Genomic DNA, 144179 nt, shown 5'->3' on the forward strand with positions numbered 1-144179 from the left:
AAAACCAGCACGCGGGCCAGTGCCCAAACACAATCCCTGGATGAATTACTGCGACGATGCCGATTGCTCGATCATTAAAAAAGATTTGCTCGGATTTTTTCTGTCAAGTTTTTCATAGCTGCACCTTTAGCTTTGACCCCAACCTCAGATCCTTTCTCATTCTTTTCCTTAAGGGGGTAGAATCCCATCCGGGGGCCTACGGTTTGCCACATTTCCCGACTGATTGAGAAGCAGCATGGTGTTGTTTGTCACACAGCTCTGAGTCACGGCTGAAAATAGATATGACACTTGATGTTTGGTGCCTCACTGCCGGCTGTCATATTGTTATTCCCACTCAAATTTCACCTAATTTGTGCACAAGTCTTGTCACAGTCCAGATTCTGATGAGGGCTTTTAGGTGCTTATTTTTTTCTCCTCCCTTCCCTTCTCTTCCTCGCTTGTGTGTGTGTCTGTGTGTGTGTGTGTGTGGCAAAGACATACACACCTGTGCATGTGTGTGTGTGTCGGTGCTGGCATGTTTGCACACAAGCACATTTGATTGGGCTTGTTTGTGTGTGTGGCCTCGTGCGTGTGTTTTTTTTTGTGTGAGAGTCACCTCGGAGGAAGGTGATTAAGTTTTGCCAATGGCAGGCTCGACAGGTGAGCGCACTGTAGCACGCTGGCAGCTGTGGCATGTGCGGCGGTGACAGCTTCTCCCGCTCAGTGGCGGTGTCAGTGTTGGTGGGTGGCAGCGGCTCTGACAACGTTGTTTTGGTGACAGAACGACTGCGTGTGTGAGGTTCGCGACATCACTCGCCTCCGTTAGATTTGTCAGTTTATACTGCAAAGGATGGGGACTACCATGGACTCGGGCCTATTCTGGCTCGGCACCGTTCCATATGTATTAGCACTGTTTACCAATTTTTGGGATAAGCTAAATTTTTACTTTATTACCCCTTTTTTATTGATTTTATATAAACCCACCACGAATGTTTCTCTCTTTTCCATATGTGTGTGTGTGTTGGGTTTCTTTTTTATGAAGACTGCACAGAGTGAGCACAAAACACAGCCCATTGCTGCCACCTGCTGTTGGAGTTACGCCACAGCAGCAGGCCCTTTAACCTGGCATGAGGTCATTCGTTCAGGGACACCATTTTGCCGTGCAGGCAATAGTTAGATTAAAAAACAAATGTGTTTTACAGAGGTACACAGTTTTTTGCAGATGTGTTGCAAAAAGCCAGAAACGTAAAATCTGTTTTGTATGAAGGAGGATAAGTGAGAGATGCCGGTTGTAGGAATCAAACTTTCCTCCAAACAATGTGTCCTGCACGTCCAAATTTACTACAACATAAAAGTGGTGTTGAGCACCGGCGCCTCGGTCCACGTCGCACTTCACTTCTCGCATTCCTGTTCCTGTGTGTTCTTTTTCCAGAACCGTGGTTTGGGTTGATGAACTGCGATGTTCCAAATAAAAAGTCGTTTGTTCTGATGTCACCGTTGCCTCATCCGACCGCGTTTTTCCCCTTTGAAGCCTGCGCACAACAGCCATTGAACTTTAGCCTTTGATATGGAGGGAAATGAATCAGTCAGGAAATTTAATCGGACCTTTCCATTTTTAGGAGAGAATGCTTTGTCTCAATGGGAGTGGTTGGGGATGCGTTTAGGGTTTTTAAATTGTCTTACTTCACTGACATATATATAAATATTCACATCATATATATAATCTTACCATTCAAGTGTAATAGGTATTCACTTCTATTTTGGATGGATATTTTAAATTTACAGATTAGATATTTTAGATTGATACAAAGATAGATAGATAGATAGATAGATAGATAGATAGATAGATAGATAGATAGATAGATAGATAGATAGATAGATAGATAGATAGATAGATAGATAGATAGATAGATAGATAGATAGATAGACAGAAAAGGTATCAGACACAACACTCTCAACAAGATGTGAAACCTTAAGAACAAAACTATAGAAAAAATAAGGAATAAAACTATAACAATTGTACATATTATAGAGGGAGAGAAAGTGCAATGAACACGTACTGTATATTTGTAGATTGCAAGATGTTAACAGTATTTTTAAATATTAATTAGTCTCCTATTGAATGGTTGTGTCTTTCATTGGTGTTCTTTATTTAGTCTCACATTTTTAGGTCTTGTCTTTTGTCAGATTTTGAACTAGATTTGTATAAATATGCACGGTTTTCAAAAGAAGCATCTCAAATTGTCTTATACTGCTTTTAATTCCATTAAATTTTTTCAAGCGTATTATTTTAAATTATTGTCTTTTTGTGTAAATTTACATCATTGACATATATTTTCTCATTAAGTGCAAGTCCTAATTCTTAAGTTTTAAAGTATTTAGTAAGATTTTAAACTAATTTCTTTGCACTGCTTGCTTTATATTCTGTTCTATTATATTCTATTCTAATTCTAATTTTAGGATCCAGTAACTCATATGTAAATACAACAATACACCAACAAAAAGAATAAAAAAGAATCGGTTAAAAACAGGATTACGAGCAGCCAAAGAATTACAAGAGTGGGGGTCATTTGTAATTACTGAATGAAATAAATAGATAGATAAATAAATAATACACTTATTTTTATATATTGTGTTATATTATAATTGTATTCATTCATATAATCCTACCCCTGACTTTGTTTTTAATTAAATCCTGCATGACACTAATTGGATTTGTATATTTTTCTCAAGTTTAAATAAAAACGAGAAAAAGAGAAAATCTTTGAAAATCAAAATGTAAACGGAGCCTTTGGAAATCTCATTCAATCTGCAGACTCTTTCTTTAGATAGTCTCCATGTATTTTTTTTCTTTATTTTTAGCGTAATGAAAATCTATATTTACCTTCCATAGCTGCTTTGGCCAATTACCCACAAACATCACTCACCACTTTGTAGCTGTGAGTGGTTTTCTACTCGCTCTGTGATTGATCGGCTCGGGCTTATTTGCGGCAGAGGAGAAGATGCGGATGAGGAACTTGTCGATTCCGTTACAGAGAAACACGCTAATAACACTGTGAGGCATTAATTCGGGGAGGCTTTGATGAGGAATCTGTTTTGAAAGGGATTGTGTTTGTTGTATTATTAATATCTGACGTCACTATTAGAAAACTATGTCGACGAATGAGTGATACAACCAGAAAAATAAATTTTTGTTAAACATGTCTAATCAGAAGTTAGTTGCAAACAAACTTTTCCCGTAAACTTTTTCAATGTTCCTTGCCCAGTTTACCTCAAAGGAAACTTTCTCTGCTCTTCGCCAACAGCTCTAGTGGCAACTCTCTATCCCATAACCATGATTCATCCTCAAGAGCTCATCAGCTCACAGTGGGCTCATCAGAATTATTACTCCTCCTCTACTTGTCTTTATTATCCAATTTCCCTCCCCTCTCCTCCTATTCCGGCACTCATTGCCGGTCAGCCACCTTATAAACCGGCTCCTTCACCTTCTTGCTCAGCAGAACTTTTCAGGCTTTGTTCGCGTTTCTCAGTCCTGTTGTCGTTTCAAACTCAGATTAACACTGGTGCGTATATGTACTTCAGTAAATCAGGTATGTTCAGGGGCCCGACATGTATGAGTGTGTGAAATTTAGTGTTGATCCAAATAAAAGTCTAGATATAGTGAATTAGAATGTGTTTTTTGGGGGGATTGTCAGGTCTTGGTGGAGGTATGCGCTTTACTGAGTTATATAGAAGTTATACTTTTGGTTTTTAGGCTAGTGTATGTAGAGTTTAGGGCTCCACTTGAACTTTAAGTCAGGTTTTCTTGTTTGGTGTGCATCAGGGGCAGGTTCAAGGGTGGGTCCAAGGGGGAACTGGCCCCAGTGTAAGGCCCTGGTCTCATGTACTTGAACGTTGCTATGACAAACCTTTTTCTCCCTACCACTTCTATATTCACTTTATATTAACACATGTGACTGGACCCTAAATCTAAATAAATGTGCACCTGACTGGACCTATAACTGTCCCCGTTGTGTAAATTGTGACCCTATTTATGATTCATAAAGATCTTAGATCCGTCACTTGTGTGAATGCAGACTGTGAGATGAGAAACGAGAAGCCAAAAATCAAGTATATAAAAAAGGGGTTTATTATATGTTTCCCTCCCCTGGTAAGAATAAAAAAAGGTAACATGTTAGATAATAATAGTATATACATACATGACGTATTGAAGGAATACATGGTTTAAAAAAGATGCATATAGACACTTACTTATCAAAAACACGTATAAGACACAGACAGGACTGAGGACATGTTAGGCATTGTGGTGAGTACATCAGTTATTCATAGAAAGAACTGGGATTTCAAATAAGGCACATTACACAAATATAATCCCGACAGCCACAGTTTACAGTCGTTTTACGTGAAGTAGTATTTTCCTTACAAATGGACACAGGCTTTTAAGTGATTGTTGTTGCATGTTACCGTGTACAAAACAGGCTTTATTATTTACATTATGTACAAAAATGTCTCCCTTTTTTACTGGGTCTGTTTCTGCTCTATTCGGGAGGCAGAGGAACATACAGTCTGTAGTAACTTTAAAAAAGAGCAGGGTGTACAGCAGAGGGTCCTGGGGATGCTTTGGGTGCTGCTGAGCTTTGGGGAATCCAAGCTTTAGGTCCGATAACACCCCCCCCATTCAACAGGAAGTACAGTAAATACACAGCTGGCACTTTGAGGGGCTCTGCCAGGTGTGTCAGTGCTCAGTTAAATGACTCGCAGCCCTGGGAGAAGTCAGTATTGTTTGCCCAGAGCCGTCACTCAGTCTTTTTCAGGCTCTGCTTCTGCCCTTTAACACTGGAGATTACAACCATGTTGTCGGAAGGAGATAACTTGAGAGTATGTTCTGCAGGGGGGGAGGGGGGGATTATAGGTCGTCCCCTCCGGCAGAGCTGAAGCTGCTCCGGCGACTACTGTCCTTGGACGCAGCTCCGGGCGAGCCGGCCGACAGGAGCGGGTCGGTGCCGAACGGCGACAGCAGGTCGTCCATGACGATCTCGTCCAGCCGGTGCTCCTCCTTGAGCGTGGAGCTGAAGAAGTCTGTGAAGTGGGACAGCGGGTCGGAGAACGTTGAGAGCCCGTCGGCGCCGGTGATGTGGTCCTGTGGGCCGCTGGCGGTGGGGATGGAGGCCACGCCGGCCACTGCCGCTATCCTCTGGAGGTAGTCGCTGTTGGGGTCCTCCTGGTAGAGTGTGGGCTGCTGAGGTTGCTGGGGCTGCTGGGCCTGGGGGGACAGCTGCTGTGGTTGTTGTTTGAGGAGGTGGGAGGAGAGTTCGACTGTCCCCAAGGATGTGGTCATGTTTGGGAGACCGTGTGCTCGAGCCTGGATCTCAAGCTCCTGAAAATGGAACGGAAAGAATTCATTACTTAATGTGTTTCTTGGAAAATGACCTGCTCACTTTGTAGTTACGATATTATCTCTCTCACACACACAAACACACACACACACACATTCTCAGAGTACGCTCTCAGCACTAATCACCTATCAATGTCATCACAAAGCCCAGTTTGACCTTTGTAAACTCTCCCTTTATCGTCAGTGGCCATAAAGGTTTCCTGGACACTTTTGTCATCCTCTGGGATCATTCCAGATTTGTCTTTGTGTCTTTCTCGTTGCTCCAACTCCAATAAACCACAATTTGTGTTTGCGCTTAAGAGTGCGAGCGTCATGCGCCGAGCCTCGTGCACGCATGCACCATTAGACATCCCTTTAATTAGTGCTCCTCATCTATTTCTGACACCCGCTGATTTTATTTCCAATGAAAGAGATGATCTGATTTTCCTTTATTCATCAGGTAATTAGCACAGACGCGGTGGGGGTGGGGTGGGGGATCTTCACCAAACTGATCTCTGGTGTAATGGTCTGTAAAGCCCATGTTCCACTGGTCAGAAAACACACTAACATCTGGCTGTTATCTGCAGTGGGAATTATTACACTCCACATTCACTCTTAGGTCAAGTGACTCTGCAGTGGACATGTGTTTTTATCATCTGTGGCTTTGAGAGACAGTGAAGGAAATGGGTCAACGCAATCATTTTGTCATCATCCTCTTCATTTTGACAGTTTAGATGCTGAGGCTGCAACTTTTCTGGCGCATCTTAAGACGTGCAATGAAAGTTTGTGTACCTATAATCCCCCTCTCCATTTTGTTTTCTTATTTTTGTGTTGTACAAGAGGCAACACTGGCGAGACTGCTTCTTGATTTCAGTTTTTTTTTTGTGGGTTTATCTACATTTAAGAAAACCTGCATATATCTGCTAATTTGAGTGTAAAAGCGTAATAAGTCACTATATTACGTGCTTGGATTTATGTGCGCAGTCCTTAGAAAACTAATTAGTGTACTCATTCTGTTATGGAATAACAAACGCACAAATAAAGGACGTATGTGTTAGGGGGAACAAATAAACCTTCAAACCGTGGTGAGTTTGGACAACTTGCTTAAAAGTGGTAGTTTTTAAGTCGATCAACTTCCTGATCCACTGTCCCTTTGTCAACATGGTGATTTTATTGTTTCAACCATCGCTCTGTTGTGTTGTGTTACCTGGATCCTCAGCAGCAGCCTCCTGTTGGCCTGCTCCAGCTTCTTCTGCCGGGTCTCCAGCTCCCTGGCGTGCTGCTGCTCCTTCTGCATCCACTTGATGTACTCCACCGAGGCTTTGAGGATGGTGCCTTTGTTCCAGCGCATGTCCCTGCAGAAAGGAGAAATGTAAAAAAGATAACCTTTAACACAGAACCCCCTGATGTCGGCAGAATATCCTCCACGTATAAAGAAAATGAGAAAAAAGTTTTAACGTGGAGGTTTTTACCCCTTTTTTATGATATGAATAAGAAATGGTGATTTACATTGTGCAATTATTCATCCTCGGACATTACGTGGGGACACTGAATGGGGAAATTTAATAGAATAGTTAAGTAGCTATGTGGAAAGTCCATTCTCGTGGCTCCTTGTTCGGTAAAATTAATCCTTGAGTAAAAATAGGTGAGGGGAAAATGAGCTAAGTAGGAAGACAAGGGGGGGGGGGGGGTGGAGAAATGGAGTTAAGGTGCTAGAGTGCAAGTCATTCCTTTGCAGATATTATTACTTTTTTTTAAGGGGACCTGTAGTGAAATTGTCCTTTTTCACACAAGTGAGACACCGGTCTGATCAGCAGCTAATAATCTCCTTTATCCTGTGTTAATGGCGCTGCGACAACGGTAACCTTCCATTTAAATTCCAGGCAAAGTTCAATTGCGAGAGATGGCCGGTGGATTTCTCTTCACCTCCGCACTCCCATCTCTGTGTTTCCAATTGTGCTTCAAACTTTGATTCGAACGGCGCGGCCCGCCTCCTCTCTGCGTCTGACCTCTCTCCTCGTCGTTCATTGCTTTTGAGCTGAACTGCCGCGACCCAGCAAGAGGACGTAAGGCTCTCGGAGCGCCGACGACAATGGAGGTTCAAGTGCACCCTCCAAATGGGACTGAAATGTGCTCGAGCGCTCATTTGAATTCAGCGAACGACAGTTTGAGTGTCTTTGTGCTCGGATTTTTAATACACTTCCCCCTGAAAGACAATTTCTCGTCTTGGCAGTTTCAGGGATATGAGACAATGACGAGAAGCAGTTCATATTCTTACAGTCAATACATTTTTCAGATTTTGCAACTTACGGGTCGTTTGATTTGGGTATGAGGGTCCCCAACTCCTTTATCCTGTAGTTGATGTTGTATCTTCGTCTTCTTTCGACTAAGGAAACAAGAAAAGAAAGAGATGAGTAAATCCTCTTCAGTTGCTCTATTAAATTCAATGGGTGTAGATTTGGGGTTTGGACAGTGAGTGAATCAGAAATCAGAGCCGATATTATCATTGTAAGTGCTGCATACAAGGACATTAAAAAAACACTGCTCCTCTTTGGTGCAGAGAACAAAGATAAATATATTACGAAGAACTAATGAAATAAACAATATCATATAAAAAATACTAAACCTACATATACTTTGATATGTAAATGAATAGCATTGATGATGATTGAGGGTTGCATAAGGAAGACAAAAATATGAGGGGATACTCAATTATATCATATATAAATTTCACATAGAAACACTCATTTTGAAACTGAATTATCAGTTGTTGACCAGCTGCAGCTCGGCAGTCGTGGAACCGAAACTGTATTTGTACTTAAATGGTTTCAAGTGTAACAGAATTGAAAATGTCTCCATCGCAATTAATTTCTAATTTCAATAGTTTGTGATAAAAAAAAATCCCTCGTGCCTGGTTTCCCTTTTCTATGAGTGGATCAAGAGCAGAGTCATTACTGCATGTGGGTCATCAGGATATGAAGATAATTTGAAAAGTGAATTAGCCGAAGCTCGCCAAGGTTTTTCGGTAGTAAATGTCAGCCACAATTTTATTCTGAAAATCCTGCCAAACAAAAAATATAAAAAATATATTTTTAATATAGTTTAAAGATGAGTAAGAGCATTGCGTGTGGCTCTCTCATAACACTTGTAGGGAAACATGTTTTTATTCCCCTTTTCCCCTTTTTTTCTTAAGTGCAGAGGTTGTCACACCTTGTTTAGCCCTATGAAGCAAATTGCCAATATAAGAAACAATTTTGAATGATTGATTTAGTGGAATTTGGTAAACAAATAAAAGGAGAAAATTGCAGGATCGCAGGTGAGGTTTTAAAAAAAAACATTTATCAATTTGTAAAAGATGACTATTAATTTAGAAATTTGTAGTTAAAATCACAGAGAAGATTAATGATACAAGTGTAGTCCAGATTCAGGTCAGTTATATCAGCAAACACATGCACAGTCAACTTTGTGCAGAGTGAGGCTCTTTATGTGTGTCTTCAGAAAACAAGTGCGCACTTTGTTTTGGCCATCTGACAAAGGAACTTCTCGACCAAAGATAAAAAGCAAAACGCCCTTGAGGCCGGCGATAACTCATCGCCAGACCATAAACTGTGATGGAGTTGAAAGGCGGCGGGGGGACACTCACTCAAATTGTGGTTGTCTTTCTTCTGTCGCTCTTTGGCCATCCCCCTTGTGTCAAGTTCTGGAAAAAGAGGGGAACGAAGTGATTAGAAACGCACACCAATTTAGCATCTTAAAAAAGACACAAAACACCATGAAACCTCAGTCACGAGAGGCGCGGGCCAGTGTTGTCGAGACAGTCCGGTGCCGGGGTCAAGAGAGTGGAGTTTCTGTGCAGCTAGCCCACGCCACTGTTTGACCTCTTTTCCACACTCACACACGCACTTAAAGAGCCCAATTTATCCCGTCCAGTTTGTCTGAAGCTCTTTGTGGAAAATAAAAAATGGTGGCCACTTTTAAACTACTTACTCCGCAATTAAGACAGTTCCCTAATCTCTGCCGGCGAGGGCCCAAATTGTCAGTGCATCCATATTTGTATTCACATTCTTCCAAATTACATAATTGGGGACCTGAGATTGGATTTCCCAATTTGTCTCTGTTGATTCAATCAGGACAATTTAGACTGTGTAACAGCCCATTGTCCTCTTGGCCCACACTCAGAACCAGTTGGCAATTTACTTATTTGCCGGTTGAGAGCGAAGGGGTTCTTCAGGCATCCTTTTCTATTTCCTAAATCAATTAGACGCCTTTGCTTGATGCATGACATTAATAAGAAATGTCTTAAAGGGCCCTCTGTTTTCGCGCTGTGACGAAAAGTCCACACATTTCTGCAGCCTATTAACGGAAGCAATGACAAGCAGGGCAGTGTTTGTCAAACACTGGACACAAATCAGCTTACATATTTGCCTGACACGCGTAATTGGACTTGATTTTTTGCAGAAACAGACGCACACAATGTGTTGCCTTTTATAGCCGACACAGGTATGCTCTGTTCTGCTACCCAAACCCTCAAGGTTTGGATCTCTTCCAACCATAACTTGTGTGATTTTTGCAGCAGCGTGAGCTTGTGATCAGTCATTAATTGATTAGTGGTTTGATATGTGCTAGGGTGCATACCTGTGTATTCCCTTTTAACTGTGAGCTTTGTGGGGTTAGATGTGGGGCTCATTCCAACATTCGGGGCGTTCATACCTGGTTCACCCCCATAGACGTCCAGCATGCTGCCACTGAGGGACACCTGCAGGGGGAGAGAATGGAGGGTGGGTCAGTCACAGGGGAAACACACATTTACATTTCACATGCTCCACAGGGACGATCCCTTTCACACCTCGACCACAGCCACAACACAAACAGTTGTTTGTAGCTGCTGTGCGGCTTTGTTGGGCATTTACAAGAAAAATGCCACAGGGCAAGTGCAGAGCCTTGCAGACATGACGGTCGGACCCCCCCTCAGGCCTCTGGCTCGGCTGCGGACCTCCTGCCGGGAGCCGTATTCTACCCACATGTCCTCCACAGCAGGACAAGGCAAACCCAACGTTGTAAGTGTGCCAATCACAGTTGTTGCAAAGTGTAACTACATCTCCAGGGAGGTGCACGTGGAGAGGATGGGGTGGAGGCTCTCCAGTGAGGGCCCACTGCCAGTGTGTCCGTAGAAGGTTTCCAGATTCATCCATTAAATAGTCTTAATATTGGTATTCAGTGTTAACAGGGAGAAACATTTTGAAAACACATCTGGATATATTATTAAGACATTTCTCTTTCTCCAAGTGTAAAAAAAAAAATTTGCTTTGCCAAATTATTCGCAGGGGCATATATGGGGTCCATAGAGTATTTTGTAGGGTACTCTATATACCAATGGCATCCCTTATACCCAAAAGTATACACTGGCCTTTACTCCTGACCTCTAATTCAGTAATAGTGCTTTCCTACATTGGTGTAACTAGGCAGTGTCCTGATCTGCGAGTGCCACCATTTCCAAAACTCCTCGGCTTGAAAGCGACATGAAACCCGTCCTCTGTGTTGAAAATAGCCTCATGTTAGAAGAGGAGGCTACGCAGGTCAACTGCCCGAACAGAGGAAAAACTGTTTTCCTACGGGTGTCTGCTCGTCTGGGAAAAGAATGGATCGGTTCTGCTCTAATGAAGCCTTTACACGGACAGAGGGAGGAGAGGGAGGGTGAATGTCAACATGTAGCGTGCCGATTCACATGTGTGTCTAATCCGAATTTGTGTATTTATGGGAGAAAAAAAAAGGCTACAGAGGTCAGCACGGATTCAAGGATCCTCGCAGCCAATGTTGCCCGTGATGTGTGTCTGTGTGTGTGTGTGTCACATCCAACTCCCGGACTGGTGAATGTGATAAGGCTGCGTGCCAAGTCGAGAGATGGGAAGGAGCGGAGAGCGAGAGGAAACAAAACAGGAGGAAACTGCAGACATTTCAACTATCTCCAGTTGGTTTGCTTTTGGTTCTTTTTTTTTTTCTCATTATCTCATCGAAAAGGGAGGGAAGAGGAGGAGGGGACAGAAGTGCTTATCAAAATGAAAGATTGCAACATTCCCCCCCCCACTACTCCCACTGTAATCACTTCAATCCCTCTCCCGCCTGCGCTGCCGGATGTGTTGACACGGCGAAACGGCTTGATGCATCGTACTGTATGACTAATTAGGATGAATTGATCCGTTTAAGCATGGTATCATTTCTGAACCAGCCCGTGGGGAGTGTGTGCATTAACCCAATCCAACGCCTCAGAAACTCCCACTCCTAACTCCTTACTGCTGCCCCCCCCTCCCCACCATTGTCTTATCTCTTCCTCAGCCCCTCTCACTCCGGCTCTGCTGCCGTATCTTGTTTGGCTTCATCTCGGTGTAACATTCATTGTCCGTCCCTCTGTATTTGAGGAATTAGGCCAGATTCCCAGTGTTCCCATCCAACCAACTCTTTATGCTATAGGTGTTGCTGTGTTCACTGACCAAATGGACGCCTTGTCCCAGATTTTTGCAGTTTTAGAATTCCTTCCCTCCGAGTAAGAATCTGTGTAGTGTGCTGTGGTGCCAGTTCTGTTCTAGCCAAGAATTGACGTTAAGTAAGACAGTGACATTAGATTTAGCTCCTTGTCCTTCTTCTAAATGGAATCTTTATTGTTAAACTTCTCGAGCGATGTGAGAAATGTTGCTAAGCCCCAATGAACTTTCACTCATCTCCAGACTTAAGCCGTCCTCAAACTGAGAGAGGTCCCACTTTTCCCAAGCGAGTCAAACGTCAGGTTGGAGGAACCTCAAGTTTCAAATTCAGAAGTCGCTCATGAAGACATTAAAGTTGACATAAGCCCTGCTGCAAGTACACGTGCACAGCAGGTTAACAACCGAGGGCTGTGCAGTAGAAATCAATATAAAAGACCTTCAGAGCATAGATAGTGTGTGGCATTTGAAAAGAGTGCTTGAATAATAGTGTTTCATACTTACATTGTTCTGCATTAACATGTTAGACTCCATGCAATCCAAGCCCCCGTCGTTGAAACCGGACTCAAGACTAATAAGGTCATCGATAACTTCATCCATCGGAAACTGAAAGAAAACAAGTCATTTCAATACTGAATTTTCAATACCGTCCAAGTGTGTGCTTTTGAAATCTCAAAACATTCAAACCAATATAGACACAAGAAGATAAAAAAAAGGAGGGGGGGGGGGCAGCAGTGTCGAGAGACTAATCCAATAACTCGTAAAGTTTTCCGCTGCCGTGTTCTCACAACTAGTTGGAGGCGTTGGCCGGGGGGGAAACATGCATGTGCTATCAAACTAGTTTCCTCCTTTGAATGAGTACTCTCATCACAGACTGCATGTCTGAAGTTATTGATGAGCACATCAGAGAGAGAGAGGGGGGGATCAATAATGGCATCACTTTGTTTGGATGATTAGTCGGAGCTGCTCCAGCATTGTAGAGATTCAAACTTTTTACAGCTACACACAGTCACTGGTGCATGTGAATTTATTTGATGCCTTCCAGCAAAGTGTCAGCCATAACTCATCTCTCTTAATTTCAAAGAATTTAGAGGAACTGTAACAATTCTCCTGAGTAAAAATTAATTAGTTTGACAGGAATATGGACGGTTGACAGGAAAGTGTTTCTTAAAAGTTGCGTAACTTACAAATATTATGAAACATTTAATCCGGTCTGTGGTTACATTTTTTTGTGGTTTCAAATGTCACGCTTTTCCAGTCACCACTAGGCACTTTCAGAGTTTTTCTCAATTTCACTTCCATAAATTCAAGCAGTTAAATTCCGTTTGACTCACCTCGCTGTCGTGACTGGCCATGGTGAGCAAGGTGACGGGGCTGGTGGGGTTGCTGCCGTCGCTGAGTGAGGCCATGTTCCCGGTCCTCATGATGGGCATGGTGGCCAGCTGGCCGGGGCCGTGCGGGTGAGGGATGGCGTGGCCCTGCCCGGCCGCCGAGGCCAGCTTGGAGCCCAGCGTCAGGTACTGCTTGACCTGCTGGTTCTGGCTCTGGTGGAGGTGGAACTTGGAGCTCTCGAGGTGGCTCTGGACCTGCGGCAAAATGAAATCACACATGGTTTTAGTTGGCTTCATTGAAAGGTAGCCCAGTTGGAGGGGATATTGTTTTTCACAGACTAAGAGCAGAAGCACCGGGGTTGTTTGCATTTTCTGTCGACTTATGGAAAATAGATTTAACACACATTGTTGAGCGTCACAATTTTCCATTAGTAGTCACTCCCTGTATTTAACACTCCTTAAACTGAATCATGTTTCTCATATGTAGCAAGGTTTTCATGGGAATGACCCATTCTATGGTAAATTTCTCAAGCGTCTGACTGGAAATGTCAACAGATATAGGTTAAAGGTTAGAACTTACACATTCTCACAAAATGCAGAAGCACATACTCATGCATTCAGCCAGCAGTCAAGACTCAAACCAGTAACGAGAGCGGCGCAAACTTTACATCAGACAACATGACAACACACGACAAGGAAATGTTACAATAAACAAATAAATGCTGCAAGTTAATTCACGAGAATCTGAATTTCGATGGTCTTACATTTGAAGCTCTGGTCGCGTCCCGCATTGTGAAGTAGCTGCAGTCAGTTAAGTGTGGCATTCTCAGAAAAAGCAGATTATCTTCAGTTTGTTTTGATGTGGCAGCAGGTCAACTCTAGGCATCCAGATCTGCTGCTGCTGCCGTCCTGCTAATCTGCCGACTTCTCAGTGAGTGTCTGTCCTCTCCAGTCCCCCTACCAGTGTCTTAAAAGGGGCCTAAGTGAACTAATTAGGCCCAAAGCTGGGGGTAAGCTTTTATGTTGCGTAGCATGATAATCACTTCAAACACTGGACTGTCAGATCACCCAGGGTTTGATCACTGCAGGATATCTGCCTTTAGCGACTATCACTAATTCATCGGGACCGCCCTTTTCTACTTCGCCAGCCAATCAGCAGTCGGCTCCCATAGTCCTCTGCTGGCTTGCTCCAGGGGTTGTGGCAGCACAATTGACCCTTGTTCCCCAGTGGGGGTTTTAAATAACTCCTCTAATGCCATTTTTAACCGTGCCTTTTCATTCATTCATCGGTTTCAATGCAGACAGTTTTGTATTATCAGCTTCCAAAACAATAAGAGCAATAAAGCTATTTTGGGGTTTTTAACACTCTAAGTTTGGGACTATTTTCCAACGGAGCATCTCACCTAAAAATGACCGATTTGACTGGAGCTCACAAAGAAGCTGGTTTATAACTTTCTTTATTGGTTTGTGACCTGTAAAGTATTTTTAGGAGAACGTAATAATAATAATGATGATAATAATAATAATAATGCAACTAATGTATCCATTGATTTTATGATTTTAATCATGTCTGGGTATATTTATCCAGATTCTCTTAACTTATCCTTAAAGTGTTCCGTTCACTGGTTATAATAATTTGCTCTTGGGGCTTGTCAAGACTTTTATTTTTTTGTATTGACTAAATTGAATTTTTTTGTCAATGATTGATTTCAGCTGGTCAATTGGAAGTAACAGAAAATCAAATGAGCAACAATAAAGGGTTTAATAGCTAAATCTGTGGACAATGATATTAAGTAACTGAGGGAAATTAGATATTAAATCCTTATACTGCTAATGTAATCGTGGTGTCACATTTAGGCATGTTACCGAACCTTAAAAACAGATAATTTAGTGAAGCTTTGTAACTTTGGTTGAGCCACGGCCACAGAAGCTACTGGTGAGAGTCATCAGCCTTTTTTCAGATATCAACTTGCGTAAAATTGAGTCTGGGCACTTTCCAGAGAAGAAGAACACAGCAGGAGATTGTCCGAGACAAGAAAATCTCCCAGGACATTCAAGCTGGGAGTGGCTGCAGAAATCGTGCATTTTTGTTTAGAGATCGGCCCTTAAAGATCTGGAATCCTGTCGTCTTTCCAACTTGACGTCTTCGATGTGTCGGGCACCTCCTTTACATCCTGTGATATTTGCATAATTTGCTGAATGCTCATATTGGATCACTGAGACATTTTCTGGAATTTTTTATTGGCAGGAAAAGTTTCAGGAGCAACTGACTCAGACATTTGAGTTCTAATTTCCCAAAAAGGTCCAGAGTTCATTGAATGTCTTACAGCCACTATAAAGTCAGCAGACTTAGAGTAATGTCCATGATGCAGCTAAATTTACCTTAATCTTTATTTACCTAAAATTAGCCAACATAAGCTTCTGGTTGTGCCGGATCAAGTGACTCTGTCCTGAATGAATCCAATGAATCCACCTTGTTTAGTTTTCAGCGGGAGAATTTGTGTAATTTCTTCTCTGAAAAGTTACAAAGTCTCTCAGGAGGAAACGCTGGAATTCATCAAAAAAATTACACCGGAAAAGAGGAAGCAAAATTCACAGTTTGCGGTATATGAGAATGAGAGATTAAGTGAATAAGGTGCAAAGGAAGACGTGATCCAGGTGGCATTGATAACATGCTGATGAAATGATGATGATGTAGCTCATTGTGTTTTCAGACTTTGTGCAGCAATCACAGTTTTTCTCTGTATTTGAGCTCAACACTGTTTAAACCCCCAGGGACCAACTTTAGGCTCCACACTAAACCTCAGCATTTAATTCCTCTCGTCAGCAACGCAGACTGGCCTCATTCACCATTCGTCCACCTAAGCAAGAGGAGGCTTGTCACAATACTCAACTTGTGGGTTGTGACTGGGAGCTCTTATCTGCCTTCCCAAGGCCAAACAAGATGCCAGTTGTTAGCCAATCAACATTTTTTTTCCACTACGGAGAGCAGGAGGGATGCCAGCGCGACTACACACCACATCTGCTTTGTGTGACAGCAGATTGTCCTGGTTTCACTTCAGCTTTCTCACTACTGTAAATGCCGGAGACACGCTTGTTATCCACTTAAGGGGATCTGATTAGATTTGAGAGGTAATGGTGCTTCAGTCACCAAGGCCAACTCTGACAATGGCAGCCCTGTGCATGTGTGAAGGGGACATGCTGAACATTATCAATGCCCGCCATACTCATGGGGACAGGAATGAGATAAGAATCTAATCAATCGGGGCTCAAGTTCCAGATTGTTGTGACTATTCTGAAGTTTCAGACTCTTCACTTTTTTTTTCCTTCTCTCTCGATATGGCTACAAGCACCTGCTACTACAATTGAGGCAGTGTTTGAGGTTTCTGGCAGAGGAGAGGTCACAGGTTCACTTTTAATTTGCACACATTTGCACAGTTATTCCTGACATGCAAACCTTTGGGTATGTCGGCCAAACCTCCCAACCACCGATATCAAAGCTTTCGCTACCAGGCCTTCTAGACAGCTCCTGATATTTCTGCAGATGTACAACATTTTTCAGTATCCCTTCAGTTTATGTAACCACGGTTTCTTCAAATGTTTCATATAACGATTCAGTGTACAAAATTATTATTTGTCGTTTTTTTCTACTCCCTGCATCAAGTTAAAAACTTAAGAGATCAGCTGCATCTCCCTAACTTCATTATGCGCATTACAGATGTTTCAATCAGTAAAATAAAGATGTCAGAGCCACACACACACACACACACACACACACGCACACACACACACACAAACACACACACACACACACACAGACACACACACACACACACACACACAGAGTTGTATACAGCTATCCTTATTAGCACTTTCCAGTCATTGTCGACAGACAGTCTTATAATAAACCTTACCCCTAACCTTTACCAATTGAAGAGGACCCCCCCCCCCCCACACACACACACACACATGCTCCATGATTTCAGAGGACATTACATTGACCTGCCCTTATTTCCGGAGGCATCTCCATACTTACAACTTTCCTAACCCTTAACCTTAACCTTAACGAAATCCCTGACTTACTTAACCAGAAAACATGTCTACTAAATTTACACAATGTGACTTTAAACACACACAAATTCACACACACACATACACACATTTATTTACATTATCTCAGCACTTAAGAATGGCTTTAACCACACAAGAATACTGCGGCTTAAACAAATCAAAACATGTGCTCTCGTTTTTCCAGAATAGAAAACTAGACATATGATTTCACAAGACTGGAACTATCAAGAATATCATAAGTGCTCTTTGCCCCAAAAGAGAAAAAAGCATTCATATCTTACCATTACAAGATAAATACGCACTCAAAAATAAAAACACAACCCTGGATTACAGAAACACATGTCTCCTTCCAGAGTCCAGTGTATCTATGCCTTCAAAGCATGGTCCTCTTTCTCCAGCCTCTGTTTGTGAGATAGATATAATCGTGTTGTCATTTACCTCTGAGCTCAAAGCGCAAAGTGCATTTCTCTAGTTCGGGCCGAAGTGCTGCGCTCGCAAATCCATGAGAACAGACACACTCACAGGTGTTTCTTCTTCTTCACTGACATGCTGTTGCCTAACTCAGTTTCAGTCTTGCCCAAGTTCTCCTTTCACTTCAGAAAAATCCAACAGTTTATGAAACAGTGGGTGATGGTGACATTAAGTATAGCTGTACAAATTGTGGACATAACCGAAGTAGGAGATTTTAAAACCGTTTCTCCAAAGCGCTGTGATTTCTCCCCAACACACTGACACAGTTGCAGGATGCATGGAGCCATGATTGATTATCTTTTCTCCCCATCTTGAATCTGAGGTGATAAGATGAAAATGGAACCCAAAGCCCCCTCAGACATGCTTACTGTAGATTTGCTGAGCCTGCTTACCAGTAAATAGCCGAAAATCCCACACCCTAGATTGTGAAATGTGAGGGGAGATAAGACTGGGATAGCGAACTGAACGCAAAATCTGCATTACACAGTGGATATTCAGTTATTCTGGTTGTACGTGCATGGCCACTATAAAGCGCAGGCTTACCCTCTTGCATGCAAACAAACAAAAGCATTCTTTTCTAAATCTGATCTTGTCCTGATTACCGCGGCCGATAGCGTAGTCCCCCCCCCCACCCCTACCTGTAGCAGTTGGATCTCTGTCATAGTGATGACTTTGACCACACAGCAGCGACTCATGGCTCCTCAGAGCGACAGCGTCTCCCACCGCAGGAGCTGAAGAGTGTTTTTTTTGCAGAGGAACAAGAGCTGTCACGGCTACAGCTGTAGCTCTCAGCCGAGACAGGGGGAGAAGAAGAGGAAGAAGGAGAAGAGCGGTTCTGCAGCCTCCTTCCTGAGCTTTTGCAGAAATATCGGAAAGGAAGGCATGACACATCAGCTTATTTGGGAGCCGCACAGGCCATTTCCTGTGTGTGTGTCTGTGTTAGTACATGTGTGTGCTTTTTGGTCAGAGAAAGGCCTGACAGAGGCAGAAATACAGATGGCAGTTAGGGGGGTTGATGAGTGTGTGTGTGTAGGGGTGCAATAACTTGTCAGAATGTGAGTTCCTGCTTGTGGATCACTGCACTTTCCTGCCTGCAGAACATCCAGCCGCGCTCAGCACATTCTCCCAGGTTATCTACATGACACCCACTTCCCTTGGATGGCTTTTTTAAACCTCCACACCACAGCCACGGCTGCGACAGGGGGAAACATAGAAAACTGCAATTTGTGGATGTGTGCAAATATGCTAAATCGGACAGATCTAGACTCACACAAACGTGTCCCAGCCACTGTCGGGCCACAGCAGAGGCCGGTGCAGGACTTCCCACTTTGAAATCCTGGACACAGCAAAATTGAGCAGGGTCACCACAAGTCCTCCCAGGCTACAGATAATAAAATTAATCAACAGAATCTGAAGCCAAGGACATGAAGTCTTAAAATTCTTCCACTGTCAGCAGACAAATCTCTCTGTATTTTTAATGTCAAATATAAGGGGGTATGGCACAAAGACCGACGGTTAAAGGTAGAGCTGTTAAGTTGTTTCTGAAACATCTCTTGAGATTCTCTTCACATCGCAGTAGTTATAAATAAATGAAAATCAGCTAAAACAAAGGAAAACGTTTAAAAAAAGAAATCTGTTTACGTCACGGCCCACGTCATAAACATGCAGCCGACTGAAGCGCTCTTTCATCTCACTATAACTGCGTTAGCCCGATTGTCTCATTTCCTTTATGTGCTGCATTCGGAGCAAATCAGGGAACATACCTTGACCTACGCTCGTAATTAGAATCTTATTCCAATACACGATTACATAGATAATACCAACATTTTTTAATATTAAGACACGACCACATAAGATGAGCATTGGTTTAATTGCATTTACCTGTCGACTAGTTTAAGAAGTGAACTGGGGCAGTTTCCAGTTAATACTAGCTGATGACTCAGTGATTATTACAAACAGTGACCGATGGTTATATCCTTTGATATACTTTGATAAAGAAAAGAATCAGGGCTTAATTCAGGACATTGAATGTAATAAGACAAATTGAATCTGAATGACTCAGTTAAATAAGACCAGTGCTGAATATGTTTTTGAAAGAATCAAGTTTGATTTGAACACTGTAACGCACAGTAAGCAAACATCTCCGCTCAGCTGTTAAAATCGCAGTTTGTCCCACATGTGTGTGACGGCGGATGATTACATTACATGGAGATTGGCCGTCTTGAAGCTATATTTGAATCAGTGTCTTGTAAAAAATGAAGTTCCCATAATAAGCAAACAAGTTAATATCCTGTAGTGTCCGTCAGCTGTGTGAGAGGAGCAATATTTACGTTCCGGTGACTCACAATCAGCTGTTCTTCGTGTCTGTTGTGTCTTTGTGTGAGTGTGTATGAAGCCGTCTGTCCACACAACACAGGTTTTTTTTGAACCCTCACAACTCTCTCGCCATTACCCACGTGTATATTTGTCTACGTGTTGTTTATTTGATGGCCGCTGTGCGCATCGCATCGAAATTCCTGGCTGGCCATTTTTGGGCTCGCGCTGGCGGTGCAAGCCAAAAGTGCAAAGTGCTCACCTTTGTTAGTCCCCCCGCGCTGCATGTTTTAAACATCAGGGACTTCCTGTAAGAGTTGGCCTGCTTCTGAGACAACACTTCAAAGTGCAGCTCCCACATCTGAGGACTGTTTTATCCTGCTAGAAAAGGAATGCATAATGGACAAGGCACCACTGCACTTTTAATGATTCTCATATGAATTAAATATAGCAGCCATTTTAACTGGATTACATGTGAACCCGTGTGTGAGAGGGTGTGTATGCACGCGTGTGCGCTTGTTACCTTGATGAAATATTGAATTTATGAAAATGGCCTGCCTCGACAGCGGTATGAAAATAATTAAAATTCAGACTTAAAGTAAAGACACCTTGTAAGAAACAACTTTTAACCTTTAACACACACACACACACACAAAAAACACATTTGTGTGTGAGGTCTTATCAAGATTATAAATTATAGTATATTGTAAACGTGATTATGGCCTGAATAGGTGTGTTTCTGTTTGTAGAATACCAACACTATGAAGAAAAAGCAAAGCAGTTTGACGTACAACAATTGCAGAACTTCATTTAAATTCACTAGATCCAGATTTTTATTAGGAAAATTTGTCTCACATTCATCAAAATCTGCCCCCGTAGCATGCCTGCATTTTTTCATCAATATCCATTAATTATTTTACTTCTTAGTCGCAGTTTTGGAGAAAGTGAAAAATAAATTCTTGATCCGGATCTGCACCACAGTTTAGTAACTTGGAGTATAGTTTTGGTAAACCTAAATAAGTAGTGTAGATCATATTTATACATTAAAATTCACCTATTTCGATATTTTGTCTTACTAACAAAATCTACATTAACGGCTTCAGTCCAGTGTAAGAGTCCAGAAAGCTAAGGAGAGATGGAGGAGAAAGAAAAAGAGGAGGATGCAGTGCAGAGGAGATGGGATTAGTCAAAATGAAATAATACGATTTCTGCTGCTAAATCAGTTAAAGGACATTATTCTTTACAAGCAATGAAAAGGAGCCTATTCACAGGGACACCTGGGCGATACATGCAAGTACGCACACTGTGCTTCAGAGGGACACGAGCACTAATAGAGGTTAGCTCTTTGTGTATATTCTTAGTTGTCAGCTGGGGATGCTGAATGTACAGTAGGCTGTCTGAATCAGTGAGTGAGTTTGAGTTCATGCAGAATCACGTAATGATTTATTCCCTTTCACGATGTTTGGGTGATGTTGTAGCTAAGGTAGAAGCCGTAGAAGAACTTCAATACAGTAATACTGCTACTTTTGAATGCTACGTTTCCATTAAACAGCTTTGTTTTTAAACATACACTGGCTGCTCCCTGAAAAGTGAAGCCAAAACATCTCAATCGCCCCCTGGTGGCTGGCTGTAGTATAGGTCTTAAACCCCCGCCTCCGCCTTGTTAGTGGATGCAACATGGACTAACGTATATGGTGCCTCATTTCAATCCAGAGATATTTGTATTGTTTTAACCCCCCAAGAAACCACATCCTTTCCACTTTGCAATTGTGTGTGAGTCTTGGTCAGCTTGGTTTGCGATTGGCCAGTTATCCCAGTGCCAGAACACACACAGAATCTCATGTGCACCCTAAATGAAAGTCATACAGAGACACTGGCAGGGACAATCCATGGGCCTGCCAGTGCAGCAAGACTTTGGGATTCGTCCCAGGAAATTATGAATATGCGCACTTGCCAGTGAGGAGGTGCAACATGGCGGCATCCGGTGACGATGCAGCTCTCAAAACAGGGTTTTCTTTTGAATGGGCCCGATTCATGGAATTAATATTTCATCAAAGTCTGGATGATTATGATAATATGGTGATTCTGGGCAAAAATCACGAGTATTTCCTTATTGCTAAATCTGATTGCAAAGTATAATCTGATTAAGTGGTCCATTACGGGCACAACAGGAGACGCGGCAGGCAGCGGTGATGGCGGGGCTATGAGGTAGATCCAACCAACGTGAAGCGATATGGTTCCTTGCCATAAAAATTGTACCACAATTTTCTCTATGTTTGCCTCATACATTTTTAATTTATTTAATATAAATCTGAGATTATATTGAACCTTTTTCTCATCTCTGTGATCCCAGAATATTCACGTTTCTTCACATTGATGTCTTATTTTAATCTAATTTTTTTATTGAATACAACCCCTGTTTGCTGATTTTATAATTCTCTGTGTTAGCAAAACTAAATAAAAGATCAATACCAGATAATCTAAAACTGCCACAGTGGAACAGAGATTCTCAACCAAAACAAGCGACTGCAGGAAAAAAAACATCAGGGAATTTCTTTTTCCAAGCTCTTTAATGCCGTTCTGCGTAACCCATTACAGACTGATGTAGTTAGACTCTAACATTTTTAGGGCTGCCACTAACGACTATTTTTCTATCGATTAATCGGACGACTATTTTATCGATTAGTCGATTAATCTAAACGACTAATTTTCCTCCAAAAAAATCAAATTGACCATTTCATTTCAGTTAATTTTATTTTGACAACAACAAACTGTATGTCATCGTATAATGCAGCACAAAACAAAATGTAAACAAAGGCTCAAATATTAAAGTGCAAAACTGTAGGTTTAAACTAGCAACTCCAACGTGATAAAAATAAATAAAAAAGAGGGCATATAAGTTAAGTCAGCAGTGCAACTCAAAAAGATATCAAAGTTTCTATTTAACCCCTTATCAAAATAAAAAAGTTATGTCTGCATATTAAACAAAGTGCAACAAGTTTAAAGTATAAGAAACAATGGTGTCCAGCTCAAAATCAAACTCAAACGTTAGTTAGACATGCGTGTTGTAATGTAAGAATGTCAGCATGTCCACATGTTCTGGACTCAGTCTAGCGGCCCCCCCTCCCCCCACGCGGGCGCCGTAGCTGAGGTGACGCGAGTAGGACCCGACCCGCGCCAGGCCGCCGTCCGCACCTGCGACGGACACCGCCCCGCGGTCCAAGAGAAAGGAAGCCCCCGCACCAGCGACGCCGTGAAGCGCCGTGGACGAGGACCCCCCCCCCCCAAAAAAAAAAAACTTGAGGCGGGCCGCACACCGAGCCTCCGGCTGCGTGGAGGGGAGGGGGGCGCCGGGGCGACTGCTGCCCCAGCCGCGGCATGCATAGTCTATCGCGGCTGGTGCCCAGCGGTTTAAAAAAAAAATGCGTCGACGCATTTTATACGCGTCGACGCATTTTCAGCGTCGACGTTATCGATGACGTCGACGAATCGCGGCAGCCCTAAACATTTTAAGTCAATATAAAATATTAGACAACACCATGTAACTAGCGGATTAATAGATGCTCTTGTTACTGATGTCTGGAGATAGCACTCAACCAGGGTTTCATTGGACTGTGTTGGCTGAAGTCCATTTGGGTGACGTCCACGAACTTAACCCACGTGTGTATGTAGAATAAGATGGTTTCCTGTCGGCCAGTTGCCTGTTGCCCACAAACCTCTCTTGGAATTTTATCAGTTGAGGGAATTTACTTTGTTCATAAATCACTATTCTATATAAAGTGAGTCATGTACTGTACGGTTGTGGATATGGTAACTGCAGAAGTTGTTTAAATCGACCTCGTCACTAATGTAGTCAAACTCATTTAGCCATCATCGATTCTAAGGCATTTTGGGTAATTTAGGTTCACTGGGGTATTTGCATTACAGGACATGACATTTGGACAAAGTTGCAGCTATTTATCCATTACTGTTGACACGCTGTTGAGACTAAAGTCTCTAACTGAAGGGGCAGCTGTGGATCAGTAGAGCGGGTTGTTCGCTAAACAGGAGGTTGGTGGTTCAATCCCCATCTCCTCCATTCCGTGTGCCAAAGTGCCCTTGGGCCTGACAGCTGTGCCACATTCATTAATAAGGGCAATTCATTTCCACAGTCTATCCCATTCATGTTCATAGGATAATTAGATTGGATTAATAGATTTTTGTACGCAAAAGTTACAGAACAAGATTTCAACCCTAATGGCGGAAGTGACTGGGCCGGGGAGGAACCCGTTTTCTCTCGGTGTGGATCTGGTTCAAAGTGTCTTTTCCATAGCTTTGCATTACAGTGGTGGTATGTGTCGGGTGTCATCCAAGTTTTGAAGTTACCTGAGCTAAAATGTTTACATGCATTCCCCAGAAACTGCCATAGTACTCCCTGTAATCCCTGGTTGGAAAAAAATGGATTACAATCAGCAGTGAATAATGAGCGATTTCAGTGTTTACATTACATAAAGGTTTGAGATTTAAAGAAAACATTGTTCATTAAGATTCAACAGAACTCAGGCTTGTGGATCTGGACCGTGCAGGTCAGAATATTTCAATGCAGCTCTTCTGATCTTTTCAGCCTAACATGAAACCAAAGAGGAAGGTCCTCCTCTGCCTGACCAACATGAAGTTCATTTGTGGTCTAAATTTGCCAACCACGGTTCAAAAGCCTTTGGTGGACATATACTGATTACGCCTTTAACTTGATTGTGGGAAATTAAATAATGCAATATCTGTTTAATGAGAACTAAGCAGAAAATCAAATCAACTTTGACCTTACCCGAACTAATGATTTGTGCTGCGGACAAAGAGCAGTTTGTTTGCTCTATATTTGTGATCCTGCTGTTTGAATGGGGAGGATTGCCAGCCGTTCCTCTTCCCAGCAGCGCAACAGAGAGGAAGACCAACAATGAACGTCACAGTTTTTGATGATACCTTAAGAATGTGTGTGCTAATTATGACAAAATGCATGAAAATACCTGTAACTGAATTGTTTGGATGTTATTCACAGGTTGAAGATCAAGGTCACCAAATCAACTGTGACTGGCGTTTTGGCCTTAGCTCCAGAAAAAAATAGTCGTTATGACATAATACACTTAATGTCTTATTAAACTCCTTAAAAGTCTGCACGAAATTCCGTCCAACTTGGACTCAGAAATGGACGGATTCGATTTTGGTGGTCAAAGGACAAATGCCACTGTGACCCAGCGTCCGTCCTATTTCTGTTAACCCGATACATCAGGAGCACAAAGGTGAAGGTTGCTGTGTCCTCACCAAACATGATTTTGGTCATGCGTCAAAAAAATGTTGACAAATGAATATAAGTGATGGATGGAGCTGGATGGAGATGCAGACTTCTCCAGTTTTTTTCTTAATTTAATCATAATTAATTTCCCTAAATTTCATTATTTGATGATGCTTTTCCTCTTACTGCCCACTCTCATCACTTTTGTTGCTTTTCTCTGTAAATTGAGGGATGAGCTGTGCCTGAGTTCAATTCATTTTCTCAATCATTTAATCACTGCCATTTCCAAGTGTGTTAAAGTCTGCCATAGACTACCACGGTAAAGACTGTCTGCCAAAGGCTATCATGTGCCACCTCCAGTGAAATTGTCAAGCACTTTTACCAAATATGTTCCATCAAACTTAAGATGCCCAACAACAGCTGATCAGTTACCAACTTAAGATACAGGATTTGATGTAGGACCTAGAATTAAACCTGCATGGAAAAGCAATAGCTACACATCACCTATAACCACCTATAAATTCATGAAGGCAATGCAGTTTGCATGCCTAACTATCTGCCCCGACAGGAATGTTAAAAAATATATGAATGATTATATCTATTTATAGATAGAGAGATATATATATACAGACAGTGTAGTTTGAAATACACAGGGGGATTAGGTCATCAGACAGACGTACCAGCTAAGTTTGAAGTATCAATTGTTTTCACAGCTCGAGACTGACCTTAAACACACCACCACAAGTGAATACTCCAAATGGTCCTGGTCTATCCTCTTATCTGCAGTACAACAGTATGATAATATAAATGCAGTAAAAAAAGTACTATGCAGCTGTATACGTAAACTTGATTTGCAGTTACTGGGCTAAACGTGATAACCCTTTGAGCTGTTGCGAAAAGTGGAGTTAGCCTACATTGTCTTTAGCATTCGGAGGTATGCAGAGGTCATAAGGACATTCTGAGCTTACCAAAGACTTAAAGCCCACCAAAGGAAATGATACTGATTGATTCTTCCGCTTTTTTACCTTTCTCCCCTTCGCTCTCTCCCTCTGTCTCTCTCCGTCCATGCCTTGTACCTGTCCCCCTCTGTCTATCTGTTAATCTGGATCAGTTTCTCCATCTCTGGTTATGGCAATAATCTGATGTGCAGGCAGAGGAGGCACCTGTGCGAGGCTAACGTGAGACGACGCCGATCTTTTTCATCACAATGGGGAGCCCCACACACCAAAAGACTCACTTAAAAGGCGTATTTCAGGGTATTAATTGCTTGACATGGCTCACCCAGTTATGGGAAACCTTTCGTCTGGCAGGACTAGAGGAAAGGGGGGGTGGGGGGGGTGGGGACATGGGCTGTAGACGGCCAAGAGGATGGCTGAAATACTTCAGCGTGTGTAACAAGCGGCGAGGTATTTCTAACAAAATCACGTGTGGTGAGATGACAAAGTTATGGTAATTAAGTTATCCGCTCCCTCCTTTGCCCTCGCTCTTTCATGGTGTGTCTGGTTCTGTACGTGAGGCCGAGTAATTTCACATGACCAGAGGTTTTCGCTCCAAATCTGCACTCTTTGGCTTTGACAGATATCAGCAAATGAGATTTATGAGACAAAAGACAGACAGAAAGACAAGGGCACGAGAGCCACAGACAGATAAAGTGAGAGACAGGCGCCCTGATGTGACCCCGTGGTGAATCATACTTTTTACTTAGGTCTGAGTTTGTTCAAGAGTTGTATCATAAATATATGGATCCACCTTATGTGCTGTTTTACAGAAAATTACATCTCATTCGAAATTTTAAACCAATGCCCAAAGTAAGACAGACTATAGAGTCAATGAAATTATGATGCATTTCTCTCTTTGATTCATCAAGAGTCAACAAAAGCCCACAAACAATGTTAACTTAAAGTTCTCAAAGTTTTCGCCATGTGTATGGTTTCAGCAGTCTGATTTGTTTTGTGAAATTCCAACACAATGTCAAGCATTATTTTTCCATATTGCTATAATTGCAGTTACACAAACCATACATACATACATGCTCAGACTAAACTGGTACAATAGCTGTAGTTTATTTCAAAATTGTATAGCTGCTCATCACCTAATTTGGATATACATGGTTTATACTGGACATTGTTCAAATATTTTCTGACATAATCATATTGAATTTTCAATTAAATAAACCCAACATTTTGGAAAAAATATGTATTATTATTATTATTATTATACTGCACTTACTACATAATTTTCAAGAGTTTGCACCCACACAGGCAACACTTTCAGTGCTGTGATTCAGTTTTTTTCTGAGTACCACTCTGAAGTCTGCCTCCATTTAAATGCACATTATCCAACTTGAAATACGACTTAAGGGGCCTCCCTTATCTTTTACTGAGTCTTAACTGTCCCAGCGCTGGCACAGAATCTGAAACAAGGACGCTCTTTCTCTGAAGCATTCAGGACAAAGATAAAGAGCAGGCACATGACACGAGCGTATTGTTTGAAAATTTGATTTGAACTAATAAAATTGAAGTTCAGTCAGAGGCATTTGAAAATAATGTGATTAAGTTACATTGTGTGCAGTGCATCATACATCAGTGCAAGTCGTACAGTTCTATTGCACTTTGCAATATTCTTACTTGACCTAAGCCACCCTGCAGACATTCACTACACCCGTTTACACCGGCAGACATTTCCACTGTTTACTCTACGGCATTAGTTGCACTTACCTGTCCGTACCAGTTATATTCCAGCATCGTGATGACACCTGTTGCATAACAGATGCAGTGAAAGATGTACGTCTAAACTCTTGCACAACTCGAAACAAAAAAAAACAACCTTAAGAGTTGTGTCCTGTCGCTCTCATCCCAGCACCAGTCTGGCTTTCCCCCGTGTGGAATTGATGTCGTCAGGACTTTGGGGGGGTGCAGGCAAAAAAAGGCTAAGCCATTACACACATTTTTGTACACATGCATCGGCGAGCGCACACACCCACTTGCGCACACATCCCCGACTCTCCTGTTGAATTTTGGCACTCCCAGGGCTTACGACCTGTTGATAATGACCCTGAACCCATTATTTTGAGTCAATGAATTGAAAGAAATAGGGCAAAGAATGAAAGCCACAGGGCCAATTAACGGCATTCTTTGATGTATTACCCTCGCTCGCCACTCAACCAGACCGCTCCGCGCCTTTTGTCTTTATCCCCTCTGTTATTCATTAATTATTCTGAGCGGGGTCAGGGTTCGTGTGGCTAATTGTGCAGACCGTCTCTCTTTGAGGATGGCAAAAGATTCGCCCGACACTGACACTCCCCCTGACTGTGCCCAGCCACCTTGAATTATGCCAATTATTCCAATTCTTTGATTTTTTTCCCCCCCTCCTTCTCTCTGTTCTATCATTGCGTTAAGCTCTATCTCTCCCCCACCCATTCTGACTCTTCGTGGTTCAGTCTCAATTAGTGGGATCTCTCACTATTAGTCACACACACACACATTTTGACAGGGATCGTGGGTATTTTAGCGAGACTCTGGACAGTAAGGTTTCTCTGAGGTTAAACTGCAGATGATCTCTCTCTGATCAGACTGCATTCTTACGCTATGATTATCTTTACATCAAGAATCATCTTCTCACACTCAGCCGTGCAGTTTTTTCATGCTGTGTCTCGCTCAGCGCTCAAATGCTGCAATGATGCTACTCAAGCTGTGTCTCAGTTTAGGGGCTGCATCCTTCGGAGGACGCGGTCTCCCCCGACCACGAAGACCACATCCTTCGCGGGGCAGGTAGACCGTGACAGCAAGTCCTCACTGAAGCACAATGAATTCTGGGATCTGTTGGGCTGGAAAGGATCCACTTGTTGGAGCCTTTGTTTCTCTGGGATCGAAGGACTCATTTGAAAGAGCCGTCAAAATGTGACAGCTCGCAATCAGTTTTTAAAAATGTAGCCCCCAAAGGATGCCGCCACAGATTTGAGACATAGTTTAATACTTCCTAGAGTGTACTTACCAATCACAAGGTGTTGTAATACCACGTTTTAAGATAGTTCTTAGGGCATTTTGCCTTTATTGATAGGAAAATATATGCATGAAATCGGGGGAGAGAGAAAGAGGGAAGACAAGCAGCAAAGGGCCGGTCGGAATCAGGCCTGCAACCACTGTGAGAGGACTCAAACCTGTGGGGGGCCGATGCAACTTGATTAACTAGCAAGGAACCCAACACAGTTTCTTGCACGCCACATACTTGATAAAAGATTGAAAGCGAAGATTGATGCCACTGTTGTGTTATAGTAATTATGAAGCCACAGCCTGCAGCTAGCTTACTTAATGTTAGTCACATAGACAAGCCTATACTCAAAGTCGTCTTGTTTCCAAAGCTGATGTGACTCTTGAAAAGTGTGTTCCTCTGCATTATCAGCCACTTTTTCAACCATTGGAAACTGCATTTTAGGAAGAAGATGACTCACATCATCATTTCTTGAAGTTTTTTTTTTTTTACAAACACGAGAGTATATGAAAAGCAACATATAGCTGTCACATTTAGGTACATACACAGTATATGTTCGTCTTGTCTCAGTTTTGTCTTGTGCAGTCTGCTGCTGCCACTAGAGGTGAAATGTGATGTGAATTGGAGACATCTATAACGGTAGCAGCCCTTTAACCTGATTAGGAGAATTGACAGGATATAATAGCTTAATTATCTGTCCACTGATAAGTCCCATTATCTGAGGCGTGAATGTGGAGGGTCGCATAACCAATGTATTGTTTTTAAAGGTCTCTCAAAGCAGACGTCAGCAAACTACGCTGTAAAAACCACGGAGGAAATCCTGTCTATATGAACAGATAAAATAGAATTCACTGATTTGGGATTATTACGTTGTTTTTTTTGTTTTGTTTTTAAATGACGCTTCAGTATCAGTTCTATCTCTTCGTGAATGCAGAAAAAGAGTTTTACTTTACGTTCTACCTTTTTCTTAGCATTTTCTTAATCCAATTTAATTTAATTTAACTTAGTTTAATCTATTTTATTTGGAATTTAGACCTTTTTTTATTAGATTTGTGTTTTATCTATTTATTTGATTGTTCATTGTATTGCTGTATGTTTTGTTGCATTCAGCTGTTATATTTTAACAGTATTGTTAAGCACTTTGCAACTTTCACTAGAAAAAAAACTTAATAAATAAAGTCTGATTGAATAATCAAATGAGTAAAATGTTACAAATAGGTATCAGTTTAAGTTATAAAAAAAAAAGAGGAGTCAAATCTAACACCTCTGGGTGAGAAATCTGTCTCATATAATAATAAACTCATCATTAATCTGTTAACTTGGTGCCATAAAAGCACCTAGATTACATCTGCTCTATCACCTCCTGTTAGATGTAAGTTGTCCCTTCAGTGCCTTTGTTGTCAATTTGTCTTTCAAGACATCGGCCTTGTAAGATCACTGAAAGCCTAAACTCTACGCTAACCCCTTCTGTGAAGTGTTTTCTTCAAAGGGGAGTCCCACGAAGCACCTCTTGCTACGGGCAGCCCTGAAAGGTTAGGTCCTTGGGCCATGTCTGTGTCCCTGACGCCACTGGCTAAACACTGTGTCCCACTCTGACCTCCTGATAATTTGCTGTCTGTGTGTGTGTGGGGGGGGGGTTTGCCCATCACAACTGCTCATCTTGTCTTTCAGCGGGGGAACAAAGGGGCTGGGACATTGACAAAGGGCTTTGATAAGATCACGTAGTAGCCACAAGCCAAAAACAAGGATTCAATGAGGGGACAAGCTCTTTGATTCCTTTTCAAGGCCCAGCCTGGCATTTCCTACTGTCTTGCGACTTAAGGAAGTTTAAATAGATTGTATCATGTGCTCTCTTTCTTACCAGGAAGTTTTTGATGGAAGTGTAGATATCTGAAAGACTGAAAGTGTTGATTTGGCTTTTTTAAGTCTCATAAGAAGTCAAAGTTCCCACCGCTTATCTATGTTTTATATCTGCTGCTTAATACAAGTTGTAAAAAAAAGTTAAAACCCTTTTCCTGAGCTGCATCCCCTTGTTTAACAATGACAGAAATCACATTACCTCTATGATATATGATTGACTTTCCAAAATCCGCTGCACGTGCTGACATTCAAACGAATGTTTGCTCGACTGGGATACATTCCGCTAATGCTTTTAAACCACATCATTTTTCGGTGATCATTTCCTTTGCCACTTTGCCAGAACATGGTTATATTAGTGTTTCCTGTGATGTGACATTGTATTTTCATGACAGCAATAATATCTAAATCCCCTCTCAAACTCACACACACTCTTTGTTTCTGTCTTGATTTAAATATCCAAGGATACGCACCAGGTTTCCTCATACAGTGCACAGTTTATTACACCTGGATCACAAACACACACACATGCAGACACACACAAACACACTAGGGGTTCCCGAATACCAATTATGTTGTTCTTGTTCCCCCCTTTGAGCTTATCTAGCCTCCGGGGAGACCCCCAGCCCACTCACTCCCTCTTTCTCAAACACAGTTCCTCAATCCCAGCAGGGAGCCTCCACTGGTCCCAACACACAGTCCCTGTTTACCCTCTCTCCCAGTTGCACCCTGTCCACTTCCCTATGCAGCCACACACACACACAAACTACTCACTACTACTCTCCACACATTGTACTTATTTTGCCCCCTTTTGAATCCTATTAGTGTGTAAACTTAGTTTAACTGAAAAAGACTGTCGGCTTCACTCAATTAGGCCTAAAAGGATTAGGCTTGCTGGTATGGGCCTGGAGGTTTAAATAGGAATGGAATTTTGGCAGACACCTGCTCCATCCATTGCATTAATCTTATAAAGGCTATGGAGTATGCAGGGGCCCCGGTGACGCCCAGGGTTGAGCGGTTGAATGAATGGCTGTGCTAGGTGCATGGGTATCAGCCCTGATGGCATTAGCAGAGGAAATGTGGCCCAAGGGGGGGAAGAGGGCATCACTGAACCAAACGGTTGCAGGTATAAATGCTAATAAACATGTTGAGATAAGCACTAAATCCACTTCAGGACACAGTGAATGTAAATGAGTTGAGAGAAAGTCTCAAAGTGTTCTTCAACTTTCTTGGGGATCATATCATGACATTTAGATCATATCATGCTGCTTCTGTCCCAACCTGATGTTTCCCATGACTTCAGGCGGTGATGTAAAAACTATCAAGTAGACCGAACCCGACTTAAACCTGAATATAAGTCGGGTGGCCACACTTATCTATATATATATTGATACATTTATCAATATATATATATCAGAGAAATATGTGTATTGATGTTGTAATACATTTTTTCAAATATTCCACTCGAGCGTGGTTATGGAACATTTGCACTTGAATAAGAGAGCTCATACAATTTTAATTTGATCTTCATGTTCACCACATTGTTCAGACTGTACAACCATACTTAGCCATTACCATTCTTTGTCTGAAATTATATTTAACTAGTGTAACTACATGGATGCATTAAATCATGGTCAAATACAAACCCACTCTGGGGATGGTGGTAGAAGGGAAGGAAGGCGTGAATGTAAATAGAGAGGGTTTCGATAAGAGTGGGGGAGAGTCTAGGGGCCTGATCAGGCCTGTGTTGTTAAGATAATTACCAACAGTCATTGTCTCTTAATACACAGGGACAAATGGTCCTCTAGCCATGTCACTGATTGCTTTACAGCTTGATCTCATTCACACAAAACCTAATCACTTGAACTCCTATACCATTCGCCTATATATGACACATTAGGAGTGTAATTTTAGTTTTAATCTTTGTGCAAAGAGGGGATGCAACTGAATGCGCTGTGCATACAGACGCTGCAATAAGTTAATGTGGGGTTGAAGAGCTGAGTTCCGAGAAAGAACAGAGCGATAGAAAGTGGAAAGTAGAAGCAGGAGGTTAGCCAGAGCACAGATGTGACATTAAACGCCTTCAAGAACAGAACAAAAGAAACATTCTGATGTAATTACAAAATATATAAGTTCTAATGTCAAATCTGCAATCAACTTCTCAATCTAAATTTACAATTAGGGCCAATCCAATGCCCCAGACAGGCTCCTGAGGTGAGGCCATCCAGTATATAAAATGAATGCCCAAATTAATTTAGACAGATTACCATCATCCTTTCATTGTGTTTAGATATTAACGCAGCATCCATACCAATCTAAAAGGAAAACATGCGGATAAGATGGGCCTCCTTTTGACACGATTCTGTGTAGTCAGTGTTTTCCTGGTTAAGGTCAAAATTTAAGTTTATTATATATATACTATTATATTCAGTATTGGACAAGATCACAAAACTTTAATATTTTTACCGAAAGCAGAAGAACTACATTGCCAACGGTCTATTTAAGGATCAACATTTTGCCACTATGTCTGCTGTTTTAGTTATATGAACCTAATATCTAGTAGATTATATTGCATAATATTACTAAGAATCCATTAATCCATATTACCAGTGTCAACCAAATAGGTTGTTGGACGCTCAAGGCCACACAACACGTTGTTGAGAATGGATCTATCACTGTTTACATCTGCAGAAATGTCTTCATGTGTCCTCACAAAAGAACAATAACAGTTTAAATGGCTGCAAAAACAAGCTTGTTTCCGTCAAATGCAGCATCTTTACTGGCTCACAACCACGAGGAGCATGTCGAGATCATTAATCAGTTTCCAAACGCATTACCAGATGGTGACAAATGTCCTCGAGCGAAGTCAATCCTCTTCGTTACTAATCACCATTCTTCCCAGGAGTGTCATACCACGTCTCATACCAACACCTCACAATGTCTTTCCCGGAGGTCTCTCCACGACTCTGGATGCCGTGAATAGCAATCTTGGTGGCCTTGAAACCCCCCCCGGCACCCCCACCTTGAGGGATTATGATATGTTTTATCCAGAAGTGGTCTGTGTTTTTGTTCTGTGTGTCAATTATCGGGACAGTCTGATCTCTGCTTTTGCGAGAACAATTCAGCGTACGAAGAGGTCAGGGGTGAGCTGGAGGGGTGCTGATGTCTGAGTGTGTATGTGTGTGTTGTTGGGATGGAGTTATGTCCAGTGTGAGACACTAAAGAATCAAACGTGAAGCTTTAAGAGGGCAATTCTGTCTAATCCTATTAGTGTCTTAGATAACCCTTTCATAACAAAAGGGGTCAGGGGAAAATGCTCTGTGAAAATTACTCTTAACCAACCAATCATGTAAAAAAAAAAAAATGACACCTATCTTTCTAACATCCTAAGGGAGTTGCAAAGGTGTATAAATATGCTATTCTGATTAATAAAGGAATAATATGTCCATTGTCGCTGATTAAAACTATGGATTAGACCAGGCCCCATAAGCACACTTGATGACATAGAAACTGTTCAACCAAATATTTTGCTTATGGGTCAATCCAAGCACGCAAACACTAGTGCAAATGTCTATTTGATACATGGCCAACTGGCAGGACCTCTAGATGGTCCTTCCAACAGGGTGCAACATCTTCCTTATCCTATTTATTATGAGTATGAACCTGCTAATATCAGTTGCAGAAAATGTTACCCAAGGCTCTTCAATTGGAGTCCAGCCTGCACTAACTTATGGACAACATCGAAATAAAAACTGTGTCGAGAATGCAAAATTGATATTGGAACCCATGGACCACGCAGACACTTGGTCCAGTATGCTCCTTCTGGGCCCAACAGTCCAGGAGCATGATGATAAAGGGTACAAAGTTAACAACAAGTCCTTTGTCCGAGTTAAGAGGGAAGTCGTCCCATCCTTCAAACCCGATGAAATGGTTCGGGAAGTGATTTAATGCATCACTGAGGGCTGCAGCCAACGTCAACAATGCTTTGAAGCAGACTTATGAATGGCTGAAGAAGATAGATAACTCCAAACTTCTTGGTAAAATTAGGATTTGGCTGTTGAAATATGGCCGACTGCCCTAGTGTCTTTGGCTTTAGACACAGACTTCTCCATGACTGCTGCAGTGGCCATTCAAGGGACTAGAAGGAGGTCACTGTATTAAGCAAGGACTTTCTAAACCAAAAGGCCAAGGCCCAATCTGCAGTTAACTGGGAGATGAGGTCAACATAGGAAGGAGGCTGGAGGTGGTGTTCTGTATTATGGTCATCTGAAGATCGCACAATATTTCTAGTTGGGCTGACAGTGTCATGGGAGAAGGATGTAATAAGGAAAAAGGCCATCAACTCCCGTCCCATAGCTTGGGAGTGCAAGGACAAAAGATGGCTGCTCCTTGAGGAGAGTGGCTGTAGAGGTTTCCTAGCCAAATGAGAAAGTTGTTATTTAGCAATTGGAGTCCAGCTGAATCATTGAGTGACAGTTGGATCCGACGTGATGATTTCCCCTTCTGGCCAAAAGTGAAGTTTTGTGAAGTAACCGGAGAAATGCACCCCAACAGATGTATGCCACAATAATCTATTTGTCTGCATAGTGATTGCATCTCTTTTATTTTATTATTTTATCATGAGAATTTAAGGTTGTTTTGGAAGGCCTAAATATTTCCGAGAACTTCTCTAATTGCTGATTTTCTTAATAAGGAGTGGAATGTTTGCCTTCTTCAAGCCAACGGAGTGTTTCTGTGCTTAACTGAAATAGGAGAAGATTCTAGAACATAATAAAACTATGTTTCCTTCCTTTACACTTAAATATGATTATATGCCAACAGCTTAAAAAAAGTAATATTCAGTAGCTTCCTTACTGCATTATGTTACCTATGTAGAGTTCAGCTGTGATGTTCACGCTTCCGGCACAGCGTTCCATCTATCTGAATTATTACACAGGACTTCTGTCTCTATGACTTCTATTACTTCATCCATGCATGCACCCAGTCCGGCAGGCAAACAGCAGTCAAGCCAGCCCAGGCGCTCAGCCAGTCCAGATGGGTGGTCCAAGCCAATCACGGCTGCTCTCCCATGCTTTGGCCTGCCAGAGTCCCTGCTGCTCTGACACCCTCCTCTTATTTTTTTCTTGCCTTGCTCTCCCTCCCCGGCTCATGCATTCCTCCTCTGTCCTCTTCTCTCCTCCTTCACACCAGCCTCGACTAAATCTTTACTCTGTTCCCAGGTATGTCTTTTAGCTCTCTTTCCATTTCCACCTGTGCACGAGCAACGACATTAGCTCCTCTTTCTCAAAGTTGTTGACCACTTTGAACTGAGAAAGTTTTTTCCAAAGCGGGACACTAATTTGATCCCACTTTGAAGTCCACCATCGAAAATTCCACAGCCCAAAAATATGGGCCTTCACAGTTAAAGGTTTAAAATTATGTTTTTCCGTAACAAGATTACATTTCATGGGCAGAATGCATTTGTCAAACCGTCGCATTTGTCTTTGATTGTCACAGTACACGCTGTACTCGCTGGCGGACACTGAAAGGCTTGTCTCTGTTTCCACCATGACTCACAGGCACTGCCACGGATATTAGACAAACAAACCTTGAGTTGTGGTGTCTAGGTATTTACTCGCAAACTTAACATCAGTTTCAGGACCCACCAGAATCCACACTTTCGTCCTCGGGAGTACATTTAAGCAAACTTTATCACATTGAACCTTCAAACTCTAGAACTACATTTTCCTTGGAGTCTCCACAGAAAGCCGACCATTTCACCCTTATCTTGAAACACTGGGTGAATTCTGAAAGTTTAAATAATCTCCTTTCCCATCCACCTTCCCTTGACTCTGACTTTATACGTCAAAAGGTCAAGGAAAGACGTGTAGGAGAAGCTGTAAGGAGTTAGGAAAGGAGAACCACGGTGCAGGGAAAGTCAGCTCCCACTTACCCTTTTTCTGTGACAGTTATAATAAAGTTTCCTGTCCAAAACAGAATGACTCATCCTGAGAAAAGATGTTTTCAGTTCATACAGAGGAAACATTTAATCATTACCTACTCACAGGAAATAACAATACAGGGGATTTAAGTGAAAATGAAAATAAAACTGAACTGAAATCTTGAAATAATATTGTGAGGAATATACGTGGAGAAAAAAATCCTTTTAGTGAGCATTATTTACGTGGGTGCAACTATCAGGCATCGTCGCTTTAAATTTTGCTGCCACAAATAATTGTGGGTCGGCATTTTTCTCTTTTTATAAAGAATGCTCCGATGTTTCCTTTGCCAAAGGCGATAAGCAAGGAAGCATTGAAGCTCCTTTCCTTATCCTTTGGAGAATTTGAACAGCTCTTATTATGGCGGCCTCTGAAATACTTCTGGGTCATTTCACTCAGTTAGGAAGTTTCCTAAGTAAAATGGACTATGTGAGGGCACCCATTGGTTTTCATCACATTAGGTCAAATAGAGGGCCAGAAAGTCAGAGAAGGAATTTACCCCCTCCTCGCCTCCACCTGCATCTACCTAACCACTCTTGTATTGGGGGGGGCATGTACCTTGAGGTATGTATTAAATGCACACACAGACATCACACACAAGAACAGCTTTAGCACATGAAAGGCCTCCTACAGAAGTGAAAAACATACTGCAACAATGCTTTGAAGTCTGTCAGTCATCCATCTCATGTAGGGATGTTTTCTGTTCCTCCTCCTCTACTAGTCTGATTCATATCTCCCCTTCCCAAAGCTCCCTTCCCCAAGCCGAGGAGATAGCCGATCTGGGAGTAATTTGGCTTTTCTCACAATAGCCCAGACGTATTTCAATCATACAAGATTCAGTCTCACTTTTGCATCAAAGCAATGCAGGAAAATAGATGTCATTTTTCAAAATCCCACATGAGGTCTGCAATAGCTGTGCAATCTATGTACAAGAGCACACAACGGTATGCCCATCTCGAATGGCAGACAGTAATTGCAGCGGCTTGTTATGGCTCAGTGATCTGTCAGCATATTGTGTGTGTGGGTCTTTTTAGTTGCCTGGACAATGATGCTACGAACCCCAGAGACAGGATTTCAAAGAAATGACCCCTAACACAAAGTTTATTCAAATGAACAACAACAATATACCCACATTTAGGCTGGTACTATAATAAGACAAATGTTGCCAGTGTTTGCAACATTTGTGATCAGATCCCAATTTCATTATTAGTTTCTAGGGACTTTATCCGCCTAACCTCCTCGTATAAAGTCCGCAGAAATCTAGGAGAAGTCGTTGTGAGCACAGAGCACAGAGCAGGGTCGATGACGATTCTAACCAGCGCCAGACGCCAAAACAAAAACGAAACCAATATCTCCCAGTGAAAAGTGAAAAGTACAAGACACGGGGAAGATGTCAAGAGAGTTTGTGGTGATAAGAGCTGATGACGGTGTCGGGGTGAAGTAAACGTGATCACGTGATCTACGCAGCGGCGTATATGTCACTTCCTGCCTCTGTCTGCTGCACCCAGCTGCTCCAACTCTCACTTGAATAACGGGACGGATTTGATGCAGTTGTAATCGCGTCTGTGCAGAGAACCCTCCTGCTCCGTTGTGCATGTGTAGAAAGGCAAATTCCCTGGATTTTACCTGTTGTAGTTTTCTCACAGGCCTCCTGACAGCAGTCATGAATAGACTAGAATGTGCCATTGATGTTGATGACCGGAGGAGGTTCACCTGAGGAGGCCTGCTGGCTTTACGACCTGACTGGGTTTCACATTTATGAAAGCGGACCCATGTGATTGGGCTCCGTCATTAAACGTGACAATGCTGTTAACATATTATATTTTTCTAACCTGAAAGCTCAGTAATTACCTGTGATGATGTATGGGCTATTAGTGGGCTGCATGTGGACAAGAAGAAGGGAAAAAACCACATTGATGGTGGGTCTGTTAAACCAGAGGTGTTAGTTGTTTATGTTGTGGCGGCAGCTCTTTGTGTGATCACCATATACATGTAACGGGGGAGATTGAGGGGAACAAAGGGAGTTCAATGAGCCTCACAACAGTGCGCTTGCAGCATTCTGCTTTGATTTCTTAGGTTTTTAAGCATACATGAAAATGTAAACTAATATTTGAATATAACACAGATGGAGACCTTTCTATTTACGCCAAACCCTGAAACAAATGATATGAAATGCTTCTTTTTTTGTCGTATAATATAGAGTAAATAGCTGAAATCAAATGTTCCTGTTATATGTGGTCATTTTTAGCCATGGCCACTTGACCTCCCTTGGCTTTCCCACCATGATGTTGATATTTTCTGAATTTCAGTGGACTATCTCAGATACTCAATTGAAAACTTGATGCCACTCATGTTGACCTGTGGATGAATGGTCAAAACTTGTTCCTTTAAGTAGTCATCTCATTAGTTTAGAATTTCTATCTTTTTAATATGAATTCATGATTAAATATTTATTAAAAAAAAATGTTAGCATCAGCTGTGCTTTTTGGTTGTTTTTGCACATGTTAGCATGCAGTCACACATTTTAAGGTAGGGAAAATGTGATAAGCATTAACGCTAATGTCAATATTGGTATTGTAGGCATGATAGCATGCACATTAAAGCATCTAGCAAAATGAAATGCTGTGCCAATGCATGATTGAACCACCAATATTTGATCCTTATTTATAGGTTTGCGTTCAACAGTCTGATGAGGTGTGACCATGATAGTCTGTTGTGTCTAGACCTACCTTCCATGTGTTTTGAGATTGACGCCAGGCACGGGACTGTGGTCTCTCGTAGCCTCCACCGTAAGCATACTGGGTTGGAGATTGGCGAGTGGCGCTGCCGGGATGAGGGTCACGGAGCTGAGGCCAGATCTGTGGATATGGTGCTGAGTTGTACAAACGCTGTCCGCCATCTCTCGGACTAATCTCCCACTGGTTGTTTGGACCGGACCACGAGTGGAACATTTTCTTACAACCCAAAACTGTAAGCAAAAAAAAAAAAGGAAATATCAATTAATTAGTAAGTTAACCAATTATGTAATGAAATTGTTATATTATCTTTATTAAATCAAGATTTACTCTTTAATTTCTCAGTGGATATCTGATTAAGGAAAGGGAAAGGAGAGGGCAGAAGGGAGTTGCATGTCAGTATGTGTTTGTGTGTGTTTGCCCGGATGTTCATCGGTAATAACTGTGTCCCGCAGTGTATTGCAACGGTTGCCATAGTTTCCGGTTGCTAATTTTGGTGGCTGACCAGTTTTCATTAAACACAAGCGGAAACATCGGGAACATTGAAAGATTCAAACCACATTAGTAAACATTTATCACAGGGTGGCTTGTCCATGTTACTTGAAAAGGATAATGGCAGTTTATGGGCGAGTGGGCGAGCTGACGATGTTTCTAACAGATGCAAAACTTGGATACCTTTGGATAAAAAACTTGTGTCATACACGTCAAAGATACCAAAGGAAATGTCAACTTAGAAAGACAGCGAGATTTGAGAGCTTTGGCAGATAATGAGCAACGTCAGTGTCAAACTACAAAATGTCCTCCCTCCTGCATGCTCAACATCATTCCATGTTTTGAATCCAGACAATGTCCTGCTACATTCTTTATTTGTGAAAGGAAAAAACCTCGGATAATGTGCAGAACTTATTGTCTGTAAATTATCCAGAGTTCATAAAGACGGCTAAACTGGTGTATTCACCATCAATGGATAACCAAAGAAGTATATTATCTACACTGACTGAGCCATTAATTCCTCTTTTTTGTTGGTACTTTCTCCAGGTAGCCTCGCTGTCTGCTGTCAGGTTGGAGAACTTGGGGGGAAAAGATTAATCCAATTTCCAGAAGAAAGTTGCCTGGAGCTGCATTAGATGGCGAGAAGTCATCAATGGCCGATGGTCCCAGGGGGAAGCCAAGGACGCAAGTATGAAAGTAAGTACTTCACATCGAAGTTACAATGCTTGAGTGCAAATTAGCTGTCACTGTCACTGGTGTACTAATGGAGAGTACATGCGAAATAGGACACACAGAAGTGGTTGAACACGAAAAGAGGGTAGGTATAAAAAAAAGCAAGAAAGAGGAGAACGTGTGTGATTATAATCTCGGTGTCGTAGTTTCTGCCCCTCTCTCTTCTTTTTTCCTCCTTCCCCTATGTGTGAGGTTAATTGGCAAGGCACATGGCTGCCAGGCTGTCTAAGCACGGTGCAAACAGTGTTTAATTGCCTTTATTCTGTCACCAACAGTGCAGAATTCCTCCGCTGCACATTTCACCAGAGCCCCGGTTTGTCGATGTAGAGACAGGGTTATGTCCACCTAGCTGCATTCCTGCAAGAATTGTCAATTGGAACAACTGGATTGTTTGTGTGGGTTTACCCCTGAGTCTTTGTCTTGTTATTTGTGAGCTTCTCTGTCAGCCCATGAGCAAGGCATCTTCCTTAAATAACAACTGATTGGTTAGACACAAGAGGAGGGTTTTATGGGATTTGGTAAAATGCCAGACCCCTGTCATCCAGTTTATCCCTGCACCATCACAAACCTTACAATGTATTTAGTTAATGTATCAGACATAAGAAATACTCACCTTCAAGGATTATATTTGATTTTCACACGTCTGAACTTAAGCAATCGATATGTAGCTTTGGCCTCTAGGGGTCTTTCAATTTAACAATTAAAAGGTTACTGGTAAAGACTATATGATGAAAGTACATTATGTCTAGTCTTTATATAGACATTTTTTAATTTAGGGTTGTTGCACGTTATATCTGTAACTGCAATATTTACTTCCAAATTATCTTTTTATGAAATGCATCAGTTCAGACACTAATCCGTCTGATTATAGCGGCTGGAAGCTGAATGTGATTATTGTTGCTGATTTTCCTTTTTTTTTGTAGCTGTCATCGTAATGACATTAAGTTTTTCTAATGTTTGGGGGACATAAGACATCTTGACCTAATTGTCTCTGATTGGGATAATAAGACCAGTGTCCACAAAGAGGATCAAACTTACAGTATCTGACATGACTGGCTTGTGGAAAACTGAAAACAACTTCAGTTAAAAAAAACAGTCTGGACACTGGTATAATTAACAAAAAGGGGCTTTTAAAATAACTATATGTTTAACTACCTGTTATTTATCATCTCCAGTGTAAAGCCTTTCAGTTTGCCTTGGTTTACGTCTAGGTAACCGTCTGGTGTGAACAGTTAAACGCAGATGGCAACCTGAACCTGTGTTCATTATCTCACGTCGTACACAGGGGATTTTGTGTGAAAGTGTTATAAGTGAGGAATGTTAATCCACTGTTGGCAGCACTGGAAGAGGCAGATGCCTTCCAAATGTCATTTAGCCAATTCAAATCCTCTCTGGCGAGGGAATTTAGACGTCTTAACTTGAGTTACTTAAATTAAAGGTTTTAAATAGAGGGATTTTACCTTGTTTTTGATAGTACATTCAAATAACACGTGCAGTAACTGTTTTTGTCTGCATTTATCTTTTTGCTTTAAGCTTTTTCTTGACAATTACCTCAACATCCCTTCACCACAGTGACGCTGTGTTGTTGTCTATACTTTGTTTAGTTGTGTTTTTGCAGCATTATGCATATAAATGTGTTTATTTCTGTTTCCATTGATTTATCTGTCTTTACTTTTCGATTTCTACCAAGCTATGAGCCACCTGTGATGGTCTTACATTACTTAGGTCACTTAGCACCAACTTCGTACAGGTGTGAAGGCATCAGACCACATCTGCCTGTCTCTGTATGTGTGGGTCTCTATGCGTGTGTGTGTGTGTGTGTCTTTTTGTCTGTCCTGTCGTCTGTGTGTGTGTCTGTCTATGTCTCTCTGTGTGTGTCTGTCTTTGTGTGGCCGTGTGTGTCAGTCAGTAAGTGTTTGTCTGTCTGTCTGTCGATATGTGTGTGTGTACGTGCATGTGTGTTTGTTTGTCCTTCTGTCCATGTATGTGTCTGTCTGTCTTTCTTTGTGTATGTGTCTGTGAATACGTGTCTGTGTGTCTGTCTATGTCTGTCTATCGGGTTTGTGTGTGTGTGTGTGCGTCCGTCTGTATGTCTGCCACCCACACAGAGACAGGAAGTTGAGAGTATCATTGGTGAGGACTTTCTGAGTGTCTGTGTCACAGATGAGAAAACACACTCACACACACACACACACACTGACGTTCGCCTCATTAAAAGCTCTCCCATAGATGTACCACTTTGTACAGCTCTCCACTCATCATCACCTCCAATCCGCTCAACCCTGCCTCCCTGTGAGCTCCACTATTTATTTTCATCAGGGCCTCTCTCTCTCCCCTCTTCTTTCTCCTCTGCCTCTCGCTCTCCCTCTCACCCACAGTGGACTTTGTTGCTGGGCCGTCATGTCTTGAGGCACCTATTTTATTTGCTCTTTTTACTTTCTTCGCCGCTAATTCTCTCTCATTGTCGCTCCCCGGCGCGTCGGGAACAAGGCCGCCGCGAGAGCTTTTTGCTGCCTAGGCTCAAGACATGAGTCAGTGAGCCCAGATAATGATGAAGAGCTCAGACACACAGGAGACACACAGGAGATCCAGTCTCTATCACCGATCACACCACAAGTCTCCTCCGAACACCTGACACCCCTCACACAAGGTCATTATCCCAGAGAGCTTTCAGTGTGTGTGTGTGTGTCTGTGTGTGAGGAGCTGAGGTCATCACTGGAGCTGGACCAACACTGTGCGACTTTACAAACGTTGTTAAATCCGACCTCACACTGTGCGACCAAATTGTCTGCGCTGAAAAGGCGATTTACGTGCTGTCACTGAACGCTCCGCTGGTCTGACCCGACCTCACTGATCGCACTGTACTTGGACGTCGGTTCCTCCGGACCCGTTTCAGATCAGTGTTTTGGCCAAAGAAGAAGAAGTTGAAGTATGTGTCATTTTAGCCACTTTCAGACATGACATGGCCAGAATTTTGGTCTGGAGTTTTTGCGGAATTTTCCTTTCACTCGTGCACAACGCAGCAAGAGACTCTCTGCTCATTGTCACGTGTTTGATGAATCGTCAAACCCACTCGGGGATTTTGTGTTCACACATACAGCCCTGTGGAGAATGAAACTAGGTCTCTAGAGTTTAGTGAATTTCTGAAAGCAGCTTGTGTTTCAAAACAAAAAGAGGTATCAGCACATGGGCCCCCTTGTGCACAGCACGACAAACTATCCCTAACTCTGGAAAATCGATTAGTTGGTTTAAAATGTTGCGGAAAACACATGCAACGTGTTTTTTGTGCGTTGTCACGACGAGACAGATTCTATATAACGGGATCCGTGTGCGTCTACTCCACAAGTCAATCAGATCTGCTCTGTGACTTCAAAGAGCAGTTATCAGGAAGAGGCCATCGAACCGTGGATGAACATTCACTTTTCCCTTTTCCTTGGTCAAGGGAGCACGCCACCGCTGAGAGGACGTTACCACCGTCTGACTTTGAAGTCAGGCTTCGGAGCAGACAGTGTTTACATTCTTCTTCCTGCCCACTGCGTCTTACACACATCCCTCCGTCAGACTGGGGGGAGTGGGAATGCTAAATACTTAAAACTGATATATTGTTTTTTTTATTTGGATTATTACTATTATTATTATTATTATTAAGTAACAAATGAATGCACTTCTCTGGAAATGGAAGATGTTATCTCCAGATTGGCCACAAGATGGTGTTGTAGGCACCCATTCAACATCTTGAAAGATACATGTGTGCATGCGTCTGTGTGTGCGTGTGTGTGTGTGTGCATGTGTGGGTGTGTGCATGTGTGTGTGTGCATGCGTGTTTGCATGCATGTGTTTGTCATCTGATGTTAAATGACATCCTGTCGAGCCGTGACTCACACGAGATCTCTTCCCATTGCATAACTCTCGAAGTGCCCAGTGCACAAACCTTAATGTCAGAGTCCCGCTGGACACTTCCAGCTGCTGCACGCTGCACCATGCTCTGCACCCCATCCTCTCATTATACAACCGTAGAAAATCATATGTATTAGTCATCATGGCTGTGACTCATCGTCCTTTACACACGTCCATCTCTGAACCTGCACACGCTCCGCTCTCCCGTGATGCAAGATTGGAGAAGTTCACAGGGTTGTTTTGTTTTTTTTCCTCAGTATTTTATAAATAATATCAGGTGACTCAAAATGAGGAAGTACCCCATGAGGAACTCTGGAGATTTTATCCTGCTGTGTCATTGTGATCTTTAAAACAAACACAAACCCAATGTGCCCACTCCAGGAAGAGGCGTGTGCAGCTCAGTGGCAGCTAATGCAGCGTGGTGCTCGATTACAAATATAACTTAATGATCTGCGTTAGAGAACAGCCAAACGCAACAACCTTTTATTAAAGTGCATTTAATAAACATGCAAATATAAACTTAGCAAATTGATATGGCATTGATTGGGAAAACTACTGATATATAGTGTTGGAACATCATGCTGGAAAAGAAAAATAACAAAAATATTTCAGATTCACTAAATGACAGATGTTTGTCCAAAATCTCCTTATCCAGAATCTCAAATATAGCATGTGTCCCACTGTGAGAAAAGTAGTTTCATTCCCTTTGCAAATTTTGCATTATATTGAAAGTATTTAATTAGACAGTTAGAAAACAATGCATATTTATAAATATATACATATATTTATATATATAATATATATATTTATTTATATATATATATATACATATACACTTATATTTTTGTATTAGTAAACTAGATCTGTTTTCAATCTCTATTTTCTTGTTTAATTTCTTATGAATGGCCCCTTATAGTCAATAGCAGCAGTCACATTATAGCACACCTTCAATGTATTTGACAGATAAAGAATAAATCTCATATTCTCACTTACCTGAAGATAGGAGGTTAAAGAAGTCAGGTCCACTTGTTACATGCACAGTAAAAGTCTGGTTCTGTTTCAAAGTACGCTATTCAAATGAACTTGCTCTTGGATCTGCCTCCTCCTGATGCTCAATCATTCCTTGAAGCCCAAGCGGCAGTGAAAGGCCTCCAGATTTAAAGCAAGTTGTGTTTCCTCTTTTCTCGCCCTGTAAGAGCGGGGTGCAAAGGGAAGCTTTCGTGCAAACTGCATGCCCCTATAACCAAAACAAAGATATATAAACAGATTCTCGCAAGTCATCCTATTGCATCATCTGTGGGCTTGTAAAAAGGATTTTAATGTTTTTAAATGTTAAGAAGAAATAGGCTTTAGCCTTGAAATACAGTCCGTTGTATATCATTTTAGAATTTTGGACACTTAAGCTGACAACTGGACACTCAGGACTCACACTTTCATGTTGTTTTCAAGGTCGATACTAAAAAATACAGGCTTGACTTCAAGTGTGGCCTGAATGCTGCTAGTTTCATGTTCTTGAGACAGTTTGTCCGCACCTGATCAGCGCTGCTCAAAATCCCAAGAACAAAATACACACACACTCACAAGTGTTTTCGGCCAGCTTCATGGAACAGTGACATTTTTTTTCTGTTGCAGAGGGGAAAAGGGTCTCCGGCGCTGCATCCACGGTCACGCCGCAATCTGCATAATGACAATGATGAACAAGCCTCCCGATTCCCCTTCACATGCGCGTTGATTGTGTTTATTCGCGGCAGTTAGGCTGATGAGGGAGCAATATGGAGGAGGCTGGATGGACACTCGCCGCGCGTTACCGCTAAAATAGCAGACATCTCTCGACAGTGAACAAACAGCGAAGGCCGGACGAAATCAAGGCGTCTGCGAAGGCTCTCAGGAATGCAAATTCAAAAGCACTTCATTACTTTCTCTTCCCTGCAATCTCGTGTCTGAGAGACTGAACTAAGTGGTTAATCAAGCCAAGAAGGAAAAAAAACATGTCTGAGGGGCCAGAGAGGAGACACCTCTACAAGGCCAAGTGTGTGTGTGTGAGAGAGTGTGGAATGGGCACTTTGTGTGATTTCCAAAAATCTTTATTTTTTATGTTTACAGGATTATATGTTTATAGTGCATGAGAAAATACGCAATTGTGGTTTGGTTATAGATCTTCACAGCTAACAGAGAAATTCCCACTCATTGTAAGTCATTCTGAAAAGCAGAACACAAACCACCAACAGTAATGGTAAATGGACTGTGTTGAAAATGTGTTTTCCAGTCTCATCGACCCCTCAAAGCGGTTTACGGCACTAGTTGCATTCGTCCAATCACCCAAACATTCATAAAGATCTATCACACATCCCAACGTACATTCTCTCTTTACACATTACACAATATGTTTCCTCATTGTGACATATTTAGGAGCAGTTTAAAAAGAAAAATATTTAGTGTGTGCAGGGTTTGTTTTTGTGTAGCTTTCAAATATAAGGTTTCATTTTATTGACGCAAACAAATACAACATTTGGTTCTAAACTATTTAAAAGGCATTCCTATACAAAACCGATTATTAGAAAAGAAACACAAGATATTTAAAGGTAATATCGTCATGAATGCAGAACAAACACATTCACCATCTGAGAGCTGAAGGGGTTGGAATGGGAACGTTACGAAGATCCAAACCAGCTGAATGGTTAAGGTAGCACAGAGGCCCTTTCACAAATAACACGACATTCCCTGGCATTAACTTAATAAATTGTCTGAACTATTCTGGTCGAGGCAGCAGCTTCTCTTGGCTTCTCTTGTTCACAGAAGCAGGGCCCTAAACACAATTTCTCACTCTATGAGGCCATTGATGCACCAACACCCCAGCCACTGTGCTCTGTTGTCCCAAATTAGATGGGTTTTCCATCCGTGTTGGCTGCTGTTGTGTATGTGGTGAGGCTTTTCTTGAGATAAGATAAGATAAAGAGCGCATACCTCTACCTTGGCCTCAACAGTCCTCTAAAATTTAATCAATTGCACCAAATTTCACATGCTCGTAGATAATAGTTCCTTAAATGTGCTGGATTTTGCGGCAAGACCCCAGTAACATGTCATGGGAAAGCAGTGAAAAGGATTCAAAATCCTGTATCTCAAAATGTTCCAAGATTGCCCCCCTGATCTGGACCTGGACCAAAATTTAAAGGGAGTTCCTTCTTGACCTGTACCGCATCCTTCCACCAAATTCCGTGGTAATCTGTAATCTCACTCCGGTATAGTTTGTTCGTAATCCTTCTCACGACCAAACGGATAGGGGCGAAAACAAAAACTTCTCGGTGGAGGTAATGTGATAAGAGACGATGCGATATGAAGATATGAGTTCTACAAAATAAAGGAGGGCGTGAATAACCTCAGTCAAGACCAAACCTCTATCTTGCCACGATCTGTCCATTTATCCAGATCAGCTCCTGAGGTCATGTCACACCCCTTGACAAAATAAATAAACAGCAATGGAAACATAACCTCTTTGGCAGAGGTAAGGATTCGCAGCATGTATCGTAGAAAACAGAGCAAACGTGCAAATATTCGCATTTTCAAGACTAGATCCAGTATTTTTGGTCGTATTGGCTTAAAAAGATGAGGCAGACGAATGATGGATTGTAAAAGTTGTTGCCGATGACTGTTTTGAATGGACCACTGAATACGCAGCCTTATAGTTTTAGCTCTAAATCAATTCGGTCTGTCTACCTAATCCAGATGTTGGTGGGATTATTGTGGGTTTTTAAATAATAACTTTTCCACGATGTCTGCTGAGCTCAGATCAGCCGAACGTTCCCTCCCTCCCTCTCCTCACTCGATGAACGTCCACGCTTTCTACCCATGACGTAGGGATTTCTCTCCCTGATCTTGTTATTGTTCAGCAGACGGAATGTGCAGAATGCGGAGTGTGTGAGTGAACTCTGCGGGAGCTGACACTCGACATTAGATTTATGGGTGGAGATTGTGACCCGGGGCACTCTGGCGAGAAAGGGAGAAGAGGACGGCGAAAGGCTGAGGCGCAGGAGAGGTGGAGGGAGAGAAACGGGGAGAACAGAGCGGAGGCAGTGAAATTAAATGAGGTGTTTGATCTCGGCGGGACAGGTCAGGGCTCTCGCTGGTGCGGCGTCTGGTCTGATGTGCGGCCTGTGAACGGATGGAGTGTTCATTATAATAGGAAGAGAGGACAGCAGCTCGTTGTGATCTGTGTATTTATTTGTCACAGCATCGTCCTCTCTGTATGTCGCATGTCTCCACCTTTTTATCCTCCAGTTCTTTGAGAAAAACTGGAGGAACGCTCGCCTTGATTGACACTTTTTGTCCAGACGTTTCCTTGAGTGCCACTTGGTTTTTCTCTGGGCCTCTGTTGTATCTTCAAAAGGTTGCCTCTCTCTTTCCCTTGATTCTCGCCGCTCAGTGAAACCCAGCAGCTACACCAGCAGTCACAGAATAAGATCCTCCGGAATGCCCTCTCCCCTGTTCCTTTTCTTTTTCAAGGTGGCGATTGTGTGTCGCTGTGTCTTGCGTCTGGTTTACCTGCGGGCCTTTGATCATGACAGCCTGCGACAGCATTTGATTCCTGGGATACTTTGACAGTTTGCAGGGCCGGCTAAAAAAAAAAGGGATCTGCGGTGTCTGAAGTCAGATCAGAGCGAGACGGGGCCCTGAAAAGCAGGCGTCCAGCTGGGAGAAGATCAGAAGAGACACAAACTTTAGCGGGAGCCATTGTGAGGTACACACAGTGGCTGCTGGCTCCAGTAACTTTTCTCCTTTTGTGTGTGTTTTTTTCCTCCCTCTCTTATCTGCCGCTCAGAGTGTTGAATGACGAAGTTTAAAGGTCTGTGAGGTTTTATCTGATTTAGATAAAATAGAGAAAACCTTGTATTTGTCTCTCAGAGTTTAAGGGTACGTTTAGAATAGTGCACATTCAGAGCGTAAGAATTATTCCATAGGGAAAGTAGCAATCACCAATTAAATAAAAGAATTGAATCAGCTACATTTCACGCCACATGCTTGACAATGACCTGGTGTTTGTGCAAAAAGCATTTTTTCCCACTATGAGTAAAGGGAAGGGAAATATTGATTCATGTGAATTAGGAGGCTAGAAGTGAAATAATGAATTCATTATTCATTTAAGTCACCGTAAATATAGTTCATATATATAATAATGTGATCATGTTACTTCTCAGTCTCATTTCTGAGATTTGAGGAGGCAGGAAAGTGTGGTAATGGTGCCCTCTTGTGGTTCATTGGCAGAACTAACAAAAAGTTTTGGCCTGCTGAAGTTCAGCTCTACAAACAAGTGGAATCCAAGTTTTTTCCTTTTGATAATTGCATTTCCACTACTTATATGTGTTTTGTCATATATTTATATCATATAAATCGTTCTAGATTCCAAACATCACCCAGCCTTAAACCAGCCATACAGGGTATTAACATTTACTTTGCCAGGAACAAAACATGTGATTTCAACTGTTCACTGTCTGGGCCAAATTATTGTATCCATAGCAACATCAGTAATAGTTCATACGTTGATCTTAACATCAGTGATCAAAAGAAATAAAGTGCATTCATCCTCCCTTGTGTAGCATTAAAAGTCTTGTGTGTGATACTTGTTAGTCAGTTTACATGATCCTTAACATTCTTCTGAAACCTGTCATGTAGACAGCGAGGGTCATCCTGAACAGGAGTGAGGTGAAAAGTCTTTCTTACTTCTAAAGTATTTTTTTGAAATCATATTAGATAAAAGCAAGTTATGAATGTCTTAATCAAAAAGTATCTGACTTTCATTTTGATTCATTCTACAGTACAGTATAATTACTTGAGACTTGACAAACTGAAGTGGGGGGGGTCATCCTGAACCAGAGTGAGGTGACATATCTGTGTCACCTCTTGTATATCTGTTCCATTATATTTAATATGAGCAAGTTGTGAATTATATATTTGATCTGACTTTACTACTTTGATTTTCTTTCAATTTCGTCTCACCCATTTTATCAATCGTCCAGAATAAGTCATATTAAAAAAGCGATATTAAACGTGCATCGTTTGTTTGGGTCCTTTTTGTCCGCTCCCGGCACCTGTACCGTAACACCACGAATAGACGCGCGGCCGGTGTGGTGTTCGTGGTGTGAGCACTTGACTCTTGCTCCCAGTCCTCTCAGTCTCTCCCTCGTCCTCCGGAGAAATGGCCGCGACAGTGAAACTCAACACCGGGGCACATATGCCCACAGTCGGGCTCGGCACATGGAAGGTGCGTATTGATATCTTAATTAAACTCTCCGCAATAAAACTGTATAAATAGAATTAGCCGGTGAGCTATGTAGCGGGACGCGAAGCTGCGAGTTTATGAACGAGTCGTCGAGGAATCTGTGTTTTAATGGAAATTCACACGCAATTGGGTTTAATTTGACACGTTACGAGTGATGGACGTTTAACTTTATTGTTAATAATTAATAATAAGTTAAAGCTGGAACTAAAACTGTGAAACCTTAATGATTTTTTGCAGCATGACTAAAGTTTCTTAAAATATCTCAGAAATATGATGTTTCCTGCTTTACAGGAAATAAGCGATTAGTATCAGCAGTATTGTAGATATGTATGTATAATAGTAAAGATTGGAAAAGTGAATCTAAACTGTAACATACAGGTTTGATACAAAAGGTATGATTGTGAAATTCCCTGCTGGGACACAAAAGTAGAAAAACTGGATCCGCCCCCGGATCTGGATCCAAACTGAATGTATTCTCCCCGCACCCACATCGCATCCTTCCAACAGTTTCAGTGGGAATGTGCTTTTAGTTTAGTTGGTTTTTGCATTAATCCTGCTCACTGACAAACAAACCAATGTAGGCAGAGGTAAGTGGAGGTCCCAGGTTTCAGATACAGGTCTCCCACCTTCAAAAACAGCCACGATGCAGTGGGTATTCAAATGGCTATTTCTGGAGCTGATCTCTCATTCGCTCTTTGATAATGAAACTGTATCTAGTGCAGAGGACACATCACCCCCCCGGGACAAGAATGAACTAACTAAACAAATGTCATGTCCTCGTTCAAGTGAATTATCCCTGGTTCTGAGCTGAGAAACACATTCACCAGGTCCCTTTCGAATCACAATCATGCCACAATGTCAATGTGCTGCACAATCATAAAAAACACGTTACCAGGTACTAACCAGTCCTGTTGTTCCAGTCTGCCCCTGGTCAGGTGACAGAAGCAGTGAAAGCAGCCATCAAGGCAGGATACAGGCTCATCGATGGAGCGTTCATCTACCACAACGAGGCAGAGGTGGGAGAAGGTGTTCAGGCCACGATCAAGGATGCCGTGGTGAAGAGAGAGGATCTTTTCATCGTTAGCAAAGTGAGTTGTCGATGAGCAAATTATCCTTTTATATGTCTGAGTTTTTTAAACTACTCTCCCTGACCATGTATCGTCTGGCCTTTCACATTGCAGCTGTGGTGCACCTTCCATGAGAAGTCGGCGGTGAGGCCGGCTTGTGAGAAGACCCTCAGTGATCTCCGACTGGAGTACGTCGACCTCTACCTCGTGCACTGGCCCATGGGTCTCAAGGTAGTTCGAAGTAGGAAGCTCCCTGTCACATCGAAGGGTGTAAAACCTCCTGCTCACATTCTCACAGTGTGTTTATTCTTTTGTCATGTTACAGCCCGGCGATGACGAATTTCCTCTGGACAGCGCAGGACAGCTGATCAGTGGTAATACAGACCTACTGAAGACTTGGGAGGTGAGAGTTGATCAGAGAAACACAAACAGTTCAAACTTGTTTGAACAAACAAGTTTTAGCCTGTGAAAGTAACGAGGATCGACAACTAAGTGCGCAAGCACACGCTTGTGCACTTAGTTGTGTGTGCAATGTTTTGTCTGTACTATGTTACGATTAACAAAGTCAAAAGTGAGTCAAAGTGAATTATAGCTACGATATATTCAGGAGGTTTGGATGATGTCGACGGAGCTGATATTGGTTTACGTAGCCACAGTTGCTAAATGCTAAGTTTAGTTAAACATAATTTCTTTGTGGTTGTTTGTCTCAGGGGATGGAGGAGCTGGTTGACGCTGGTTTGGTGAAGGCCATCGGTGTCTCCAACTTCAACAAGGAGCAGATCGAAGCCATTCTCAACAAGCCCGGCCTCAAATACAAGCCGGCCAACAACCAGGTACGCTCAAGAACGCCTTTTTTTCTGGTAACTATAGAAACGGCCTACATCCGCAGTCTATTTTAGAAATTACATGTTCAAGTCCTGGCTACTGAGAAGCAAGAAAACAGATGCCTTTAGAGATCGCTCTTCTTAAAGGGCAACAGGCCATGATCGCATTATCTGTCCCCTGACGTCAGGTCCGAGAAACAAATGTCTTAATTCTTAAAAGGCCACAGCCGAGTCGCCTCGGGCCAGACCAATTAGCTGAGGGGACCTTACCTTTCTGCTGTTTCTCAGAACCTTTGTTCACCATAAATCTCCTGATTTTGTTTGGTTGTGTTGTTTATTAGGTTACAGCAGCATTATCCTCCTTCTCCTTGTAACAGTACACAGCAAACAAAGAGCAAAACAATTGAGCGTCAGTGAGTTAATCCCTGAGAATGATGCCAGTAAACTGCAACCATTTCTGAGAACTTGTGGAACATGTCTAAATATAAGTACAAGAAGTCATAGATTAGTGAGAGTATTTTTTTAAACCACAAATTCAGCTTTAATTCTGACTGATGTTGCAGGTTGGAGTCGACCATACAAGAAAAGAAATTGTAAAATATGCATTCAGACATAAATGAGACACTGCACTTTCTCAGCTTGTCTCTGTACAAACGATATACTTCAAAACTTTAGTTGTGATCTAAACATGTTCAGCAAATTAACCGATGGATACATGGACACTGGATACTCTTTGAAGCTATTCTTATTCGGTGATTTAGGCGTCACTTCCTCGTTTCTGTACTGCTCCTTAAGAGCTGTGTGTTTTTCATCCACTAGGTGGAGTGCCACCCCTACCTGACCCAGGAGAAGCTGATCAACTACTGCCACTCTCAGGGCATCGCAGTGACGGCCTACAGCCCGCTGGGCTCCCCTGCCAGAGATTGGTCAGTAAGCTAATATCTCACCAATTAAAATAGTTAATGAGAAAGTGTAAATGTAATTTTTTACATCATAACACCTATTATTTTTATATTCATTTGTTTGCCATCTTCTGTTGCTATGAAACAAACTCTTGTAAAGTTATATGAGAGCAGTTTCACAACAGTTCAACAATCTTTAAATGATGAGGGATATGCTCTTTTTTAACTACAGGGCTTCAGCAGATGACCCACCACTTCTGGAGAGTCCCATCCTGAAGGCCATTGCAGAGAAGTACAAGAAAAGCACAGCTCAGGTACAACTTTTACACTGGATGCATCAATTTAATTAGGAGACTTGAAAGAGTTAAAAAAAAAAACAGTTCCATTTTGTTGGATCAATAGTCTGACTTTTATTATCATAGTCCGTAGTAAGCTTTAACAAGGATGCACGAAAAAGAACTGTGGTTGATTAAATTCCATGTAGCACTGTTATTACACTCAGACCTCTGATCACATTCACGTGTTCACACCCTCTCCCCCCCCCCCCCATCAGGTCCTGATCCGCTTCCACGTCCAGAGGAACGTGATCGCGATCCCCAAGTCCGTCACGCCTCACCGCATTCAGGAGAATTTCAAAGTAATAAGCCTACAAATTGTTGAGATGTTTTCTGGGATTAGCTGCTAGCCGAGCCCTTTCCTTGCTCCGCCTGTTGGCTCGTGCGTGAAAACTTTGATTTGTATCGTTGCAGGTGTTCGACTTTGAACTGAGTGCGGAGGAAATGAAAACTATATCTGGATTCAACAGGAACTGGAGGGCCTGTCCCATGGAGTGGTGAGATTCTGTGCACTTACTGTATATTCTAACCACTTACATATGTATTCTCCTAATTTTCTGGATAAATTATTTTCCTGTTTTCCTCTACAGGGGCTCGAGCCACAAGGACTTTCCCTTCAAAGCTGATTTCTGAAAAGAAACACGCTGGTTTTTCTAAAGGGTTGCAGTGAAAGCCTGGGTTTGCTTTCTTCTACCTCCCTGGACCTTTAGGCCACTTACACTGTCATTGCGGTCTTGTATTAGATTTTTATTTTCATGTTACAGGAAATGCAAGGTATTTTCAGGTGCAATAATACCTTTCTTGTCATCGCACAGTCATTACACAACAAGAGGCCAGGCACAACCAACTGTTTAACCAGAGTTAGCGCTATAGCTAATCTGCATTTCTCTTTAACACGTTTACTTAAAAAATAATAAATAAACAGATTCTCAAACTAAAAGATAAAACATTCAAGTCAAAATAGCTTTTAACAGCACAGATGTACCAATCCAGTTTCAACAAACACTCCTCATGGCCTGAAACCTGCTTTCTCTCCAGATTTATGTTTTCAAATCTCCAGTTGTAGCTTCCTCTTGGTTTTTCTTTCTTTTCTTAAGTTTTATTTTTGTGACTTGGACTGAAGTGTTCGTGACTGCATAATAGATTTCCCTAATCATGGATCACAAAAGTACTTCCCCCTCGGCCCACTGTTGTCTAAGTCATGCGGCACTTTGTAACCATGTGTATTGATGTTGTTATGAAATAACCACTCTCACTTCCTCTGTCAGCTGTTTTTATTTTTAATAAAGTCCTGTGACAGAAAAATACAACAAGTTGGTGCAAGTTTTCCTTCAGATTCATCCAGCACGTACAGCAATGAGCTGCCGGAACCTGCGTTGGTGTGATCAACATACACGCAGGTATAAACATTCACACACATATATAGCCAACATAAATGTAGTGCGATAGGGAATACTTCACTTTTAAGGCACGTGAAAAGTAGTTTGGATTATTCTGCTACTTAATATATAAAGTATACAGTCCAGTGGACTTTAAGACTAACTGATCCTGTGAGATGTACTGTACATAACATATACATGTTCTGCTCTTTCTCCTGGGAGCCCAAGTAAAACCTCCCGAGAATGTCCCAGAGAGCCCTTATGAGAACACAGCAGGAGATTATGTGGAGACGTCACCTCTCACCTCAACATGCTGGAGGTGATCCTGTTGTGAACATTTCTGACCCAGAGAATCTCCTGCTGCGTTCTTCATATGTTTGGAGTTCATGTCTGAAAAGGTTTATCAGCAGCATGATCTTGAGACCCAAGTTTCTTGTCATGTAGTCGTAGGAGCACAGACGGTTTAACCAAAACAAATGTCATTGGCTCAAATACTTCACGTGTATTGCTGCAGTGGTATGGTCCAATTTAGATTTCAGGAAAGTTTATTATACTGCAAAATGCCTACACAAGGTTATTTTCTTACACAAGAACTTCAAAACATCAATAGATACAGCGTAAGTACCGGAGTCTGCCAGAATACTTGTGATCACAAAGGATGAGCAACTATTAACAAGCGTAAATTTTGACTAAAATTCAGTAGAATACCAGTATTTGTTTATAAACCGCAGCTGCCCTGTCGTTAATTTCAAACCCTGATCGCTTTTTCATGAAGTTATTTGAGTTGTAAAAAAACTAATCTTATCTTCTTAACCCAGTCTGTCAGGCTTTTATCATCAGCATGCAGCTTACATAAACGGTCCACATTCCCGGATATGTGCACACCGCTCGTGTAATTAAACTTACAAAAAAGGGAAAGTTGTGAAAGTGTCGTTAAAATATGTTTTACTTTTGTATCTGCGGATTTAACATTTTATAGAGACAACTTCCACGCACCGTCTGTCCCTTGTAAACCTAACCTACAACAATTTGATAATTTAATGAGAGGAGATCATAGATCCAGCAAAAGCTCAGTATAATTACATCCTTCAGTCTCTCTAAACAAGTTAACACAACACGTAAAATCTGAAATGTAAGAATAGATGCACAGCAGAAAATGCAGTCCAATGTATATTAGTACTCTGTATTCAGGGGGAAGTCTTTGTGTTTGGACGCCCTGTAGGAAAAAGAAAAAGGTTAATATGGTTTACCTGATAATGATAATTTAATGTTTCCCCCCATCATCTTACTGTTAACCTACCATGGCATCGGGAATCCTCTCCAATTCTTGTCCAAGCTCAGCATGGTCTTCATGTCTTCTTCGCTCAACTCAAAGTCAAACAACTGAAAAGAGAAAACGCATCTGAGCAAGTCAGGCAAAACCAGAGGCAGACCACACAAAACAAAGTAGCTAAAAGTTGGAAAATCACATAAAAGCAGCGATGAGTAGAAGTTTACGCTCGATATACCTGGAAATTTTCCTTGATTCGATGGGGTGTAACTGACTTTGCGATAACGATCACATTTCTCTGGGTGTGGAACCTCATGAGCACCTGGTTGGAAGACGGTGCAAAAACTTTTGATGTATTATTATGTCATCTCCTTCAATCATATTTTGTGATTCACCAAATTCAAACAATGCCGTACTGTTAAAGTTGCCATGGTCCGTTTCGTAACACATATTTATACACCGTGGGACACTAGTGGCTTTCTCCTTCTGATTTCCTGTTATTTCACCTTTGAAACAAAGCCATTTGGCTAATTTCTCTGTAGGTCATAAAACAATATCTGTTTGTTCACTTGTTCATGCTGAAAACGTGTGCTGCTGCTATCTGGTATTTGATCTATGAATATCCAATATAAAGTGCCTCTTATAAAAGCTTCAAATGGCAAACGGCATTTTCTCATTGAACACATGCTTCCTCAGTTTTGAGAAGTTTAACGAAATCGAACACAATTTGAGATCTTATATTTCCAGGAAAAAAGAGAAGGGGTGATGAAGATGTGTCTTTCTCACCTGTGCTGAAGTCTTGTTGTACTTGTCAGCGATGGCCTTGATCTTTGGGTCCTCCAGCAGAGAGGCTTCTTCAGATGAAGCCCTTTTGTAAATAAGAGCCATAAATGATAGATTAGTTAACAGTTATTATTGTTGACATGTAAAGCTGCCAATACCTTTATGTATGATACGTGATATTTCCCCTCACCAGGGTCTGTCAGGGGAACCCAGGGGGCTGTAGGCCGTCACTGAGATTCCCTTCGAGTGGCAGTAGTCGATCAACTTCACTTGGGTCAGGTACGGGTGACACTCAATCTGGGGAAACACTCAAAGGCTTTATCTCAAATTTATTTTAATTTTTACTCACATTTTACAAACATCCTGTTTCTCACCTGGTTGTTGACGGGCTTGTACTTGAGGCCTGGTTTGTTGAGTAAGGCTTCAATCTGGTCTTTGTTAAAGTTGGAGATGCCGATTGCTTTGACCAGCATCCACCAGCTCTTCCATAGCCTTATTGACACATTGCTCATTGGTATTAACGATGTATATTCCATCGCACAGATCATCCATTTGAAATGTCGCAATGCATCTATTGCAATTACCTCCCAGGTGTCCAAAAAGCTGCTATCATCAGAAATGATCTGTTCGTGTTCATCTAAAGGAAAAAGGTCGTCACCTGGCTGCAATATAAAAAAAAAAAACTAATTTAAGTTGGATGGAGATAACTAATTTGCTAAATGATTTCCAGTGATCACAAAGACAATACAATCATTCCTTAACCACAAAGCATGAATCAGGGGTGAAGGCCGGGTCCAGAGCCTAAAAACATAGCTTTTTGGTCAGGCAGCAAGGAAGCATTCGACAACACCAGAGCAAGACTGAGAACTGGCATCAACAAGGTAGCAGAGACTGGAGATCTCACCACGAGGACCTCCACCGTGTGGGAAACCACAGAAGAGCACGCTATGCTCGCTTGGAACATCCAAGGTTTTTGGGGAAGCCAAAATAACTTTTTATTCAATAGCTGTGACTCAGATTTTTCCATTTGCATTTTATTATCAAAACATGCCACCATCATACTTTTGTTATTTTGGTGGATTAGCAAGTAAGACCTCACCCATCTTCCTCATGTGCATGGCAGAGTTGATTTTCCCTGGTGGGTTCCCAGGAAGGATCCTCTCAATAGTACAAGAGTGATCCTGTCTATTAACCTCCCCTTCACCTCCTCTCCTGCCCTGCAACACTACAGCCTTTATCCATCATTCACTGGTGCACAAAGCCTTCCTCTTTACCCGTGCTTCAACATATGGGCACATTTTTACCAATTTGACCTCTTACCATGCCAATCAAAGACATTGGTTGACAATCCAGATTTTCTGGTTGTGCTTCCGTTGCTCTTTGCTTGTTTTCTGGTTCATGGTAGATTTACAAACCAACCGACAATACTGCCTATGTACCTAGACGGGCACGCAATACAAGCCAATAAATAGAACAACTCTTAGACTGCATCTGCCTTAGGCCAGTTAAGCTTGTTAAATGTGTGGCTCACACTTTACTCAACAGAGATATAAAAACATAAAATAGGCTAGTGAACAGAAAGGCAGGCTGAACCGGTCTCATGTATCATCACAGGATCGGTTGATCTAACAAATCTCCCAAGGGCTATAAAGAGGACTTCAAATTCTGAGGTCATTTCAGTTCGAGCTCAATGTTAGATGAGAATGAGTAAGAATAAATGAGGCACTGGACCAAAAGGCTTCAGTAAGTGGGACGAGGCACAACCAGTAGGTGGACAAGAATCGTGCAACTGTGAAGAGACTGACTGCTGCTGTTCTGCCTCATTCTGGTCCTCACACATCTCCACCCGTTTCAAGAGGGGTTCAGACACATCTGCTCTTCTTAAGTCTACTTAAAAAGTCTAAGTTCCCAAACCCAGATCTTATTCACCTTAACTGATCGAAAAAAGAAAATCCTTACTATAAACAACACAAACTGGATAAAGTGTCATTCAAATTCCAAATGTATGCGTTGCGAAACTGTGTCTGAAGTCAAGTTTAAACAGATGAAATAATCCAAATGTTAGTTGGATTAATCTATTTTTATGGGCATGCAAGGACAGTGGTTTCCAAACCTTGGTTCCCATAGGAAAGTGCATGAGGTAGAGGTCCACGTAGTCCAGCTTCAGGTCTCTTAGAGTCTTCTCACACCCTCCCTTCACAAGAGATGGAAGGTGGAAGGTGCACCACAGCTGTGGAAAACAAACAAGTCAACAGCTGTGGATGTGATGGGGTGACTGTCGTACATGTGATGAATTACACAAGGGAGCGGGGGGGGGGGGGGACGAAACGTGAGGAGTGAGGACCTCAACTAAAGCATTCAGGTTTAATGCGTTTCCCACATGTGGGCTTATCCAACTCATGAGGCCAAGAGTGAGCAGATGACTCAGCAGTTTCTGCCCTGACGCACGTGTTTGTGGTGATTAAAAAGCCTCAGTGTGTGTGTTTGTTAGACTGCAGTTTGTACAGCACTTTCCTGATATGATTGCTGCTCTAATACTTTACGATGTATGTCTCATTCACCCACAGCCTTAACTACATCAATGCAGGATCAGGGGCAGATAGGTGTTGGGTTTGACCAGGCATGCACCGTACCTTGCTGACAATGAATAGGTCTTCCCTCTTGACCACTCCTTGATCAATCATTGCACGGATCCCAGCGCCGACCTCCTCTTCATTCTGGTACACCAGGGCGCCGTCGATGTGCCTGTAACCGACACTTATGGCCACTTTTACAGCCTCGATGACCTTTCCTTGTTCCGCCTGCAAAGTCAGGGAGATACAAAAAAGAAAGAAATTGCTCATGTAGATAAACATTAGATGTACCAGGTGGTGTGCTGATCTAGTTTTACACTAATATTCATTCATCATTTAACGGTAGGAAAGGCCCACCGGGGCAACTTGTTAAGCCACGACCAGTCTAATCTTGTCAGGCAGAGGTCAGTGGACAGAAACATGTTAATATTTACCCTCAGGCAACAGGTAATGTTTTCAAAAGTCAACAATGCACTTCATTGCACCAGTTAAATACACAATCCCCAGTGACCTACACTGCAGGACCAGTGGATTCAGGCCTGTTAATAACACTATGATGCAGATCAGCGAAGCTCTGAAAGCTCATGAGAAGAGAAAAGCATCACCACCCGGTCAGCTGTTATCTCACATCCAGTGAGAGGAGGGGGGGATGGGGGTCTGCCCGTCTGCACAGATCTGCTCCTTTAGTATCAAACAGCTGAGCCTCTTACCCTCCACGTTCCCAGACCCACGATGGGCATCTCCGCTCCGGTGTTGAGCTTCACCGCAGGTATCATGTTGACGACGTGCTCGTTGCAAGCGGACCAGTGCTTTCACCAAACTGGGAAAGGAGGCAGCCTCTCCTTTAATAATAAATGCCACGGAGAGAGAGAGAGAGGAGGGGTTAGCGGGCAGAGAAGAGAGAGGGCCTCTGGGGGTTCGATTAGTCATGTCTTGCCTTGAAAGCCAGATGGGATCCAGGCCATGGAGCTGTTCAAGAGGCAGAGCGTCGATAGTAGGGGAGGGGGGGGATCAGCACAAATGTTGAGATTGTAATGGAGAGTGTTTGGATGACAGTATACAGAGGGGAACCAATAGATTAGGTGACACTGGTAAATAACTGCATAGATTCAGTTTAAGCATATTTTTTAAAGACCCTGTGTGACTGGGAAAGAGTTAATGAGGCCTTCCTATTGGTGCAAACCAGGAATTTGCCCTTTCATCATGGGAATTATAAAACACACCAGATGAATCAGAAGATTTTACAAACATTAAAGAAAGTCAAACTTTAATATTACACACTTTTACTCCAGCAAATTAATTTCTTAAAATGCAACCTTTGGTAAGGGCAATACATTCAGGTGGATATCACTGAAACGTTTTACTTTTGTACCAAACGTGTCAAATCTGTCAGAAAATGTAAAGTTACCATACAGATCAGTAGGTATTGTAGATTATTACTCACTAGCACTGACATTGCCTATAGTGACAAGTAGATTAGAAATAGTGAAGACTATTTTTAGTCTACCTTAGATATAAAACTTTTTTAATCCCGAAGGATATTCTGGTGCCAGCAGGCTCCAAGATTCCTCAACACAAAATAAAATAGAGTACAGAGAATATTATAGTATTACATCCAAAGGAGTACAAAAATAAAGTGTAGTATACGCTGAAATAAAAATATAAATTGTATCATAAGACATATAACATGACATTAAAAGTCCACATACAGACAAGGACAACACAATAGTAATAAATTGCTGGATCACAGTGATACTTATTAAATCATTGACTTTTGAGGCGGTATGCAGAAATTACACTCGTGCTGTCACAAAGAAAATCATAATGCGTCATAAAAATTCGGAATACTCCAAAACCAGCGGAACATGCTCCCAGTCACTGAATAACTGGATATATTGTCCTCACGTGCACTCTGTATTACTCTGCCAGTTGCACAATTCACAGAAGCCCAGAGGTGCATCATGAGCCGCTCCTCTCTCTCTGGATGAGTAATGGATTGAAGAGATGGTTGGAAGCTGTAAAAACATTATGACTATACTATTTATTTATGTTTAAGTATGTTTTTATATACCGTGTGCATGTTTTACTAAGTGTCCAACTATGCAGTTCAGTGTTGTCTTTAGTCCATATTTCTCTTAACTGTGTGTCTGGTATTATTGTGTTGCATGTTCATACCTTAGACTGTATATAAAGATGGACGTCACGCCCCCCCCCCCCAAACCTATAATTGGTGCAGGTGTAATGGTGGTGATAGTAGTTTAAGTGGATTCAATAATGCATTGTATCTTATATAAACCAAACCCCACACCATATAATTCATAGTGAAGTACATGAGATGAACAGGCTCCAGTCGAGCAGAGGTCATTGGGAGTGAACCTTGATTGATGGTTTGCATGTCTCCGCACAAAATTCAACTTGATTAAATATTTGCAGCTACACAACTCGTGAAGCAGCGCACGAGTCTAAGGGTGACCTTTGAAACAAGTTTGAGTAAAACAGAAAAATTAATTATCCGCACTTTTGGGAAATTCTTTGCCCTGACAGACACATTTGTTGTGTTTTTAAAAAGTCCCTGTAGGTCCATCCGACTGCATTTTGTACAGAGATTTTCTAGTTTAATTGATATTAAAAAACCCTTAACAATGGCTGTACACATTCATACACTGACGATGCAACATCAGGAGCAGTCCATATTTGCCAGCCTGGTGTGCCATGTATTTATTCTTTCGCTGATCTGATCATGTTGAGGTCTGACATTCTTTTAAAAATATATATATATATTTTTTTTTTATCAAGGTTCACTTATGCAGGTATGATAGAAAGACTCCCTCTGACATATAAATTGCATCCTTATTTAATTTTAACAAAATAGCCTCGTCCCTGTCATGTGCTATACACTTAAAGGTTCAGTGTGTAAGTTGCAGCTGAACACCCCTCACCTCAATCCTCCACTTCCAAACATGAGAGAGAACTTGTAGTACCCTTCAGTTGTATCAAAACTCAAAAGATGTTTAGTTTGTCTGTGCTACTGTAAAAAACATGGTGGCCTTCGACGCAGGACCTGCTATAGATGTAAATATAAAGTATTTCAATATAAAGGGACCATTCTAAGATAAAGAAAACAACAATTCACCCAATTAAGATGAAATACACGAGTGAAAACATCACTAGGGTTATTTTATATACAATTGTTGCCAATAGATCCCTTTTACCTAGATCTTAAATCTGAATCACACTGAACCTTTAAACTAAACCCTGTCTTGTGAAAGTACGCCCTCTACTGGTTGTTAATGTGAACAACAGCCTCCTTGAAGACTGGTGAAAATCACTGCTGAGGTGGAGCTGACAGAATAAGTTACTTTTTAAATTAAGAATTAGGAGTTTCTTCAGTTCTGTGAAAAGAGTTGTACGTTTTACGCTATCAGCAACTGTATATATACACATATACACACCATATTTCATACTTTGTCGCATTATGTTGTTTTCTGAGAAGCATGACAACCCCCACAAGACCAATCAATGTCACTGCTAACTGCCTGTTTAACACTAAATATATTTAGATTATGGCCCGGAGGCAAATTTACATTTCATAATCTTGACAATATTCTAATGAAAGGGTAAATATCAACTATACCTGAAATAGTAATTCATACTTCTGAGACTAAATGATCAAAAATAAACAAACTTTTTTGCACTTGTAACTTTTTTTAATTGTTCTCCCAACATTGTGAAGCAAATCAACATTCAGGGTCTCTCATCACACGCACACATACACACATAGAAAGTGCGGACATCAGACAATGACATTTTCATAGCACGGTCTATGAAAGATAGGCATCATGAAGAGCAAAAGGTTACTAAATATTGCACATTATTATTGTCAGTTCAGGAAACTTTTCCGACCCTTTCGGCCTAACTAGCAGATGAAACCTGGATTTTGTGACGATCAAGACAACTGGTCAAAGAGCTGAGGTAGAGCGAGAGCACACAGACGCTGCCTGTGGCTGCTCTGACTGACAGAGAAGGTAGATGCAGCTCTGTAGAAAGAAACAGAAAAACGAGGTAACAGTTGATTACGTCCAACCTGTGCACATCTCGGGATGTGAAGGTTCTTTTTCACAGCAAAATTTGATACAAGTGCTACAAATCCAAATGTGTGTAATTTAATCATTAAGATAAGGATTAAAAGCCAAAAAGACTCTTCAGCATAGCCTGTTGTTATATCAGCAAAATTTTGTTGTACAGTATGGCCTAATAAGCTGCAGAACGAATGTTGCACAGGTTTATTACTGATGTTTGATCAATCTTATTGCCTCACTGCTAACAAAAGAAAAATAATCTTTTGACTTTAGGCCATACCTGAGTCTCGTCGAACAGCAAACAAACGAATAAGTAAACTAAATGAAACTAACCAGGTAAATAATAGGGAGGTATCTGAGTGAGACGAATACTTATGCTATGAGCAGTAATGTGAGGAAGTTATTGCTTGGAAGCAGCCGCTCACGAGGCCGGCTTGGATATTTGTTCCTTACATATGGGAAATTACACAAAAAAAGCCACACAAAACCATTCTCTGTTCCACCGAGTGATAAATTAGCAATCCATTCAAAAAACCACAAGTACACGCCCAGCAGTGTCCTGAACGGCTGCCGTCCCTGAGCGAGCCGTGTTCTGCTCGCCTCAGGAGCAGTCGGTGTAGGTGGTCACCATGTTCCCCCTCCGCTCTGTCACTGTCCTGCAGTGCTGCTTCCCTGCGCCCTGGAATCCGCCGTCAGGCCTGGCGCCGTGGGCGAACATCTTCTCCAAGTCCTCAAACATGTCATCAAAGAGTCCTTCGCCAAAGGCCTCCTGCTGCTGGAACTGTCTATTGTGCCTGTTCATGGCCTCACGGTGGGCCTGGAAGTGGCTGTCAAAGTGTCTCTTCTGGTGTTCTTGGTTATGAGCAAAGTTGTGCGAGTGGAAGTGTTGCTGCTGATGATGCTCGTGATGGTCTTTGAAAAGGTCGTCAAAGTTGAAGGACTGGTAGTGCTGTTTGAAGTTGTAGGCATCTCCGCCTCCTCCGCCTCCATGGCTCTCCCCTGGTGATGGGCCATGGCCAAACTGGTCATACTCTCGCCGCCTCTTATCGTCAGACAATGTCTCATAAGCTGGAGGAAACAAAGACATATGACGTCACTTGTTGGTTGCTATGACCCTGGCTCTTTTCACAAGTGCTAGTTACAACCCTACTGTGAGAAGCGTTGAGTACAGGTGGCATTAAAATGTTCTGAATGTGTTCCCTGTGACCACTGATCTGACCTCTCTTCCTGTTACACAAACAATAACGACTGTCATTTATGTTTGAGAAGACTGTCTCTCTGTGTCACATTAGTGTTCACACAGCGAAAGAATGTGGCCGGACGGCCTCCAAATTATATTTGAGTGATCGGATCTCAGGACACATTCATGACGCATTCAGACCTGTACTCGATGGTGACCACTTATGATTGGATCCCTAAGGACAGATGCTAATACCAAGTTTGAATGGGGGTCTCTGATGCACATTTCTAGTTCAACTTTAAGAAATTAAGCAATGTTTGTCATCTATTCATTGTCAACAAAAGCTGGGAACCACGATCAGTTTCATTTTCCATGTATAGGCTTTCCCAGTGCGGCCTTGTTGTGTCAGGACCTGTCTATAAATAGCTTCTTCAACATGTTCGTTCAGGTTTTTAACAAAACAAATATCACCTGACAAAAGAAACAAGACAGGTTGTTACAGGTGTGAATGTGAGGATCGTCTTTCAGAGAGAGGTGCTCCTATTGAAGATTTTATCCTGAAACACTGCCGTTTCTTTAGTTATTTGACCTTTATTCCTAAAATATGTTCAATAATCTTATGTCAGGAGAGATATGACGTTTAAAATCTAAAATATTTGAATATCTTCCCCACATTGTATAGGAATGACAGACATGATGACGCACATACCCTCCGCTATGTCTCTGAACCTGTCTTCTGTGTCCTGGCCCTTGTTGCGGTCTGGGTGGTACTTGAGGGCCAGCTGGTGGAAGGCCTTCTTGATCTGGCGGTCGGTGGCCTCTCTGGGAACCCCCAGGATGTCGTAGTAGTCCCTCTTGGCCAGGATGAACTCGGAGATCAGGAGGACGTGCACCGCTAGCAGCAACACGGACTGAGCTGCGGCCATACTGCTGATTTCTCTCTTTTCTTTTGGCACCTCTGCAACTGTGAAGAGAGCAGTTTGACACCTCGGTTAGGGGACTGGTCCCACACCTCTGACACAAAGAAGGATGCTGTCAAACGGTTCCAAAGCTAGATAGTGGGTTCCAAAACAGCCTGGATGTATGAAATGGAGCTTTACTTGTAAGCATTACTTTGTCAGCAAATACAACTAGATAGTGGGTTTAAAATCAGAGAGACTGTGGGTCATATAGCTTTACTTGTTAGCATTACTTTACCATCTTATCCAAAGAGATAATGGGTCCAATAATAGCCAGAATATATATTATATGACTTTATTTGTTAGCATTACTTTACTGGCAAATAAACTATACAATGGGTTCGAAACCAGCATTAATATGTGATTATAGAGCTTTTTAGAGCACTGACAGACGTGAGGCCCTATTGAAATTGTAAGGATTATTATTGTCATTATTATTCAGGCAAATTAATTGGCTTTTTGAGGGCTTTAACATGCTCAAATTCTGACCAAAATTTGCAGAAAATTAGAAAGTGGTGAAAATGTACGTATTCTGGAGGAATTTTCAATGGACGTCGCAAAATGGCTCAACGGTGCCCCCCGAGACCCCCGGAACGTGTTCACATTGACCGATCTTCACAGTACCAGGGCTTACATCACATTGACTTCAACTTGAGATGAGTGTCGTCACAACTACATGGAGATACAAACTAACCCAAAGGGTGTGACCGTGGCGTCAAAGTTTCATTACACGCCATTAAAAATTAGAATCTTTATGTCTTGTTTATATTATTACTTTACTAGCAAATTAAGCTATGTACAGGGTTTAATAACAGACTGTACACTGTATGACGTTTGCTCAATTTGCTTCTATAACTTTTCGAGTAAATACAGCGAGACGATGTGTTCAATGACAGAATATGTGACTCATAGCGTTACTTTGCTAGCTCTTCTAAAAAACAAACAGAACCAGGCGTTATCTCGGGATAAAGACCACTCACCGTGTGGAAGCAGCTTCCCTCAGCTCTGCCTGGTCAGCGGGCCTTCAGCTGCTAGATGTCCACTCGACGACATGGATGTTAAACGTCCAGTAGACGACAGCTTCACCTGGAGAGAGGGACCTGAACTTCTCTCTGAGGCTCCAGCTGATCCGAGGCTTGTTGACGAGTCGCATTCCACAGGGCGAGCACCACGACTCGCAACGCGATTGGTCCGCTCGCCGGAAGCAGTGATTCGCGCCGCGCTGATTGGAGGAGCCGGCGGGGCACGTTGAGGGCGGGAAGTGGAGGCGGGGCCAGACGAGCGAGAGGACGAGCTGCTCTTTACTTCCGCCTTCGCTTTTCATCGGAGGCGCGGCACTCAAACATCGTTTTTATTATTATTATGCTAACTTGGGTAATATTCCCTTACTCTTTTGCATCAAATTAATTGTAATGATTAAAAAGATGCGTAACTAATGTTATTTTACGTTATGACTCTTATTCCCGTAGCTGTGCATCTTTTTAAGAGTCGCGGAGGGCACGTTAATGCTCTTGACGACAGAAATCACTTCCCTTCAGGGGGGCTACAAACCGGAAGTGATAGTGTTTTGAAGCTGTTTCTGTGTGGACGTTTTTCTCGGTACAGACGCGTGAGAATACGGTGTTTTCATGCGGTTCGGCTGCAGACATGCCGCGGTACTGCGCTGTGAAGGCTTGCAGGAACCGCGGGGGTACTGCAGTAAAGTGAGCATTCATGTGGGAAGCCAGCCGTTTTGTTGCGCGTCTACTACTGCCTCATACGGTAAAGCGGTATAGATAGTCGGAGCGCCTAAAAACAACGAAAAGACAACTATATTTTAGTTACAGTCTCTCATTTGATTTTTTTTTTTTATCTTCATGACGTTTCTGTATTGTATTTTTACTGCAAATTGAAGGGCAAGTCTGTAAAAAGAACCACTGTATTCCTAATGTCACCATATTTGGAAGCTGATTGAAAATATTCCTTGAGAGGTTATAAGTTACTTCGAGTGGATTCCTGTTCATGGTGTCTCTAACTATGTTCAGCGCCATTTAAAAATTGATTAAATGGCAAAAACCCCTGATGATGCTAAGACGCACAGGGAATTTATGACACAAGACACACGGAGCTTCTCTTTCCTGCTTCTCCTTCCTTTTCTCCATATTTATCACATCAAGATAATTCTTATCTCATCAGTACATGTTACTAACTTGACCCCTTTCCCGGAGTTTCTGTGCCTAAGCGCCCGCAAATGCAGGGCCACAGCTGTGGCCGCACCATGGATTATGATTGTGGATCGCGCGTCAGAGGTCGCAATGGTGGATCCAGTTCGGTGGATTCTGTATCGTGCCAGCTGATCGTCGTTGTAATGGAGGATCCTTTGTCGCGTTGGCATCGGATGATGAGGGACCACGACCGAGGCGGCAGCTGATAATGGATTCTAACTGGCGGCGGTGGACAATGACTGTGGATTATAGTGGATCCCATCCTGATGCTGGATCGTGGTCTTGCTGGCTGCTGGCCAGAGACTGTGATTGCAGCGGGACTGCCTGACACATAGTATTGAAAAATGTTTACCCTCATCGATGCTGCTAAAAATCCTGATGATGTTTTCTTACACCTGACATCTATTGCACTTCTGTCCGTCCTGAGAGAGGGATCCCTCACCTGTGGCTCTCTCTGAGGTTTCTACATATTTTTACCTGTGAAAAGGGTTTTTAGTAGTTTTTCCTTACTCTTGCTAAGGGTTAAGGACAGAGGATGTCACACAATGTTAAAGCCCTATGAGACAAATTGTTATTTGTGAATGTGGGCTATACAAATAAACTTGATTGATTGATTGATATTAGTCCAAAGTAATTGAAAAATGTATTTCAAATACAGGTAATAGAAATACTGCCAATCTCTGGTTGTATCATCATCATTTGCATCTACTGTACAGTCATTTTCTAGTCTGTAACGTAGCTTGTAACCAAGTTATCACTTCCAGCCATTGATCTTTCAATCACCTTCTACTGTAAATATCTATATTATCTCCATGGACTGGTTGTATTCATATTCTTTTGTGTGAGACTGTTTTGTGTGCTGCTGCTGCTACTGTATTTTTTGCCTGCCTAAATGTTCCTGGGGATCAATATCAATAGATGGATCTGTCTGTAAATCACAACACAAGAATCTGACACGTCTAACGTTGCTGGTTGTCTGCTTAATTAGGGCTGGGCGATATGGGAAAAAATGTTATCACGATATGTTTTTCCATATTGATCGATCTCGATTCTTATCACGATCGGTAGTTTTTGATCAGTTTCCTGAAGCCGTCCCTCTCCACTGTGCTCAGGGGCATCATATCTGTAGCTAAGCAATAAGTAATAGCGCTCGTTATATTTTTTCCCCGCTTCGATTGTTTTCATATGGGGCAATGGCTGCAAAACACGACTGGATGGACTGTTGTTTTGCTAACATAGCATCGCTAACGTTAGCGATGCTAACGGGAGACATAGTGGTCTTGCCTGTCTCTTTGTTTGGTGTCGTGCAAACTTGAGCCCGCAGAGTCGGCATATTTTGCAGACCGGCTTCGTCTGCTCCTCGTCCTTTTAGCCGTATCCAAACCACGTCCACACAACTGACGTCGCGTTACGCTTTTTTTCGACAATGTCTTCGGTTCCGGGTGATGTAGTGATGTCGCTCTCACATTCGGCATTATTTTCGATGTCCCCGACTTCAGTTTCACTCATTTTTTCTCCTTTTTCCAACTTCGTTCTCTCTTGTTCTGTCTCTCACAACTGCAGCAGCTCTCACGATGGGAAGGGGGCGTGTTGTGTCCTAACTGCAGACGGCAGCCGGCAGACTCCGACACTGTTGTTGCGCTTACTTTTGCCACGTGAGATCGAATACATGTCACGAGGAGATAATCGAAATCGATCAAAATTTTTCGGAATCGGGATCGAAAAATCGCTCAGCCCTATGCTTAATGTCTATGCAGAATGGATTTCCGTCCAGTTTTTCGGTGCGTCCCTGCCACCAACACGCCCAGCGCAACCACTGCTGCATATGGCGTGAAAGGTCCAGAGGCGGTGAAGGAGGAGGCCAAGGCCCGCATCCTCCAGGCCGGAGGAGACCCCGAGTGCTGGCAGCTGGTGCTCAGTGAGAGCCAGCTCCAGTTTGGCCAGTACCGGGGTCAAACCTTCAAGTGGCTCCTCAGCCATGATGTGGGTTATGCATGTGGGATCCTGGTGTCCCACATGCAGGAGAGGGAAGCCGGGGACACCTCCCAGTCGCCCCTTGCCGTCGACAAGGACGCCCTCGCCTCCTACGCCCGGCTGCTCCCACAGATGGAGCAGCTGATCCAGTGGTGTCGGATGCTTGTGGGCTATGTGTCGGTGAGGGGCATGGACCGGACGCCGGTGGGGTTCGGTGCGCACGGCCACATGTCCCTCAAAGCGCTGTATGAGTCTACCAGCACAGAGTGTAAAACGTAAGTATTTCGGCCACAGGTGCAGTTGAGGATGCAAGCTGACGCGTGTTGACACGATACTTTGTTCCTTTTCCTGTCCGCAGCTACTTGCGGTGGCTTAGGGCCCAGAAGGTCAACACGGGGTCACTCATGCACACTGTGCAGGTGTACATACTGGGCCGGGAAAAAGAGGGGTCAGCAGCAGGGCCGTCGGCCACTGCCCCTCCTCCAGCTGCTCCCCCGGCTCAGCAGACAGCTTCGCGCCCTGCATCGAGTAAGGCCTGCCTGCCCTAGCTAATGAGTAGTGAGTTCAAATGTTAATAATCACATTAATTTGTCCTCCTCTGCACAAATGAAGGTGCGGCATCTGCGGCCGAAATAATCGAGCTGTCGGACGACGAGGAACTCTTTGCTGCTGCAATGGAGGTGGACACACTGCGTGAATGTATTTGACTTAAACCTTGTTGTTACTATTGTGACAACCCTGGAGTTGTCTGCTGTGTTTGTGTTCCAGGCTCCTGTAGGCGGAGTCAGACCCTAGTGCTCCACATGGAGATGTGGAGGTTTTCTTTGTATTTGTTGTTTGCATTATTATTCATATAGAATAAATACTGTAACTGCAGAACTTTGTGCCATTCGTTGTTTCCTGTTGCACACCTGAGCCAAGGTGTAACACTATATATATATATATATATATATATATATATATATGTGCGTGTGTGTGTGTATGTATATCAGTGTGACAACTTGAGTGTGTATTTTACAGTTTCCCGGGCTGGACCCACCCTGACCAGACCCCAGGTGCCTGCTGACCACCGCCCTGTGGGCGATGCACTGGCTCATCCCCCGCTGCTGCTCACTGGCGGCGCACAGGTAAAAGTGCGGAAACGACTTGTGTGTAGTAATATATCCTCTGCTCGAGTTTAATCTGCATATGCCATGTGATTGTCCACGCAACTCCTGCCCAAGGGCTGGAGGCAGACACTGCCAGAGGATCAGCATGAGTGGTTGGGACGGGCTCTGTTTACCGCCGGCACCGGCAAGCATCCATTCCTCACCAGCGAGCTTCGCCTCTGGTGGACCCCTCCGGGAGCCCGGCTCCTCTACACCCAGATACCCTCCATCCACACGTTCTTCCAGCGCCGGTTTTTGCTGTGGGCGCCCTACAGGATGTGGGCCTACAAGCTGTCCTGCCCAAACTGCAAGCGGCAGCTGACCGGCGCTGGACTGTACAAGAACGTCCGCCGCGTTCTGGACTTCAGTGGCTGGTACTTCATGGGCCAGGGTACCTGGAATGCGGCGGCTGCAAGAGGAAGTTCGCAGCATGGAGCCAAGGCATTATGAGGCAGCTGGACCTGGCTCACCAGGCACAGTTTCCAGCTGTGCTCAGTTACAAGTAAGCTGCAATGTTAAAGCCTGTGCGTGCATGTGTCTGTGTGTGTGTGCGTTTCTCAAAATGTATTATGTGTGGCTCCAGCGCCCTCGACAAATCACCAAGAGATCATAAACTCTCTTTTTTTTAATGTTTCAACTTTCATTTAAGTTTTGTTGTTGCCGTTCATTTAAATGTCTCAAACCAAAACTTCCCCTTTTCACTGAATGAATGACACATAATGATTGATTCTGCTGAGTTTCATGTAGGAAAACCAAAAATTCCATCAACCTGTACCCCACTCACTGAACTGAAACACAACTGAATGGTGGATCTTACCCCTTATCCCACTTTCTAAATGTTGACTTTAACCTTTTACGTCTTCTTTAATCACTTGTAATATTGCAGAGTCTCCAGGCGCAGAAGTCTGACAATCAGCAAATGAAAACAAAACTACGCCGCCTGGAGGACTTGATTGCCGAAAGAGAGAAGCAGATAAAAGAACTGCTGGATCCCACCAAAGTATGATCATTAAACTGCTTCTCATTTTTGTCACAGAAACTTTAAAATGAATAAATACATTTACAAATGACCGCTCTCCACAGGGATCTGAGTATACTCGCAGTTTGGTGGATAAGAAAGGAGAGGGCAGTGTGGTGAGTTTGTCCAGACTGAAAGAACCAGAAATTACTTATAGGATTTATCTTAAACAGGTTAATGAAAGTGATTCTGTCTGTAAAGGTTCTTAACGACCTGAAGCAGAGAATTCTGAAGCTGGAGCAGCAGTGTAGAGAGAAAGAAAATGCCCTGAGGTAAAATGTCTTCCCACCTTTTCATCAGTCCATTTGGTGGATGTGTGAAGCAGCACAGTTTATTTGATTCTTTCTTATCCCACAGTAAACTGCAAAGTGACCCGAGGACCACCAACCTGGAGGAGCAGAGGATCACAGTAGAAACCTACTTTAAAGAGGTAACAGCAATGCATCTAGACACATTTCCACTTTTTCATTATTTCTTCCATCTGAATATAAAAGTAAAAAGATCTTCTGGAATGTTACCGTGTATAGATTTTCAGAAGCAGAACACCTGAAACAACGAACAAAGAAAGAAACCCAAATTGAAAATAGATTTTAATGCTCGAGTGACTCAGGCACTGCTCTATGTTATCATTACATTGACTTTGGTTACAGTGTGCGAGGTAAGCTGTGGAACTGGATCTCTCACCTAATGTGCTTAATCAGGGTATCCGCGGGGTCTTTAAAAGTATTAAAAGTTGATATATAAATTTAGGGAAAATCAAGACCCTTAAAAAGTCTTGAATCTTTTTCAAATTCAAGACTGTGTAGCCGATGGTTTTTTCCTCTTTCACTGTCAGGCCTCAGCCGAAAAATGACACGAGAGACGGTTATTGAATCGGGACATCGCAACCGTTTATTTTCCTTCACACTTCAAAACTTTTCTCGACAACACCTTCTTCAAAACAAGAGTCCCAACCAACACCTTGCTTACAACAGGAACTACACAGACAATGTCTGTCAGAGCGCGAGAGCGTAGCGCTTGTCGCTGTTGAATCTTCCATGTAGAGGACGGCTAGCTGCAAATAGTGTGCTTTTTTCAAGTTGTGCTACTTTATAATAAAACCAGTGTTCATCTGAGAATAAACGTCTGTTTTCAGCTGTCTTTTAGTCAGTTTTTTTTGAGAAGTCATGGAAATTGGTTTTAAATGCACATCTAAACTATTCCATCTGTCAGACATGAGCATTATTATTATTGTAGGTTACATATAAATGTATCTAAAATATAAAATAAACCTTTAAATTAACTTTTACAGATTATTCTGCGATTAATTCACCTTGTATTCGTGAAACATGTGTGGGACGGGGACTGGCAGGAATAATTTCTCTGCACAAGAGAGCTCCCTACTACTACGACTGCAGAAGACATTTTCAGCTCCGTATTTTAGTTCAGTGAAACATGTGCGTTGGTATCACAACTGAAAGCGCTGCCTGCTCGACAGGAAAAACCTAGGGGGTTGTGAGGAGAATACTTGAGAAGTCGCAGAATGCAACTTGGAACCATTGTTTTTTGCATGAAATTAAATCAAAACACAATAACTCAAAGAAACAAACTGATAATAAAATCAAAAACTGAAAACATGTAACGTGTCACGACCCTCTTGGGTCTTCTTCAGGTCTTATTTGGCATGTTAAAAAGCTAAATATTTCTATCTTGAGCTGCGAGGTCCTTCCACCTCAACGTTTGGAGCAAGAGTGAGTGATAGTGATGTGTCGGTCGTGAACGATTCGTTCACTATGAACGAATCCTTACAAGGACTCGGGAGTAACGAGTCCTCTCAATGAGAGATTCGTTCATTTTCTTGTGTCGCGCATCGGGACTGTTCCATAGGCTCAGTCAAGGAAGCAGAAATGATTCGTTCACTTCCCTACTGGGTCTTCGGGTACGAGTCTTTGGATCATTTGTCACGTGACCTGCATTGGCTCAGTAGAGGAGCGCTGGAGCTGGAGCGAGGGGCGTTCACTGTCTCCCGGAGAAATGAACACTCTGTGTTTTTAGTATAGAAAGACGTGCATTATATTCGTTCACAAGTCATACAGACTGGTTTTGTTATTTTCACTTTACATTAACACTTACAGTTTAGTGCAGTGTAATTGTTTGCCGTGATAATTAAATGCCAGTATGATAATAAATGACAATTTCAAACCATACAAACTGTAATGTTGTACTGTATTTAATAGGTTTACTTTAAAAAATATGATCTGCAGTAAACTGTAAGTGTAAATAACAAAACCAGTCATTATGACTTGTGAACGAATATAATTCACGTCTTTATTATACTAAAAACACAGAGTGTTCATTTGTCCGGGAGACAGTGAACGCCCCTCGCTCCAGCTCTCCTCTACTGAGCCAATGCAGGTCACGTGATAAATGATCCAAAGACTCGTACCCGAAGACCCAGTAGGGAAGTGAACGAATCATTTCTGCTTCCTTGACTGAGCCTATGGAACAGTCCCGTTGCGCAGCCCCCCCCCCCCCGTTGAAATGAACGAGTGACTCGAAAAAAGATTTGTTCCTTTTACTGAACGAGATTCAAAGAACCGGTTCGGTAAAAAGATCCGAACTTCCCATCACTAGTGAGTGAGGAGACTGAGGGCTCCTCTATTTATAGGCTGCCTCTCACAGACTCCTCCCCCTTGTCTATTCCACTGTGATCCTTTAATTCTATAACTGTGAATTAAAATAAACTTGTTTATATATATTATCATTCATGATACCGTGTTTCTATGAATATATTACATTTTATTGGATGTAGTGATATATTTATGTATTAATATTCTATTTAAAATAAAATTGTGACTTGTGACTTTGAATGAATTTCGTATGTCAATAAACTGTGATTGTTTTAACTCACCTATCAAATTACATGTTATTAATTTGAGTTGTCTACATCCATGTATTGTTTTTGTAATAAATCATGTTATTACTTCTTCATAACATCCACAAATTGTTTTTTTTCAATGGTCTTTGTGATTTGTGGGTTTCTTTCTTGTGAGTAAATCTATATATATATATATATATATATATATATATATATATATATATATGTGTGTGTATTTATTATTTTTAAATAGTTTAATTTGGAGAGTATGTTGTACAGAATATCTGGACTTATATAAATACTGTTGTTCTCAAGTTAGAAAGGTCTATGCAAAGGTCCATTGTGGTTAGGCTTAGGGCCAGGATCCATGGTTAGGTTTAGGCCATAGTAGAGGAGACTTAGGTTTAGGCATTGGGTTAAAAATGGATAGGGTTAGGGCAATAGGCCATGGCCAGTCTTATTTAGTCTAGTTTGGAGGTTAGGTTTAGGCAAGGGTCCATAGTGGTTAGGGCAAGGGGAAGAGTCTAAGGTTGGGTTTAATATATATATATTAGGGCTGTCAATAGATTAAAAAAAATTAACTAATTAATCTCACATTTTGAAATTCATTAATCGCGATTAAAAGTTTGTTTTTCTTCTAAAGACTAAATCTAATGAATTAACGAGTAATCACTTCAGACAGCCTGTATTTTACACAATGCTGTGTTTTCGAAGAGACTCAGGCCTATAACACCTACCTATAAAGTGGCAGCCAGGTCGTTAAATATCATGTATGATAAATTGTGTAAAAAAAAATATTTAAAAACAACAGTGTCCTTGGAAACAATAACACTGCTTCTTTCTTCAGTGAAACATCCAGATTAGTAAAAGGTAAAAAAAAAAGGTGTATTTGAGACACCATTACGAATACGTATTCTCCACATAGGCTTGAGTGGAGAATACGTAATTTACCCTCCACACCCGACATTGAACGGAGCGAACAGCGGAGAAGTTCTTGAAGATGGATGACATTAAATTAATAATTGAAGTGGAGAAGTATAGTGAACTGTATGATCCTCAGCACATATGAGGCAAAAATACAAACGTTGGGACGCTGTTGCAGTTAATGTTGGAGCAACAAGTAAGTATATGCTTGAAAAAAATGATTAAATGCGGTTTTTACTGCAGGCTGATAACAGCAAAAGTATGTGATATTATTGGCGCTGCGCGGCGTTTCAGCAGCGCAGAGTAGGACAACACACACGAACAGGCGCACAAACACACACACAGTTCGAGGAAGATTAAAAAAATGCACACGAGAGGACGGAAAGAGTGGAGTTGCCTGTGTGACGGTCTCTGTTTGCACTGCTGCGTTCTTCATTCACTTCACTTGACTCAGGCTTAGTGAAACAGTTTAACTTTATTTTCTGTAACATATAACGGGACACAGTCACAGTTATCTACAAAAGAAAAGTTGCATATTACTAAACCAGTTTCATGCACTAAAATAACCATTAGAAACTAACTAAAACACTAACAGACAGAGCGACACAACTCACTCAGACCCAGAAGTTCCTGCTGTGGGCCTTCAAAATAAGACAAACACGGCAAAATAAAATAAAAATAGTTCAGCCAGCGCTGAGCCAGGGTAGCAGCGAGCGGACCCTTGTTTCACTGGATCCGTTTGATAACCTCCAAGGCAGAATTCCACCGGGTGGCAACATCTTGAACTAGCAACTCTTCTTGCTGTCCTTGTGCAGTTTGCTGTGCTTTCATTTTGACGGGCTGTGTTTGAAGCGCGACGCTGGCAGCTTGCTCGAGGAGCTGAATTTTCTTCCGCACACCGGATGTAAACAAAGCTGCGTTAACTTCGTTAAAATATTTTATCGCATTAATCTAGGTCACAATAATCTCATAGATTAACGCTTTAATTTTGACAGCCCTAATATATATATATATATATATATGTGTGTGTGTATTTATTCTTTTTGAATAGTTTAATTTGGAGAGTATGTTGTACAGAATATCTGGATTTATATAAATACTGTTGTTCTCAAGTTAGAAAGGTCTATGCAAAGGTCCATTGTGGTTAGGCTTAGGGCCAGGATCCATGGTTAGGTTTAGGCCATAGTAGAGGAGACTTAGGTTTAGGCATGGGTTAAAAATGGATAGGGTTAGGGCAATAGGCCATGGCCAGTCTTATTTAGTCTAGTTTGGAGGTTAGGTTTAGGCAAGGGTCCATAGTGGTTAGGGTTAGGGCAAGGGGAAGAGTCTAAGGTTGGGTTTAGGAAGAGAGAGTGTGTGAGTTAGGTTTAGGCAATAATAGAGTAGGTTTAGGCTTGGGTAGAACATGTTAGGATTAGGGCCCTAGTCCACGGCCAGGATTCTAAAAAAGTAAACAAAAAGTCCTTCAAAAATAAAATGCCACATTTCATGTTCTACTATTACATATACAGTATATATATATATATATTAGGGATGAGCGAGTACAGCATTATCTGTATCTGTTAACCATATGAATTATCCGTATCCGTACTCGGAGTGGGCGGGGCCTAACCCGGAAGTGGGTGTGATTTAACCCGGAAGTGGGCTGGTTCAACATAACTTTCTTTTTTAACTTTGACATTTTTTTATGATTTTTTTAAAATTTATTTCCACACCAGGTGTGTCTGTGTGAGTGAGATGCGAGGGGCGTTCACTGTCTCCCGGAGAAACGAACACTCTGTGTCCCCAGCACAGAAAGACGTGATCCACATTCGTTCACAAGTCACACAGACTGGCCTTGCTATTTTCACCTTACATTAACACTTAAAGTTTAGTGCAGTTTAATTGTTTGCCGTGATAATTAAATGCCAGTGTGATAATAAATGACAATTTCAAACCATACAAACTGTCAAGAGACAGAGAGCTGTTCTGTGAGTGAGTGAGCAGAGCCGTGTGTGATGGGAGGAGCGCTGTGACGCTGTGTGAGGATTTTCATTCAGTCCGAGCACAGATAATGACTCCGATTACTCGTATAATAATCGTACTCGGCAAAAGTGCTTTATCCGTACCGGATACTCGTTCCAGCCGAGTATCCGGCTCATCTCTAATATATATAAATACATACATATATATCTTACATGTATAACTAACTCTATGAATTGGGTCTCCTGGGTGCTGAATATTATCTCAGGGTTCCCACGCTTGCCTTGAAAAAAAATTCCATGCTACCTCCTGATTTTCCAGGTACCATATTAAGTGATTATCTATAGGCCCCTGAAGCTTTCTGCCCCCATCTGCGCCCCCTCCTCTCACACACACAACCCCCTAGGACATCTGACTACTTACTAGTGATGTGTCGTTCGTGAAGGATTCGTTCATTTTGAACGAATCCTTAAAAAGGACTTGGGAGTAACGAGTCCTCTCAAAGAGAGATTCATTCATTTTCTCGTGGCCGCGCATCGGGACTGTTGCATAGGCTCAGTCAAGGAAACAGAAATGATTCGTTCATTTCCCGACTGGGTTTTCGGGTACGAGTCTTTGGATCATTTTTTCACGTGACCTGCATAGGCTCACTACTGTTAGCTAGAGGAAACAGAAATGATTAGTTAATTTTCCAACTGGGTCTTTGTACGAGACTTTGGATAATTTTTCACGTGACCTGCATTGGTTTAGTAGAGGAAACAGTTACCTCATTCCCTTTCGCGGGACCGCTGTTTTAGAAAGTGTTGCGGGTGGAAATCAAAGGCAGGAGGCGTCGTTCTCAAGTTAAAATTAAGCATGTTTATTCAGAGGTCACAGGTCAGGAAAATGCGGTGTCCAGCAATTGAATCATGCATGGGCCATCAGTTCTATGCAGTTAAGCTGCGGAGGAAAAATAATGGCGGCGAGACAAACTGCGCAGATAGCTTATATATCGATACTGGGCGTGACAGAAGTTCGTCGTTGGGTCATCCTCCTGGCGTCCAACGTGGGGCTTCTCCTGGCGTTGCGTGATGACGTGCAAGCCATGTCGCGGTTACTAAAGTTCATGAGCATATTGCCTCGTGTGTGTGCTTATTTTATGTGTGTGTGAAGTGAAGTGAGGTCATAGAAAACTGTGAGAAAGGCATGAAAACCTCTAGTCTAATCTGTCCGCTGTGTGTGTGTGAGGGAGTCTCACAACTAATATAATGAAGTGATTCATGAAGCCAGAGGTTTGAAAACCTGTTATCTGTCCGCTAAGGCAGACTCCCTTTTTAAGGAGTATGAAACATTCTGAGGTTGAGAAGCAGGAGAAGAACTATGTGTTATGTTTGTGTGTTTACGCTATGTGTATCTGACTACACGTTAAAGTGTGTGTATGTGTGTGAACAGTGGTGTATTGTCAACAAATCCCCCTTTCCGCACCTGATAGGTGCGGACAACACTGGGAAGGCAAAGGGCAGAAAAGGGCAAGGCAGAAAAACAAACCCAACTTAATACTCAGTAAAACACAAAAACAAAAACGTCAAAACATAGCTGTGATTCTTTGAATCACAGCCAGCAAACAAAAAATCTCAAAACAAACCTGACTGTAAACATTCGGAACAAACTGAACCCAAACAATGTCATACTGACTTTGCCCCAGGAGAGGCAGTTCCTGGATCTCTGTGTGAGTTTAATGAATCTAAGGGAATAAGCCTTTAATATCAGAAAAGTTAATTATTAACACTAAGCAGCAACATTTATTAAAATAATTTGTATGAAGGCCTAATATCTAACTAAACTACTTCTATCTTTATTTGTTTAGAGTTCTGTCAGACACAGACTATAGTTAAAAGTTTGAAATCCCTCCAGACTCTCTCTTAATCCCCCTTTAGGGTGTGACCACTTACTGGCGAGTTCATGTACCCCTCAACCTTTATCCCATCCAGTGCAAACCTGTCCCCCTCCTCATCATCATCGTCGCGTTGTCATCTCCATCTTCCTCAGCTTCAGCTTCACAGCATCAGTTTCCCCTTCAGCATCCACAGCACCCATCCCCAGTTCAGCATCCACAGAACAGCTGGGGATGAGGCACGTTTTCCTTCATCAGAGCAGAGTCTACAGCCATGTCATGTCATGGTGCGTAGAGGTGGAGAGGGCACTGGTCACCCAGCCACCAGTGGCAGTTTGGAAAAAAAAAAAATGTCTTTCAATCACTTCCTATCAGTACACACATAACCCTCCCTGCCAGTAGAAGGGGCCAGGGCCATTCGTTTCTGTGTGACCATACAGGGTACAGGAGCGAGCTGTGCAGATTTCAGCTTTTTTCAGATCTGCTCCAAGAACAAAATTATCAAGAATTGTCAGTGAGGCTTTTTCAGTCTTTAAGAGTCAATGATCTGGATCTTAGCCTTGTAAAGATCCATTCGTGGAATTAATACTTGCCAACAGGCCATGTGTTTGAGCTTGCACTGTACCAAGCCAGGCGCAGGGCGTATTGTCGGTCGTGGTGGAGGAGGTGGAGTTAACACCGGATGGGAGTGAGTTGTGGAATTCATGAAGCCCAGTTCCCAGAGTTTGAAAGGAAGACAAACAGAAAAATTATTAATTTACTGCGATGCGTAATTGAGATTAAAGTAGATTATATACATTTATAATTAAAAGAAACAAACAAAATAATTGAATCAAAACATACATACCCTCTTTTGGTATTCAACAATTTCATAAAACTTTTGAGGTGTGGTCGGCCAAATCAGTGGACATTAAAAATAAAAGGTTAAACAAGTTGAATTTCAATGAGCAGCAGATATGACAGTGTTTGAGTATTTGAGTTCAAACCATTTTCCAAAATTCATTCGACTGCTCCATAACACGATAATTCAGAAACTTTGACGTCAAACTGTCCTGTGATAAAACAGGAATCACATACAAAGGACAAATGTGTGAGACAAACGTTTCAGAGTTGACAGCTGAAACAATTCAAAACAATTTAAAAGTTATTCTGCCACAATTTCCTTCATGATGAAATAAAAACAATAATTGGAGCTTAACATCACCTTTCAAATTAAGAGCCTTAGATATTAAGATAACTGGTGAAACAAAACAACAAAATAAAAACCTTCTTTTCAGAGTTTGAAAGTTAAAGGGTCCAAAATAAATTTAAATCTAATTATAGATATGACATTCAAATAAGTGTGTAACCAGAGGGCCTTGTATTATGGTTTCTGCATTTCATTTAAGATGAAACCGGCTATGAGTTAAAGTGTATTTGACCTCTGACCTTTAACTGGATTATAATTCATTCTTCTTCAATGGTGAAACATATTTATTTTAGGACTCTCCAGAGTTACATGGGGGTTGAATCAAACTTCTAGTTTAAATTCCAACTGTAAATAGATTTGACATGTCTTGATTATTGAATTCTTAATGGATGATTTGAATATGGAATTAAAGCAACTACAGGTGAAAACAAAGAAATATCTAATTCAAGGCAGCACAAAATTTTGTTTAAAGTTAAGTTAGAATTTCTCATCCTAATATGATTGATTCACCTCATATAGAAAGCACATTATTCAGCTCTAAGAAAATAAAAGTCAATGAAACAGCATTTCAACAACCAACTACCTGTGTCAGGTAGAAACTTAATAAGATATTTAAATGATTGGATTTTATGTAGAACTTTAGAGGCCAAAACCTTTCTCCTTTCCTCTTATAGATATATTGGAAATATCTGAAAGAACAAATTTGTGCCAAAAAGTGTAATTTTAACAATTCCCTCTGGAATTCTTTACTTCTGAATGAAGCAATAGTAAAAAACAAACAAACAAACAACATAGAAACAAACAACCAAGCCTCTTTGTGATGTCAACGCCAGTTGTAAGCTGTAAGGCTTCTGGCCCTCCCCCTTTTCATCCTCTGCTGTGCAAGTCTTAATCTTTCTTTGGCAAGTCCTAAACACATTTACCCCTCCCACCCTTACATACAACATTTATCAGATGGCAATCGCATATAACACCCACTAGTTTAGGAAAAAGTCGTTTTCCAGTCAGTTTGTCGCTCCGTCAGTTTTTTCTGTGTCTTCAGTCAGCCAGCTGACCTTGAGACATTTCTCTCGTTTCCACACACACAAACACTCCTACTCCCACACACACTGGGAGTTATCTCCCTGCACACAAGCACACGAACATTCAGCCCAAGCGCGCTCTCTGCCACCTTTTTTTTAAATTTCGGGCAGAGACCGGACTCCCTCTTTTGAGATTCAAAGGGACGCGCCCCAAGGTTTTCTACCAGTCACTCAGTCCAACAGCCACACACTTCCATTCATACTAGTTACTTCACATCCTCTCTATATTATATAATCTAAAGTAGTATAATAATTTTTATATAAGTAATTTCCTCTTTCAAATCCTTATTCGTAACAGCCTTCCGTTATTTGTGCCCAATTGAAACAATGGTGTGTCTGGTTTGTAAAGCTCCTATGGCATTATTCAAATCAGTTCTTATTTCAGCCAATGGGCGGGAAGGTGAAGGTGCTGGGGTACAATGTGTCAGGTGGTGCCAAGGTGCGCCTGATTTACCTTTGACCTGGGCCGAGTGTGAAGTAACCTCCTTCACTTCGTACGGTCCAGTCCACCTGGGTTCTGGCCACTTTCTCTTGTGAACCTTGACTCTTACCCAGTCACCAACTTTTACCTTCGGTTCTGCAGCTTCCTCCGGATCAGTCGCCAGGGCCCTGGTGACCTGATTGGAGAGAGCTGCAGTAAGAGCAGTTAAAATCTTCATATAACTTGACATTTCAATCTCAAAACATCCACAGGTGGCACGTGACCTCCATCCCTGGGTGGTGTCAGGGCTCCAACACTGATTGTCATATATATTGTCTTTTTTAAGTGGGATACCGAATTTGAGTTAGCTACTGCTCACACAACAAACCTGCAGATCAGGCATAGTTATTTACAGTGTGTGTGTAAAATTTGAACTACTACTCAAACACAAACCTGGAGATCAGGCATATGTATTTACAGTGTTTTGTCTTCGTTTCTATTTTTGAAGTGGGAGACCTGATTTGTGTAAAATTTGAACTACTACTCAAACACAAACCTGGACAGCAGGCATATGTATTTACAGTGTTTTGTCTTCGTTTCTATTTTTGAAGTGGGAGACCTGATTAGTGAAAAATTTGAACTACTACTCAAACACAGACCTGGAGATCAGGCACAGTTATTTACAGTGTTTGTATTCTATTTTTTATTTTAGAGTGAGAGACCTTATTGGTGTGAAAATTGAAACTACTACTCAAACACAGACCTGGAGATCAGGCACAGTTATTTACAGTGTTTGTATTCTATTTTTATTTTAGAGTGAGATACCTTATTGGTGTGAAAATTGAAACTACTACTCAAACACAGACCTGGAGATCAGGCACAGTTATTTACAGTGTTTGTATTCTATTTTTATTTTAGAGTGAGAGACCTTATTGGTGTGAAAATTGAAACTACTACTCAAACACAGACCTGGAGATCAGGCACAGTTATTTACAGTGTTTGTATTCTATTTTTATTTTAGAGTGAGAGACCTTATTGGTGTGAAAATTGAAACTACTACTCAAACACAGACCTGGAGATCAGGCACAGTTATTTACAGTGTTTGTATTCTATTTTTATTTTAGAGTGAGAGACCTTATTGGTGTGAAAATTGAAACTACTACTCAAACACAGACCTGGAGATCAGGCACAGTTATTTACAGTGTTTGTATTCTATTTTTATTTTAGAGTGAGAGACCTTATTGGTGTGAAAATTGAAACTACTACTCAAACACAGACCTGGAGATCAGGCACAGTTATTTACAGTGTTTGTATTCTATTTTTATTTTAATACAACCGTCACCATTGCATAATACACAGCATTTTCAGACCATTTTAATTACTTTGTTAAATTTATCATATGTACTTGTATACACCTCAGTACTACAGATCAAAAATTTGGGTTTTCTCTATCACGACAATATGCAGATTTCAATTAAATAGGCTCTGCTCACCTTTTAATAGTACAGCGCTGTTTGATCAGTTTCCCAAGGCGATACAAGTCACTTCAGGACGGTTCTTTCCCGTCCGAGAGACGGCCTCCTCCCCGACCTGTTGTTTCCACTCCGCTCTTCCAATCGTCTTAAACCATCCTCTGCTACCATTTTGTTGCGGGTGGAAATCAAAGGCAGGAGGCGTCGTTCTCAAGTTAAAATTAAGCAGGTTTATTCAGAGGTCACAGGTCAGGAAAATGCGGTGTCCAGCAATTGAATCATGCATGGGCCATCAGTTCTATGCAGTTAAGCTGCAGAGGAAAAATAATGGCGGCGAGACAAACTGCGCAGATAGCTTATATATCGATACTGGGCGTGACAGAAGTTCGTCGTTGGGTCATCCTCCTGGCGTCCAACGTGGGGCTTCTCCTGGCGTTGCGTGATGACGTGCAAGCCATGTCGCGGTTACTAAAGTTCATGAGCATATTGCCTCGTGTGTGTGCTTATTTTATGTGTGTGTGAAGTGAAGTGAGGTCATAGAAAACTGTGAGAAAGGCATGAAAACCTCTAGTCTAATCTGTCCGCTGTGTGTGTGTGAGGGAGTCTCACAACTAATATAATGAAGTGATTCATGAAGCCAGAGGTTTGAAAACCTGTTATCTGTCCGCTAAGGCAGACTCCCTTTTTAAGGAGTATGAAACATTCTGAGGTTGAGAAGCAGGAGAAGAACTATGTGTTATGTTTGTGTGTTTACGCTATGTGTATCTGACTACACGTTAAAGTGTGTGTATGTGTGTGAACAGTGGTGTATTGTCAACAAAAGACTAAATGATATTCGTTCACAAGTCATACTGACTGGTTTTGTCATTTTCACTTTACATTTACACTTACAGTTTAGTGCACTGTAATTGTTTGCCGTGATACTTAAATGCTAGTGTGATAATAAATGATAATTTCATATATCCAAACTGTAATGATACATTATTTTAATGCAGGAATTTCATGCATTTTACTGAACGAGATTCATCACTTGCAGGCAACCTGGTGATATGGACTCTAAAAGTATAGTTTCGGATTGGTGAACTTCGGGAATAGTAACAGAGAAACGTTACTCGCGATCTCAATAGAAGGGTCAAATACATGCATTTCCCAGCCAACACGGGAGCCTTGACATCTACAGTGAAACTTCTTATGCAAGTTTATCCTCAAATGTAAGTAGCTGTGTTTTAACTGTGTGGTAAACCTGGGTTTATCAACGTTAGTTAGTAAGCAGTGCAATCTTGCTAGCTAGCAGCTTACACTAGAATTGTTGAGGTAATTTTTACCATTCTTTTAAAATACTAGAACTATGTTTGATCCCCATATGTATTTCACTCATTGACTTTTCCTAAAACCGTGTTATTCACCACATTTAGGGGAGTTTGTTTGGAATTTGGATTCATTAATGATGGTTAGCAAGCACATGCAGTGCAATCTTGCTAGCCAACATTCAGCTTGCTAACTAACTAGCTAGTGTTGGCTAGCTTGCATTGCTAGCTAACTACCAATACATTTTCACATTAGGCTGTGACATTACTTCTATACTAGTTGACATGACCAGTTTAGTCTTGATAAATTTGGAACATTCATTCTTATATCTACTTTTAGCTATTTTGTGATTTTTCGTTTTTTTTCTTTAAAAAAATGATACTACTAAATAGGAACATTTGGGTTGAGACATTTTTGAAAAATCATTGATCATGACCAGACTGATTCTATACATCTATACTGTTAAGCTAAGCTTACTAGTGAGGTTGCTGTACTGAGGAACCACAGGGGAACCAGCCTTATGGTTTCCCTTTTAGGTTCATTCGTTTGATTTACAAAAGCTTTTATAGAGTAAGAGTAGGCATACTACCCCTTTTACGTAAGACTCATAATCTCAAATGTGTGCCTGCATCAAATTCCAACATCCAATATACCAGATAGGATGCCAAGAGCATGCTCTACAACATGGGGTCATCCATTTCTATCTACAGTAAAAGCTGTTCACATGTAAAGGGTTTTTATAAACTCATATTAATTCTGTGCTCAATAGTTTCATTTTATTACTATTTTACACATCATCCAATAACATTTTCCAGGACAACTGTTTCAATTTCCATGTAAGTGTTCACTTTTGCTCAGTTTCCATGACTTTTCCAAACCTGGAAAATTAAAAAATAAATTCCATGGTTTCCAGGTACCGTGGGAACCCTGTATCTCCATTCTAATCAAATGCCCCATGTTGTTTAGGAGTCATGAAATATTCACAAAATTGTTGAATTTATTTTAACATTCAAGCCAATTGGTTCTTTCGTGTTTAAGAGGAAGATCCATCTTCTTTCCATTTTCCTTCGTTATATATCGGTCCAAGACAAATTGTATTGGAGGCCTGCTGCTCTAAGTGATTGTGGTCCATGTAATATGAAGTGTTTGACTAGAGGAGTATTTGTGTTTTCTTGTGTCTCCAATTATACCTGTGTTGTACCATTCTTGTGGCTATTGTTTCTCCTACATACTGTTTCCCACATTTTTCACTGAATATTATGTACACGCAATTGGACGTCTGTGATGTGAAAGCTGTTAAATTATGAAATTGATCTTGGTGTGTGTGTTTCTGACAAATTTAAGTTCATAAAACACTCGTATTAACATATTGTTTTTCTTGTGATGCATTGGTGTGAGTGTTGCCTTAACTGGCAGGTCTTTTAAGTTTGTATTTCTCCTGTAAACAGAAATTACTCGGAATCTGTCCAGTAATCCTTTATCTTGTATCATTGTTTGAAAATTGTTCTTAAGTTGGTTGTTCATTACTCCACTCATAGTAGAGAATGTGTAATAACAGGAATCATTTCTCTATCTATTTGTAGTTTTTGTTCTTTATAGTTTTTTAAAGTGTCTTAAAAATGATCTTGAATATCCCCTATTTCCTAGAGCACTAAACAGTATTTTGTCTGCTGCTGTCGTTTAAAATTGACATTTCAATGAATGAGTGAGAAGCTAGCGTGATGCTAAGTAGCGTTAGCTCGCCTCGGTCAGCTCCCCAAAGAGGAAACTAAATATCTTGACTGCTCCCTGGTGGATGGTTTCTGTCATTTTATGTAGTTTCTTATCCCACTGATGTATGTTCAAGTGCTAATTTTTCAGTAAGTTTGGTTTTAATTAGTTATTTAATGCTGTACAATGGGATTAAACTTCATGATTGATAGTAGATAGTAGAAGGACATGGCAAGACATCTATATGGGTGGAAGTGGAGAGTTGCTTGAATCTTTAGTTTTATCCACAGTATCTGCTACGCACAGTAATGAAACTGTACAGATCCTTTAAACCACTGAATCTCTCCAGAGCTGCTCAAACAGAACTTGAGCTCGAGGAAACACAAACATCTCCACTCCACGTCAATCGGTGAGAAAATGTGTAGGAGGGACACAGTGGCCAGGGTAAAAGTGCAGCTAGCTGAGGGCGGAAAACAGAAGCAGAAATTGATGGGGCCTCATCCTCACCGGCTTTTTCATTCACTGCAAAGTGAAAATGTAACTGAGGAGCGACCGTGTTTAACTGTCTCCTTGTTTTTGCCCGTATGTGTTGCAGGCTTTACTGTCGGCACAGGTCAACACAGAGACAAGGAGGACATGTACGATGAGATTATTCGCCTCAAGAAGGTACGATTAATAAGCAGGGCACTGACTACCTGCCAGGTCCAGTGTGAGATTCTGTATCTGACTCTAACCTTGGTTACTCTTCAAAAGGGAAAGGGGGTTAAAAGCAACAGCGCCCTGTGCAGCCACACATAATGATTGATTCTGCTGAGTTTCATGTAGAAAACCAAAAATCCCATCAACCTGTACCCCACTCACTGAACTGTAACACAACTGAATGGTGGATCTTACCCCTTATCCCACTTTCTAAATGTTGACTTTAACCTTTTACGTCTTCTTTAATCACTTGTAATATTGCAGAGTCTCCAGGCGCAGAAGTCTGACAATCAGCAAATGAAAACAAAACCACGCCGCCTGGAGGAATTGATTGCCGAAAGAGAGAAGCAGATAAAAGAACTGCTGGATCCCACCAAAGTATGATCATTAAACTGCTTCTCATTTTTGTCACAGAAACTTTAAAATGAATAAATACATTTACAAATGACCTCTCTCCACAGGGATCTGAGTATACTCGCAGTTTGGTGGATAAGAAAGGAGAGGGCAGTGTGGTGAGTTTGTCCAGACTGAACGAACCAGAGATTACTTATAGGATTTATCTTAAACAGGTTAATGAAAGTGATTCTGTCTGTAAAGGTTCTTAACGACCTGAAGCAGAGAATTCTGAAGCTGGAGCAGCAGTGTAGAGAGAAAGAAAATGCCCTGAGGTAAAATGTCTTCCCACCTTTTCATCAGTCCATTTGGTGGATGTGTGAAGAATCACAGTTTATTTGATTCTTTCTTATCCCACAGTAAACTGCAAAGTGACCCGAGGACCACCAACCTGGAGGAGCTGAGGATCACAGTAGAAACCTACTTTAAAGAGGTAACAGCAATGCGTCTAGACACATTTCCACTTTTTCATTATTTCTTCCATCTGAATATAAAAGTAAAAAGATCTTCTGGAATGTTACCGTGTATAGATTTTCAGAAGCAGAACACCTGAAACAACGAACAAAGAAAGAAACCCAAATTGAAAATAGATTTTAATGCTCAAGAGTGACTCAGGCACTGCTCTATGTTATCATTACATTGACTTTGGTTACAGTGTGCGAGGTAAGCTGTGGAACTGGATCTCTCACCTTATGTGCTTAATCAGGGTATCCGCGGGGTCTTGAAAAGTATTAAAAGTTGATATATAAATTTAGGGAGAATCAAGACCCTTAAAAAGTCTTGAATCTTTTTCAAATTCAAGACTCTGTCTAGCCGATGTTTTTTTCCTCTTTTACTGTCAGGCCTCAGCCGAAAAATGACACGAGAGACGGTTATTGAATTCCTTCACACTTCAAAACTTCTCTCGACAACACCCCCTTCAAAACAAGAGTCCCAACCAACACCTTGCTTACAACAGGAACTACACAGACAATGTCTGTCAGAGCGCGAGAGCGTAGCGCTTGTCGCTGTTGAATCTTCCATGTAGAGGACGGCTAGCTGCAAATAGTGCGCTTTTTTCAAGTTGTGCTACTTTATAATAAAACCAGTGTTCATCTGAGAATAAACGTCTGTTTTCAGCTCTCTTTTAGTCAGTTTTTTTTGAGAAGTCATGGAAATTGGTTTTAAATGCACATCCAAACTATTCCATCTGTCAGACATGAGCATTATTATTATTGTAGGTTACATAAAAATGTATCTAAAATATAAAATAAAGCTTTAAATTAACTTTTACAGATTATTCTGCGATTAATTCACCTTGTATTCGTGAAACATGTGTGGGACGGGGACTTGCAGGAATAATTTCTCTGCACAAGAGAGCTCCCTACTACTACGACTGCAGAAGACATTTTCAGCTCCGTGGACTTGTATTTTAGTTCAGTGAAACATGTGCGTCGGTATCACAACTGAAAGCGCTGCCTGCTCGCCAGGAAATACCTAGGGGGTTGTGAGAAGAATACTTGAGAAGTCGCAGAATGCAACTTGGAACCATTGTTTTTTGCATGAAATTAAATCAAAACACAATAACTCAAAGAAACAAACTGATTATAAAATCAAAAACTGAAAACATGTGACGTGTCACGACGTTTCGACCCTCTTGGGTCTTCTTCAGGTCTTATTTGGCATGTTAAAAAGCTAAATATTTCTATCTTGAGCTGCGAGGTCCTTCCACCTCAACGTTTGGAGCAAGAGTGAGTGAGGAGACTGAGGGCTCCTCTATTTATAGGCTGCCTCTCACAGACTCCTCCCCCTTGTCTATTCCACTGTGATCCTTTAATTCTATAACTGTGAATTAAAATAAACTTGTTTATATATATTATCATTCATGATACCGTGTTTCTATGAATAAATTATATTTTATTGGATGTAGTGATATATTTATGTATTAATATTCTATTTAAAATAAAATTGTGACTTGTGACTTTGAATGAATTTCGTATGTCGATAAACTGTGATTGTTTTTACTCACATATCAAATTACATGTTATTAATTTGAGTTGTCTACATCCATGTATTGTTTTTGTAATAAATCATGTTATTACTACTTTTTCAGTGGTCTTTGTGATTTGTGGGTTTCTTTCTTGTGAGTAAATCTATATATATATATATATATATATATATATGGGTGGATGACATGACGCATGATTTTTCTGTAACTAGGTGTGAATGTCTATTTAGATGCATTTAACCACTTAAACAACACATGGATGTGATGCATTTAAGGTCAGTCTTGTATAGCAATGACTCAAAATGGCCACAAGGATGAAAATGTCCTGTGGTGTGACTACCCTGTCCTGTGGTGTGACATAAATAAGTCAGATGTTTTGTTAGGTCTTTATCTGTTATTTTTAAAATTGTATATACATTAGGTATTTGAGCCAATGTGACACAATCGTTTATTGTATGTAGAATGTTAACAATCACATTAACAGTCTTTTTGTCAATTTTTATAGCATGAGCAAAGAAAGGACTAAGCAGTACCGGGAAAGGTTAAACTAGGATGAAGCAAGGCGTGAAGAGATCCTTAGGGAGAGAAGAAGAAGGTAAGTAAGCTGATAATAGGGAAAGGGAGTTGAAGCATTCTTTAAAATGTACACTTTGTGTAGAAACTGTGCAACAACTGTCTCTGCTTTATCAACAGATATCAAGAAAAGAAAGCTAAGGGAGAAATTCCAACAAGAAATATAAGTTGCCTCTCCAAACGAAAAAAAGAAAAGCGTCGTGAAGAATGGAGGCAGACAAGGGCAAAGAACAGGAAGAAGAAGAAGGATCTGGCAGCTGTTTGAGACATGACTCCCCCATCACCTGAAGGACTTGTCCATGGTTCTCCTTCTCTATCTCCCATTCCAAGGCCTCCTTCAATTCTGTCAACAATCAGCCATAACCTTCCCTTAGCCCATCCACCAAGCAATGGTGGGAAGAAAAAATTGTGTCAAGCCAAGTTGAGAGCCAAAGTTAAGAAGCTGGAAAAATAAAACATGATGCTTAAATCAGAGCTGGATGGCATAAGAAAAGTGAACAGCAAAATGAGGGTCCAAAAGCATCGCTGCAGCAAAAGTAAGAAATCTGCCCGTCAATCCACCATCAGACGAGCAAAGAAAAAGGTTGCTACAGAAAAAAAAAAAAAAAGTAATTCATTTTCTTACCAGAGATGAAAACAGTAGGCTCTTGGCGGGAAAAAAAGATACAGTAGGGCGGAAACATAAAATGCAGCTGCGTGTTCTGACCAACACATTATTGGAGCTCCACACCAAATTCAGCCAGGAATGCACCTTGGCGCATCAGATGTCATACCGTCAGTTTGTGAGGTACAGGCCCAAGCACATCACGGAGGCCAGACCCACAGACACAGGGCTGGACTGGGAGAACAAAACGGCCCGGGCATTTTTTGGCTCAGACCGGCCCACATAATTAGCCGAGCACATCTGCCATTAAATTGACGTAACTTATGTCTTCTAAATGTCTTAAAGTAGCTCATATTAAAAGTACTTAAGTATCAAAAGTATCTGGTGTTGAAATGTACTTAAGTATCAAAAGTACAAGAACTAAAATAAAAAATCTTTTTATAGTAGGTCTATACAGACACAAAACAACCCAAAATGTTTCTCCTCAAGATTTATCTCAACTGACTGAAAAATTACAACAACAATATGCATATAATGTATAATTTTACCAATTTTGAACCCTAGATGCTGAGGTTCAAATAGTAATGGACCAGTGCATCTGAACTTCTAATTAACTATAAACAAGTGCCTCTTGTGTCTGCCCAAGAACATTAATAAACCGCAGTATAACCACTAAAACATTCTGTAAATATCACTAAACATGGGCCTCTCATCAGTAGCAAGAGTGATACACAATGCCCCTTATGATAACTCAGCAAAGGGAAACCAGATCTAGGCACACAAAATAAGACACTATCTCTTATCCTATTCTAGAGGAAGTAAAAGTCGTAACAAGATTTCTGAAGGTGAACCTGCGGAGGGATAGACCAATCCCCCCCGACGGCAAACACGCCACCGGGACCTGCACATCTCAGGAGGGAGGGGGCAGCGAGTGAGAGAGCGAGAGAGAGGTGCGCCGTGGGTAGAGGCGTGCGACGCCAACCTCCGCTGCTCAAGTAACGAGCCAGTTTGGAGAATGTATTGAAAATTGAAAATGCGCGCTCACATGTCTGCCTCCACTCGCTCATCATTGTCGAGTCCTCCTCGCTCGTCTCCCGGCGCACCTGCTGCTGCTGGGCTGGTGAACCCGGCACCACATAGGTCCGTCAGTTTGGCACATTTAGCAGCCTCCACCTCCAGAGACTTCTGCTTTTTTTCCCGATGCTTCTCAGCGCCACCCGGGCGTTTTTTTACTCTTATTATCCATTAAGTTAAGTTTCTGTCTCAGCAGCAGCCAGTCCCGCGACTCCCCCCCCCCCCCCCGCCCCCGGTTTGTATTGTGATTGACAGCACTGTCAGGGCTCTCTGAGCCTGTCAGCCCATGATTGATTGACAATGACAAACAATAGACCAATAATATGTGTCGATGCTGGCAACACACTGCTAGCCCTCTGTAGCCAATTGGCCGGCCCAATTGGAGGGAATTTAGAGAGGAAGAAGAGAAAAAAAACAACATAGCGGACCAGACCGGCCCACATTGGGTCAACGGCCCACCGGGATTATGCCCGGTATGCCAGATGGCCAGTCCACCCCTGCACAGACAGGAATACTTGTGCGTGTTATCAGCATGAGACCATGCATCTTCTCATAGAGTGTTTAGTACACAAAGCCATGATCACAACCAAGAGCCTTTCCAATCTTCTGTCTGAGATCGCGTGCGATGCTGAAGATCAGCAGTGTATGAAGAGGCAGTGCACAAACTGCTGTTATGATGAGGTGCAGCTCAACACACATGATACCTCTGAATTGGCAAGGTGGGAGCAGTGGCAGCGAGAAGATGTGACTGTGGGGGACAAGGTGTATACAAACTGGGTGAAGAAAGGGGTGACTGGAACACTGGGACAACTTGCAGAGGCCTTCTCTCCTGCCTTGGAGTCTATAGCATCCCACCAGTTTAACTGGATGCACCAAGCACGGAAAATAAGGGAGTTGAAGGAAAACTTGCAGGAGAACGACCTAGCTTTACATATAGATTTCTCTGAAAACTATGGTTGTAAACTTAACACTGAAATACAGGCTTTTCACTTTGGTGGAAGTAGGAGCCAGGTAACCCTCCATACAGTGGTAGCATACACCAAAACGGCCACTCAGAGCTTTGCAACCATCTCAAAGTCTCTGAGGCACGATGAGCGTGCTGTGTGGGCTCACTTACAGCCAGTTATTGAGGACCTCCAGATGCAGCATGGCTCACCGTTTGAGTCACTCCATGTAATCAGCGATGGCCCTGTGAGCCAGTACCGCAACAAGACCAACTGTTTCCTGATGAGCACTGTGCCATTCACCTGGGGGTTCCAGAGTGTCACATGGAATTACAGTGAAAGAAGTCACGGAAAAGGGGCTCCTGATGGGGTCGGAGCTTGTGTGAAGCGGATGGCAGACCAGGTTGTCCTAAGGCAGGGGTCTCAAACTCAAATTACCTGGGGGCCGCTGGAGGCAGTATCTGGGTGATGCTGGGCCGCATCAGGTATTCCACAAAAAAAAAAACTTTGCTAAAAAAATCCAAACTTCTCTAATGTCATTACTAACAGTTATTTAACTTCAATGGGTTCTTCTGAACATGAATAGAATATTGAAGAACACGAACAGTTCTTGTAAACATGGCTTCTCTTGCCTACTTCTTGCTGCCAGAGACCTGGCAGCGCTTCCTCTCACATAGCTGAGCCACATTTGGCTTGAGGGAGGAAGCAGTTGAGACCCTCAGTATGGCTTGAAGATGATCATCAGTAAGTCTGGACCTGTACCTGGACTTATTGAAGTTCAAGGTGGAGAAGAGCTTTTCACACAAATATGTGCTCCAAAAAAGGCACATGGTCCGCTTGAACATTCGGGAAAGCTCAAGGAAGCTGGGGTTCAATTCTCACAAAAATTGCCCCAGCTTGTCTTCCTTTCCACTCACCTCCCTGAACCTGGCTTTGAGGTCAGAGTTGCACTGCAGGCCAATGAGCTCCATTTGAAGCACAGGAGGGGCATCTTGCACATCAAAGGAGAAGGGATCCGCAAAATTTTTGTAAAAGTCGCTCTGTGCGTCTTGAAGTCTGCAAATCTATGATCAAATTCCTCCTGTAGCCTCACATTTTTCTATACATTTTTGTGCTTACTTTGTGCCGGCGTGTTGGCTTGCCTGCGTTCTGGGACTTATTTGAGCAGATCCGGTACTTCTCGTATCGGAAAAAATATGAACATTAAAAAAAGTTTTTTAAGAAATGATTAAAATAAAATATAACAATATAATGTAATCACTAGAAAATTACGGAGCCCCTGTTGACATCGGTGGATGAATTACTAATTTGTGGCCACGCAATAACAAGATAATCTAATAAATTATATATAAAGCTTTCTTAACAACAGCATCACAATTTCATAAAATAATAACAAATGCAGACTTCTAAGATGAACCAAAATAACTAGCACATCGTCATGTACAGTCCGTGGCTCGGTGCGTAAATGTCACCACCAGAGGATGAGGGAATTTAAATCATTAAAATTCATCCACACATATCAGGTGTAAATAATAATGTAAAACAGCCAAGACTGTAAAATGTAGATATTAGCTCAATGACGTGTTATAAACTGCTGCGGTTTAGAATAATCTGTCTGCGTAAAGAAGCTCCCAAAACCTCACAGCGCAGCGTGTGCGTAAAGGAGCCGTGGTGTCCCTTGAATTTGCCTTCAATTTAACAAATTGTGTGTGTGTGTGTATGTGTGTGTGTTCCGTTCAGAAGTCGCCTTTGCTCAAGACGCCACTTTATTAATCACTGACATAAAGACTGATACCGTCACTGCAGTATAGCCTAAAAAAGTCCCACTGCATTGTAAGTGGCATGTGTGTGCTGTTTTAAGCGGCGTTTTATGTGCGTTCCGGGACCTGTGCTCGTCGTACCTGCGCTGTGATATGTACTTAGCGTTCCGGCACCTTGTGATTTATAAATGAAGCACTGGATACATCATGACCTGCGCGAAAGAGGGCAGAAAACTATGAATTTCACCCTCCTGCACCGCACATCCAAAGCCACTCTTTTCTCTCCCGGCTCTCTCTCTCACTCACTCTCACACGTACACACACACACACGACCCCGCCCCCCATGTCACTCACTTACATGCTGCGTTCACTGGTCAGGCACACAGTAGGAAACCAGAACATCATAACATTGTCCCACACAGCAGCTAACAGCGGAGCTGCTACAATGTTTGTGCGGGCCGCACTAACATTAAACTTTCATATTAAGGTGGGGGCCACAAAATATCGTCCCGCGGGCCGCAATTGGCCCGCGGGCCGCGAGTTTGAGACCCCTGTCCTAAGGGGACATGATCTGCAAACTGCTGAGGCCCTGTTTGACTTCTTGTCCAGCAAAGATGGGATGACAATCCAAATTAAATGGATAGAGGAAAAGGACATTGCTGAATTTGACACACTGCTCCCTCCTGTCCTACCAGCTGTGAGAGGTATACTGGGCACACACCAGATTTTCACAACGACACCAGGAGAAATATTTCACAGGGAAGTCAGTTGCTTCTGCAGCTATCCCAAAGTGTGTGACTGCTTCAACGTCACACAAGTCACAATGACCACTGACAGTCCAGGTCAAGAGGTGAGCCCAGTCCCTCCCTCCACAGATGAAGATGATGAAGGTGACCAAGACGTGCTGGAGGTGGGAAGGTTCATCATTGTCAAGTATGATGAGAAGTGATATGTGGGCCAAATCTCAGATATTCAGGGAGAGGACATACAGGTGAATTGTATGGTTCAGCAAGGACAGAAGAATAGTTTCCAGTGGCCTGACAAAGATGATAGCATCTACTCCTCACGTACCAACATAATTGGGGGGATTTCTGAGCCTGAGCCCTGTGGTAGAGTGGCAAAAATAGCCAAACTGGATTGGATCATGTTCAACACATAGCTTTGCTGTTGATTTTCTTACATGATTTCAATTCTACTGAGAAGAAAGATTCTTTCCTCCCCTCCCTGTTTCTCTTGGCTCAGACTACTGCCATTAGGTGGTACCCTAAAGCCAAGCTTTTAAAGGGCTATATAAAGCTCCAACTGCCGGACATTTGAAAGATGATCGATGTTTTTTTGGGGCTACCAGCATCAATAGAAAAACCCTGGGCTCAGCTTACGGAGAGGCTGATTGCCAGTGGATGCCACAACGAGGCATTCTCAGTCTTTAGACAGGCAATCAGGACACTGGGCCAAGATGTGCCAGAGGTACTGTTTATAATTAGGGCCCGAGCACCTCCGGTGGGAGGCCCTATTGAAATTGAAAAGATTATTATTATTATTTTTATTATTATTTTTCTTCATACAAAGTGATTGGCTTTTTGAGGGCTTTAACGTGCTCAAAAATGTTTTAAACTTTGCAGTAAATTAGAAGGCGGTGAAAATTTTCGCCATATTCCACGTTTTTACTTTGATGTACTTGTCGTTGGGATTTCATCGGATCAACTTAAAATTAAAAATCAACTTTTCGTCAGAGCGTGTGACCGTGGTGTGGCGTCAAAGTTTCATTAAACGCCATCAAAACACGGGCGGCTGTAACTCGGACATATTTGGTCCAATCAAGTCCAAACTAGACACATAAGACAAGAGTCGCGACCTGAAGACATCGACACAGAAATAGAGACTTAAAATCACAGTGCCCCCTGGTGGCAGCAGGAAATGTCTTGTTTTTTGTACGTCTTACACCTGGAATTAATACTCCTCATCCACTTTGCGCAACCATGTCAAACTGTGGCGAATGGGTCTCAAGGCATTGATAATGAAGATATAAGATTACTGTGACTTTTGGCCAAACGCCATATTAATGGCGTGGCATCAAAGTTCATCAGCTCGCCATGACACACGAAATCGCTGTAACTTCTGTGTTCACGGGTCCATCTCCCTCAAACTACATGTGTGTATCAACAGCCCCCCCCTGAAGACTATCAGATGGGTTTAAGAAATGGGCGTGGCAAAATAACTGACTAGCGCCCCCTAAAGGGCAGCCCCGGCACTACGATTGGCCTACAGCTACGAAAATCGACGGGGACATGTGTCTTTTCATGACAAAGAAATAAGTCTCTTGTATAGATATGCTAGAGTAAACAGGAAGCCGGCCATTTTGGATTTGGTGGCCATTTTGGCCATATTCAGCATATTTACTTTAAAACACTGGTCGTACAGCTTTCATCAGATCAACTTAAAATTTAGATGAGTGTCTTCACAAAAAGATGGAGATTTAAAGTTATTTGAAATTTAACATTTCGTCATTCCATGTAACCGTGGCCTGGCGTCAAAGTTTCATAACACGCCATCGCAACACGAGCTTCTGTATCTCAGGCATATTTGGTTCAATCAAGTCCAAACTAGGCATGTAAGACAAGAGTCGCGACCTGATGACATCTACAAAGACACCACGACTTAAAATCACAGCGCCACCTGCTGGCTACAGGAAGTGAAGCGTTTATCCTTGCCGCAGTGCAAAAAAACGCATGCAACGCGGAGACGAGCGCTTGCTCATCGAACGCTGTGTCTTCCCCGACCGCAACAGACTTGAAACGCGCGTGTGCTCGGGCCCGTTAGTGCTACAACGTAGCCCTAGTTGTTAATGGTTTTTGTTTTATCCTGCACATACAAGTACACATTACAAACATTCAATAACCTATTTTTGTTTGGCTTGATTTTAGGTCACTGTTATCATTCTTAGGATCTGTTGGAGTCTCTTGTTCGATTTGAGAACGACAGGGATGGGCCAAAGAACCTTTACAGGGAGTGGCTGGCCCACCACAATCATGTAAAGGTGAGAACTGCACACGAGCATTCCACTCCAAAAACACCTGGGGTCATAAATATGTCCAACTTGGTGGATTTACCTGTTTTAAAAAGCTTACCTGAATTTAATCTGGTGTTTTCACGTTTAAAATTAAAACTAGAAATAACTTCTGATTGACCCTAACAGGCAGATTTCTCACTTTTCATTTCGCTCTGTGATTGTCTCTTATCGGCCTCCTCGTCTTTTCCTCACTCAGGTTTGGATCGGCTTTGCCAACACTAAGGGAAAGCTATACGGCTCCACACGGCTGAGCAGGTGCTGGGACCTTTTCAAAGAGGCCCATCAGCGCCTCAGGAAGTTTTCGGAGGAGGACAGGATAACGCTCCTCAACGCCTGGTATTGCTTTGAGAGGGAGAATGGCTCCGAAACCACCGAAAACCATGTCCTGGCCAAGATGCCGCAGCAGGAGAGAAGGATGAGGCGACTGGTGGACGAGGACGGGGTAAGAACACAATGTCAAATTATATGCAGCAGTGGTTCTCCGGGTGTGGGTATCTGGGCTGGAGGCCCTGTAACTGGGCCTGTTGATGGGAGGGGGAGAACTGGTCCTCGAGCTCACTGACTCAGGCAGTGGAGGTGGAACGGGTTTGGTCCAGTGGAGAACAGGGGCTCTCTCAGTGTTTGTGTCTGCCCAGTGTTAATATAAATATTATTTTAAATTAAATACTAAATAATTTTTGATTTTACATTTTTTACATAAATTAAAATATTGGTTGAAAAAGAAAATTGTTTCTATCAGAGCTGCGAGGCCCTTCCACTACAACGTTCAGAGCAAGAGTGAGTGAGGAGGCTGAGGGCTCCTTTATTTATAGGCTGCCTCTCACAGACTCCTCCCCCTTGTCTATTCCACTGTGATCCTTTAATTCTTTAACTGTGACTAAAACCAAACTTATTTATATATATTATCATTCATGATACCGTGTATCTATGAATATATTATATTTTATTGGACTTAAGTGATGTATTTATTTATTTAAGTCAAATTGTGACTTCAAACAAAGTTCGTATCGATAAACTGTGATTGTTTTAACTCACATATCAAAATAATTGATATTAATTTAAGTTGTCCACATCCATGTATTCTTTTTGTAATAAATCATGTTGTTATTACTACTTCGTGACGTCTACGTATTGTCTTTTATTGTATAACTGAGCTGTGACTTGTGATTTTAGGTCAATTTCGTATAGATAAACTGTGATTGTTTTAACTTACATGTCTTGTTTGAATTTCACGACACAAATGACAGCGTCATCGGAGCCGTGACATTTTTTTGACCTGGCAGGCAACATCTATATATATAACATATAACATAGTAAAATGAAGCAGCAGTTTACAGGGTGAAGGAGTGGGGAATATTAAATTAAAAGATATGAATATATGTGTAGTAAGTACGTAGTAAGTGTGACCTGTGATCTTGTGACCTGGCAGGCAACATCTATATATACAACATATAACATAGTAAAATGAAGAAGCAGTTTACAGGGTGAAGGAGTGGGGAATATTAAATTAAAAGATATAATTGACATACACACACTTTAACGTGTGGTCAGATACACATACCATGTCCTTTGATTGCATTAACTACACTCTGGAGCACAGTCACTACACACACACACACACACACACAAGGCAGAGGACCAACATCTGAGGGAGGTGAGGCAGATAATGAGCAGACCTCCCTCACACACACACACACACACAGTATGTCATCTCAACTTCAGATGGGAAAGGTTTTCATGCCTTTTCTCACAGTGTTTCATGAATCACTTCATTGTATTAATTCTGAGACGTCCTCTCTCCTGTGAGATAATCAGTCTAACGCCGGGTTTACACCGGGCGCTTACGCGACGCGAACGTCGCGTAAGCGCAGCACCATGCCTTAAATAACAGCCTCCCATCCACTCCCATGTTAATCCTCTGTGCCGGTCCCACCAGAGGCTGAAGCCCCGCGCTGCGCCAAGGCTGCCTCGCGCCGTGCAGCGATCGTTTCGGCGTTGAGTCTATTTTTTGCGCTTAACGCGAGCGTATCGCTCCAGGAAACACACTGAAAAATAATTTTAAACAATATTGATGACATATTTTATATGATATAAATGATCAAATATGCATCCCATAGTTTGTATTCCCCTTCTGTTGTCCTGGAGTTTTAATTTTACCAATTTTACCGATCACATTATTAAATGTCCCCCTCTGCCCCCACTACAGCCACACAAGCAGTCATAAAGATAAAAAGAGAGGGGGCGGGGGGGTGTCTACGTACTCTCCCCATAGGCTTGAGTGGAGAATACGTAATTTACCCTTGACACCAGACATTAGACGGAGCGAACAGCGGAGAAGTTCTTGAAGATGGATGACATTAAATTAATAATTGAAGTGGAAAAGTACAGTGAGCTGTATGATCCTCCGCACATGTTGTATAAAGACAACATTAAAAAGGACAAATGCTGGGACGCTGTTGCAGTTAATGACAAATATCAGCTGTATGTGTGATCACGGAGAGGAATCGCAGGATGACCGCCGCGGCATTAAGGGTGCCGGTGTGACCAGCCAAGCGCCGGCGCGCTAGGGATTAGCGCTTACGCGTCGCTTCAGCGCCCGGTGTTAACCCGGCGTTAGAATGCTTTGAGGCCAGAACACTATGACCTCTGGTAACAATAGCAATGGCGAACACCTACAGTATCATCAACACGCGACGCCAGGAGGAGGACCCAACGCCAGGAGGGCAGGACTGCCTTGTGCTCCGACCAACGAGGCACTGCCCCGCGTATATGCAGCAACTTCCGTCTAGTCTCGATCAATCCAAGAACCTCTGTCACGCCCAGTATATCGATATATAAGCTATGTGCGCACTTTGACTAAGCGCCATTTTCCTGTGCAGCTTACTGCGTAGGATTAGAGGACCATGCATGGCCATTTGCTGGACACCGCAGTTTCCTGACCTGTGACCTCTGAATAAACCTGCTTAATTTTAACTTGAGAACGACGACTCCTGCCTTTGATTTTCCACCCGCAACAATATGAATATATGTGTAGTACATACGTAGTAAGTGTGACCTGTGATCTTGTGACCTGGCAGGCAGCATCTATATATATATAACATATAACATAGTAAAATGAAGCAGCAGTTTACAGGGTGAAGGAGTGGGGAATATTAAAATAAAAGATATGAATATATGTACATGGTAACTGTTCAGTGGGTCAGTGTTGCTGGTTCCAAAGCCCTACGGTCTGGGGGAGGAAGCTGTTTTTGAGTCTGGTAGTCCTAGCCTTTCAGGGAGCAAACGCAACCTTCCTTCAAGCAACATGGAAATCCGTTCGGTAGATTTTAATGTCTGGATGAACAGACGGACAGGCAGGAGTGCAATCAAAGCTCCTGGGCAGTGGTAACTAAGAGCTCCAACCCTAACCCTAACCCTAACCCTAACCCTAACCCTCAAAAAAAGGTTTTGGACCGCTGCTCTAGAGTGCATCACTGTGACCGTTCTGTACCGTTCAAGCTGCGCTAACGAGACAAAAATGTCTCTCTCCACCTTAAAAAAAAGAAAAGTTGACTCTGAAAATAGGCAGTTCAAAAATGAATGAACAGAGAAATACGTATTTATTACTGTGGATAGTAGGAACCTGGCATGTTTAATCTTCAATGAGTGCCTCGCCGTGTGTAAAGAGAACAATTTTTGGAGGCATTTGAAGACGGCGCATGCTAACTTCGATGTCACTTTCCCACTGGGCTCTGCTGCTCGGAAGCAGAAGACATCAAGCTTCAAATCTTGTTATGAGCGAAGATGTCAAACTTTATTTCGGGTCTCTACGGATCAAGAGAGAGCAACGGTGGCATGGTTACGAGTGGCATGGATATTGGCTAAAAAGAAAAAGCAGTTTACAGACTGTGAGATAGTGAAGGAGTGTATGCTAGCATCAATTGAGGAGCTGGTAGCAGATGAGAAAACACGAAAAAGCGTGATCGATTCCATCAAGCAAGTTCCAATATCTGGCTCGTCAAATATGAGGAGAGTGGAGCTTCTTGCATCGGACGTTTTCAAAACGCTGTTGGACAATCTGAGGAAGGCCGAAGTGATGTCTCTGGCCGTGGATGAGTCCATCGATAACAGTGATGTTGCAAAGCTGTGCCTATATGTGCGATTTTTTGATGGGGAATGTTTTCGTGAGGATCTGCTTGGACTAATTCCCATGGAGGGACATAATACCGGTGAGATTGTTTTCACCAAAATCGTTTCATTCTTTCAAGTGAACAACTTGGATTTGACGCGCGTCAACATGTTGGTGACTGATGGTGCACCCTCGATGGCGGGCAGGGAGCAGGGACTAGCTGCGAGGATGGCAGCCGTGGCTCCGCAGATGAGACCACTTCATTGCCTCATCCACCAGAGCCTCCTGTGAGCTAAGCTCAGAGGTGAGTTGAAAGAGGCCATGGACTCTGTCATGGCCATCATAAATTTGATCCGGTCAACTTGCAGTTTACAGCACCGCCTTTTCCGCAAGCTATTAGCTGACATGTCTGCTGAACATAAAGATTTGCTTATTCACAATGACATTAGACGGCTTAGCAAAGGAAACGCATTGAAATGTTTTTTTGAGGTAAAAGACGAAATTCTGGTGTTTCTCCGGTCTTCAAAGTTGAAAAAAGCTGGCAAGTTTCTGTCTCTGATGGAAAATGATGAGTTTAATGCCACTGTTTGCTTTTTGAGCGACATTTTCCACCATTTGAATCAACTCAACTTGGAGTTGCAGGGCAGGGATAAAACAGCCACTGAGCTTGTTGAGAAGCTTCATGCTTTTCAAAGGAAGCTCTCACTTTTCTCTGTTGATCTTTGTCCTGGGCAGTGTTAATTTCGTTGACGAAAACTATGACGAAAAATATTCGTTAACAACCTTTTTCACATGACTAAGATGAGACGAAGACGTAACGAAAACGGAGATTTGAAAATAAAAACTATGACTAAATCTATTTAAACTTTCGTTGACGAGACGAGATGAAACGAAAATGTTGGTGGTTGACAAAGTCACAACATTTTTTAAAAACATAATCGTATCAGGCCGTCATGAAGTACCCGGAGTGGCGAGTGTGTGTGTCTGTGTGTGTGTGCGTGTGTGTGTGTATGCTCCCAGATAGCACTCCGGTCCCACGGCTCCGCCCCCTGCCGCCGCGCACTCGCTCAGAGAGACACAGTGAGATAAGGGCTTGTTCACGGGAAGCAGGCCGGTCACTGACTAACCGGCTGCTTCTTAACTATGGAAACAGTGAAAACACAGAGTTCCTCTGGTCTCAGCTGCTCTGAGATCAGCGCCGCAGCTTCTTGATCAGAGCAGAAGCTGCAGTTGTTTCTACTGAGCTTCAGTTTCTGTGTCTTCCTCCAGTCTGATCTGCTTTCACTTTTTGTTTTCACATTTCGCCAACTAAAATATATAAGCTGCAGCTATATGTTTTTATTTATTTCAAAATAGTGTACTTCTTATTTCATACATTGCCCACAAATATGGGGATGACTCAAATAACCCTACATAGTTCTGCGTTTAATTTATTTCAAAGTAGGCCTACACTTGCCTGTGTATTTTCTTCTCCTCTTCATAAGCATTTGGTGTTTCCCTTTGTTGTAACAGGTAAAAATAAATAAAATGTCAACAGTTTTCTTTATTGTTGTTCTATAATTTCATAAATGCAATAATCTACAGATTAGTTTTGTATAACTTTATATAAAATTTTATTAGCTTTGTTATCAAATATGTTTTGCGGCTCCAGACAAATTTTATTTGGGGGAAGAGGGGGCAAAATGGCTCTTTTGATAGTAAAGGTTGCCGACCCCTGCTATAGACCTATAGGAGGGATATCTAATGGACAACCTAAGTACTGCAAGCTAGACTAGTATGCAGTTGTAGACACAACACAGGGGGTCCCTGGACCTGAGAAGGGAAGATAAGGAGTTTAATGTGGCTATTAAATGTGACTAAAACTAGACTAAAATGTAATTAGTTTTCGTCGACTAAAACTAGACTAAAATGTTCTGAGTTTTCGTCGACGAAAACTAGACTAAAACTAAGAAGGATAAAAATGACTAAATGTGACTAGAACTAATATGCATTTTCGTCTAAAGACTAAGACTAAGACTAAATCAAAAATAGCTGCCAAAATTAACACTGGTCCTGGGAAGATGCTCCACTTCCCCACATTGAGGAGTTCTGGCCTACAAAGAACAGAAATGATGTCAGGCTTCATCGACTCGTTGAAAAACAACTTTGCCTCAAGGTTTCATGATTTAAGCATCCCCAGTGGCATTATGACATTTGTAAAGGATCCTTTCTCTGTGAACGTTCAATCTGACTTTGCATTGAAAGGAAAGGAGCTTTTATCCTCTGTGGATGAAGAGTCTTTTCAACTGGAAACCATTGACATTCAGTCAGTCATCAGGTGACTTGCGTCAGTCATGGCAGAAGGCAGGTTTTGAAAAATTCTGGACCCATGAAGTCAGCTGTGAGAAATTTCCACACTCAAGGGATCTTGCAGTCTTTGTTCTGACAATGTTTGGTTCAACATACACTTGTGAGCCATCATTCTCACACATGAATGCCATTAAAACTCACAATCGCATATCCCTTACTGACCAGCACCTACATGACTGCATGCGCATTGCCCTGACAACTTATAAACCTGACTTCACTACTCTTGCCAAGTCAAAAAGATGCCATTTCTCTCATTAGAGGGCAAATGTAGGCAAATTACATGCAAGTTAATAGGCATGTTAGTCAAGCAAGCAATTAAGGTTAATTTTTGTAACAGTATGATTTAATTATGTTATTCACCTCATTAATTGTCATGCATTGTTATGTTGTAATTCAATTCAGAGGCCTACTATGCAGTTTTATTTTGTATTTGTTGGTGCACTTGGAAGTTGTTCTAGTAAATTCTAAACAACTGATACAGTTCACATGAATTGAGTGATTAATCTTGAAACACATTTCCTTGATAGACTACCATGCACTTTTAAGTTGTTGCAATTCTATTCAGTTCCATGCAATGCACTTTGTTGGTGATAAACAGCGATTCATTTGGTTCATGAGGTGAATTGTGTAATTTATCCTGAACACTAACTGCTATGGTGTAGTTGTTTGTGAGGACACATTTTCTCCCCCCCCCCCCCCACCAACCAAAGTCTTTAAAAACAGCGATGTTGCCACAATGATTTTGATACAGTAATAACTTTGATACCGTAAAATATTGCTTCAAAATGCAGGGCTTCCAATATGTCATTGTTTAGATGACAAATGTAGTCTAACTCTGTAATGGAAGCTGATATCATTTGGAAGTTCCTTTGCACCAACCTCTCCCTTTTATTCATTTTTTTAAAATTACATTTTCAGCATGGGTGAATGAAGTAGACCTCAGGAAAGCTTGCTAGTTGTTCCGAGAAGAACTGCTGCACCTTAACGCCGAACGCCGACATCTCTTTCTGTCAGTCGACACGTTTGATGCAGAAGAACAGGACAGCTCATTTATTTCATTTTATAAACAACATAATGTTCACTGGGGTGCTCCATTGAAGTGGAAGTTGAGAGATATTACTAACAAGTGGACCTTTTTTTTATTATAGATGGTCATGTGGAATAAATTTGTATGATTATTTACATTAAATTAGGGGAGTTGAGTGCATGTTCCTTATTCCACAGAAGACAGACTGTGTTTTAAACATTTATATATATTCATTGGATCATCATCATCTGGTTGATTGTACTATTAATCTGAGATCATCTTAATTTTCAAGGAGATGCAGCAGTTGGCGAAGGTGTCAAAAGACATGTTTTGTCAATGGCCATGCAGAAACTCAAGACTGGCTTCTCTACAAATTTAGGTTTGTATGAGTAGAGTGTGTACATTACCTTCTGTAGGAATATCTGCATTTTTAAACATGTATTTGCTCTTTTGCTTGTATCCTATTCCTTTGACACTAATTTCATCAAATGCCAAAATAGTATTGACATGTAAACACTGTTTCATTAGATAAAACTCCAAAGAGTGAGTTTTGGTTTTAAATTGTGATGTTTTCAAACAGCTTGACCAACATGTGATGGCATTGGATATATATATACTTTGTTGTTCCCATGGGGAACTTTGACTTGGACTCCAGCATGCTAGACCCATTGCATACATGGTCACCCAACAGTACAGACAGATTATATCAAAGATCAGACAGAACACAAAAGATCACAAAATTTATAATGCAGAAAAAGCTGCATCCACGATGAATCAATCAATCCATTATTCTATCCTGCAGGACAGCCTCTGTAACCTCTGCTAATTTGATGCTATTAAAGAGTTACACTGAAACAGACAGAAATGAGTTCTTAAACTGATTCATTTTACACCTCTGAGCTCTGTGTACTCCGCCTGACATGACAGTAAAAGTTCATACTTTGAGTAGAGAGAGTGAGATGGACAAAATAGGATTCCAATTACCTGTTATGATCTGCACTGATCTATAAATACTTTTCTCCTATTTTATTAAGGCTCTGCTGCTTTGACGAGCATTTTTGAAGGGGAAAAGGAACATCTGGTTCCCTCTGCAGCTGCTGTGCTTCGGGAAAGCAACCTATTTGAGATGGCAGGTCAGATGATGGGTCATTCTTTCCTGCATAGTGGTATCGGTTTATCAGGACTCAGTTTGCCTGTGGTGACTCTGTTGACTGGTGGGAGCACTGACACTGCAGCAGCAGCCCTGACCCTGCAAGACTGTCCTGATCTTGATCACCGTGAAACTATTGGTTTTGTGTGTACCACTCACTCATGTTTGGATTGATTTGTTGCAAAGCATTTCCTGTCCTTGTGTTTACTCCAGATTTTGGCTGTTTATATTGTACCTTTCAAGATATCTTTGTATGTCACTCTTAAATTATTACTTTTTGTGAATGTCTACCTGATTTAGCTCAAGAAAGCAGAACTTACTGCAGCCGAAACCACCTGTGTGACTGATGTTTGCCTGTCCTGGGATCTTCATTGGATCGTATTGCAGCTGAAGAGATGGCAGTGCTGAAGCACAGTAATATGCACAGAAATTTGGGGTACAATGCATTTGAGGTGTCACATCTAAACTTTTCTCTTCCATAGCATCTCCAGAGGTGCTGCGTGACCTGATGAAGTGCTGGGTCGGGTGGGAGCAGCTGACAAAAAGCCTTCTTGTTGAGGTTGTAACTTCAACTTACCCTGTGGCTCTCACCTGCTTCCTCAAGTTGAAGCTCCCCAGCCACTACCAGACCTACACAATGTTCCATCGTGATTTAATGATGGCCCTTAGTTACAGGCGGAGGGTGACAGTGGGTGGAGAGAGATCAGACATACATGTTATTTATTTGTGGTTATGAAATCTGTTCCATATAACAACAGTTTTCATCCGTATGTACCTTCAGGATGATGTCAGCAGAGCTTCCTCAGTTCAGATAGCTCTTCAGTGTGTATGTGGCCAGTACTGGTTACATTTGACTTTAAGAGTAGGTGAGTTAAGATTAGCAGTTTTTTATTCGTTTGCTTTTTGTCTCTTTCCAGCAGCCAACGTTTGGTTTTCTGGGTTTATTGTGTGGGTTCATTAAACCAAATTAATTTGAGTGTATTGAGTAAAGGTGATCTCAAGTTCAATCACTGACTGACTGATTCAGACCCTCAAATTTCCATTACATTTCAGCACCGGGGGCATTGTCAACCTGTCAGAAAATGTACACCCACAAGATATCAGGAAATATTTGGTTGTACACCTAACTTGTGCATGACATGTCTAAAATAAAGGTTTTTTTCTTTTGAAAACTGTAATTGTCCAATATTGATGTTTTACCTTTTTATAAAACCAATACATTGAATGACATTTCTTTTATAAAATAAATCATGCTTGTAGGAAGAAGGAAAATGGAAGCATAATCCACAATAACCAAGTAGCTTAGGTTTGACAAGATACATTCACTTCCTATCATACTAGTGAAAACCAAAATTAAGATCACATAGGTTGATCAAAGATAACTATGGCCCAGAAACTTAGAAAAAACGCATTTGTGGATCAGACTCACGTCAGGAGAGTCTCAAAAGTCTTACACACAAATGCAGCGAGGTTTACAAATTAAAAGCACTTTGTAAATGCAGGTCCAACAGTTTACATATGAATGTAACAAGCTCCAAACAAAGATGAAGATTGCAAATACTGTTACATGCATATATTTGTGAATTTTGTTTCTATTTGTGTTTGCATCGGAAATATGTTTATGAATCTTATGTTTTACATTTTTTTTACTTATATATGGAATGAAACATTTGTGTGTGCATTGAAAATGTATTTGTGTTTTGAGTCACATATATATACAAATCCCCAAATACATTTGTGGATCTTTTTTGCGCATGTATTCATTTCTGTGTGCATTTATTACTTATGAGACTGTTCTAGCTCCATACTCCACAGTCTGAGCAGTGCAGTTTTTATTAATATATCGTAGAATGTGATGGATGATAAACCTCAAGCCGTCGTCCAGCTCCACAGCAGCAGACCTCAGTTCAGGAGGGAGATTCTCTTCACATGCAGCACAATCTCAAGACAGTGAACAAGCTATCACGGGAGAAATGTAAATGTATTTTGTAATGCTGTAATTATTATTTAAAAAAGTAATTTATAGAGAATGACGAGCATGCTATAGAATGTACACATCCATTTCTTACCAGATCGAGGTCTTGCTGGCTGACTCGGGACAGACTCAGTGCGCGGCTTCCACTTGGCTGCAACCTGCCAAATGAAGGCTCCAGTATGCTTCTACGTATCCGTTTCTCGGAGAGGGCTCTACGAGGGCGAAGAGTCTTTTTGATTTTTAGCTCTCCGACCACTGTACGTCGAAAAAAATTCACCGCCAAACCCATAGGTGGCGCAACGGAAGACGAGCTCAGAGAAGCCTACCCCATTTGGGAAGAAGAAGTCCACGTGTGTCTGTTTACCTCTGTTAGCTTGACTCCCACACACTGAACCATGGCAACTAACAGAACTAAATAAAGTGACACCCAGCAGGTCAAAATGCTGATGTTATCGTTTCTTAGCGCAGCGGTTCCCCGGTCTTGTTTCCGAACTGTGTTGCTGATTCCAAAGCTTGAAGCTCCGTGTAGCTTGAAGCTAGCTCCCCTCCCAGCTTCCACACACAGTCAGCAGGGACTCCTGACACTAACTACTACTATCCAGTGTTTGCTTCTAACCTGGCGGTATTATAGAAACAGTGTCATGATAGAAGTGGAATTAAAGTCGTGACGGCGGGTTTTTGCTCTGTTACCACCGCAGTTAGCATGGTGGCTAGCCCGCTAGCCTAGCCCGCTAGTGCCGTTATGAAAGCTCGTTATAACCGTATGTGACCGTGCACACATGCCGTGAATGCTAACGAGCCAGCGTCAGCCGGACAACTCCGCGGGCTTAACACACACGTCACATTAATCGTAGAATCGTAGTTGTGTTTGGGTTTATTGTCAAGCAGGACGTTTAATGTCCGGAAATGTGAAATCCGGAAATGACGTCGTAGGGAAATGATGTCGTTCGCGGACCAATCACAGCTAAGGTCTGTCCGTGGGCTCTCCGACATAAACACGGACAGTTAGAAAAATCAGAGGTGTACGAAAAGCTCTCCGAAGCACTCGGAGAGGGCGTTCCACGACGGATAGGGCGGTCTTATCTGTCCGTAATAGAAAAGACGTAGAAGCATAAATTGGCCTTAAGTCTAGAGAAAATAACATTTAAATACATAAACAATCAAGCACAATTGTGTCCTTTTCACAGCCAGGGGAGTTTTTAAAATGCTTCTGAAGTCTTAAGCTCCGATGTGAATATATCTGTAAAACATCTTCTCACCCTCTGTGAGGTGCGATCTGTACAAACTGTCTCCAGGCATCAGGGAGTCCTTGGGGTCAGTGGGGGTGCAGTGCAGCAGGTAGTACTCCAGGTGGCGTCACAACACAAACAGACAAGTCTCTATAACAGTGGTTCTTAACCTTATTGGAGGCACTGAACCCTGCAAGCTTCATCAGTGCATTCACCGAACCCTTCGTAATTGGAAAAATAAAATATGATTTCTTCAAAACATAGGTATATATTTTATTAGTGCACAAAATTAACAATGCATCAGTTGCACACAAAATCACTGTGTTCAATGAACAAAACCAACAAAACATGAATTTCACACAAAAGTATAACTCAATGAGTATTTACTTCAAATCAATGTGACTTTTGCTGTTGCCTTTCAGATAGGCGACTCTTGTCTATGTGTCTAGTTTGGACTTGATTGGACCAAATATGTCCGAGATACAGAAGCCCGTGTTTTGATGGCGTTTAATCAAACTTTGACGCCACTCCACGGTCACACGCTCTGATGAAAAGTTGATATTTTGGATAACTTTAGATCTCCATATTGTTCTGATGACACTCATCTAAAATTTAAGTTGATCTGATGAAAACCATACGACAAGTAATTCAAAGTAAAAACGTGGAATATGGCCAAAATGGCCACTAAATCCAAAATGGCCTTCTTTATTTTCGTGAAAATCGGTGAATGCTAAATGAGGGGCTTATCCGTAGGTGGCGCTGTTGAGCTATTTTGCCGCGCCTATTTTAAAATACTACAGAATACGTCAATTTTCACACATTTCTAATTTACTGCAAAGTTTAAAACATTTTTGAGCATGGGAAAGCCCTCAAAAAGCCCATTCACTACGCTCAGAATAATCCTTTCAATTTCAATAGGGCCTCCCACCGGAGGTGCTCGGGCCCTAAATATAGTTGTATTTTCGTTCTTTTTAGGCGCTCCGACTATCTATACCGCTTTACCGTATGAGGCAGTAGTAGACGCGCAACAAAAACCTGTGTGGCGGCTGGCTTCCCAGATGACGGCTCACTTTACTGCAGTGCGGGGGGAGCTCGTCCAGACAAGAGAACAGGAGAATTAGCTTCTACCTGTATGTTTCCTGTTTTTAGCTGTTTTCTTTGAATAGACTTGATTTGTCTGTGAGTGTTTGCGTCTCAAGATAATATTGATCATCAAGGAGTTAATGTGATGTTAGTGGAATTAAACATCTCTTCCTGAAGAGTGCCAGGATATTTATCTCTACAATCATTATAGCAGTTTGTACTTTCTGTTGGAAAGTGCTCTATAAATAAATGTATCATTATTATCATTATTATTTTGTACTGCGTGTCATGTTTACCTGCTTATAATTGTACATGGAATAAATGTTAATGGATAGATGGACTTTATTGATCCCAAGCTTGGAAATCCCTGTGTTACAGCAGCAAGGTGTCAGGCACATAACACACTGAACAAAATATACAAACACAAGATCATATCCCATTAAAACCATTCAAAATATTCGGAATAAGAATGTTCTCATACTAGAAAATCTTTGTTGTAGTTTTCATTTTATCAGAACTTTACTTAACACTTCTCTTTCTTCACCCCCTCACCAGTGCCTCTGCAGCGAGCACTTCACAGAGGACTGCTTCGATATCCGATGGGGCATCCGCTACCTGAAGAACACGGCAGTACGGACAGTTTTTCCTTCCACTGAAGAGGTGTGTACCTGCTGTCTTTTTTTCCTGTCTCTTGATAGGATGACTTGCAATTTTGTCTTCTGCAAGAGGAAGAGTGGAAGTAGAATTAAAGCAACTTTCTCTTGCAGGAAAAAGCCAAGACGTTGTTAGTATGCAACAAGCCTGTCTTGAGTTTCCCATTCTCTTGCATTGCTAGTGATTCCGCAGCGTCTGTCATAGTTATACAGCTCTGCAGGAAAAATCTGCTTTCGTTATCATTTTGCTTGTTAGTGATTTTGCCTATGCTTGCACGTTGCTGACTTTTGCATTGTCTCATTTAATAAACTGTCCCTTTCGCTTTTATTCTCAGGATGGTGAGAAAAAAGTGCGGAGCCCCAAAACCAGACCCGGGACTTTAGACGCTGACATTGAGCCCACAGGGTTTGACTCCGCTCCCAGTAGGAAGCAACTCATTTTGAGGAGAACATGCACAAACTTTGAGTCAAAACCAACAAACAACAGTGTTGCAGAACACACAGAGATGATATCTGATCTGCCAGACACTGGGATATCATGCCACAAGAACCTGTCAGAGACACAGGCAGCTGCTTGTGTGACACCAGGTGACAGTGAAATGCCAACAGCGTCTTGCCTCAGTGTGTCTCCACGTGACCAGACCCACGCTGAAGAGCCAGGTGATGCTGCTGTGACTGTGTTCTGCTGTGAGGCACTCAGCTCTTTCTCAGATGGAGAGGCAGCGGCCCTCCAAGCAGCTTTGGGCCAGGTTTTCAGCTTCGCTACAGTCGAAGTGGTTAAGGACAAACCCACGAGCGGCTCATTGGAGGAGAGGGGACTCGGTGAGGGAGAGCAAGTTTCCGTTGACGAGCACTCGTACTGCAGACTGGACACGGACGAAGATCAGCTCTGGAGCAAGATCCTGAGTTTGCATGCAAAGATCTTGGAACTGGATCGCAGGGAGGAGAGCACCATGGCTAAGATCCATGCTCTCGAGACTGAGGTGGGGCTCCTGAAGAGGGACGGGGCGGTTTTCAAAGAGAAGCAGAAAGTTTTAGAAGATTATATTTCATCCATGTTGCTCTGATTTTTAACAGATATTGTGGAGGTGTATGCACTTACATTGTTACCATTAAGTCCCTTTTGCAGACATGTTGCACATGCTTCTATAGATGCCACTCATTAAACACAGAAATACTGATTGTACCTTTTTTTTTATATAACTTTATTGCTAACTGTTGGTCTGTGACATTTCCCTGATGTCCACATGATGGCACTGTATGCCCATTTTATTTCCTTTATTGTTTCAAATCTTATTTTCAGTGGCTTGTTGCCTTGTATTCCTGACTTTCTGGACTGTGGTGTGATCGCCGCCATGTCCTTTCTTATCGATGGCTCTTTTGCTAATTTTCTTTAGCATTTCCATCTGTTGTATTTCATCGTCTTTGATAGATTTTCAGTGATCTGTTTCAATGTGTGACTGATGCCTATCCTGATCTTCTGTTCTATGATGTGATCAACATCACATCTTATCAACCTAATGGCTCTTTTGCCGTTTTTCTTATGCATTGTCGTCCGTCTTTGTATTTCATCGTCTGGTCTGGTGTTTTATAGACTTCGCCTTTGTTACCCAGTCGATAATATAATGTCATGTTGTTGTGATGTGTCATAAATGGCAATTTGATGAGATGTTTGTACTTGTTTATGACACAAACCTCTGTCCAGGTAAAATCTAATTTGCTTTGGCTGTATTGATTGATGGATGACCTAGAGTCGAGAAAAACTCTGACAACTGGCATTTTGTGACATTTTTCAGAGAATAACTCATGGACATTGATGGGGAAAAGAAAACGGACATGTTGAGGGGACTGATATTTATGAGTTGGTGCAGATCCAAATAACAGTGGGCGAATAATAATGCAGAATTCATGGGCTCAGATTGTTTTTAATAGAAATATTTTCACTTAATTTTACAGGTGTTTGTCGACATCTAGTGGCAGAAATAAAACATCGCCCCGCAAAACAGAGCTATCACGTCACTTCCCGTCTTCTTCCTGTTTATGTTCTCCGTCCAGCACCTCATAGAATGAAATATTTCGCCTGCGGTCTGTGTCGTGAAAGGTAAGAACAAGTCCCGTGTAGTTTCACGCGTGATACTGCGTAGAAAACACCGCATTCCCTCACGAGGCTAGCAGCGGCCAGTTAGCATGTGGCTAGTATTCGTTTAGCCGTGTGGTTAGCAGCTAGCATCAAAACATCACGCTCGGCATTTAAATACGCGTGTACGTAAATCTAAAATGTGTCTGTCCATGGATACGGTTGCTGGGAAACCGCTGGGAAGCTCGCTAACATTGGACGGTTCAGTGAACGCGAGGGAAACAACTCAGAAGCCACAGCTCGCTGGTCCTCATCATAACAGAGCATTGGTGTTAGCTATCACTAGCTGGGTGGATGTGGCTCTCCGGGCTGATCACGGTGCATCTGTCGCATATCGCAGCGCAGTCTTGCTCTCGATCACCTCCGCCAGCCACGTCTCTGTGAACCGGGTGGCTCCGGGCGTGTGCACCAGCCTGTTCGACTCCACCAGGAAGCCCACCTGCACGGGCTGGTCCCGGGCCTCCACCTTCGACTCGCACATGACGAAGTAGACGGACGCCGTGCCCTGGATCGGCCTGGCCGCCGTCGGGCCGCTGAAGCGGGCCTGGTAGTGGTGGAAGGTGTGCAGCTCCTCCTGGGTGGTGCAGAGGAAGTACAGGCTGTGGAGCCAGCGGGGGGACAGCTCCCAGGATCGGATGTACTCCCCGATCTGCCTCTCCCCCTCGTCCACCGTGAAGTCCTCGCTGGACACCCAGTCCACCCTGCTGGTCACGGGGCTTCCCTCCTGGTCCCCGGTGACGGTGCGTCTCTTCAGGAGGATTCTCACGAGCCGAGCTGACTCTGCTGTGAGACTCACATCGGACGGCGATGCGAGGTTTTCCATATTCAGATCTAGCAACTTATTTCTGATCTGTTCTGTGGAAGCTGTTGTCACCTTCCGTTTTTGTTGCTAGGCGTTTCTATGGTTACCAAGGCATCCGATGGAGCCCTCTGTTGGTTTTATTTTCACTTGCACTGAAAAAAAGAGGGCCAGCAGTTTGGTTTTTATGTCATGATGAGAGAAACTGGATTTACTGAAAAACCGTGTGCACCTGCAGTGTGATGCAGCATGTTCGATTATAAGAAGACAGCGGTGAGGTCGTGTAAGGAGGTAAAAGACCAGTTAAGGCCTTATTGATAAATTAAACCCAGTGTGTTTCCAGTAATGGCAAGGTCAAATCGTGGCAGTGGTCAAACTGCCACCAATATGTAAAGGAAGCTGCCTTTAATGAGACTTTGTTCGGAAGTAGCTGCCTTTGTTGCCACACTGTTTAAAGACAGCCCAAGGACTCTTAGTTAAATACACTAACATCCATAAGAACAAATTAGACTCATTGTTACTTTTTAAATGCAGTTCAAAAAACACAACTACTAAGCAATATGGGAACACAATACTTAGGAGAAAAAAGGAACATCTTTACCGTGGGTAGCCCAAGGGCCCAGCTACATTATGGGCTCACTAGTTAACCTCTTTTTCCATTGAGACTGGATTTCTTTGTTTTTTTACGCGGAGCGGGTCAGGAATATGGCCCTTCGGACCATCAACCCAACCCATGTTGCTCTGTTCCAAATCATCTTTGCCTCCTCAGGTGCTCAACATACCATCCCAGACATTACAGGGCACATCCCTGCTCCATCTAGAGCTTGGCACCTATACAAAAACATTTACTCTTAAATGCCTATCTGCCATGTGGACTATTTGATTTAATTATCACTTCTAGCTCGACACAACTTATCATCTCTTATTGATCATGACTGTTTTGTCTTCTTTTACTTGCCCTAAATCGAATTGCCTTCGTTATTGTTGTATTGTAACTACGGTACAAGCAATAATCATAATTACCTTCCAAACTGATTTTACACTGTAAACCTTTTCTTGTTCCCAGTGAGCAAACGCATGTCTCGGATCAGGACCACGTTGGACAGCGTAACCAAGGCAGTAGGCAGCACCGACCTCATCGCCAAGTTCTCCCGCCTCAAGCCTGGTGGCGCCGCAGTCGGTAGCACCCATGCGGAAAAACCCGAACACGCTATGAAAGAGCAGGACGGAGGGGAGAAGAACACAGCAGAGGAAGAGTTGGACAAGCAAAGTCACCAAGTCATAGAAAGTCCTTTTGTTGCCACCAATAAGTCCACATCCGGTTTAGCTTCAGCGGCTAAAGTGTCTGCCCCAGGCTCGTCCACCACTGTGGCCAAACAAACTACGCAGCTGTTTCACCCGACAGGTCTTTCAACAAACATGGACGAGACCTACAACACTCTGGCTCAGCACATCAATAATTACTTTGGCACCAACACACAGGGAGAGGATGTAGAACACAGGCCACTGCAGCAGGACAGAGGAGGCGATGTTCCCGTCTCGGAGCCTGTTCCTCACCCTGCTCCTCTGAGAACAGGGGAACACATTCTTATTTTGTCTCCGATGGCGGAGGCCAAGAACATTGAAGCAGCAACTACCTCTCCATCAGAAAAGCACAGTCCACCAGTGGGGGTGCACTCCTCTGACACCCCTGCAACAGACAACATAGCTCAACCCATCCCGGTGCCAACTGCCTCCGCTAAAAAGGGCTTCACCCGCTACCTGTCCTACCCTCGGCCCAGCGTCCAGGCTTTTGTTGGCAACTACATTGCACCACTGGTCCCAAAATTTAGAAGTGAGTCCAAAAGCGCTGCAGCTGAGAAAGAGAAGGCTGCAGCAGTCGCTGTTGTAGAACCCGCTGGCGAGAAAAAAGAGGAGAAGACAGATGTTGAGGAGAAAACGGAGGAAAGGAAGCAAGAGCTGTTGACTCAAAGGCAGAAGGTAAGAGGCACTGATGCTGAGAAGAGTCCAAAGTGGTAAAAACATCAGCAATAACAAAATGCTTTCAAAATGGCACGTAGGTAAATAAGTGAGGCCTCTTTAGTATAGACATGTAAAATGTGTTGGAGGCCTTATATTTATAAGATGTGTCAATTTTTTGTTCATGCTGTGTATTTGTCATGCAGATAATCGCCAGGGTAAGTGTAGACAACAGGACCAGAGCTCTGGTGAAAGGCCTGCTGAGGGTCACGGACGTCAAACTCCTTACTAGTCGGGTGGAGGAACTCAGCCATCACCTCCGGGAGTTCCCGGAGACACGAGGTGTAGCTATCAAGGTAAGTGCGAGTTTTTATGAGATGGGTTCCGCAGTCCTTAAATGTTTGTTCAAAGTTGGAAATGTAGTTGACGCCATGTTTGTCCTTTAGGCGAGCGCGCTGCCCTGCCTGCTGCGATTGCGCCAGGCCAGAGACCCTCCTCTCCAGTCTGCTGTGAGAGTAGCTCTGGCTCTGGTCGGCTACACAGAACCAGTCAAAGGCAGAGGAATCAGAGTCCTGGCCATCGATGGAGGAGGGACCAGGTACAGCTTCTGAGACATTCCCCATCTAAATCTAAATTGACAAACAAAAACTCTACAGATTAATATAAAATGACAGAACCTCCCTTTGCAATTGTTACTGCGGCTAAAGAAAAGAGATGCTGACCAAAATTTGCAGTGTGCGCACCACTGAAATTATTAAAGCAAGACTATGCAGTTTTTTAATCTTACAACAGCAGCTTCAAAATTTGTTTGATGATTCACTGACTTAAAGATGTGTCCCACTCCTCACCCTGACATCTGTTCTCTCATTGTAACTTTGGTGAGTGGGTACGATCTCTTGTGAGCCGTATTGACTGTAGGTTGGAGCATAAATTGCGTGAATAAGATCAAGCAAGTTCAAGAGTAACTGAACAGTGGATCAGTTCCAAAGAGACAATTTTTATAGTATCAAAAATTTAAAACAGAGTTTTGATGTATTTGTTACAGCAGCAGCTCTTCTGGTTCAGGAAGCAGGGGATCATGGGTAATATCCACTGTTTCAGTTCAGTCAGTGGGACGAGGCTTTTTTTCTTCTGGACCTGAAAACCACTTAATCGCTTGGACCAACATAAATGGATCATCACATATGTCTGCAGAGGGCGCTGTTGCTCAGTGACATTTTCAGTGTTGCTTAAAAGTAATGGGGTTCTATTGCACCAGAGAAAAATACAAACTAACTAGTTGCTATTTAAGCCAAAACAATGCAACAATCTCTGCATTTTTATTAGTTCTAATACAATGCGTTTTTTTTTTTTATAGGGGACTGTTGGCCCTTCAAACTCTACGTAAATTGCAGGACATGACCGGGAAACCAGTCCACCAGCTCTTTGACTACATCTGTGGAGTCAGCACAGGTAAACTGGCACTGCCTATTAATCTGTTGAGTTTAATTATTTTAATGTCTTTGATTCCACATTTAATGTTAACTTCCCTTTGTGCAAAATGTCTTCTTCTTTCCTTTAGGTGCCATCTTGGCCTTCATGTTGGGCATGTATCAAATCCCCCTAGACGAGTGCGAGGAGATGTACAGGAAGTTGGGCTCGGATGTGTTCAAGCAGAACGTAATCGTTGGAACCGTCAAGATGGGCTGGAGCCATGCTTTCTACGACAGTGCAATCTGGGAAAACATCCTTAAGTTAGTCTGCAGGACTTGTTTTTCATGTCATGACATCTCTTCCCTGCTGCTCCAATAGCTGCATGCTGGGGTAGTTTGAATTCTGCTTTTGTGTAATCATTGTTTGTGTTTTCTCAAGGGAACGGATGGGTGAGGGGCACATGATTGAGACTGCCAGGGACCCAGACTGCCCAAAAGTAAGTCACAACTGTTTATATTTACACTGTTCAGACAAATACTAAATTTGTGCATGGGTTAATTGTGTTTGTGTAAATTTATATAAACATACAGACATTCAAAGTCCCATTATATTTCAGGTGTTAAAATTAGTTGTAAAAATGTTTATGACTTGGCACAGTTTTTTTTTTAAAATAACCGTTTTTCTATCCACCAGGTGTCAGCAGTGAGCACCATTGTGAACAGGGGATTACCTCTGAAGGCCTATGTGTTCAGGAACTACAGACTCATGCCCGGAGTGAGGTCCCACTACCTTGGAGACTGCCAACACAAAATGTGGCAGGCCATCAGGGCCTCGTCCGCTGCTCCGGGCTACTTCCAGGAATTTGTCCTGGGAAAAGACCTTCACCAGGTACGACACGAAGCAGAGAACTCTGGGAGAGGCATCCACCCTATTATGGGATGTTAATTTAAATATTTAGGCTTTAAAAAAAAAGAAGGGGTTGCAGAATGGATAAAAAACAGAGCAGCAACATCACTGGTCACCATGGTGATCTGAGAAGGCAAATCTCTGCAATCCCTATTCTTCTTCACAATGTGGCCTGTCTTTGAAAGGACTGGTGCCAAGGGCAGTCTGATGTCAGAATTACATAAAAGTAATTTTATGTGTGATTTTGGTTGCAAAGTTTTTGTTTAAAGCAGCGGTTGTCTGCATTGTGAGAACACAGAGTATTATATCATTATTTTTGCTGCTGAGTCACACAAAGACTATAAACTGTATCTAAAGATGGATGAGACTGGTTCACGATTCGGCAAGCGTGTGTGTCCTCAGTGGCTCAATCCCCCGATGGCTTCTGTATATACTATATTTGGTCAGAGAATGGTGGATTAGGGTTAAATCAGTGGTCAGTGAATGACAACCAGGCTGCTGCTGTTCCTTTACTGTTGCAGCGATTACAAGTCATTCTGGAAAAAAGTGTCTGAAGTAATAACTTTACTTGTGACCACTATGATTTTTATATCCCTCTTGGGTTGGCCTTTCGGGAGCTGCTCACACAGTCGGCTTAATGTGTTATTTGATAAAGTTCGACTATTAGGTCAGATATCTTTAGATGGTCTTTATGAGCAGCAATTATCCTCAAGGCTTAGCTTCATTTTGATAACCTACTTAGACAAAATTAGCCTTATCCCTACTTCTTACCAGTATTACACTCCAATGCCATTTCCTAAGGCCACAAGATGGCCCATAACTTGGTTTTAATCAATTACAGAACCTTAATCTCTAATCCCACTCTGCATATTTACTGACCTGAGCTACGATTCTCCTGAATCAGATTTAAAACAAATGACCAAAGAGTTTTTTGTTGTTGTCTGGGAAGCCATTATTTCCATTTGCTTGTATGATATGTGCTGGCATCTCTGCATAAAGTGTCTGTTTTCTGTCATTATTTGCAGACTCGTGGATGACAGCATGGAATGAAAAGATGGGGCATGAATGAGTCGTGTGTGTGTGCATGTGTTGTTATCCAGATTCCTCTTTTTATAGTCAGTTTGAGCAACAGTCACCACCCACCGGTCTCACTCCTACTCTAGTTTTCAGGACTAGCAGCGGTATTTCTCAGGATAAAATTTCCCATGCAAGGCACCAAAAATACACACACACACACACACACACACACACACACACACACACACACACACACACACACACACACACACACACACACACACACACACACACACACACACACACACACACACACACACACACACACACACACACACACACACACACACACACATTCTGTACATAAACACAGCAAAGAGAGACATGGAGCTCAACAGCATGAATTTGGAATTAAAAATCGTTTTCTGAATAGAGATTATTAACTATCAACCGAAAATTAAGCTAGACTTATCACAAGCTATAAGAGATTGGTAAACGATGATATATGCTCCTGTAGAAGCCACAGGTACATATGAAATGAACTGCCCACAATCGTAATATTAATAGCTCTGATTGGTGGAGCTTGCAGAAACTATGTGAATGTTCACCACAACTACGAAACACATACGCTACGAACGGATGGTAACCAATAACCATGACCACAGAACTACCATAATGTCCCTCTCTGACATACTGCAGTTTGTGGAGCAGAGAGTCGGAAAGGAGGAAAACTTTAAGGGTGGAAGTCATTGGAAAGGGATCATTCTAAATGGTTTATGGGATGCATAGTTCCCTTCACTCATAAGATAATGCAAATCAAATGTGTTCTGGTCACGATTCACCTCGTAGCTGGTTGGCCAGGCCTTCTTTTCTTGTCGATTTTCTGTAATGTCAATAGAGAAAATGTATTTCCGGAACCACAGCCCTTCTAAAAGTGGGCGCTCACTGTTAAGCCCCATTCACTTCAATATGTCTTCTGAGCTGCAGGCATTTTGTTTACCAATCAATCATTAAGAAACTATACAATGATTTTTCTGCATTTGCTTATTGATGTATATACACACACACACACACACACACACACACACACACACACACACACACACACACACACACACACACACACACACACACACACACACACACACACACACACAGTAAAGACCCTTTAGAGAGCCCCCTTTAAGGGTGAGAGGTTGAGGGTCAGTACTAAGCAGCAGCTGGGTAATTAACCTGCTGTCTCACACACATTCTGCCAAATAATGCTCCATTGTTCCAGTAGCGTTCACCTGAGGGTAAAAACAGCTTCATAATCAGCAGAAGAATGATGCTTTAGTTTAGCTGTATTGTCCAGAAATGATCCCAGAGGACAAAGACAGAAGCATGAAGCCAAATTAAGTCTCTCAGAGCTAAATATTAAAGCTATGCAGGTATTTGTAACTGCGTGATTTTGCATTTAATTCATAAAAACAGACATTTTTTTCCTGTCCGGCCCCCCAGGGGCATGGAAACGACCTTTACCCCAGCTCCGCTCTGCAGCGTCAGACCTCTTGTGTGCCACACTCTCCATCTCCGCTAATCCTCGCCAAAAGCACTTCAGCGGTTGGAGAAGTTCCAGCGCAGAACTGGGGGGAAAGACTTAGAGGAGTGTTTAGTTCTAGATCAGTTCCCGGGCATCTATTCAGCCTGATTGTGCCTCTTTCTCTCTTCGTTGTCGGCATCGTTTAGGTCAGAAACAGTGTTCAGTGAAAACGACGGCACGTGACCAATTAAAAAAGCAAGCAAATAATTAATGGTAAGTGTCTAAATTGAATCAGTCAGGATTAGAATGGGAAAATGCAATATCATGTTTCGCTCCAGCTGGGTCGCAGCTATTATATTCATTATATAGGTCAATCCTGGTCCAAATCCCCCCCCCCCCAAAAAAGAGGTATTTTAGCTGCTGATTCACGTTTTTATAACTGGTTTACTCCTGAATGAACAGAGCTGTTTGCCAGCACAGCACATCTCTGGCCCCTGGAGTTTCTTTTCCTCCGGCCTGAAGCTGTGCAGCTGAGGGACAGCGTGTCCTCTTCACCTCATTCGTCCCCTGCAGGCTGTCACAACCAATATATTCAAACCAGAGGCGCATGTTACATATGCAAAGTTCCCTTTTATGGGATGATGTGAGTAAACGTTTCAGTGAAGAGATGCTGAAGGTGTGTCTCTGTTCGTCTTCAGGATGGAGGACTTCTGATTAACAACCCAACAGCGTTGGCCATCCACGAGTGCAAGTGTCTGTGGCCAAACACGCCTCTGCAGTGCGTGTTGTCTCTGGGCACCGGACGCCACGAGAAGGCGGGCAAGAACAACACGACCTACACGAGCCTGAAGACCAAGCTCTCCCACGTCATCAGCAGCGCCACAGATACAGAGGGTAGGACCACAATATGTAACAATTCTATATTAAAACTGCACCTTTGTTATATACTATTGCGTACTTGCATAATCCAAAATGTTTCAAACAATGTTTGTGGTCTTTGAAATTTTGTTTTATCTGCTTCACCCGTAGCTGTACCCGTCTCTGCTATAACTTCTGTGGTAAAGAAAAATACACCGCCAGGCAGTTAGCCATTTTTGCTTTCACCGGTTGTATTGGTCACTTCACGTAACGTAACAACTCCCATGATCACTGCTTCGTGATCTCATCAGACTAGAGCTGCGTCCCAATTCTGTGGCTGCATTTGAAGACCACTTGCGTCACAGCGTCAGGACTTGGCTGTTCCATATCGAAGGCTTTGTTAATTCCCAAAAAAGCAAAGGTTCCAACAACGGGTGGATCCTACCCGGCCCATCCTATCCCAGGATTCATTGGGCGAACCTGTTTTCAAAGAGCGTAGGCTCCGGCAAGCGTCGAGACAACCAAACAGCTAACGATACACATGTTAACCAGGCAGCTTTAAGACTTACATTGTTGTTTTCATAGAAAAACACCTAGAGGCGGAAGTTCTATATTGTAATTTTAGACCAACAATGAAAAAGTTAGAATTGCCTGTGGTTAGTGTCGGCTTTTGACAGCTTTAAAACTCCACTTGCATCCTGGTTGCAGAGGTTCACACCATGCTGGACGCCCTCCTGCCCCCGGACACCTACTTCCGCTTCAACCCCTACATGAGCGAGGACATCCCGTTGAACGAGAGCCGCATCGAGAAGCTGAACTTCCTCAAGGAGGAGGGCGCACGCTACCTGGAGACAAACGAGGCCAAGCTGAGGAAGGCGGCGAGCGTGCTCAGCCAGGAGAAGGGCGCCATCCAGAGGCTGGCCGAGTGGGCCAAGCTGAAAACCGACATGTACGAGGGTCTGCCCTTCATCTCCAAGCTGTAGTTGTTAGCCTGGCAACAGAAAGACCACAAAAAAGAGAGTTTTTAAAGGTAAGAGGACCCTGAGTGTAAATACACTACCACTAAATAAAAGGGCCCGAACTGGATTTATTATTTTTTTATTTCAATGGAAATCAAGAATGAAATGTGTAAATATTCAAGGTTTCACCTTCATTTACCAAGCACTAAAAGATGATTATTCATAAACAATTCAGACGGTAGTAATGATAATATTGTTAAAATATTTATTGTTTATAAGATAGAATTTCTAGGACGAATGCAGCAGGTTGGAGCTGGTGCACGATCCAACCACATTTACTGTTGAGACAACTTTATGCCTATTATGTAAAGACTGATGCTCTTTCCCATTTCCTGTAATTTAACACATGATTGCACAGTAAGAACAGAAACATGACTGCCTGTTTCTTTACACTCTACAGAAGAAAGACCTCATGAACTTTTCTTAACTTTCAAAATGTAAATAATATTTGAAATATTATTGATTTTATGAGTGTTATTGTGAGGAATGGAGATTAAGATGGAAGAAATGCATTATTCTGTATTGACACATACTCCCACACTGAAATTTGCTAACATAATAAACTATTAGAATATAATCCGTGTCATCCTCGTGACAAATCTAATCTGTAGATTAATATGTTACTTCGATTATGCCTGAATTCCTTTTTGATGCCACACCCTTTATAAATTTGAAATGTTCTAAAAAAAAGATTCTCCCCTCCCTCATTAATTTGTGGAATGCAAAAAAAAAAGTGTCATAAAAAATAATAAAACTTGATTTCAAATGCGATGACAAACTCTGTTCTTTTGATCTCTTAATTTTTCTACATGTATAATTTAATTTAATTTACATTCTGCCGCTTCCTTCTTCACACAATCACACGTCCTAAAGCGCTCCACAATAGAGTTGCCACATAGGAATGCCAAGTGTCTTCCTATGATGTATTGCCCCCCCCCCCCCCCCCCCTCAATTGCACACAATGATTTTCTGCTTTATTGTTTTGATCCCACTGAACATCAAACTGGAATTCCATCCCGTCATTCCACTGAGTCACACTCGTCGTTGCCCCAATCACCGGAACAATATGCCACAATGGCTCTCGCCCACAAGTCATCACGACACATGTCAGAAGAAACACAAAACAATATGTTGAGTATTTCACTTGACTGGTGCCTTGCTCCTGTCAGTCTTACCACTGGTTTGACTGAGAGATTGATGGACCATTCTTTCTCCCCCCCACCAATGCCAGCAGGAGCTTCACCCACTCAGCGCTCAGTGTTTGTGCTACCTACACTTGGATTTGCCCTCATCAGGTCTTTTTAGTGAGTAAACTGAGACTGAGGGGTCAGATCGCTCCAATCAATCTGTTGCAGTGGGACTGGACATAATTCTTAGATGAAGATGTATGTGAGAGTTTTTTTAATTTACTGTTACCATGTTTAAGAGACTGATGGGACTCAAACAACATTAGTAAAACCCAATGCACCAGGTAGCCGATGAATTCCTCAAAAAGGTCACCATTTAAATGCATTAGTTAAGCATTTGTCATAGAAACTGATTATATACAATGTTTATTAGAGTGTGACCCATTGATCAGTTCGCTGTTCAAAATTGAATGAAATGAGACTTCTACAAACCAAATTAACAATCCAGAAAAGATGTGTATTCACGTTTAAATCCATCAAAAAAGTTCTACATATTCGGTTTTCCTTGTGTTTTTTTTTTATATTATACAATGTATTCAAAACTGCTGTGTATAGTGCTGAACCTGAGTCAATGAGCCGGCAATTCAAATAAGCCATGAAATTGCTTTAGACATCTCACTTTTCGGCAAATTATTAAAAATAATTTATCACAATATTAATGGTTAGGGGTTACCTCTAGTAAATGCGTTTAGGCCCCCAAAATCAAAACCAGTTGGACGCAGATGTGAGGTTTCGTTGAGACTCCAAAAGTATAATTTAACCCCCCCCCGTCAGACTGTGTCTCTGACGAGCGCAGTCGAGACGGACAAACGAGGTGAGCAGAAGATAAGCACTCTGCTATGGTCATCCTGGTTCCCATGAGTGTGATGCAGGCCAAAGTGTGGAGGTTAAGTGAAGCCTGTCAGACTGTGATTACATGAAGGAGTGACGAATACGTATACATGTAGAAAGAGAGCGATACCGGAGATAGTTTGTGCCGCCGCGTTATTAGTTGCTTGTTGTGGCAGGAGCTGTCCGTCTCCTCCTCCTCCTCCTCCTCAGAATTAGATAGTCTGGTCTCACGGTGTTCCCTAGCAACCATTATAGTTCCCTTCTCGTTTATAATCTTCCTGATGTATGTGAGCCAACATTTGCCTAAATTTATCCCCGATCCTGTAGACGTGTTACACAATTGACCCAAAAAAAGTGATCACATTTAACTTTCCTATCGAGCGCTGTGTTTGTTTTCGAGCTCCTGCAGTTGGCACACACACCATCAGCCTAATGTGTGTCATCTTTGTACACAAACACTAAAGGGCACGAGGAGAAGTTCACACAAGTTGCCATTCCTTGTGTCTGTTAATACTTTGCTTACATTTTCTAATATCTGTGCCCGACCTGAATGTGATGGGTTGCAGCTGCAAATATGTAAACACGGTTACATAAGAAGAGCCATTGAACAAGTCATTGCAACCAAGGAAAAGGTCCCTCAGGGTTTAGAGGTGTGTGTCTGTGTGTGAGAGAGAGAGAGAGAGAGAGAGAGAGAGAGAGCGAGACGCTCACTCAGGAATGAAAACCAAGGAGAAGGAACTGATTCATATGTCTCCATCTGTCACTGCAGAGGGCTCAAGGAGGATTCACGTATAATGAAATCCTTACTGATCCCGCCCCCCCACTCCTCTTGCCCGGGTAACACCGGGAGCAGTCCTGTGTGAGAAACCTGTCAGTTTGCAACATCCCAAGTTAGGAAGGCTGATGTGCAAACAATAACAGTATCTGGTTGTTATTAGAAAGGCCTTGTCTCACCATGGTAAACCCCAGCCTGTATGAACTGGTTTTAAAGTACACAGCTCCCCAGAGAAGCTTTGGAGTGGATCCTAAAGATATAAACTCTGGAACATGACAAGGGTTTTTACAGTGTCTTTTAAATTGGGCTTTGAGTAAAAATGTGGGGATGAGAGAGACAGAAGACTCACTGTTTCTGGAAAAAATATGTCCAAAGCGCCGGGGAGTATTTCACACTCCACAGCGGCATGTTGGTAATGTCACCGTGCCAGAAAAACATCTGTCTGTCGTCAAGTCAAGGAACGGAAAAGCAACGGCTGAGCAGTTTGCACAGTGGTGTGGCTCTCCGCAGGTCCCTGCCAGTCGGTTAGCGAGGGGACACACACACACCTACACACACACACACACACCCACACCTTCACACACACACACCCACACACACCCTATTTGTCCAACTGCTCTGCATGGTTGTCTGTGTCCTCTATTGCAACGTCTGTGCAGCATCTTGCACATGCATGTACACATCGTATCGATACAGCTTATACTTTCAAGCTAGGGTTGGTGATTCTGCTAATTGCCTGTGATAAATAAAGAAAAAAGAAGAAAGCCGGTGTCTATAGCCCACCAACAATCATTTAATTTGGAAAGAATAGCCCAGACCGCTGAAGCTAAGACGATAACCAGAAGTGAGCGAGCCAATCACAGGAGGATCAGGATTACCAACCCTATCACCAACTGTTAATAGTTATGAAATACAATATCATACATTTTTTTTATCCTATCTTTGGCTCTGTGTGTCCCGATCAACTTGCACAAACGTATACAGAAACCCCAACATGTTGTTTATCTGGTGTGAAAGAGCACATGTAATGACCAGCTCTCCATCGCCCTGCTTTTGTTTTGGCCTTGTCACCATTACTCTCAGCAAACGCCACATGACTCACATGTGAACGCTCCTGCCCATGGGAACCGCCTGGACGAGTGTTACTACATGCATTTACCATGTGGAGACTCAGTGCGTGTTTATACCCCCTTTTTTTTCACACACTGTGCTGATGAACATGCCTCACAGTGAGACTCCAAGCCCTAAAAGCCCAGCACACACATTTTTTGACGCTTGACATATTTCAACTAAATTAATGGTGGAAAATGTGCGGCTGCAGTGTAAACACAAGCGTGTGAGTCCTGGCAGACGAGGAGAGTGGAAACAGCGTCTTGATGACTTGATGTGTGGATGACAACGTGTGTGAAGACATCCCCGGCCTGTCACAGGTTGTGAGTCATGAGGGGGTGAGGGGGGGCTGACACACGGCTGACATGTGAGACGAAGGGTCTGCAGTTCACAACGGGACGGAGTCGGGTGTTTGGAAAAGAAGCACCTGTCTCTATGACATTGGGAAACGTTTAGATCAGATGTCAAGAGAGTTCAGTGAATGCTCCAACAAACTTATTTTAGTTTGCCTCTCAGGTAGGTAACATTTAGCAAAATGGGAAAGTTTGTGGAAGCATCACCATCATGTCTTCTGTTTATCAAGTTCAGATGTGCAATGCTCTTATTTACCTTCCATCTAGAACAGGCAATAACTAATAAGTAATCTCAAGTGATTGAGCTAATTATCAATAAAACGTCAATCAACCAAGTATAAGATGATATCAGCAAATCAAAGGAAAACGTATTGGTTTTATACATGTACAATAAGTATAAATGCAAGTGTAAATACATAAGAAAAAGCTACACTGACAAACTATGCTCCAGGCGACTTTATTCTGAAACACGTTGACAGTGTTGTGCAGGTCTATTGTTTATTTCAGTGGGTGCAGGTGGACCTGCTGCAACTCCCCCCCCTCCTTTTTCTTCCTGCACTGGATTGGAAGCACACACAGATAGTGGGTGGAAAAGAAAGAGGTCTCACTCTGATGTGTTTTTTATCCAACCCACTACAAGTAGCTTCATATATTGGAGAGACAAGAGTGTTAATTGATTTTTTAAACCAAATTTCAAGCAAAAATTTAAAACATTCATTGTTTCCTGCATTGTTTTGTCTTTATCACTAACTAAATATTTCATATCATATCTTTGTCTTTTGAATTGTTAAAATTAAACAAGATTTGAACATCAAAATTCTTCATTGATCAAGATTATTATATGTTTATTAATTAATAAAGAAACAAAAGTGAGTTGCAGCCCTAGTCGCCTTCTCAGAATAACAATGATGGAAGCTCTTTCTAACAAAGACAATGACATGATGGCCGCCAAAGATAGTTTCTGTCATTTTAGATATTTCATATCACACTGATATGTGTGTTTTCACTTTTCTGGTAAGAAAAAGGATGAACACCTACGCAGACTCCGCCGCATATGACCCGACTATACTATAAAGTAAGGACATATGTAGTCTATGTCAGGAACAATTAGACAAGAATCCACTTTTTCAAGCATTCATTGCTTTTCTTGCATACATATTTTCCTATAGGGCTACGATATCTTTTATTTTTCATATCTTTGACTTTTGTATCGTTGTTGAAGTAAAACAAGAAAGTGTGCTTCTGTGACTTGTCAATCATTGAATCATTAACTAAAATAACAGGCACATCTGTTCCAGAGTCCTTTCAGTGGATCAAAGATGGAAGCAGTGTTTTATACTATGGTCTTCACTCAAAATAAATCCCATGCGTTAATGCCATATGCATGCAAGTTATGAACCCCACCACCCCCTGCGCATGCGCCCTGACTCCGCCCACGGTGGTGCAGTCCCCTCCCGCTGCAGAGTGGGCGCTCTTCACCGGGGCATAGACGATCTCTGGCCGGAGCTGGTTTTGACAGCAGCGGGGAGCTGGTGAGGAGGAGAGCCGAGGATCCGTGAGGACCACAGCGTGCTGCTGCAGCGGCTGAGGGGGACGGACACACACACACACACACACACTCACACTCACACTCAAACCGGGCACGGCCCCTACACACACCTCATCAGTCTCTACAGCATCAACACACACACACACACAGTCAGTGCTGCTGCTGGGGGAGGAAACAGGAGCCGGGTTGCAGACGGTGAGTTTGATCTTTTCTCTTTGTAAAGATGGAGGAATCAGATGTGTGTAATCCTCAGTCATCATGTGTGGTGTGAGACTAACGCTGCAGTGCACGAGTGGGAAATCGGTGCGGGGTTTTTCCCTGATGATGATGATGATGATGATGATGGTGACCAGGTGCAAATAAAGCAGCAACATGGAGGCGACTGTCGCGTTTTCCCTTTTATTTCCCTTTGATCTCGCTGAGAGCACTGCAGCCCGAGCTTCTCCCTGCACCGCATCCCGAGGAGCGATGTGTTGTGTGCTGGTGCATTGGGTCGGGTTTGTTCAGCAGCAGCAGCAGCAGCAGCAGGGTTATTGTTGCTGGTGCCGGCCGGTGCAGGCAGGCAGGCCCCTCGGCTCAGAGGATCGCTGGATGTCTGCCGGTGATGAAGCAGCCGCTGCTTGCAGGTCGAGAGGAAAAACCTGCTGCAGGGCCTTGTTTTCACATATTCAGATTCAGATATGCAGATAGGCAAGTCAGCAGGTGTCTATTGATTAGCAGGGGGGGGGGGGCAGCAGCAGAGGCCTCTTTTTCTTTATTGTTATTGATCAACATCTCATCGATTGTTGCATAAAATATAACTCAGGGAGGATAATTGTGTTTTTCTTTCCTCCAAATGTTGCCAAACCCTGACTAAGCTGTTTGTCATCGAGGGGGAAACCACCATGTGTCTAGATGAGCAGGAGGAGGAGAGAGGAGAGAGGAGAGAGGAAAGAGGAAAGAGGAAAGAGGAGAGGACAGCATCTGTAGACCTGTTTGCCTTTGGATTGGTTAGCAAGACAGAATTAGCTCCATCTGTCGCCCTCTTCAATACATGTTGCAGCATACGTGAAAGGCCATAGTCCACAGACCAGGGTCAGAATCAAAAACATCAAAAGACATCATCCATGTAACATACAAATGGGAAAAAACATATACCTCAATCTTATTGGGGATCTGTATTTTAGATATTTAATATTGTTCAAATGATCATTTCAATCCAAATCGTAAATTAAATATAATCCCAATCATCAGTATTTGCAGTCAAGAGTAGAGTCAAGGCAGTTATTTGATAAATTGATTAATGAAACAAACAACAAATCTTGTCATATGACGGTGAGAAGGACAATTTTACTTTTTTTACACATTTTAGACCAAATTACACCATTTTGAGTATCAGTGGAGTATCCATCCATTCAGCTCAACATATGAATGTGATGCAAAGTAACTGGCAATGAGGTCACATACGATGCCATCTACAGTGGTGTTTCCCAAACTAGGTGTTGGGACTCCTAAGATTCAAGAAACACAAATACAATTTAAAAACACAATTCTATACTGTACATCATATTTAACCTTTACGCCGATGACCTGTCCAGTATGTACCAGCTGGGACTGGCTCCGGGTAAAAGTGTCGCAAAAGCTTAAAAAGAAATACTAACCATTCAAATAATCACCAGCCGTCTGGTTTTCTTTGTCTCCACATGAGCCCTGAGGTGATAACAGATTAGTGACAGCATTGGTTACAGCAGGTTAATTTGCAGCACCACAGGAAACGTTGCTACATGAGCATGCAGGTGGTTTATTTTATGTTTTTGTGAACTCGCTCAACATCCTTTGGGATAATGGGAGACACAAGGATCTGGCACAGTTATTTTGGAGGTTGTGGGTAAAACACATGGGAACCCCTGATCTACAGTTTAGTGGAATACTTTGTGTGCGTGTGTGTGTGTGTAGGTGAATGTGTGTGTGAGGGAATATAGTGGGTAAACGCTTAAATGCATATTTGCATTGTCCTGTGTAGCTCATAGTTTAATTCCCATTGGGCCCACATGTCAGTGGGATAGAATAGTGATACAAACTGCCTTGTGTTGTATTATTTGCAGTGTAGCCAGCTTCCCACCTGACAAAGAGACAGTGAGTAGGAAGAGTCAATATGACTGAATGACAGTGTTATTGTGCGTTACTTTATGCAGTGATAATATTTGCAGTCAGCATCTGCTGCTGTAGTAACACAATGTGATGAGTTCAGTGTGAGCCTCATCCATCATTGCAAATAATTAGACCTTACATTATTTAGCGTTCACGGATATATTCCATGTAATGCCGCGATATTTTTCTACGTAACACAGAACACATCTGCACTACATCTGGAAAGCTGCTGTTTGCACGGCACGAACCTCGAGCTGCACGAGAATATATCAGCCCGTTAACCTACATTTTTGAAAGTAGCTGTCAGCGTTTGGTACCTTGTTCTTTAGTTTTTCAGGAAAATAGCGAGAGCCGAGACGAGACAGTCCACCCATCTCGCCGGCTCCCTCAGATTTCTATCTGTTCCTGTCTGAGACACGTTCAACCTTTAGATGATGATGATGATGTGTGGATTGTCTGCCACAGAGAAACCAATTATAACGAGACATCAAAAGGCATTTAATGGGCAGGGCAGTAAAAAAACATCAATGATTATCACAATGTAATGTCATTAATAGCAGTATAACAATTGTTTGATGCACAGGGAGGAGGTGTAACACATAATTGATCAACCACAGATTCGTAAAATGTCCATAAAGAAGAGTTTAATATGTGCAGTTTCTCATTTAGCAAGATGAGGAGTCATTTTCTCAAATATGTACTATTTTTAAAAGAAATAATTTACCACCATGTCATGCTGTGGCATGTCATGTCATGGCAGCCACCTCGACTGCTGCTGTTGCAATGACTCGAGTGTCCTGTGACGACTCCGCACACTGCCGGTGCAGGGCTAGCGCCGAGCCATTACTCACGCCGGATGTGGTGTCATAGTCACTCTCCAACTTATCCACGGACCATTAGACAGGAGTCAGGTGATGGAGCTTATGACCGCTTTAGGTGCATTCTCTCTCTGCCCACTGTCGCATGAAGTGAGGGCACGGTTTTAAGATAAGTGCTGTTTGGGGATCAGGGGTTGAAGTCAGCTCTTGTGCCTTATCCTCCCTTTAACTACTTTTAGGCTGTTTTCAGACATGTAATGAAGTGGAATGAATTCAAAAAAGAGGAGCAATACGCGTAGAAGACGTCTGCAAAGATTTCAACTTGGACAGACAATGAGATTCAAGAGCTTTCGGTAATAAGGGCTGACGCCGGTATCGACGTGCTGAAAACAATAATACGGGATTTACAGCAAACAAAAGCTGTAAATATCTATACTGCAGATGCTGTGTAGCATCGTTAACGTGAGAACAATCTGTTTGCACATCTGCATTCACCCAGTTACATAACGTTATTTATTTATTTTACCATGCATACTATATACTGCTGACGTATGGTTTGGATTTTTAATCTCATCATCGCCAGTGAAGTATGCAGGTGCATGAATTGATGAAACCACAACAGGAGCAATATGTAGATTTATAAACTCCTGCCTGACATCTGTAGCCGTTATCAGACGTGAACTCCAGAAAATGAACTCTAGACACGTATCTAGTTCACATCTGGAGACATGAGCTCCACAAAACAGTTTGGAGTTTGTCTTTCCTCTGTGCACGTCTGAAAGCTGCTAATGAGAACACAGCGAAAGCCTCATGCTTCAGGGTCCACAGCCTCAGCACCCTCACTGTACCCCCCCTCACACCCCTGACTCCCAGCTGGACATGTTTGTTCTGCGGTTTTTCTTGAAGGTGCGGGGACACATTAAATTAACATGGATGGCTGGACGATTGATGAATTGGAAAACGGGGGGAGAGTTAAAGCTGAGGCTGCAGTGTGACATTCTGTTGCTGCCGGCTGATTCCTCAGAAAGCAGATGCTGTTGTTCTACCACAGGAGACAGATGGTTTTTTGTTATGGTGTTTTTTTTTCTCTTGGAGATGATATTATTGCTTAAAGATAGAAAAGACCCAGTTTTTGGCACAATGAAGCGAGATGTGACGTCTTGTGTTAGTCGCTCAGATTTGATTTCAACATGACAGTTTAATCTCTCTATCACACTGCTACAGCTAATTGAATATGAGTCATGGACGGTTATTTAAATAACTTGTTTTTTGTGGGTTTTTGATTGTTGTTTGAAAAAAAATTAAATTTGAACACGTAATTTTGGACTCAAAAGTTGAATTTTGTATTTTTTGGTGATTTTCAAAATAATTGTCCGAGAAATTATCTATAATAAAATAACATTTTGGATCGTGTCTCATTGTTAGAGTGTGTGCTATCTTGATGGGTGGAAAGGAAAGCACAGGAAATAAGGGTAATGGTAAAACAGGGGAAAGGAAGGAAATGAGAGAAAGTAAACGAATAAAAGGTGAGGGAGGGAAATGGGAGAAGGAGAGGGTAAGAATAGAGAAGAGGAAAGTAAATAAACAGAAAACTAGATACAGAAAGGAAAGGAAATGAAAGTGGTAGAGGATAAAGAAAGGAAAGAGGGAGAGATTAAGGAAAGGAAAGGAAAGGAAAGAAGTAGAGGGTAAGGATAGACAATAGGAAAGTAAAGGAAAGACGAGAAGCGGAGTGTAAGTATAAAAGAAAGGGGGATGAGTGAAAGGAGAGAAAGGAGAGGGAAGGAAAGATTAGAAGAGGGGATAAAGGAACTGATTAGAGCTATAGGAAAGAAAAGGGAAGGGAAGGGAAGGAGGGGAGGGGAGGAAAGTGGAGTCAAAGCAAAGGGGAAAAGAAGAGGGAGAGGAAAGAGCAGAGCTCGGGAAGAGAGGAGGAGAAAAATGAAAGCACGATGTTGGAGAGAAGACTAGAGGAGTGAGTTAGGAGGAGAGCACACACACCTATAAGGAAGCTTAGTTACACGTTTTTAAATCTAACATCCGGGTTTTCTTTCTGATTATAACATCATCTGTATGTTTGCGTGAACGTAGGCTGTTTGTAAAGATGGACGATATGAAGCCCGATTTTTTTCAGTCGCCATAAGTCATAAAACCACCCCCTCCATGTTAGCAAATGGACCAAACTAGAATGCACGTCACATATGTTTTTCTCAGTTTCTTTCATTCAAGGTGGCTTTGTAAGTTTTAAGTTTTTCCGTAAAATATGATTTTAATCAGTTGTTTGTATATATTTTATATATTTAAGTTTGCTTGACTCAGATTGTGGGCGTAACCCCGCTTCAGACTCGGGGAATCCGATCTGACAGAGGATGACGTTTGACTATTTGCCAACATGCATATGGTCTTATCCTGTACATCCTCGTTTTCTATAGGGAAACAAAGGAGGAATGTTTAAATCCCAGTGGTTGGAGCTTAACTCGTTGTACAGTAAGGCTTAAAAATAATATTCCCCCCCATCCGCCTCAATCTTTGTCACAGCTCTAACGTGATTAGTGAGGATTTAGGTCAAAGAAGCCATTAAAGAGCTGCTCTTATCACACAAGCATCCGATTGGTTCAAGGCGCCAGTGTCACATGACGGACGGGAACCAACGAGCTTTAACAACGATTACCAAAGATGTTTTCACAGCATGAAATTGGACCTGGACGATATGATTGACTTTTTTAAAAACTTTGTATGCTGCTGAGGAGTTGCTTATTTTGTGAGAACCACGATTTTCTTGCCCAGAATTGAGATCACTACTTTCTCTCATGATTTATTTTTTCCAAATAAATGTTTACTGGACTGATTGTGCCCATTTGTATTATCACCTGACATTTCTTTGGCCCTTACATATTCAGTCTTCTTGCTCTTTGTGGTGACGTCTATAATATCGTCTATAATATCAATTTGTGCGACGTGTCAGGAGCAGAGTAACACAACCTCAGTCCAGCTTAGATGATCTGCATTGTGGTTGGCTTTGGTTCAGATGCAAAAAACTGAATATCTATTGGGTTCCGGTCAGGACAGGTTTTCTCCTGGCTTGAGACTGGAAAAATCTTCTCCACTTTCTTTCACTCGCTCCAAGTCCCTGTCAGTTTTATGCTGCTTGGCGTCATGTGGGCCAACTCTGCATTGTCACTGGTTGGGGGAGAAAAGCAGAAGCGCTTGTATTGATACAGCTGAGGTCCCTAATTAAAATGCAGCAGACTGGTTGCCAGTTAGGAAGGATATTGCATATGGTTGGGAATCGAGGTCACAACTTTAATACGACTAATCATGTAGCCCTAGTTCATACTACACCTAACTAGTCGTTGAAAGATTGGTGTCATATTTATCGAAATGAGTATATCGGTAAGATAAGTAGTTAAACAAAACGTAGCGAGTTTGACCCCGTTTGTACTCGGGACATTTCATATTGTGCGTCTGCTCATCATCAACATGTGCATGGTGTGGGAAAAGCGGCTCCAGTTCAATGGAGCCTCCTCGTCTGACCCCCGAGAGAGGGCTCTTTCTGAGGCTGGCCCACTTTCAACCAGAGCCCTCCGCTCGCACTGAAAGAACCCTGTTGTTGGAAAAGAAACTGTCCAGCGAGCAGATGAAGACGGACGGACAACAAAAGCAGTTCTCTGTGTGGAAAAGTCATCAATCTGCCCAAGATGTGTCTGCTCGCTGATAAACCACTTAAAGGCAGATGTTTATGGGCCTTGAAGATTGAACGTGAGATAGAACATCCGCCTCGTTAATCGTGGTTTAATTTGCGGTTTATTCCAACTTGTAATTTTTATTTGAACTGTGTGATCCACATGATGACATGTCCTGCTGTGTGCTGCAGGGGAAACGGAAACCCCCGCATGGAACAACTCAGATCTTTCATTGTCGACACCGTAACACACATAAAAGCCTTTTTATCCGCAACTGTACTACACATTTCCCATTTGATCAGTTATATGATTCAAAGATAATAACATTGAGCTGTTAAAGAGAAACTGTAATGATGCATGTTACTTATGATCTCATTAAATATACAGCTTCCAAATGTAAAGATTTTGGAATATAAATTTCAGTAAATTTCTTTTTTTCTAGCCAATTCAAGAAATAATTATTCAAAGCAATGAAATTATTATTTCCTTATGAATTTACCAAGCTCTGTCAATAATTTACAGTTTGACAGTAAATGGGGAAATGTAAGCCACCGGTAAACCGAACCTACAATATATTGGACAACATAATAAGATGTGTAGTCCGTCTTTTTATAGGTGACCTATGGTTGGGAGATAATGGAAAAAACAAGACAAGTTTGTTTGTTTATGGATTGAAACGACAGCACATTCAAACGTTGCTCAGCACGCTTCACGCTTGACTCAGACCAGGCTGCAGGGACGATGACTTACTGTGAGAACCACTCACTTCCTGTTTGTTCTTACTCAGCATCATTTCATGCTTCTGGATGGCGGCCCATAAAAGTCAATGGGGTTTAACATCAGTGATAAAGCCCCACCCTGTCACCCTGTCCTCTCTCTCTCTCGCTCCCTGTCTTTCACCCTTTAAACTGCTGAGCTGGGTTTTTTGGAGGCGACCACACTCTCTGCATTGTCCCGTCAGAGCCATATGCTGCTTCACTCATCTTGTCTGTGGCACTTTAGCTTATTACGGTTGGAGGTGAGATACTAGACAAGTGCACTTCAGTAGAAGATGTAGATTATCTCTCAAGAGCACTCCTCTGTAGTCATAGTGGTTAAAGGAAAAAATGTGTAAAACCAACTTTCTTTTCTATCCTTTCGAGTTGATTGTTCTCACTCTGTCAATTCTGTGTTGGGCCATTTTTCTGACAAATTAGGTGGTATCTCAGCTCGTCTGAGCTCTGTTCTGTGGGAAAGAGAACACCCTGATGTACCTGCTCAGATACACAGTGATGATACAAACACGGCAGGACTGGAGTCGGACTGACTGTGTGCACAACGGGCAGAGAGATATATATATACAGAGATATGAGGCCACAAAAGATTTAATTTCTATCACTATACTCCATAAAAAAAAAGGAGGGTACCTAATATTCTTCAAACATGTTCAGATGGTAAAAGACATTAACGTGAGATCTTTTGGCTGTTTTAGGATTATGGATTAGCTAAAAAGAGTATATATATTATGCCCATATTCAAGTTTAAAATTTGAATTTGGATCATTACCTCCTGCTAGATGTGCATTATGCAAATGTGAGGCGTTGTAATGTTACGTGACATCACAGTTCCAGGAAGGTATCGTCTGCACTTCTGAGAACCTCTTTCAGAAGTTTCAGGAGCAGTTTTCTATGGGAGGAGATGAGCTTCCTCCTGCCGTGGACTTTTTTTTTTTTTTTTTTGAACATTCTTTTTATTGAACATTTTCAGAAATTATAACAGTCCAGCACAGTACATACAGATTATATGAAATATGTAGCAAATCCAAAATACATCTACAGCAATGATCTCAAAAGTCCTAATTAGGTTTTACATTTCAGGCAGTTGCAGTCTGAGCTCCCAGGTACCTCACCACTTTATCAAACTTAGCTGTAAAAAGGTCATTCTGACCGTTGATACGAAATCTTAGTCTTTCCAGAGAAATATAATCTAACATCAGAGACTTCCATAGATATATTGAAGGAGGTTCATCTCCTACCCATTTGGTCATAACAGCCTTCCGGCCCAACATAAGCAGAAAATGTACAGTGTTCTTATGTGGTCTTAGTGATTCAGGAATATAACCCAATAAACATAATATTGGATTAGGCTGTATTTTCTGTTTAATTATCTCACCAACCTCATTGCATACATTTTGCCAAAACCGTTGAATCTTTTCACATTCCCAGAGGCAGTGAAATCTTGTCCCTAAAATAGTTTTACATTTTAGGCAGTTTGGAGAGGCCCCTGCTGTGTATTTACTATACATATAAGGAGATATATAGACATTTTGTAGGATATTATATTGCATTTCTCTGAATCTGTTACATATGGATATTTTCGATGGTAAAAGTAAGATTTCCTCCCATATTTCACTGTCTATCGTTGTTTTCATCTGGGTCTCCCATAGTTTCCGTAGGGATGATAGTCTGTCTGTTTTTAGATATTGCAATTTGGAGTAAAATTTGGAGACAAAATGACCCTGTCTAAGAGAGTCTTTTCTAGTGAGTTAAAGTCACCTGGAAGACTGAGAGTATCCATTTTAGTATACACATAGTGTCTGACCTGGAGGTATTTGTAAAATTCTTTTGTTTGTAATTTATATGTAGCCTGTAATGATTCGAATGTTTTAAATTTTCCCCTATCCCAAAGGTCATAAATATGGTAAATTCCTGCTTCATACCAGTTCTGAAAGTTAGGTCCAGTGCCTCCCCTGGTTAATTCAGGGTTATCAGTCAGTGTTGTTAAACAACTCAATTTATGTTTAGTCTCGAATAATTTCCGTAAAGAATTCCAAGTACTACACACATTATTAATTAGATAATTGTCTTTCGCCATAATTGGTAATTCACTCCTGCGTTTGTCAAGTAAGTTGACAGGAGAGTATGGTTTGGAGAAAGGTGCTTCAATATCAAACCATGGCGGCTTCGGTTTAGCAGTCGACCATATTGAAATAATTCTGGCTTGCATTGAAGTTGTATAGTATGTAATATTGGGAAGGCCCCATCCCCCTTGTTCTTTTGGCAATTGTAAAATATCTAATTTAATTTTAGGCTTCCTGCCAGCCCATATAAAGTCAGAGATAGCTTTATTTATATCTTTAATGTTGTTTCTCTTCAAAGATATGAAGAGCATAGATAGAGGGTACATCATTTTGGGCAGAATTGTCATCTTAATAAGATTGATTCTGCCAAGAAAAGATATAGGAAGCTTCTTCCAGCTCAGCATCTTGTCTTTAATGTTTTTTACCATGGGGTTAACATTTTTAGCATAAAGTTGACAAATGTTTGGTGTTATTTTAACCCCCAGATATGTGAATCCATCTGGTGCCCATCGAAAAGGTTTTACAAAGTCAGGTTCATGTTCATATGAAATACCAATAGGCATGACTTCAGATTTTGTAAAATTAATCTTGTATCCAGAAATTCGACCGAACTCTTTCACACATTTGATTAGCGCGGGTATTGAATTTTGTGGGTCTGTCAATGTCAGGAGGATATCATCCGCGTACAGCAGAATTTTGTACTGTGTTTTTCCTATCACCGTTCCTTTGATACTGGAGGTTTGCCGGACAGCAATTGCCAATGGCTCTATACCTAAAGAAAACAACAGAGGTGATAGTGGTGACCCTTGAGCTGTACCTCTGTTAAGTTGAAACTGGCCAGAAATTAGACCATTTGTTAAAACTGAGGCAGTGGGTATTTTATATAGAAGCCGTACCCATCGAACAAAATCTGATTGAAAGCCAAATTTTTTCAACACCTCAAACATGTATTTTCGTTCAATACGATCAAATGCTTTTTCTGCATCCATCGTTACTATAGCACTTGGAGTTTGATGAAAATTAAGATGGTGAATAATATTAATTAAACGTCTTGTGTTGTTCGATGAAATACGGCCTCTCACAAACCCTGTTTGGTCTGCATTAACTATATCAGTCACCACTCTTTCTAGTCGATTAGCTACTATTTTTGAGAGTATTTTTACATCCACCCCAAGTATGCTAATGTGCGATAAGAGGCACATAGTTCTGGATCTTTCCCTTTTTTGGGGATAACTATAATATGAGCTAAGTACATAGATTTTGGGAGTTCATCCTCTTCAAAAGATTTGTTGAACACACGTTGTAGTAGTTTGTTAATTTTGCTTTTCATCTTTTTATAAAACTGAACACAAAATCCATCAGCCCCTGGACTTTTATCCGACTGGAGTGAGGAGATTGCATTATCAATTTCTGTTATTGAAACAGGTCCTTCTAGCAGTTTAGCTCGTTCATCTGTTAGCTGAGGTATCTGTAAACCATCTAAGAAATCGCTATCGGCAAGTGTATCATTGTCCAGTCCTGAGGTGTATAGTGTTTTATAAAACCTCTGAAAACATTCATTAATCTTTGTATTATTTGTCTGGCGAATTTGATCCTCATCAGATATTGCAGAAATAAAAGCTTTTTGGGGAGAGTTTCTTGCAAGACGAGCTAAGAACTTATTTGGCTTATTTCCAAATTCAAACATTCTTTGTCTAGCAAACAGAATATCAGACTCAGCCTTCTTTGTTAGTAAATTAGTCAGCAGTATTCTTGTCTCCTTTAACTCTTTAAGCACCCTATCGGATTTTGGATCTATGAAAATCTCGAATTTTTTGATTTTATTCTCAATTCGTGATTGTTCCTGAGTGCGCTCTTTTTTCTTCTTACAAGAGTATGATATAATCATGCCTCTCATATAAGCTTTATAAGCTTCCCACACCAGTCCCGGATCACAGTCATTGCAGTCGTTTACATCTAAATAGAGGTCTGTATGTGTTTCCAAGAATTTCTGCCGTGGACTTTTTAACTTTACAGACCTTTGGCATAGACAAATACTATATAACACTCCAGAGGAGGAAACCTGAGAGAGTATAATATATCTCCTTAAAAACTGTCCCACATTTTTAGAATAATATCTAAACTATTGTGTCATGAGGCGAACTCTATTATTAACAGCTATTGCTTTTTGGATTTAAAATAAGCATCTATCTCCAGAAAGCAGGAGCGTTACACACATGTCCAAATCTCAATTAACATTGCATATTTGCATATTTCACTTAACCCTTTTTTCTTAATAATAGAACTGTTTCCTCCCAGCTTCCTCCACAGGCGCACAGATAATTAACTGCTTTAATGACTTGGCCGGGAGCCATTAGCTATAGTTTAGGCGAGACAGTCGTATGATGAGCATTGACTCCTTCCGCTTCTCGTGGAAGTACACGGCGAAGGAGAGGATTCGTCCCGAGTGTGTTACAATGAGATACTTTCTATCATGAGAGTTTTGCTTTTACATTTGTTTTTATGCATTGAAACGCTATGGACGCAAACTTGTTGTGCAATTAAACTGTTATTAACAAATATGACATTTAAACACATCCCCAACATTTGAATTGTAATCACATCATAAGGCCCCCCCATCTGTGTCCTTCCCAGTATTTTCCCACCGTGCCCACAACCCACTCCATCCCTCCTCTGCTCTGATCCATGACTCACAAAGTCCATTTAACCTTTACCCAGCTTGATGCAAGACAGCACTCAGTTGCTTCCCACTCGCCCAGGGACGGATCTAGGTTTTTTCTAAATCAAGGGGCCACAGTTTACACAGAGGAGCCTTTTATATGTCCAAAATCCATGCACAATTCCTGATTCAGAAGGGTGTAAGTTTCATTTATCGTATACTATCAGCTCTATAGCTTTGAGCGAAGCAACACATCATTGAATATATTTTGATAATTGCTCTTTGTGTGTTATTCAAAATCGTTAGTATTTTAGCAAGAGGCACTTCACCCTTTAAGACCAGATGTGATATGTGTGTGAAATACTTGCAGCAAAGTTGAAATGCATTATGGGAGGTGTAGTCTGTTATAGAGGCTGTCAGAGGCTGAGAAATTAAAGTTTTTGTAAACATTGGCCATCCTGTCAGCTCTTCAGAAAACCCCACGTGTTTTAGGTGGTTGTTTTTTAAACAATGCTGAAGTTTAAGATTTTATTCGGCGCCTCAGGTCTCAATTGGTTCAGGGGCCAATCAGATTTCAGCTGGGGCCAGTGCCCCCATGGCCCGTTCCCCTAGTTCCGCCCCTGCACTTGTTGTCAGTACCCACTATTTTGTTGTTTCTGCTGGTTATTATAGAATTGTTGGAGAATATGACTGTCGTTTTGGTCTATTTCATGTACTCACCTGATTTCTTTCTTCTTCAACCTGCAGTCCCTGTACGTCTTTATGTATGTGCTGTGTTACATTTAACCTGACAAACCTTAAGATGAGAAACAACACTGAGGCTGTAAGAGACCCCTTGTTTTGACTGCAGTGCCCTTTCCAACGCACAGGAAACCTCATTTACTCTGTCACACTATTCATTCAACCTACTCATCCATTACAGCTCGGTTACATGATATACAAACGCTGCCAGATATTCACTCCACAAAAGATCCATTAATTTGAAGTTTTGCTGAAACGGGTCTTGAGCACTGTTCCCACGGTGGTTTCCTCTGTGTGCACGCTCACATAACCAGGTAACACAAGCTCTCAGGTGTCACGGCGAGGGAGTGTCCCGCACTATCAGAGCACAGAACTCGTTTGGTCAGCAAATATGCAGTGAATGCTCACTCTGGTGTTTTCCTGCATTTTGAATGTGTGTGGTTTCCTTATACACACACACTCACACAGTCATTTTTTGATTAATGTGGCAACTGCAGGTTACATGTGACTTCTTCTATGATACTGTATAATACACTCTTTCCATACATCAGTCTCTATCTTCCTCTCCTCAGGGACCAGAGATTTCAGGGATGAATGTGTGTGAATCTCGACATTAAAAGAAGTAAATCAAACAGAATATAACATCGGCTGCATCTTTTCTTCTGTGCCCTGGAGGCTGCATGTTGTCTCATGAAATGTTATGATGCTCGTAAGTCATCCTTCTCTTACCTCTGTCTTCATCTTTTCTCTTTCCGTGCACAACAAGGAGGAACACAAAGCACTTATTTTCGAATGTGTGAAACCATATCATAACCATTTCAACCTAATGGTTTGGAATGGGCTCTCTGTTTGGCCTGGTGGTGATACTGGTGGCAGGACTCACCGCTGCTGTACAAAGAGCTGTTCACAAAGCTCAGTGACGTTCAACTGAGTTTGTAGAACAAACCGAAGTGGAGAATCAGTTCAGGTCACTTCCCGTTGAGTCCCATGCAGCTGCCGGTTATGACTGGATTTTGAGAATTTCTTGTTCTAAATACGAAAAAACATAATCGAGTGACAGACCCTGAATTAGCACTTGAAAAGGATTAAATAAAAACTTTTAGCATCACTGACGTTAAAGCTGTAGGTATAAAAATAAATTTGCCTTGAACTGCTACTCTATTACTCCGATTTCACTCTCCACTGAGATTGAAAAATCCAGATTTGGGCCCTGGCTCAAGGTCTGTGATGTTGGTGTAAATCCAGGTTAAGATAATGCATCTTATTGGACTGCCGGGTCCTTTCAGCCATGAGAAATTATACAATTTTGGATTATTAACATCCTCTTACTTATATATGCAAAAACGTTCCGTATGTCTTCCTTAGAAACACCACCACTTCTTTGGTGCATCAAATCTAGGCCATAAAATATGAATTATTGAGTGCTTTGCCCCTCTTGTCACTTGCACTCACAATCTCATGTGG

At 42.0% G+C, this 144179-nt stretch overlaps 7 protein-coding genes across 7 annotated transcripts; 3 read left to right on the forward strand and 4 right to left on the reverse strand.

Annotated features, from left to right (window-relative positions):
• Positions 1-4885: 4885 nt before the first annotated feature.
• tfec (transcription factor EC) lies at positions 4886-45990 on the reverse strand. Its single transcript, XM_061077834.1, has 9 exons — positions 45959-45990; positions 39839-40077; positions 13164-13415; positions 12334-12435; positions 9989-10109; positions 8997-9053; positions 7664-7739; positions 6561-6708; positions 4886-5356 (listed from the first exon to the last, which is right to left on the reverse strand). Exons 2-9 carry the CDS (start codon positions 40058-40060, stop codon positions 4886-4888), a joined length of 1449 nt encoding a protein of 482 aa, XP_060933817.1. The 5' UTR covers positions 40061-40077; positions 45959-45990.
• A 5100-nt stretch (positions 45991-51090) lies between these two features.
• On the forward strand, positions 51091-55164 carry LOC133012977 (aldo-keto reductase family 1 member B1-like). Its single transcript, XM_061080363.1, has 10 exons — positions 51091-51221; positions 52160-52327; positions 52421-52537; positions 52632-52709; positions 53017-53139; positions 53950-54056; positions 54265-54346; positions 54586-54669; positions 54782-54864; positions 54958-55164. The coding sequence occupies exons 1-10, from the start codon at positions 51156-51158 to the stop codon at positions 54998-55000; spliced, it is 951 nt and encodes a 316-aa protein (XP_060936346.1). The 5' UTR covers positions 51091-51155; the 3' UTR covers positions 55001-55164.
• Positions 55165-55623: 459 nt separating this feature from the next.
• On the reverse strand, positions 55624-61256 carry LOC133013138 (aldo-keto reductase family 1 member B1-like). The gene is given in 11 exon segments (XM_061080375.1): positions 55624-56962; positions 57047-57129; positions 57255-57338; positions 57803-57884; positions 57990-58096; positions 58174-58270; positions 58272-58291; positions 58384-58461; positions 59913-60029; positions 60433-60600; positions 61083-61256. Coding segments are annotated over 11 exon segments (945 nt in total). The 5' UTR covers positions 61149-61256; the 3' UTR covers positions 55624-56919.
• Positions 61257-64057: 2801 nt separating this feature from the next.
• On the reverse strand, positions 64058-67724 carry LOC132997443 (dnaJ homolog subfamily B member 9-like). Its single transcript, XM_061067452.1, has 3 exons — positions 67571-67724; positions 66341-66595; positions 64058-65519 (listed from the first exon to the last, which is right to left on the reverse strand). Exons 2-3 carry the CDS (start codon positions 66555-66557, stop codon positions 65053-65055), a joined length of 684 nt encoding a protein of 227 aa, XP_060923435.1. The 5' UTR covers positions 66558-66595; positions 67571-67724; the 3' UTR covers positions 64058-65052.
• A 3595-nt stretch (positions 67725-71319) lies between these two features.
• On the forward strand, positions 71320-89086 carry LOC133013703 (uncharacterized). Its single transcript, XM_061080737.1, has 12 exons — positions 71320-71326; positions 71789-71895; positions 71992-72251; positions 72307-72418; positions 72803-72916; positions 73000-73050; positions 73136-73206; positions 73292-73364; positions 88328-88398; positions 88726-88809; positions 88893-88943; positions 89029-89086. Exons 1-10 carry the CDS (start codon positions 71320-71322, stop codon positions 88730-88732), a joined length of 873 nt encoding a protein of 290 aa, XP_060936720.1. The 3' UTR covers positions 88733-88809; positions 88893-88943; positions 89029-89086.
• Positions 89087-114352: 25266 nt separating this feature from the next.
• On the reverse strand, positions 114353-115385 carry akap14 (A-kinase anchoring protein 14). The gene has a single exon (XM_061070461.1). It carries the CDS (start codon positions 115368-115370, stop codon positions 114861-114863), a length of 510 nt encoding a protein of 169 aa, XP_060926444.1. The 5' UTR covers positions 115371-115385; the 3' UTR covers positions 114353-114860.
• Positions 114427-124772, forward strand: pnpla8 (patatin-like phospholipase domain containing 8). Its single transcript, XM_061070451.1, has 10 exons — positions 114427-114511; positions 116413-117326; positions 117512-117661; positions 117752-117903; positions 118663-118757; positions 118867-119038; positions 119157-119214; positions 119412-119606; positions 122862-123057; positions 123730-124772. The coding sequence occupies exons 2-10, from the start codon at positions 116424-116426 to the stop codon at positions 124002-124004; spliced, it is 2196 nt and encodes a 731-aa protein (XP_060926434.1). The 5' UTR covers positions 114427-114511; positions 116413-116423; the 3' UTR covers positions 124005-124772.
• The last annotated feature ends 19407 nt before the right edge of the window (positions 124773-144179 follow it).

Source organism: Limanda limanda, chromosome 1 (genome assembly GCF_963576545.1).
Source record: "Limanda limanda chromosome 1, fLimLim1.1, whole genome shotgun sequence".
Taxonomy (NCBI): Eukaryota; Metazoa; Chordata; class Actinopteri; order Pleuronectiformes; family Pleuronectidae; genus Limanda; species Limanda limanda.

Coding starts and splice junctions, on each gene's coding strand:
- tfec (XM_061077834.1), bottom strand. CDS start 40,060: ATGTTCCACTCGTGGTCCGGTCCAAACAACCAGTGGGAGATTAGTCCG. Junction 6,709..7,663: donor ATACCCAAATCAAACGACCC/GTAAGTTGCAAA, acceptor TCCTTTCTGCAG/GGACATGCGCTGGAACAAAG. Junction 5,357..6,560: donor GGCTGCTGCTGAGGATCCAG/GTAACACAACAC, acceptor TTCCATTTTCAG/GAGCTTGAGATCCAGGCTCG.
- LOC133012977 (XM_061080363.1), top strand. CDS start 51,156: ATGGCCGCGACAGTGAAACTCAACACCGGGGCACATATGCCCACAGTC. Junction 51,222..52,159: donor TCGGGCTCGGCACATGGAAG/GTGCGTATTGAT, acceptor CTGTTGTTCCAG/TCTGCCCCTGGTCAGGTGAC. Junction 54,057..54,264: donor GGCTCCCCTGCCAGAGATTG/GTCAGTAAGCTA, acceptor TTTTAACTACAG/GGCTTCAGCAGATGACCCAC.
- LOC132997443 (XM_061067452.1), bottom strand. CDS start 66,557: ATGGCCGCAGCTCAGTCCGTGTTGCTGCTAGCGGTGCACGTCCTCCTG. Junction 65,520..66,340: donor GTTCAGAGACATAGCGGAGG/GTATGTGCGTCA, acceptor TGTTTCCTCCAG/CTTATGAGACATTGTCTGAC.
- LOC133013703 (XM_061080737.1), top strand. Junction 71,896..71,991: donor TGCTCACTGGCGGCGCACAG/GTAAAAGTGCGG, acceptor CTCCTGCCCAAG/GGCTGGAGGCAGACACTGCC. Junction 72,252..72,306: donor CAGCTGACCGGCGCTGGACT/GTACAAGAACGT, acceptor TTCATGGGCCAG/GGTACCTGGAATGCGGCGGC.
- akap14 (XM_061070461.1), bottom strand. CDS start 115,370: ATGGAAAACCTCGCATCGCCGTCCGATGTGAGTCTCACAGCAGAGTCA.
- pnpla8 (XM_061070451.1), top strand. CDS start 116,424: ATGTCTCGGATCAGGACCACGTTGGACAGCGTAACCAAGGCAGTAGGC. Junction 117,327..117,511: donor TGTTGACTCAAAGGCAGAAG/GTAAGAGGCACT, acceptor TTTGTCATGCAG/ATAATCGCCAGGGTAAGTGT. Junction 119,039..119,156: donor ATCTGGGAAAACATCCTTAA/GTTAGTCTGCAG, acceptor TGTTTTCTCAAG/GGAACGGATGGGTGAGGGGC.